The sequence below is a fragment of the Cynocephalus volans genome, chromosome 15 (assembly GCF_027409185.1).
Source record: "Cynocephalus volans isolate mCynVol1 chromosome 15, mCynVol1.pri, whole genome shotgun sequence".
Taxonomy (NCBI): domain Eukaryota; kingdom Metazoa; phylum Chordata; class Mammalia; order Dermoptera; family Cynocephalidae; genus Cynocephalus; species Cynocephalus volans.
The window spans coordinates 48126701-48270879 of NC_084474.1; the positions used below are offsets into that span (position 1 = coordinate 48126701).

The 144179-nt window shown below is 33.8% G+C and overlaps 1 protein-coding gene across 1 annotated transcript; it reads right to left on the reverse strand.

The window, feature by feature from the left end:
- Positions 1–38333: 38333 nt before the first annotated feature.
- Positions 38334–119154, reverse strand: TRIQK (triple QxxK/R motif containing). Its single transcript, XM_063080072.1, has 4 exons — positions 119081–119154; positions 69176–69257; positions 43944–44029; positions 38334–38760 (listed from the first exon to the last, which is right to left on the reverse strand). Exons 2-4 carry the CDS (start codon positions 69234–69236, stop codon positions 38647–38649), a joined length of 261 nt encoding a protein of 86 aa, XP_062936142.1. The 5' UTR covers positions 69237–69257; positions 119081–119154; the 3' UTR covers positions 38334–38646.
- Positions 119155–144179: the final 25025 nt, after the last annotated feature.

Below are 144179 nucleotides of genomic sequence, written 5' to 3' on the forward strand. Positions count from 1 at the left end.
TAAACCAGTCACAGAAGGACACATACTACATGATTCCACTTATATGAACTTATGTTGACTATTTTATATCTAAAATAGTCAAACTCACAGAATGGTGTTTACTAAGGACTGCAGGGAGGGGAATATGGGGAACTGTTTTTCAATGGGTGTGAAGTTTTTGTTCTGCTAGAGGAAGTTTTAAGTATGTCCTAGTGGCTAGTCTTGACGCTAAAATCAACCTCTCTTTCTAGCCCTGTCCCCCAGTTACCCAAACGATTTAAACTTGCTGACTTTGTCTCACCCAAGATCTCAAGAAACCAAATTATAAAACTAAATCACGTCCAAACTCAACACAGTAGCAATTCTTTTTACAATGTCCCTGAAGAATGGCCATTTAACCTCTGCCTGATAGTTATGTTAATACTTTTGTTGCCTAATTAATTAAGAGAAGGTATTCAGGCCAGCTGTGAAGAATAGTCAGGTACTTTTCCTTAAAAGCAATTAGCCACTCGATTTTAACATTTATGCTCCTTGAAAACATTATGTTTATTTATGTGGTGCTTCACCCCACCCCATTCAGGTGCAAACAAAGTGACAAAGTGCTAGCCTTTTCTGGTGCATCTGCTAACACAATATTAGCTTCTAACAGCTGAGGATGGCTGGACCTTCACCTCTACTTCATTTCCTCAAAATAACAGTTGTCAGATGCATAAAAACAGACATGTCTATATAAATAAAACCTCAGTAATAAACATATGCACAGAATCATATGCTCACACTAAAATATCTTAACACAATTCAGTCAATTGATGTTTTAGCCTTTTCAAGTTGGTGTGATAGTCAAAGATTTATTCTCTTGTAAGTTGATGTGGTCAGCCACACACAACTACAACATAGCTGGAAGCCCCTGAGTGTGCTAGAAAGCAATTAAATTTGGATATGCTAGAAAGCAATAAAATCATTTTTCTAGATTGGAAGTGTTAGGCAGTTAGCTAGATATGAACAGGTGGGGAAAGGGGAAACCACTAAGGGCCAAATTAGTACAACACATCCCAACTCCACCCAAACCTACCCTCTTGCAGAGAGCAAACTGAGAACATTCAACCACAATCAGACCACAGGGGCTTGCCAGGGACATTCCAGGTGGAGAGACATGAGCAGAAGAGACATTTTGAGACCTTAAGTGACCTCTGGACATGCTAATGCTCATTAGACACATGCATATGTGATCCATAAATACATCTCATTATAAAAAACTGAATTGCAGGTAGGGACATGCACATTAGGAAAAAAATTATAGAATCCCAAATGTCAATCAAGGGTGTCAATCAAGCTTACAAATTCATATGCAAAATTAGTGGAATAAAACAGATCAAACTTACATGTAAGGAACATTCACTGCTCAAGGGAATGGCCCACTTGTCTCTTAAAGTGTTTCTTTCTGTATTCCCTATGCTAATTAAAGCTTTGCTATTAGTTGATTTGGGTTTCTAATTCTTCATTGACTACCCCCGCAAAAACTAAGCCTAATAGGACTTTAGTCTTCAGTAACAGAAGCTTGGGTCACAATCTCAAAGCCTACCCAGGCCAGGCAGATGATATAAAAGAGGGAAGTGGTAAAGAAATGGGGTCTACTGGGGACACCATACCCCACCAAAAGACAGTCCCCATATACAGCACTAACAAAGATTTCTTGTCAAGAGATGTAGGCTCAATATTCTAGATTCTTCTAATTTTAAAAAGAAGCCAATCTTTTATTTTTAAGAAAATCTTTTTATTTTAAAATGTTGGTCAATAATAATTAAAAACAACAACAAAAAACAAATTACTGGCCAAATGAACTATACTTTCAGGCTCATGTACTTTCAGTTTGGAAAATTGTTTTAGGCAAATGAGCCACTTTCAGCTTTTTTCCTAAAAGTCTATATTTACATTCATTTATCTATATACTGTACTTAGATACGAGTAAGATATTTTTCTAATTTTCTAAAAAGTGCTTAAGCTAAATTACATGGGAAATGTATTTAAGAAGAATCATCTTAGAGCAGTGACTGCTCCTTAAGATGGAAGCAGTTCTGATAGGTTATGGGGGAAAGTGTCAGAAAGAAAAGAAATATTTCCTTGCAGAATTATTGTTAAAGACAGCCTTGAGGTCACTGTCACATAGAAGTTTCTGCAATGACGGAAATATTCTATATCTGATCTGTCCAATATGATAGCCAGTAGCCACATGTATTATTTCCTGAGTATTTGAAATGTGGGTAGTACAAGTAAGGAGAAGAATTTAAAATTTTACTTCATTTAAATTAATTTAAATTTAAATAGTCACATGTAGCTAGTGGCTGCTATAGAAGGGTTCTTCAAATAGTTCATGGAAAGATTCATATGATCTTTTAATTCCATTTTCCACAAACTTTTTGAAGTATCCTTATAGTGGACAGCACAACTCTAGGTGTATACCTCAGAACAGAACACATGGCGCAGGAAATATCACTCCTATGTGCATCCTTATAGATATTGTCAAATTGATTTCCAAACTGGTTTTACTGATTTATATGCCCAACAGTGATTAGATTTCAATAGTTTACTTTCTGCAACACTTTGATGGTCAAAATTTTAAGTATTGATAGATGAGCAATAACAGATTTGGATTAGATTAATTTTAACTTTCCTGATTAGTGAAGTTTATCATCTTATAATATTAACTATTTGGTTTTCCATTTTGAATTGTCTGCTCATTCACTTTGATCATTTTTCTACTGGGTTATTTGCTTTCCTTCTCTTTCTCTCACCACTCTCTCTCCCTTCCTCCTTGTCTCCCTCTCTTCCTTTCTTCCTTCCTACCTAACTTGTAGGAGCAATTTATAAATTCTTTTTTTTTGTTTTGTCTTTTTCGTGACCGGCACTCAGCCAGTGAGTGCACTGGCCACATCCTATAAAGGATCCGAACCTGTGGCGGGAGCGTCGCCGCGCTCTCAGCGCCGCACTCTCCCGAGTGCGCCACGGGCTCGGCCCTATAAATTCTTGATTTTAATCTTTTACCTTTTATATGCATCAGAAATATCTTCTCCCAGTCTGTGCACTGTATTTTCACTTTGTTTATAGTGTCTTATTTGACCAGAACTCTTAACATTTTAATGTAGTATGATGTATTTATCACTTACTTTATGACTTCTTTTGCAGTTTGTGCCTTGTTGAAGAAATCCTCACTGAACCAAAGTCTATTTTATCTGATATTAACATAGCTAGACCAACATTCTTTTGGTTGAGTGTTACTAGATTAAGTAAATAAAATCACAGGGCATCAGTTAAATTTGACTTTTAGATAAACGATGAACATTTTTTCTTTTCAGTATAAGTTTGTTGCATGCAATATTTGGAACATAATTATTATAATAAAAATATTTAATGTTTATCTGAAATTCAAATTTAACTGGTCATCCTGTACTTCATGTCAACCGCATTTTGTGTAGAAAATACCCAAGTATATATTTTTCTCTCATTTTTCTTCCAAATTTCCAAGATCCTTATGCATTAGGTCTCTCTCTCTCATAATTAGCATTTAAATCCTATTTAGTTCCTTACCCAACATAAGGATTTGCCTTTCAAAAGGCAAATTAAGTCTATTTACATTTCTTGTGGGTGTTTCTTTTTTAAATATTTACTATGCCTTTTAGTATGTTTATTTTTTCTCTTTCTCTGCCTTTTCCTATATTGATTGGGTTTATTTATTCTTGGCTTTATGATATACTAACTTGGATGATATGATTCTCTCTATTATTGTAGGTGTTGGTCTTAATTTTTTAAGCAAAATTTTTTATTATGTTTATAGTTGGCTATTTCAGGCATCTGTATTCTCTTTTATCATATTTGAATGAAATTGTTCTCATGATTTCAATTCCTTTTTTGTGTGTGTTTAATGTTTTAAAAGTCGTCTTTTTCATGGTCTTTTCCAGATTGTCCTATTGTGTCATGTTTGGAGGACATCTAATACTGATTTTTACTGACCATTGCTATGACAGTGCAATGGTGTGAAAGCTGACTTGATGCCTGGTGCTATAGAGGGAACACATGGAACCACTGATCCATATTTTTCATAACAAAAAGCTTTAAGCACTTACAAGTACTGAACAGTGCCCCACATCATGATAGCACTGTTTGCAAAGCACTTTCATGTACAATCTCTCATTTAATATTCTTAGTATTCTTGTAGGAGTAGCAAAGTTATTATAACCTTTATTTATAAATTAGTAATTGAGATCTTGAAGATTTTTTTTTTAAAATTTACTTCAGAAAGTGTTTTCTTTACTTAAAATGAGTTTCTAGGATTTTCTAAACCTTAATTCCAATTTCAGGCAGTATTTGGTACAGCGTTATGGCACTTTTGTTTTACTTTATTCATATTTTAAACATACCTTAATGAAATAATTGTATCTTTCTAGAGTTTGTGCCTTTTCCTTCACAAAACCTTGCCTGAAATATTGGATTCATAAAGAAGCAACATCAAAAATAGGCTACTTGCAGAATACACATCCAACATGACCATTACAGTACCTTTAAATTAAAAACAAAATTGGATATTTATGTTTTTTAAATTACAGTAAAATAAGTATTATTTTCTCAGATATATCTTATAGTAAACAGTATAATGATTTATGTCGTTATTTTAATTAAAATTGATTTTTATAGAAAAAATTAACAATCATGTGTTATACACAAGTTTTTTCTGCTCAGATTTCATAGCATAATTTTAACTTCATGGGCTATGCAACCAAAACTAAGAATACCATTTACCTTTAAGAGCTATCTGAATTGCAGACATGGTGTAGAAGAAATGAATAAACTTCTAGTGTTCCATTTGTAAATCAAGACCAATAATGAGAGAACTTTTTCTTAATCAGAAAAATGATGAGGAGGACCTTGAAAAAGATATGGATAAAAAAGAAGGAAATTTGTTGAAGAAAAGCATAACCTAGGAAGCTACTTTCGTTAATAAAATAATGTAATATATAAGCAACAAAAGCCATTCTCATTGATCTAATTAAAGAAGCAACTTATCAGAGAGTTGTTACAAAAGCTCGTTCTTTGCACATGTACCACAGACTAAACTTGAAGATGTTGAAGATGCTTCTATAAAGATTCAACACACTTGACACTATATTAAAAGTCAGTCTACTGTTGAAACGAGCACCTGTGTACAAAGGAGTGGTTCTTGCACTTCCCTATTAACTTGACATTGCATTGCAAGAACGAAGACTGGAGAAATGAAACATGGTAGGAACTGTCTTCTAAGCATCTTGTGGGCTTAAAAGCAACTGTTCCATTTACTACAGTGTACTCACTTCCCCCAAACACTGCTTGGAACATGCAAACCAATTAATAGATATTTACTGAAGAAATGAATGAATAAAGGCTGAGTTTCAGAAATTGTATTTTTCTACTTCATTCTTTCTCTGAATGTCAGAACAGTCCAAGTGGATATGAAATAGGTTTTTGTGAGATTGTTGTCAGTTGCTACCTGAAGGGGTTGACATTAAGTTGGCCTCTTAGATCTGAGTATGCATGCCACAGTATAGACATCACACTGCTGTTTCATCACTTCAGTTTTCTTTATTGCCATCCAGATGGGGATCCCAATGTCCAGGTGACTATGCCTAAGCTCTAAAGCTCTGGGGACGACAACTATTCTATCTGCCTCAGTTAAATGAATTTAGCATTAGCTGCATTTACTTCTTCCTTATCTTTCTCTTAATGGAACAACCTCTCTGTAGTTTAGAAACCTAGTTCTCCTTCTTACAGAACCTGTACTCCCTTCTTTTGGGGTGCTGCTTCTCCCCCAACTGTAACCACATGCCTTTATGGAAATTGCCAAGCATGTTATTCTTCCATCTGCTCCCCAGGCAATTAAATTTCTTATTGGTTTGTGAGATCAGAGCAATCAGAAACCTTCTCTGGGACTTTTTTGAAATGAAATGTAGAAAGAGATATAACCCTTTCTGCATAAATCAGTGAAGTATGGGGTATAGAATTTGTTGATCACATAGTTTTCTACATGTGAATGGAAGTGGTCTGAGAAAACTAAGGCAGTATGCTAAGAAAAGCAGAAGAGAGGAGAAAAGAGGAGAAGGAGAAAAAAATGAGAAAACGGAAAAGAGAAGATGGTGGAATTGGAATAGAAGGTTTCAATTTTTCACTGGAGATTTAACTATGCCCCTAACCATCCCTCAATTTTGTGATAAAGTAAATGTTTTGCAGGGCTTTTTTGTCAAGTTCTTATGAACTTTTCATCACTTTTAACCAACAGTCCTAACTAATACACGTAAACTGGTAGCCAAAGTCCTATTACAACTGGGCAGAGCTCCTAGATGATAATCATCTACCCAGCAAAATGGGTTCCACAGGAATCTCAGAGTCCCCTTGCTGATTGCTGTCTGCATCAAGCCTCCTTGCCATGCCTTTGGACACTGACTCTTGCCTTTAACTATTAACATCTGCTGTCCTACTTACCCCACATCAGCACCTTTACCAAACTCGGCATTACCATGTCCCAGGCTCCCATGATACCTAAACTATATTCAAGAAAGTTGCATAAGGTCTCTTACTTCTTCCTAATATGCTTCTATACTTTTCTTTTCAGTAAAGTTTTTGGAGCCAAGCAATATAATCATCACATCTATGATCTACAAAGATTACTCTGAAACTATGTAAAGAATAAATGATGCAGATGAGCTAGAGAAGGACAGTACTTGAAGGAAAGAAGACAAGAGGCTGGTGAGACATGCTGAGGGGCCAATTAGAGGAAGGAGCAGTGAAACGTACACTAGAGGCACTGAAGAGAGTGCATCATCCAATTTATGAGTAATCAGATGTGAAGCTCTGGATTTCCTTGATTGGAAATAAATTCAAATGGAAATTGTAAGGAAATAGCACCTTCATTTTTTAAAATAAAAAACCAGAAAGTCTAAGATTTAGAAAGACAGAATGTTGTTTGGAGCAGCTGCAAATTGTGTGGCTTTTTGCAAAGTTATCATTGACTGGGTTGGGGGAGGGGGTTGGGTGAAACAGGCAGAAGGTCTGGTGTAGGGTGAGAAGGCTCCCTGGGCAAAAAGTTGGAAGTAACTTTTCTCATACTGAGAAAAAAAAAATCATTTGTAGGGTTAAATATATTGTCAGAAGAGGGAGCTCCTCTCTGGTAAATCATGGGGTCCTCACCAACAGCAATAGTGACGGTGTGGAGCATTGCCCAGCATGAGGTAGCTGAGAAGGTTGAGTTCAAGGATGAATTTGAAGGCTTGATCTCTGTCTCCATCTCCACCTGCTTTTGGATTTCTCTTCCACACCTGTTTATTATAGTTTCAGTATTGGTATGTAATCTTCATATTTAGGACTTGTTATATCTATATTCTCTTGAGAATCTAGTATTTAGAGCCCCTGACTGTTCCACTTTGCAGATCATCCAAGAGATTTTGGAGAAGAACAAGTATTACAGGAAGAAAGTGTTTTAATTAATGATCTTGGGGATCTCAAAGGAAAGATGTGTCTGATATTAACAAAGAAAGTTGTCCCCATATAATAATGCCTTTGGCCAAAATATGGAATGAAGGAAGAGAAGGAAACACTTCCTGTTGTGCAGCTCAAGATAATAGAAGCTTTTTGAGGAAACCTACATCACATTCTTTTTTGATTTTCCATATCAAGCAAGTTTTCAAAAAGTGTTAGAGTTCAATATTTGGTTATATATGAATTTCTGGTAACAATGAAGAGAGAGAGTTACCTCTCTTTCTCATTATGCAGCCCTGAGTTTACTCTACTTTAATACGGATTTGTATGGGCAGTAAATACATCTAGGAACATGATGGTGATCCAGTATCTATTGGCCCTCTTTTCCATCCATTTTGTCTTTTCCTGGAGAGAAGGACAAGGACAGCTGCTTTTACCACAAATTTGGCAATTCCCTGAGGAGAGACTCAATTAACAAAGATGATTTCCTCACTTTCTGTTGGTGGCAGCCCCTCTGCTGGGCTACTGCTCCCCAAAGAGTGATGGCAGCTTTTCAGCTGATTTAGGTTATGATTGATGGGGCCTATCAGTTCTTACCTGTCACTTCATTTTATCAATAAGATTGAGCTTTCCTTTGGAGTGTCCAAGACAGTGGATGCGGCACTAATCTCCCACCTTTTTCTAGGAGGAAGAAACACCACATTCAACATCATCTCCCTTGTTTCATTATTGAAAAGTCCTCAGAGGCCTGGAAATTTAAATGTAGGAGACCTGGGAATGCAAATGCACACCGAAAGTGAAAAGCCACACAATGTATATAAGCTTACACTTTCCTAAAAAACAAATAAACCAGAACACACACACACACACACACACACACACACACACACACACACACACAGACATATCCCCTATACTTTTTCAACAAGACGGTGAAAAAAATTTTAATAACAGAAAAATAAACCTGTATGTAGGCTATAATCTAGATATAAACCAAAGATTAATAGTCTATTTTAAATAGGCAAAGTGACTCATCAGGAGGCAGTAATCAGGAGACATAGTAGTTAGTTATGCTACTAGAGCTCCACCTTCTTTGTTTCAATAATGTATTCACTTCTGTCTGCACTGCCCCCCAACTTCCTCAAGGCTTTTTACTGCAAACACCTGCATTTCTTGCCCAAGGGCTTTCTCTGACCACAAGAGCATTCTCATCTCATGGACAAGGAAGAATGGAAGTGCTGGAGAAGAAAACAGATGAGAATTGGAGGATTAATATTCCAACTTTCTCAACCATCAGGTAGGATCACCCTGAGTAGTGCTCTATGCAGTTTTCCAGAGGTCCCTAGCAGGATTGAGTCCCAGTTGCCCACAATGGTAAATTGCTTATGAATACCCATATCAAATCCATATTAGTCCCTTTCTTGTCTCATTTCTCCACTCCCTACCAGTGCATCCAGTGGTTACCTCCTGAATAAACTACTTGTGTTCTAATTCCTGTTTGAGTCTCCTGCTGGTAAAGCCAACCAATGAGAAATAATATTTTTACATTGCTACTGTTTTCTAATAGTTAAAACAACACTTGCTCATTGAACATACTTCGGAAAATATAGAGGTACAAAGAAGAAAACAAAAACTACCAAAACATAATTGTAGTAAATATAACTATTACTAAAATTTTTATGTGTTTACACACATATGAATAAATATCAAACATTTACAATGTATTTATCCAAGTTTATATCCTTCCACCACCACTGAGATGCATAATTTAGCAAAGGACCTTTTACTTCTCCCAGTATCAATTTACTTATTGGTCAAATGTGTACACACACACACCTAAAAGGATCTTAGAAAGATTAAATGCTATAAAATATGTGTAAGTGTCCAGTGCAAAGTAGGAGCCTAATTACGTCATGATTGTTCTTCATTTCAGGTGTTTTCAATGAAATAGATGACCTATCCATGATTTTCCTAGCCTACTTGGTAATCTCTACTCAGACCCAAATTTTCACACACAATAAATACTTAGAAGTACATAGATCAGTGTTTCTCAAAGTGTGGTTGAGAAACCACTAAAATCGGAATCACCCGGGGAGCTTACTGAAAGGAAAATTCCTAGGTTCTACCAAATCAGTCTTTGAGGAAGGGCCAAGAATATGCATGGCTGTTTTCACTAGATGTCATGAGAAGCAATTATTTAAGTAAAGCTAGTGGAAACAGACTGTGCGTTCTGAGACGGTACCATGGGCTTTCACCGTTTGTAAGAGACAAACATCTTGGAGACCAGCCAAGGATCTAGATTGAGGATCTAGACTGAGACTTTGCCCACTACAAAAAATCAAGAATCTACTCTGAAAAATAAGAGACTGGTCTTTCAAGCCAGGAAGACTTGAGTTCCGATACTGGCTTTGCCACTTACTTGCTGTTGGATCTTGAGGAGGTAACTTAATCATTGTGAGCCTTAGTTTCCTCGCGTGTAAGATATGGTTAATAATGGTAACCACCTCAGAGGATTTGGGGGTGATTAAAGGAGATAATAACACAGGTAAAGTATGAAGTATGGAACCTGGCACAGAGCGAACACCCAGTAAGTGTCACCTTTATCACCATTGTCATCTGCTCTGAGGAAAGCACTGGACAGCATATGACTAATGAAGTGTTTCTTGATGAAAAAGACCCCAAAACACAGGCGGCCAAAGAAAAATTAACAAATGGGACTATATCAAACTAAAAAGCTTCTGCACAGCAAAAGAAACAATTAACAGAGAGAAAAGACAACCTGCAAAATGGGAGGAAATATTTGAAAACTATGCATCTGACAAAGGATTAATATCCAGATTATACAAGGAACTCAACTCAATAGTAAGAAAACAAGTAACCCAATTAAAAATTGGGCAAAGGAGCTGAATAGACATTTCTCAAAGGAAGATAAACAAATGGCCAACAGACACATGAAAATATGCTCAACATCACTCAGCATCAGTGAAATGCAAATCAAAACCACACTGAGATATCATCTCACCCCAGTTAGACTGGCTATTATCAAAAAGACAGAGAATAACAAATGTTGACGAGGATGTGGAGAAAGGATAACCCTCCTACACTGTTGGTGGGAATGTAAAGTAGTGCAGCCATTATGGAAAATCATATAGAGTTTCCTCAAACAACTACAGATAGAACTGCTATATGATCCAGCAATCCCATTGCTGGGTATATACCCAAAGGAACTGAAATCATTGTGTTGAAGGGATACCTGCCCTCCCATCTTTATTGAAGCTCTACTAATAGTAGCCAAGAGTTGGAACCAACCTAAACATCCACTGACAAACAACTAAATAAAGAAAATGTGGTACATATACTCAATGGCATACTACTCTGCCATAAAAAAGAATGAAATTCTGCCATTCACAGCAACAAGGATGAACTTAGAGAAAATTATGTTATGTGAAATAAAAGAAGCATAGAAAGCAAAGTACCACATGTCCTCATTCATAAGTAAGAACTAAAAGGAAGGAAGGAAGGAAGGAAGGAATGAAGGAACGAAGGAACGAAGGAACGAAGGAACGAAGGAAGGAAGAAAGAATCACAGTAACACATTGAACTTTCAAAAACACAGAACAGAACTGTGGTTATTAGAGGTGGGAAAGGGAGAGGGGAAGGGTGGTTAGTGAGAAATTAGTTAAGGGTCACAAACATTGACTATACTTTGTAAACATGAGTATACTAATTAACCTGATTTGATCATTGCATATTGTACATATATATTGATATTCAAATTTATACCCCCCCAAAATATATAATCAATTATGCTTCAGTAAAAACTGTAAAAAAAAATAATAAAATAATAAAAAAGAAAAAGAAAACATCTAAAAGTCAAGCCGTGGAAGGGTTGGTTCCTCAGTGGGACAATATAGCTGGGGGTAAACCTTTGATTTAAAATTGGCAGGCCATAAAATGTATTATCCAACTAGGCCTTTTTTTATTCAGGACAAATGCTAAAACCAATGGAATGCTTGGACAACAGTCGAAATAAGGGATTTGCCCAGGCAAAACAGAATATGTTGTCACCCTATTTATAATCCAACCTCCACACTGCAAAGAACCTGTCTTTGAATGGAAAATACCAACATTGCACAGAGTCTGTCACTTTCTGCTGGTATCTAAGAAATGGCATTCTTGTATTCCTATAATGGTAGGAAAAATCAGGGCTAAAACTATGCTTTCCAATTTTGTATTAAATAAATTATTTAATTGTTTAGCAGGCTGCATTTGCCAGGAGGAGTTACTTTTTTATGTTTGTCTCCTATGCATAAAAACACAAAATGTTAAATCACAAAAACTATGTTAGCAGGTCATACTAAATTTACTAAATATACTAAATTAAGGTCTACTTAATTTCTGTCGTTGGAGGGTGAGGTATGATGCAGTGAAGATTAAAGATTTAGGATAGATTGTTTGGATTCTGTCCTGGTGCCCTCACCAGCTGCCTGTGTGAAGAAAGGGAAACTACTAAGCTCTTCTGTGTTGCAAATCTCCATTATATGCAAAATGAGAAAAATGCCAGCTGCCCTATATCCCTCAGAGACTGGTAATAAGACCAAATGACTCGTCAGAGTAAGTGTTTCGAAAAAGTTTAACAAGAAAACACTTATTTTCAGTAAAGGTCAGAGCCTCACTTCTTAAACAGAGAGCACCCCCATACCTTCTTTTAAGCCACCAAATAGAATTGGAAAAGGCAATATATAATTATAATAAAACTCAAAATATCTGGTCTCCTGGGCCTCATCTTTCTTGCTCTCCCATCATGGTGGAGGATGATTAATCATCAGGCTTCTTGACTTCCCTCTTCGCTGGCTGGCCACCCTAGGCTCATAGCCACTCTGCAAATTCTTCTTTGGGCTATCCAGGGCAAAAGCCGTTGCAGCTATCCAGGGCAAAAAACCTTCCCTGGTGTTAGGGCATGCCAAAGCTGAACCTGGAACCCCCATTAGCCTAATTGACAGCACGACTCTCCCCCTGGGAGCAGAGTGATAATCTAGCTATTTATCTTGTCTGTATGTTTATCACCACAGTGCTTAGGCAGAGGTGTTTAAATATAAAAATGAGGTAAGGCACATTCTTCCCAGACTATGTGCCATTAAAGCCAGGTTAGGGGTCAGAAGAATGAAAGGGAAGCATCTGGGATTGTGGTCTTCTCTGTTGCTGCTTAATGTCTCAGGTGGCCTTGGAGTAAGGGGCTGCTCATGAGGGCACTAAAGGACATCTCTTTGTAATTGGGAGCAGGCTGGAGCTGTGTGGCCACTACTACCCACAGAGCAGCTGCCTGCAAGCAGCTAGACTGCTGCTTTTCTGCAAGGCAGGAGAGGCCCATTAGAAACATGAAGGGGTGGTTTAATTCTGCAACAAGATGTGTACAAATGTATGCCTCCTATCAAAAACCATGCAACAGCTTCCAAAGTTAATTAAAAGCTAATTTTCTAATGAGGTGGCAACACTGGCAACAACATGCTATCAGTATGAGAGCTACAGCCAGCAGCCGGTGAGGGAACAGGCAACCTCGCTCTTCCAGGATGGAACATCCATTAATTAGCCTCCAGCTGTATTGCTTTAATACTAGACACTAGTATAGACTGTCATAATAATCATAAATTGCTTTGGCATTGCCAAGATATTATTGATACTTATTTTTACAGCAGGACTATTTCTAGCTGTAACATCACAGGCAATGAAATCCATTCCTGGAAATATTAAATCTAGGGTCGGTGCCATGGACATTCTGTTAGGTCAAGTGCCATGAGCATTTTAATCCTTTAGGCAATTGTTAATTGTAAGCCAGACTTGCAATTAGTTTTGATAAATAGAGGGAAAGTGCCTTAAGTAACTGCACTGATGTTGGTTTTGCCACTTGTTTTGATTTCAAACACAGAACCAAGCAGGATGACTCCTGGTCATTATCTTAATGATATGGGTCTCCTGGCCATAGTCAGAATGTACCAGACACCTGTGGCCATTTCTTGGCGCTCTTCAAAGGAAATGTGTAATGATGTCATGCAAATAGATGCCGAGCATCACACATACACAAATTTCTGCAAAAAACTCTAGGATTCTGGATTCTTTTTTTTTTTTTTTTTTTGTCTTTTTCGTGACCGGCACTCAGCCAGTGAGTGCACCGGCCAGTCCTATATAGGATCCGAACCCGCGGTGGAGCACCGCTGCGCTCCCAGCGCCGCACTCTCCTGAGTGCGCCACGGGCTCAGCCCTAGGATTCTGGATTCTTAAGACATCGATCTCTTATTAAATTCTATAAATAATTTAAAGATATATTTAGGGTCTGTAAGATAATCTAAAAAATTGAATAAAAGTTTATTATATAGTATTTAATGATAAGCAGAAGATAGAAAAATCCACTTTGAATGTAGAGCTTCTGCAGGAAGCTTCTTGCTGCCAGCTCAATAGGAGAGTAATTTCTTATTATTTGTTCATCCTCTTGGAAAATAGTAGTTTGGTCTTTTCAGTTAACTGATCTCTACATGCACTCTTATTCCTGAACTCTTATTTCCTCTTTCTCATAGTCTCTCTTTTAAATTCTCTCTCATTATTTCATTCATTGTTATTCTCTGTCTCTCATATTTGTCCATTGTTTCTCTTTCTCTCACTCTTACTCTCTTGTACTGTTACATTCTAGTACTCTCTAGACCTCCCTGAAGCTTATAATGTGGTGGTACGTCTATGTTGTTAATGACCAGTTTATGGAAACTTCAAGAAATGCCCCTAACACTTCACTGGCCAACACTGGGTCACATGACCATGCTCAAACCAATCACCAGAAAAGGCATGAAACTATATTGTTGGCTGCAAGTATTCAGGACCCATTCCCTTGGGCTGGAGATGGCTTGACCTCTCCTGAAGGAGGCAATGGCTAGGTGGAGAAGTGTGGACACCTGAACAAAACTTGGCTTCTGTCTGGAATGATAAAAGGGAAAATGGCTTCTGGGTCAGCAACCAATAGTGTCCGCTATAGGATCATAAGTTCGAGTATGGCAAACAGAGAGAGTGGGACAGAATCTGAAGAATAGCTGTCAGGATTGCCCCCAGAAAATAAAATGACTAAAGTGGGACCCTATAGAGAGGAAAGAAGTAGAGCTCCATATTCTACGAGAGTAAGACCTACACGTGATAGCAGGCCTGAAAAGAATTTTAGTCTAGGAGGTGGAAGCATCACATATCATTCGTTCTTTAACAATGTTTATTGAGTGCCTACTATGTGCCTGGCACTGCAGATGGAGCAGTGACCAAGACAGAGCCTTTACTCTCAGATACCTTACTCTATGGTGGGGGAAATAGCTGAAGAGCAACTTAAACAAATAAATAAAGTAATTTCCAATTATAAAGGTGTGTAATACAATAGAGAGTTCTTGGTATGGGCAGGAGTGGGTAATGCTATATAGGTTTGTCAGGGAAGGCACCTGTGAGGAAGTGATGACAAAAAATAAAGTAGCAATGGGAATTTACATTGAGCAACACTTGCTGAAATTGACATTCAGCTAATTCTTGACTTGTGTTATGATGATTTCATTTTTGAAACATTATTGTAATACTTGTGATTAAAAATCATTACTCAGGACATACCATATGCTAAGAATTTTGTGTACATTATTGATTTATTAAATAAATATTCATTAAGCACCATCTATGTGCCAGACACTATTCTAGCCAAATGCTAAAGAATAGCATTAGCAAAACCAAGGACATTCCTGCTACTAGAGGAGCAGAGATTCCCCTCTAATTCTCACCCATTAAAAGACAATCAGTCAGGTAGATTCTAATCACATTTAGCAGAGGAAAACACTGTAGCTTAGAGATATTAAGTACTTTGATTAACATTATTTCTCAAAGCCTTGAATTTTTTTAAATTATACACACTGCCTTAGATGAACCAACAATACAAAACAGCTAGTAGACAATGCATTGGTAACCAAATTTATGAAGGCAGTCTTCAAAATATTCAGAGTGAAGGCAGGTATGATCCAATGATGTGAGACCCTAAAACAAAAATTATTAAAGTTAAATTATTTATATTAACAATTAAATTGCCTTAAGAATAATTTTGATTATCCTAATGAAGATGAAAATAGAAAAATTTCTAATAATGGGAGATTTAATCAGGATTTGGTCCACGAAGGTCCATAGATGAATGTCATTGGTTTATAAACTCTCTGAACTCATACGAAATTTGAACATACAGATGCATTATTCTCAGGAGAAGTGTACGTTATTCTAAATCATCAATTTAGAAGTTACACGTATTCCCAAAGGGAGCTTCCAACAGATTTCAATGTTAAAGGACATATTAAAGAAGCACACTATCAAAAAAGTAGCAGGGGCTTCTAAGGGATACCATCAGCGAGTCTAAGACCCCAAATTAATGGAGGTGAGTGAAAATTGCTAAAAACAAATATTAAAAGCTTCACTTATTTATATTCCAAATAAGAAAAAGGGCAGGGAAGGTCCATGCTTTCCTGTTGCTCAAGTCCAATTTTTAATACTGACAGATGACAAGTAAAGAACAGATCTGAAGAGCAGATCTGATAAGGCCTGATGGTTTTGATGATTTTACCACCTTCGTTGCCCAGGAGAATGATCTTCAGATAGGACAGGGAGGACAAATGCTGGTAAGAGGAAGTTGAAGCCTGAATTCTGCAAGAAGACTGCAAAGAATTTCTATTTGTTTCAATTGTCTCTTATCTTTCAAATATTACTTATTAGAACTTTAAGGAAACTTATTATCAGTCCATCAGTTAACCTAGGATATCCTTAAGGAATCATGAAAAATTGAAGTTTCGGAAAACTAGAGGTGGCAAACTTAGTTCTGATGTCCAAAAGTGAAACAGAGAACTTGACTCTAGTCAAAAGTAGTAGAATGCATTGTTTAAAATATATTTTCTTACCTCTTAAAATGAAGCCAATGCTGTACAATAAAAACTTATTTCAGGCTCATTTTCTTTTAAGCTAATGTTTTTCAAATAAGACACTATAAAAATCCAGTAAACATATTCATAGCACAGTATGTTCAATAAGTTCTTTATTTGGGAATATTTAGGTTTTTTCTAGAGCATAGTACAGCGTGACCTTAGATGTTAAGTATGAAAAGTGGTAAACTAAATGGAAATGGCATGACCTACTCAAATATATCTCTTACTGAAAGCAGAGAGATTTAGAAGCTACATAAGCAAAAGATTGGCTCTGGAATCAGACATTTTTATTTTGAAAACCTAGATCTATTATTTCTAGATTATGACCTTGATAAAATTATTACACTTATCGAAGCCTCAGTTTCTTCAATGTGAAATAGGAATAACAATATTATCTACTTCCCAAAATTCTGTGAAGATCAAAGAAAACAATAAACACAGAGTGCTACCAGCAGGCCTAGGCTGGCACAGTGCTCAGTAAATGAGAGCTTTTGTTGCTATTATTACTCCGAGCTAATTAAATATAGTGGTTTTGGTAGCTGTAAACTCAAGCAATGTTCAAGGAAAAGGGGCTGATATAATGGCATAATAAATTTAAAAACCGTTAAAGAAATTATCATACAAGGAATATGAGTATTACTAATAAACTCTAATCTCACATGTTAATATAATGCTCTATTAAAATGTTATTAATAATCATTAATGTTAATTTTATTTCAGTGAGCCCTGCCAAAGTAGTCAGAAAACTGTGGAGTCATACATAATAAATGTCTAAAACATTATAAAAATTTGAAAAAAGCAGTACTGATGTACACATAAATGGTTCATTGGAAGGAACTGAAGAAAAGAGAACTGGTATAACTTGGATATTTGTTAATGTGTTTCTACATTTTAGAGTCTCCTTATTCAGAACTGCGAAAAAGACAACTATTTCTCAGTGAATTTTTACCATACCCACAATTCACTGTGACACCTTGTCAAGCACTGTCCATTCAACAGGACAGGAATTAGTTTCTCAGTACTTAATTTGGGAGTGTGCTAGGCAATTCTAGATGTTGCTAATTAAATGACCTTTTCCTGGTGACTGTTACCGTGCTATTGTAATATTAGACATTCCTATATGTTTATTATTATATATTCAGTTCATTTATTGAGATCCAGCTATATCCAATGCTAATGTAGAAAAGAATGAATTAGACATGGAATCAGCCAGAGGAGTGACAACAGGCTACTTAACTAATTCTAGTGCTCAATGGACTATGGAAAGTGCCTTCTGAAAGGTACAGTTGAAGTGTTCCAGGGAGGAAGAGAAAATGTCATTCCAGTTGAGTCTTGAAGCACCAGTAGTAGAGGTCTGTGCCTGGGTTGGTGGTGAAAGCAGGGAAAGAACTTAGAAAGCAGGGACAGAATGATCAAAGAGCAGAGAGGGAAAGCATAGGAGAACATTGGGAAATGAGGAGTTCCATTAGATTAGAACAAGGGAAAGACTTTGAGGGGTAAGAAGAGGATCTCAGACTGAATTTTAAGGATTACTGAAATTTAGGGACAAAGAGAGAAAAGGGAGGCCATGGAGGGGGCTGAAAAGAATGAGGAAGGTAAATGGGAAAAAAAAAACATCGTATGACAGAAGCCACGAGAAAAAAAGGTATTAAGCAGAAGATAGTTTCTAACAGTGTCAAATGTTACACAAAGGCAAAGTAAGAGCAAAAAATTGTCCATTGAACTGGAAAGTTAGAAGACTTTTAATAATCTTAGCTACAGCAGACGTGGTAGAGATGTGAGGACATAAATCAAAGTGCAATAGGTGAAGAATGAAGGAGGCAAAAAGGAAAGGTAGTGAATGTAGATGAACCCCCAGAGAGATGTGGCACTTGGTTATGCACAAGACAAATTCAGTAGACAAAGGCCTGAAATATGATGCTCACAGCAAGAAGGAAAAGGGCAGGATGCAAGAGAGAGCACAGATGTGAAATGGACAGGATGCGAAGCCGAGGCAGCTTGACGCTTGGCTGGAAGGAGGGAAGGGGAATCATGCAGGACAGTGAGGTTTTTCCAGAAAGAGACACCACTGAGAGAAGTAGAAAACATTAGAGGAAGAGTATTAAGAAAGAAGATGAGGGATTCTTCTTCAGACGATCTCAATCTGAGGTCCTTCTGAATCTTACTTTCTAAATCAACCGTTTCCAAAGTAGGGGTTGTGCATCTTAAGGCATTCTAGATGTTTTCTGTTGGCTTTACTGGACTGTGCTATAGTTTATGTGCTACAGTATTGTGTGTGGCTAATTTTAAAAAATTAGAATCTTTACTATACTTTGTAATGAGATTGAAGTTACAATAAAAATCTTTTTATCACTCTGACATAGAGGTTGTCTTGTACATAAAAGAGTGGTGAGACTTTAAAGATGTTGCATATTTTATCTTTTATGAAAAAGACAAATATTTCAAATTTGTTGATCTTTTGTTTACTGAAACTTTTTCTGTATTGAAACATAATTGACTGTACATATTGGTGGAGTTCAGTGTTGAATATCAATACCTGTGTTCAATGTGATGCTCAAATCAGGATAATTGGTATATTCAACCTTACACATTGCAATCATTTTTTGTGGTTCTTTACCAACTTCTTGCTAACTGCCCTCCCCCTTTCTTATCTTTATTGTCTTTAGTTCTGTTCTCTCCTTTTGAAAGCTCTATGAATTATTATAATTGTTGCACCTTTCTTTCTTTTTAAAATTTACTTGTTCACTTTTTTTTAGCTCTCACTTATGAATGAGGACATGTTGTATTTCTCTTTCTGTGTCTGGCTTATTTCACTTAACATAATTTTCTCTAAGTTCATCCATGTTGCTGTGAATGGCAGAACTTTATTCCTTTTTATGGTAGAGTAGTATTCTACTGAGTATACATACCACCTTTTCTTTACCCAATCATCTGTTAATGGACACTTGGGTTGGTTCCAACTCTTGCCTATTTTAAACAGAGCTGCAATAAACATGGGAGTGCAGGTATCCCTTCGACATGACCATTTCCATTCCTATATACCCATCGGTGGAATTGCTGGATCACGTAGCAGTTCTATCTGTAGTTGTTTGAGGGACCTCCATACTGTCTTTCATAGTGGCTGCTCTAATTTACACTCCTGCCAACAGTGTAGGAAGATTCACCTTTCTCTGCATCCTTGCCAGCATTTGTTATTCTCTCTTTTTGATAATGACCAGTGTAACTGGAGTGAGATGATACTTTAATGTGGTTTTGATTTGCATTTCCCTGATGTTTAGTGATGTTGAGCATGTTTTCATGTGTCTGTTGGCTATTCGCCTATCTTCCTTTGAGAAATGCCTATTCAGTTCCTTTGACCATTATTTATTTATTTATTTTACTCCTGGACCTGCTTTTCATTTTAAAAAACTACACCTTTAAATATGATAATAGTAATGATAAACACTTATTAAACACTTCAGGAAACATGTTTTGCCCATTTTTTAATTAGGTTACTTGTTTGTTTACTATTAAGTGTTTGAGTTCTTTTTATATTCTGGATATTAATCCCTTGTCAGATGCAGTGTTTGCAAATGCATTCTCCCATCTTGTAGGTTGTCTTTTCACTCTGTTATTTGCTGTGCAGAAGCAAATAAAATACTTAGGAATAAATTTAACCAAGGAAGTGAAAGATCTCTATAACAAGAACTACAAGTCACTGTCAAAAGAAATAAAAGAGGACACAGAAAGATGGAAAGACAGTCCATGTTCTTGGATTGGAAGAATTAACATTGTGAAAATGTCCACGCTACCCAAAGCTATCTACAGGTTCAATGCAACCCCCATCAAAACACCAATGACATTCTTCACAGAAATAGAAAAAACAACCCTAACATTGATATAGAAGAACAAAAGACCCCAAACAGCCAAAGCAATCTTGAGCAAAAATAAATAAATAAATAAAGCTGGAGGTGTAACACTACCTGACTTCAAATTATGCTACAAAACTATTGTAATCAAAACAGCATTGTACTGGCATAAAAGCAGACACTGGGACCAATGGAACAGAATAGAGAACCTGGAGATCAATGCATATACTTACAGCAAACTGATCTTTAACAAAAGCAACAAGAACATACATTGGTAAGACTGCCCCTTCTATAAATGGTGCTGAGAACACTGGACATCCATAGATAGAAGAATGAAACCAGACATAACATCTCACCACATACCAAAGTCAACTCAAAATGGATTAAAGACTTAAATATATGACCTGAAGCCATAAAACTCCTAAAATAAAATATAGAGGAAACACTTCGGGAAGTAGGAATGGGCAAAGACTTTATGAATAAGAACCCAAAAACATAGGCAATGAAATAAAAAATAAACAAATGGGATTATATTAAACTGAAACTCTTTTACTTGGATCATAGAATACTATGCTCAATTGGTTTTCCTCCTCCTCTACTGTCCATGTTTCTCAGCCTTCTTTCTTGGAGCTTCCTCATCTTACCTATTTTTTTTAACCTTGACATGCCTAAGGGCTTTTTCCTATGACCTCTCCTCTTCTCTATTTTTACTCATTCCCTAGGAGATCTCTTCCAATTTTTATGACTTAAAATGTCACTCTATATGACTCCCAAATGTGTATTTCCATCCCCAAAACTCAACTCTTAGATGTTCAACCACCTATTCAACATCTCCACTTTCATCATCCAACAAATACTTGAACACTTATTGTGTGCCAGGCACTAGTTTCAGCACTTTGAATACATTGGTGACCAGGCAAAAATCTCTGCCCTTATTATCTTACATTCCTCTGGAAGGAAACTGAAAATAGACAATATGCATAATACCTAAGTAAAATATGTAAAATGTTCAAAAATGATAAGCATTTAGCAGTAAAGAAATAAGTCTATGGCAAGTGGCTTAGGAGTGCCAGAGCAAAACAAGGGGCATCAGGTTAAATTTTAAATAGGACACTTAGGGTGGACTTCATTGAGAAGGTGACATTTGAGCAAAGATGAGAAAGAAGTGAAAGAGTGAAAAATGTAGAAGGAACAGTCAGTTCAAAGGCCCTGAGCTTGAGATATGTTTAGTGAAATCAAAAAAGTCTTTATTGTAGCTGTGGCTGAGTAAATGGGGTGAATAGAAATATTTATTCTCTCCTGCCCCTATCTTCTTTCACTCCATAGCACTTCCTACCACCTGAAATATTATGTTTATAAATTTGCATGTATTTTTTCATTTACTTTATATCTCTGTTCACCTACTTATCCAGAATGCGAGCTCTGTGTAGACAACAGTTTTATTAATATTAGTTCACTGCTGTATTTCCAGTTACTGAAAAAGTGTCTTACATTCAGTGGAAACTCAATAAATATTTGTGAGTGAATGAATAAATATGAGAGAATATGACAATACAATAGGCCTGTGTCTGCCTATATTTATGAATCTTTTGAATTAAGACAGCCAAAATTGGGGCATCCTGTAGTCATAGGCAAATGACTGGGAACAAATGTTACATATTTTTATATAAATATGAATGTTTCATAAGGTCTGGAAGGCTAAACAGCAAATATAAATACAGGGGTACTTTTAAAAGTTCGTGGAAAAATATAATTAAAACATAATAAAAATCTTTCCATGAACTTTTTGAAGACCACTTTTATTAGAGAATACATCTGGGCAGTATGATATAGGTTTTGGGTTTTTTTTTTTTTTTTCCATATTAGCTGTATTTCTTTTCAATAACGAACATATAATTGTATATTAAAGACAAAAAAAAACCCTTTATTTGTAAATATATATATGACCTAAATCTGCAATATTTGTTGAATTGATTGGAACTTCTGAAATAAAGACAGGAGGGTCAGTGTATATTAAAGCCTTGCTTTGATAGCTTATTATAATTTTTGGTTCAGTAGTCTATAATTGTGGTATACCTCCACAAGCCACAATTTAATGAACCTGGAGCCTCATTTCTAGGACCAAGAGGATTGGGAACCTGGAGCTCGATAATGCTGTTTTGTTTCATTAAGTGTTCTTACTGTCTGGTCGGGAATAAATGTGACTTGTCGCTGACAGATGATAAAAGGCAGCAGACATCATTAGTGTCCATCACATGACTCCTGACACCTACTGGAGTGAGGGCCTCTGTTTGTTCATGATCAGAAGTAAAATCTCTCTACAGATTGATTTGAAATTGCTTCTTAACTTCAATGTTCAGATCTAGCCATGAAGCCAAGAGTGGCTTCCTATTCCAACCTTAAAAACCTTCTGAGGTTTTAAATCATTTCAGCTCTGTATTTCAGGACATTTCAAGGGACAGCCATGTTCACAAAGGAAGAAGGCTCTGTGGAATGCTTTATTAGAATTTCAAAGAAGTGCCATATCTTGAACTGCTCATTACTAAGAACATCCTGATGCCAGGCAATTTATGATTATTAAAACATATAATTTGCATTTAAATTAAATGAATTAATAAATAGAGATTAAAATAATGTGTTATATTTTCTTATTGTCTGCTGCTTTAATTTTTACACATGCTAAAATAAAGAATAAAATGTATAGGTTTTCATTTTATTTTTTCAAAGAAGATATTGAGAAAAATATGAGTTAGAGAAATCAGTCTCCCTTATTTCCAGTTTCTTCATGACCATGTGTTCTTAGATACATGTCTTCCTTAAACTATAGATTCTTTTAAGAAACTGTACTATATTTTGTTTTAGAAGATATTTCTCAACATTTATCTATGTAAAACATTTTTTAAAGACATATAACCGAAATATATTTTGTTTACAGTTTCTTATGTAAAATAGTTTTCTAATATCAATAAATAATAGTCTTAATAACTAAATAATTAGTATTTATTGAGAAATTATTATATTATTACACACACACACACACACACATATATAAGTGTGTATATTATTATACCAGGTACTATGATGAAAATCAAAACTACAAAATCTCTTCCCTCAAAATTGAGTTCAATTACAGGATTACAACATAAAGCCACAAAAACATTTTAAAATGCAAACCATAATAAACCTATAGAAACAATTCCAAAGTGATTTTACTGTATACATTCAACCTAGAAAATGATCAATTCAAAACTCTATCTCCAAGAAAATTTTGGGACTAGGGATAATGGTGCCTTCCTGAATCTGAATCTCTCTTTAAATCCTCTCCCAAACAGATAATATCAAAAAAGAGTGCAAATAAAAATACAAATGACTCAAGACTTCAGCCTTCCTAGGAAATACAAAATACCATGAACATAAAGTTACCTATAAATAGAGATATAAACACCAAATTGCACAGACTTCCTGACACAACCATAAGCCTGCTGTTACAGAAAGTAGAAAAGGTGAAGCTTAAGAGGTACCATGAAAAAGTGGAGCACATAAACAAGGGACAGACCTGAGAAAAGAGACTACAGCACAAAGTGGCCAAGTCGGGGTCTGGTATTTTGTAGTTCACAACATTGGCTACAGGGAAGAGGTTTGAAAGTGAGTAGTACTGAAGAAGTCAGTAGCTTCAACAAGCATTGCTTCTTGGAAAGAATCATACAAGTAGAGAAAGGATTGTGCCCATGATGGTATAGAAGAAATGGGAAAGAAGAAATTAAGGAGAGAAAATGAAAGAGAAACCAGACATGCCAGTTCTTTGCCTCTCTCCCCTACTACCAATAGAATTCATTAATGAAAGTGGCCTCACAATATTGACAGAAGGGTGCACTTTGGGACTAGGGACTTTACCTCCCAAAATGTCTGAAAATAGAAAACAGTCAAGCCAACTCTACACGAAGCTAATGGAAGAAGAAAATAGAAAATTCAAATAAAAATACTTCAGTCGATAAATGCTCCCTACCAATAAAGAAAAAAAAAAAGTCCACAGAACAGAATACTCAGACACGATTTTGAGTTCAGTTTAAATTCAAGCTTAATTTAAAAATTCTCAAACAAGCATCTGCAGATTAGATATAGATATGTAGATATACACGTAGATGTAGATGTAGATATAGATATAAACTAAAATCAGAACATTTTAAACAAAGAACACAAGTGGAAAAAAGGAAATACTACAATAAGAATTTATTAATCACAGTAAAGAAATTGAAGAAAAAGACAAGTCCATCTTAGAAATAAAGAACAAATTAAAAGATACCCAAGGTATAATAGGTTCTAGATAAAGTTTAATAAGAGACTTTGAAGAAAAGCCAGAAAACAACCTAGAAATAAAAATAAGATAAAGTAACACGTAAAAGGGTCAAAGAGGAAATGCTTTAAAAGGACGACATGCAAAGGAAGTTCAACATACATATTAATAAAGTCTCTGAAGAAGAAAAATAAAGCAATTAATATACTGTGTAAAACCATAACCTAAGAAAACTTTTTAGAATTAAGAAAAAACTTAGTTTTTCATATTCAAAGGGCCCACTGTATCCCTTGAAAACTCAAACATAATAAGCTCTGAGAGGACCCCCCCAAAACAATTAGAATTTGAAGATAAAGAAAAATATTCAAGGTATACAGGCAATAAGATCAAAGCACTTAAAAGGGTGAAAAATTAAACTGTAGAGAAAGTAGAATAAGATCATTGACTGCTTTATAGGTAATAGATAAGAGCCAAAGGATATCATATAAGATTTACAGTCCACATAGTAAAGGTTATTTATAAAAACTATATTAAGGGCACTAATAAAGGTACCAATACAGGGTAGCCACCAGAATAAAAAGAATCACTTTCAAAAATACCAAAATATTTTTTAAATGTCAAAGAAGCACAAAATAGAGAAACACAGTATATACTACAAAATACACATGGTAACTATAGCATAAAGTTATATATAGATATGGTACCTATATAACAATCACATAAAAAGATGTGAATGGGTTTAATTCATCAATTACAAGAAAAAAATTTCAAATGGGCTCAGAGAGTAAATCCCAACTCTATGCTGTATGTGAGGAAAATACCTAATATACTGTGATTCAGAAAGGCTGATATTACAGGCATGGAAAAGTATATATCAGGAAAATGAAACATAAGTCAGAAAGAATTACAATATTTATATAAGAAAAAGCAAAATTTAGGCCAAAAGGCATTAAGGATACTCTGTAATGCTAAAAGCTCCAACTCAAAATAAAGATGAATATCAATACACTAAATAACAGAGCCACCGTCTTCAAAAAGCAAAAATTACAGAAGATGCAAGGAGAAATAAAAACATAATAATAGGAGATATTAACATACCACTTTCAGTACAAAAAGTTCAAGTGAGTGAAAAATAAGTAAAAATATAAAAGATCTATACAGAATAATTAATAAGGTAGATTTTGTGTTGCAATACTGGACATTCCCCATATAACAGGACATATCCCCTTCTTAAATGTACACGAATCATTCACAAAAACTGATTAAATATTATGTCAAATAAAAAAACAGCAGCAAGTTCCATAAAATAGAAATATTGCAAACAATTCTGATTACAATTCAGTATAATTTGAACTTAGAAATTAAAATTTAAATAAAAGGCTCTTCTACCTATAAATGTACATAAACTTTCCATTGACTCACACTTCATGATAGGGAAAATCCAAACAGAATTTCTGAACAATGAATCTGTAGAATAAACTTAAAGCAGAGATATAAGAGAATATTTATGACCATAAACATCTTTATCAGTAAAAATGAAATAATAAAATTAAGCAAATTAAATTTCCAACTCAAAAAAATGAAAAATTAGCAACACAGTAAAGCCAAAACAAAGCACAAGTATTAGGCAAAGAACATAAAAATAATAGATCAAATTAATACATAAAATCTTTATTCTTTGAGAAAAATAAACAAAACAATTAGGTAAATTAATCAAAAAAGGGGGTAAATCCAAATACATAAGAATGACAAGAGAAAACTATTGACAAAAAATTTTAAAATAATAATAATAAGAAAATACTTTTCTATGCTAAGAATTTTGAAGACCTAGGTGAAATAGATAATTTTTTAGGAAAGTATAATTTACCAAGATTAACCTCAGTAGAAATAGAAATTTAAATAGATCCGTTCCCATAGAAGAGGCTTAGATGGCTTCACAGAGGAGTTCTGTCAAACTCTAAGGGGTAGGTGGAAATAATGCATCATAAATTGATTCAAAGTACATATACTGAAGAAAAATTCCCCCAATAGTTTTTATAAAACAAATGTAACATAATGCCTAATCCTGAAAAATATAGTACAACAGAAGAAAATTAAAGACCGATGTAACTTATAAACTTGGTGCAAAAATCTGCATCTTATTAAAAAAATAACACAGTGTGACTAGCTGAGATTTATACCAGTAATGCAAGGGGAGTACAGTGGAATTTTTCCTTAACAGAAATATTATATAATTATTTCCATAAATGCTGAAATATATAATGAAAAAATTCTATAACCATTCTAAGAAATTTTGAGAAAATAGGAATGAATAAATACTTCCTTAAAATTAATATACACTGATTAATATTCACATATTAGTTTTTCTATATTCATAAATTTATATGTTTCGTTTTATACATTATATGTTTATATAAAATATAAATATAAATTTATATGTATAAAATGTTTATCTAATAAATAGTATATAATCAATAATTTATCAATCATTCATACACATTATATATTCATTATTTATATATTATACAATTAATTGTTCACAATTTTATAAGTTATATATGTAATTTAATACTTTGATAAATTATATGTAATTTACTATGTATTTTATATATGATTGATAAATAATTAGTTAGATATAATTGATTAGATATATTTATACAGTCAAGCACCTCATAATGATGATTTGGTCAACAATAGACTGCATACATGACGGTGGTCCCATAAGATTATAATGGAGCTGGCGTATGTAATAGGCTATACTAAGTCTGTTTACGTACAGTTTATGATGCTCAGACAACATGAAATCACATAGCGACGCATTTCTCAGTATCTCCACAGTTACACGACACGTCTACGTATGTACACACACACACACACGCACGCACGCACGCACGCACATGCATCATAAGTCCAGAGTGAAACCAGACTTTTATTTAATGATGTGACAGAGTCATTCCTACTCAGGTCAGGAACAAGAAAGACCACCATGTCTATTACTATTTAACATTACACTGGCGGTATAACCCAATATTCTTAGATAAACAGTAACAATTGCAAAAGAACAAATTAAATTATTTCTATTTACAGATGACTGGATAGTATACTTGGAAATCCTTAGAGAATCAATGGTAAAACTAAGTGAAACAATAAAGATTTTGGCAGCATAGGATATAAATCTCTAAACTTTTATTCATTCAATCACTTGCTCAAAGTAACTCAGAAATTCAGTCCATGCCTTATAGTGGCGGTAGATAGGTAATAGACCATTACATAAAATATGACAATGTCAGGTGGTAACGACTGCTACCAAAAATAATAAAACAGGAGTACGGGAAGGCCTAAGAATGGGCAGGGATTTGCAATTTTTGAATAGGGTAGGGTAGGTCTCACTAAGAAGATGGCTATCGAGTAAAGACTTGCAGGAAATGCTGTGAACAAGAATGTAATGCCCGCTACCAATATTTCCATACAACAAGGGACTGAGGGTACTAGCTCAAGCTGTGACGATGGGAAAAAATAAACAGTACTTGTGTCAGAAAGGAAGAAACAAAATTATCATCATTTGAATACAATGTTATGGGCTCACACAAAATTCAAAAGAATTTTCAGACTAATTATTAGAATTAATAACTTAGTTTAGCAATGTTATTTTATATAAGGTCAATACACAAAAGTCCTTTATATTTCTACATACCAGCAACAAAAAGATAATGTAGTTAAAATATATATATTATCATAACACAAATATTAAAATTTATCTATGAATAATTCTAACCAAAACAGTTGTAAGACTTTTGTGAAGAAACTTTTAAAACTTTGATAAAATAACAACAAAGACCTAAATAAATGGAGAAAGATACCATATTCACTGGGCTGCTTGAATATATTAAGTGTGACAATTTTCTCCAAGTTGATTTAGTGCAATTGGAGTAAAACTTTTAGCAGTGTTTGTCAGGGAACTAGAAAAGCTATTTCTAATATTGGATACAAGTTGAAAGGACCACAAATAACCAAGTCACTTCTGAAGAATAAGGTGGTGGACGAGGCCTATAATAACAAGTCAATTATTAAAATACACTTATTAAGACAGTGTGGTGATGGCACAGGGATAGACAATGAAATATACAGACCAGTGAAACAGAACAGTCCCATGAAATAGAATACGAAGTCCAGATCCAAGTATTTATACTTGATAGTTGACTGAAGTGGTAAAGGAGGTCAGTATGGGAAGGAGGGGACAATTCAACAAATGGTACTGAGAGAACAAATGTAGACCTAACATACAAATCCTACAGGTGGTAAGGAGTGCTTGGGAGAAAATTAAAGCAGGGTAAGGGGGGAAGTCCCAGGGTGTGTAAGGGAATTATAATTTTACTTTGGGTGATGGGGGTAGGCCTCACTGAAAAGATGGTATTTGAGCTAATGGGAAAAAAAAAATGAAACTTCACTCATGTACAAAAATCAATTCCAAAAGAGATTAAAGACTAAAGTATAGATTAAAAATAAAAACCCTATAAAACATTTAGAAAATATATAAAAATATCTTCATGTCTCTGGCACAAGAGGGCTTTCTTTAAATTTCAATAACTGCTATAAATTAAAAAAAAGTTGATGTGTTTGATCACATTAAAATCAAGACCTTTTGTTCATCAGCAGATGCCACAAAGAAAGTGAAAATATAAGACACAAACTCTAACGATATTATTTGCAATACATGAACACGCCCATGATGAATAAAGATTAGTTTCAAAATATATAAAGAAAAAAACTCTCATTTGCTTTTTAAGAAAAATACCAAAAATTAAAAATGGGCAAAAACATGATCATACCTTTCACAGAGAAATATAAATGGATAGTAAAGTATATGTAAAGATATTCAAATTCAATAGTAACCAGAAAAATAAAAACTTAAAAACTGAAATATCTTCATACACACTTTAAAATGGCAAAAATTAAGATAGCCAGGCAATACCAAATGTTGTTAAGCTGGGCATTGAGTACCTGGGTAATCATTTTATTACTATCCTTTCAAATATAAATATATACACACACACACATATATATATATACATATATGTCTTTTTTTATTTGAATCATTTCAAGTTAAAAAATAAAGAGAAAATGGGTATCAGACATAATCAGTGCATCCCTATAAAAAGAGTTTATATAGTAAAGTTTCAGAAAGGTCTCTAAGAATTAAATAGGCATTTCTAAGACTTTTTAGCTACCTATGTATAAAATTTCCTTGGCTGCAATAAAGAATGTTTTTTTAATAAAAAAAATTAAAATGCAGGAAGCCCATACTATTTAAAGAAAATTCTTTTCTGCTTTAGGCGTTTTATCTTAAAATGTGTCTAAAATTTCTTTAAAATATACTAGCTTATTTATTTGATAAAAGCACACCTTGAAGTCTTTCTCCCCTTCTTTAAAGAACAGAACAAAACAAAACAGGGCTGCAGTACCAAGGATTTAAGCAGCTAGGTGGGTCAAGTGCAGACATCTTTCTTCTTAACATCTGATGACCCCAAACCCCCACAAGCACCAGAGTTAGTATACGATTTGAATCAACAATTAGTATGGAACTAAAAGTGCTTGGACTTAAAAAAAATTACAATTCCTCTGCTAAAAGACTCAAAGTAACTGGAAAGAAAGTCTCACCCCACCTTTCCCAATTTTCACATCATACTCACTGGAATTGTGATTTTCACAGGCTAGGGCAGTGTTTCTCAACAGTACAGATGGGGGCAATTCTGACTGTAGAGGACATTTGGCAATGTCTGGAGACATTTTTGGTTGTCATAACTGGAGCAAGGAAGGTACTACTGGCATCTAGCTGCATATTAGCTGAATGCAGAGGACAGACACCCCAAACAAGAAATTATCTGACCCAAAATGCCAATAATGCCAACATTGTGAGCCCCTGTTCTAGGGAATGAGATGAGGTACACAGCCATTCAAAAATATTTACTGTGTACATACTTTGGGTCTGGAACAGTGCTTGGCATTGGAGATACAGCAATACAACCCAGAGCTCCTTCTTTAAGGACCTCAGAGTCCAGTGGGGGAATCAGACACATAAATTAATAATTATTGTGGAATAAATTTATGAAAGACAGAAGAATCACCTAATTTAGCTTTAGGTGGGAGGTGCTGGGGACTTGAGGAGTAAAGTCCCAGGAAAATCTGGGAACAGATCAGTATGAAAAGGTAAATATATAGAAATTTTCCAAATTAAACAAAGGAAAATAGTTTTAGGCAGAGAAAGGAAAGAAGAGCAAGCACAAAGGGACATTAACCACCTTCCCACACCACTATACCACACACTGTATTACAGATACCAGCTGGAATAAGCTGTGCACTAAGTCTCTACAGTCTTTCATTGGTTTTCTCTCATTTGGAATACCTTCTCATTCTACTTTTTCTGTGTAATGAAACCATCACCATCCCTGAAGATCACATGTCCTGAGAACAGAAGTGGTTTTTTTTTTAATGTTCATTGATTTGTTGCAAGCACGAAGAACAGTGACTAGCATGCAGTAAATGCTCAATAAATGTTGTTGAATGAACAAAAAATAACTGAAATACCAGTTCCTCTCTTAAGCATTCTTCAATTTTTCACTGTGAAAAAAGCAGAACCATCCTTTTCCATAAGGCTTATGTTGTGGAATTATGAAAGATGACATATTAGCACCCAATAGGTGCTTAATAGTTACTGAATGAATGAAAAATAAAAGAGCATAATCGAAAAAACAGAAACAGATCTACTAGATGTCTGTACTCATGATGTAGCTCAGCAAAACATTCCCTTTCTAGCTCTCCCTGAAGAGTGGAGACTAAAGGATTCATTCAATATAAACTTATAATTTGATACTCAGAAATAATCTTTACTTCTTGCTAAATATTCTTCCAATACACTGAAACAGACACTTATGTATAGCCACACAGAGACATGCATATTTAAACAAACTAGAACTGTATCATATGTAATCTTCTTTAATTGATTTTTCACCTCTCTTCATGTCATTTAGTATGAATATATATATCATTTTAATAAATCCATACTTTATGGATGTAAAATGATTCACTTAAACGGACTCCTATGTTGGACATTTATATTGCTTTCAGTTTTTTTGACATTATAAACCATACTGTGCATTTTTGCACACTTCCGTCATTGTCATCTTGAGATGAATTTCTAAAGTATATAAGAAATTTAAGGCTCTTGAAGTGTACTGCAAAAGTGCCTTCCAGAAAGTGTATGAGGTGAGATTACCATTCCCCCAAGCAGTGGATGAAAGAGACTGTTTCCTCACATCCTTAATTAACACTGAGTACCAGGCTGCATGTTAGATATTAATTTAATGTGTTATAATCCAACGGTATTTCCTTTATGATTTCTGACATAAATCAATGCCTAGAAATAATTTCGCTACTAAAACATTCAAAAATGTCTACCGATAATGTCGTCTAATACTTTCTATGGTTTTATTTTTTCATATAGAAATCATAAATTCCATCAGAAATTAATCTTGTTTTAAGTCATGATCTAGGCATCTTTTAATTTCTAAAAAGATACTTAATTTTTCTAATATATTTAATAAATAATCTGTCTTTCAATCTTCATGACATATATCATACATTAAATGAATATTTATATTTAGATCTATTTCTGGACACTGCATTTTTTTTGTTGCTCTGTCTACTTTTCCTTGACTATGACATTAATTATTATAACTTTATAATATACTTTAATATAATGCAGATTAAGATTCTCTTTTCTGTTTATAGATTAGAAGACAATTTATATCTGGACAATATTGAATCTTCCCATCCAGGGAGACAGTAAGTCTTTTTTTTATTAAAGCTTCATTACATTACCTCATAGAGTTTTTTTCTTTTTCCCCATAAAAACTCATCACACATCTTGCTATTTTTTCCTACACAGTCAATAATTTTAATTGCAATCATGAAAGATATTTTTCTATTATGATACTTAACTAATTACTGTAATTATCATCTATTATATATTAATAAGCTATTGATTTTCACATAGGAGCATGTTATGTAAATCTTACTCAATATTTCTTAGTTTCCTAGTCCATCATAAAATGTGCAAATATTTATGTTTTGCCATTTTTGCCATATTTACCACTTTTTCATGTTGGATACTAAAAGTTACAGATAAAATGTTGATGGTAAACCTTATTTTGGAGGGAATCATGTTACTAGCACATGAACTCACTGATAAATCTCAACACCACAAGTGGGATGAAATATGGGCCTCATTAAGTACTATGAACTACTCTTGACTTAAAACCAACCAAACAGCAACAACAAAAAACTGGATCTAATCTATCCTAAGATCTAACTACCAGTTTACAGAAAATAGAAAAAGTAGAGGAATAAAATGAATAACTCAATGAAAAAGACCAAATCTAGAATACCAAACATTCAAAAGAACAAACAACTTGGTTTCTTCAGCAAACCAATGGCAAGAAAGAAAAATAGTTTTTTAAAGAATAAAAGAAATTTAAGAGACATACAACCAAATCAGGAAGGACCTTGGTTCAAAAGCTATTATAAATACACATCTTCAAAATAATTATGGCATTTGAATATTGACTTGATATTAGATAATATTTAGAAGTATTTAAGCCTATTAGGTATAATAATGGATACTTGGTGATTTAAAAAAATGAAATTCTTGTCAATTAGAAAGGCATACTGAGCTACGTATAGGTAAAATGTCACCATATCTGAGGCTTGCTTTAAAATACCTCAGGTTACAAAGAATGGAAGAAATACATAAAAGAGTGGCAAAATATTGATAACTGCTAAAACTAGTTGATGGGTAGATTGAGGTTCATTATCTCATTCTCTACTTTTGTGTAATACATGTGGTTAGTAATAAAAAAAGAAAGCAGGTAGGAAGTAAGAGAGAGAGAGAAGCATAGGTGAGGATCAATGCTGATTCTAAGAGTAGAGCATAGTATAGCAACTACATAGTTAAGAAAGAGAGGGTGCTAACCTGCTAAATAGAAGTGAGGTGCAAAACAAAACAAAACAAAACAAAACAAAAAACCCAGAGAGAGAACATTACAGATTATCTCAAACTTAGAATTGAGGCAGATGGTGTGGCAGGTGAAGAGTTGGAGAAGGCAGCAAAAGCACTCAGATAAGATGCCTAGAAGGGCACTCGCTGTCTGGATCACAAATGTTTGGAAACTAGCATCATAAATAATTTTTCACTCATAGGTTGTATCTCTTTAGTCTACCTACTTCCCTCACACTGCTGTTTCCTGTAAGCGTCCTGATAGAGGTTAGGATATGACATCCTCATGGCCATTATAGCAAGAGTTATATCCACCATTGTTTGTTTATAAAACCTTCTTTTAAAAAGCTAATTGTGGCAATTAAAGACACTTTTTAAGTGTCTATCATCTCATTTTATAAAAATGAAAAAAGAAAAAAAACCCTGTGAATTTTGTGTTATCATAGGATGTACAGAGAAGGCAACCCAATGAAGACCTGCCTTGTCACATTCAATAGAGCAATCACAGAAGCAATTTGTTACAAGCAGATGGATAGCTGAACACTGAAAAGGATGATAAACTAGAAAGAAATTAGATATTGAAATCAATTTCTTTTAGGCTTACCATGAAACTTCAGTTTCACACAAACAATTGTATTTGAAGAAGTCAGAAAAAAAAAAAGCCATACTAAGATGGGTGCCCGTGAAAACAGAACTTTACACATGCTATAGCCTTTATAGTCACCATTTACTTGATTGGTCCAAATATTTATAGTTCATTGTTATGACTGCCAAAACTGGCAACCACAAGGATTGTTGTCTCAATTAGGACAGTAAACAGATTGTCTCTTTTTTTTAATGAAAAAATCTAAAATGTAATACTTCACAGTTTAACATGTTTATTCATCTAAACGAGCTAAAAAATAATGGTGCGACATCTGTTCGAGAGGCATTGGTACCTCGAATTTTGGCTGCCTCCCCACCAATTTGGTGGTTGTTTTAAAAAATGAAGAATAGGAGGGGGTACTGTCATCAAAAAATCTTCTGGCATGTAAAGCATTTTATTTTTCTTGAAATACGGATCTCATATCTGTTGCTAGGGACTTAAAAACTGTATAACAAGAAGGCACTTTGCTGAGTATGGCTGCAGTTCAATTGTTTTAAATGAATTACTGACCCACTATGGGTATTTCCACACTGGTATAGTTCTTTACATGACTCTCTCAGTTCCCGCTATACTTACCTAGATAGCTAAAACCGGAACAAATGGTAAGAATGTTTCTGTAGGTATTGAATTCATCTGCTACAATTTTTTTACTGTGAGTTGCATTGATTCTAGAAATGGTATCACTGAAACAAAATCTAGCAAACATCATTCTATCCAGGCTGCACTACAGCAATGCTAGTAAAAGAAGGCAGTGCTACTAAGGGAGAAGTGGTAGGAATCCCCCAGAGAAGCCTGAGGTAAGTGTAAGGAATTGTAATTGTTGGTCAGGAGAGAATATGAAATTATCTTAAGTAGTTTCTGGCTCAACAACCTTATGTTATGGATAAGATACATTAAAGTTGAATATGTTTAATTTCTAGAAGTTTATTTCTGAAGCTTATCTCAAGCACAGTTTGCTCTACTGAATTATCATTGACTATACAATTTTAGAACCTGGAATATGTAGTGCTTTAGTAGTCACATAAACACTACAATGAAAATTTAGGTCTATTTTCATTTGGAGGGAAAACGCATTCCAAGGTGAACTTGAACATTGAGTACAGTTTTTAACAAATACCAAAAAAATAGCACATTTAATTGCCTAGAAAAAAATATTGTTTCTTTATTACAGCAAACTTAATGCTAGTTGCCTTGATCTGAAAAAGAATCAGGATGAAATATTATATTTGTCCCAACACAACCAATGACCATAAATGCTAAATATTAGGAGTTGATCAATACTGTGATTTTTAAAGTTTCATTTATTAAATTCAAATGATTTTTATCATCTACCATACACAAAGAACTGTCTGTGCCAGACTTGAGAGGACTATAAGATATTAACTTAAATTTTAGCATGCATTTATTAAATTTATGTGCAGGTTACTACACTATTGGAATTACAGAAATGAATAAGAATATACTCTCAGGATCTTATACGAATTGGTTAGGGTGAGGGTATTTCTTCTGCCTTTATGAAAAATTGAAAAGATAGAAAATCCTTCAGTATTTTGCCACCTTAAAACAACCAACCCTATATTTGTACTAAAATAGGCTTTTTGTTTGTTTTAAGAGAAATTCTAGATGAGCTTATATTTTTACAGTATTTCCTCTCCAATAAATTTATATATTCTTTACCTTGGTCTAAACTTGCATGTAAAATAAGAATCAACAACCCTTTGGACTTCCTTCACAGTAATCGATATGCTATATTTTAAGTCTGCTGTATTAGTTAAAATTTATTCTGCAGAGTATGTTAACAAATAGATTCTAACATTTTGAAAAGTTGTTATAATTTTTTTCTGTTCTTGTCTTCTGAATTACTCTGAGTAGTTAATTATTGGAGAAATACCCATGCCTAAAATTTGTGCCTGGTGCCAGTCTCAGCTTTATGCCGAACACCACTCACTGTTCAAAAATATGGTCCTCTGAAACAGCAGGCTGGATATCACCTTTCTGTCTTCAAAGATTCAAACCAGACTTTCAATCTGGGATTTCTCTACAGAGGATTGGCTGCTTCCCAGTTAATGTGAAATTTGCATTTCATAAAAACAGTGTTGTATAAGCATATATTATATCACTTCACCTGTTATTTACTGAAACCAAAGAGTTTAGCCTTCGCGATTAATGGTTCTCCGGGGCCATCATAAGTCAATCAGTCATACAAATAGACTAGCTATAGACTAATGACATCAATAAAACTAGGCAATTAAATTTGCCTATAACTGCAGTATATTTACACTAACATTTATTACTAACAGAAACAAAAGAATACCTCAAGAGCAGAACAGAATGCTGAAGTTTTTTTCCAGGATGATAAATTTTCAAACATTTCCAAGGGCATAGTGATTTATTTTAAATATCGGTCTCACTTGGGTAGGTATCTAATAAGCAATTATTACATATCCTCTCATTTAAATTACCACTGAATGCTAGAAATAATCTTTATTTAATATGACTGTTTTTAACACCATATGGGAGGAGAAATAACTAAATGAAATTGTTCACGTAAATGTGATGGGAGTGGGGGAAAGCAGTATTTCTTGACATGTGGCATGTCACTCAGGAAAGTAAAAGGCCCATCATATCCAAAATGCCAGCTTGGATATTCCCTTGCCTCCCACTTCACGAACAGACATACCACATGGCATTAAATGCTGCAACCTTTCCTAAAAATGCCACTTGGACTGGGCTGCTGTGGAGAGTATATAAGAACGCTTGGTTTCTCTCTTGAATTTGTGAGTTCAGGGGGAAGAATCAGTAAATAACACTGGCTAAATTTTGCCCTCAGATGTTTGGCATAAATGATCTGTGAGGATATTGGAACCTTTGGCTGTTTTCACACTGATGAAATAAATTATGCTATTTGAAAAAATTCTACAGAATATAATACTACACAGTTATATTCAACTTTCTGCAAAAGTACCAAAGAATATCTGTTTTTTTAGAAACTGTGCTTATAAAGCCCTATGTACTTCTAGGGTATTTACCAAAGCTTTCTTCTCTTCGCCTGTATTGAAACAATCTTAATATTTTATTTATTTTTTCATAAATATGATGTATATACTATAAAACACTTTGTGCACATGTTTCAAACTATTTATTTTCTATGCATCTTTAAGTAAAGTAATAGCTAACCACTCTTCTGTAGACAGATGTTTTTCAATTTTCTAAGCTTTATGTTTTTATGTGTTTTAAAAATATATTTAAAAATACAATTACCTGTAAAAACATTGAATGTACTGGTCATTATGCTACAACAAATGCAAAATACATTGAAAAATTATATAAACAGAAAACTACATATGAAAGTACTACAAGACATATATTTTCTTCTACATTTTTCACTGAAGAGATCTAATTAACTCTCAAGAGTTAAAAAGTAATTTTGTAAAACAACTTTGTATTGTTCCAATTTAGAAGACAACCCAAGAAAATGATTCAGAGTAGGTAGAACTTCTGCTATTGCTATTGTATGACAAAGACTACACAATTAAATGACAGATTGTTACACATCTCCCTAACAAGAGGGGCAAACTGATACTACAAGCAGCCCAACAACATAATTGAAATAGAATTCCAAGTTTATATTAAAAGGGTAATAAGTTAATTAAAATCAAGATCAACTGAACTTTCTATTTACACTAGTTCAGGCAGCACAAGAGGAAAGGAACTCTACTTTAGAGACATATGTGACTCTTTGAGCTTCTGTCATCCAGGTGCCATTTCTGATGGAGCACATGTGCACTGACAGTTGGCAAAGAAGGAAAAAGATTACTGTAGATGTATGTGCAGATAGTCTCTCTAATGATATAAAATACGTCTGGAAAGAAAGCGGGGTGCCTTTGTAAAATAAAAAATTTCCCATGACTTTTTATTCCATCTTAGGCTCTGAGTGTGATTTGAGTGTTTTTGTAAATGAGAATACTGTATATACTTTTACTTGTGATGTATATAGAACAAAAATAGATTTATAGATTTAGTAATCTGTAAGAGATGGAGTTATACATATAAATTGGCTAAGACATCTGAAAAATTTAGGATGCATTTTCCATTTTATCTAAATGCACCATGTACAGGGTGCCTGTCAAAGCAGAAAGATTTATAAAAGTATCTGGTAGCATATATTTTATCACATTGCTAGGTAAGTTTCTTTTCTTGATATCCAATGCAACTATTTGAAAAGATATTTCTGCAAACTGAAAATACCAGAAGAAAGAATTCAAGATGTTGCAGTTTTAGTACTTCAGAAAGTATTGGTTCCAAAATGTGCTTTTGTAAAAGTATTTCCCATTCATGCATTGATTGTTGCTCAGCTAATCTTCATCTGGGTCCAGATCAGGGTCAACATCCATGGACAGTCTGAGATAAAAGAAAGCATAGAAAGCCAGGAGGAGGGCTAATATAGCTGCAAGTACAAGGCCAACTTCCTGGGGAAGAAAAAAAAATAGACTTGAAATTGATGAAAAAAGATTGATTTTTGTTATCAGTTTCATTAGATAAAATAACCATATTATTCCATAGTCTACAACAAATAATTTGAACCTAATAATCACATTCTTTTGGTTCACATTTTTTTCCATTAAGTTAAAAAACTTATTTGATACTAACACTGCCTATTGCAATGGAAAATACATCAGTGTGTAAGTCACTTCTGTTATTATTTCTAGTTAATTTTTTTTTCCTATTAGTAAAATTAAATGTTATCATTTTAATATGTCTTCATAGTTTGGATATCAAAATGTTGGATGCAAGCAATGCAGTTTGTGCCTTCACAGTTTATCTGTTCTCTATCTGAGTATGTTTAACTTCATGTGTTGCTTCCATACATTTATTATTAGTGACAGCATTTAGACACAGATTTTTTAAAAATTTATCATTTATTTTCTATTCAGAAGAAACAGTTATAAATGGTTTCTAGATTATGTCTCTGTACAAATCTTCACTACATAATACTTTGTTGGAACTCTAATGTTTAAATTCTAGAGTTCACATTGTGGAGGAACAAAACTGAGTGCTCTTAGCTCATGAAGCATGATACAGAACAACTTATAACTATGGTGAAAGAGGGTCCTGAATATTTCATTTGGTGATTTGATTTGGATTATATTAATCAACTATACTAAAATAATGGCCAGAAAACTTACTTTATATATATTATGGTAAAAGTCATATTATCTCCCAAAGAGTCTCTCTCTCTCTCCCCCTCTCTCTCTATCTATAGAAAAATACTATTAAGAAACTTTCTCAATATTAACATATCATTTGGCTAAGCAGAAAAAAGAGCCAGTCAGTATCCTAAAGGTCCAAATATTCCCTTCTAATTTTCACTTGTGTATCACAGTCTTTACTGGGCATTATTTTATGGAGAAGCAATTCATTTGCATTTATATGAATATATTTTACATTTCATAAGAATGTAAAATCAATCATTCAACATATATCCACCTATTAAACTTTAAAAACACGAAAATAAACTTGGTTTATAATCAACATGGAATTTTTACCTAAATGTTGAAATTACAAATAGGTATTTTATACAGATTTTTAGTTTCATAATCACATTTATTTGGATTCCCAAACTTGAAAATAAATATTAATAAAAACTATGGGGTTGAAAAACTGTGTCAATGACTTTGTAAGATCTGATTTTTAAAATTTAATACATCAATATAATGTCAAATGAAAGTGAATTTTTCTCTGTTGCAGTTGGAACACTTTGGCATCTGAAAAGGGCATGGCAGTCTCAGACAGGTTTCATTTATTTTCTTATATCCACAGCTGTGCTCCCAGACCCATCTGGTTACACAGCTACTAATTTTAAGAGGATGTAATAAACAAGTGACACACAACTGCAAATTCCATCTGTTCTGTATAGTGGACAACAAAACTGTTCAACAGCAGTCACCATTCACCCAAGCTTAATTCAGGAATAAAGTTTTTACTCTTGATTAGAGGCCATGATTCTCATCTTATTGATAATATTTTCTAATAGCTGCTTTTCAACTTCTTGTCCTTAAAACAACTCTGCATTATCTTCACTGTCACCTTTCAGAATACCCAGAGACATAAAAAAGAGTTTTAAGGGTAGGAAGCAGAGAATATTCATAGAATACAACTTCAGAGAATCCATTAATTCAATTATTTTGCTCAGTATCGGGTGTGGGGGTGGCTTACAAAGTATTGGGCAGGGATATACAGCAAATAATTTTCTTCAAAATGTGCCTATTTTGTTGAGGAGACATGTATTGAAGAGGCTGAATGTCTGGATGGCTAAAATACGGTAAAATTTGAAAATAATGCTTTCAGGATGCTGGTGACACTAACAAAAGAGATCTGTAAGCATTTATGACTTCCCCCACCCTTTGGCTATTTCATGTTTTAAATCAGAAATAACAAAAAAGAGCAAACATAATATTTCAAGCTGGCTCATCCTAAGAGGTTGTTGGCAGGATCTGGTTGACATTAGAATTTTTTATTATGCAACAAAACTAAAATTTTGAGCAATGTTCTTTTATCATGATTATGCCTTTCAAATAACCATTATAAATAAAAACATTAAATAACAAATGTAGATATTTTTCCTTCTAAATACTAGGAAACACAGGTACTTGCATTCTAAAAAATTTTGTATTGATGCTGTAATTCTTGAATCTTCTAATTGAACAGTAACAAAATAGCAAACTCAGTTGTGCAAATATTTTTTTAGGTGGCACTAATTGCACTGCTAGGTCATAAATTATGATATTTTATTTACATTTGTAAGACACAGGAAATAAAAATAGCTTCTCAATAGAAATTAATTCTAGATTTTAACACAGATTATTCAAATCTTATGCTTAAATCATTAACTGTTCTCCCAAAACATTTTATATTATCAAACATAAATTTATAAAAAAGTACTAGAAGACTTTGAGGGTAAGGCCTTATTGTATAAGTATTCATATCTCTAGACCATGATATCTCTATCACTACTGTTAATTTGATGTGATAATTAAATCTGGAAGTGATTTCTTGTATAAGATCTTCCATGACAATCATGTCTTATTCATCTTTCTTTCCACAGGTTCTACAATATCGTAATACTTATAGTAATTTCTAAATAAGTAATGAATAAATAACACTAATATCCATAATACTGTCTCCACAGCAAAACTGCAAATATTTTGTAATATATAATACATCCACACAATAATGACTTAAGTGAAGTAGGGGATCTTTAGGCCAGTAACAAACATTCAAGAGAAGTCTTATTTATAGAAACAGAATTGGCTAATTCAAACAAATATTTTCTCAATCAGAAATTCATTCATAAATGACTTCTATGTGCTAAGTTCAAAGTTCAATATTTTCACCGTGTTATTTAACTCTCCTGACAGCATTATGAGGTAAACGGCATAATCTTTATTTTACAAAAGTGCCAGCTTCGACTTAGCTGGATCATGGCAACAGTAGGGGCAATAGGGCTGTGATCCTAGGCCTCCTTATCTCTGTTCAGTGTTGTTGTCATTGCTGTTGTTTTTCTATTCCATGCACCTGTTCATATTGTCTGTAGATTTAAATTATTTGATGAGCATAACTATGATTCATTCAAAAGAATAAGTATTAAAGTGATAAAATATTACAATATTATGGTCATTCAGCATCAGCTAGATGAGAGTCAAACACGTTTGATGTTCATTAGTCCTTAGCTGCTTCTCTGACATTATCAATATGGATAAAACCACTCACGGGGGAAATTAAAAAGCATTAAATGGCAATTGCTGAAAGAAACTTTGTTATTTAAAATCCTATGCCAAAATGACAAGGCAATCAAAGTTTGACAGGGCAAACTAATTAGTATGCCGGATTTGAAATGTAAAATACCTCTAAGGTTTGATTCTAAAAAGTTTCATATCACCTTAATGGGCTCTTCACATAAATTTTCAAGAACAGTAAACAATAGTTAAGGTTAAGATTTTTGTTTTCGACAGGTTTACAAATCAAAATGATATGTTAGCTTATTGAAAAGGAGCTATGTTCTGATGTCAGTTAGAAACTTTTCTGTACATACTTTAAATTGTAAATGAAATCTGAGAAAAATTTTTTTCTCATAAAGATCAACAAATTCTATATTGTTTTAAAAAAGACATTAGATAATTGCACTATAAGATAGACTATCACATACTAAGAACACACTTATTTCTTCACATTAAAACAATAACAAAAATTATAAAAGCAAATATAAAAAATAATGTGTATTTAAAAAGTGGTATATAAATAAATGAATTGCTGCACAATTTTTCAAATCCTAATATATAACTGCTCATTATATGGCGCTGCAAGTGGATTTCGTTACCTCAATGCTTTTCTAAACACAAACAAAAAAACAAAAAAACCCCACTGCATTATCAAAGATAAAAGTAAGTGACATGTTGCCTTGGAGGACAATGACAAACAATGCTCTCACTTCAAGAGACAATCATCATATAACTAAATGTAAGATAAAAAACTAAGCATTGCTTTTAGAAAAATCATGTTATCAAAATATTTTTAATAAAGATGAACAAAATTTTATAAAAAATTCAAAAACTTCAAAATATTAATCTTCTCTCAAACAAAAAAGCAATTTACTTTTTTTCTCATTAAAAACTGACACAGCACTAACTGAGGAGGTTGTATTGTGAAAATACACTGCATCACAAGGCAATGCTTGATCAAAATCAGCAATCTGGAGCAAAAAGAAGGCAGTGTTTTGTGATCATAATAGCAAATTCTGGAAGACAACCAAATATATCATCTGGCAGTTCAACAGCTGTTACAGCATGGTAGTAATACCTTGGCATTTGCTATAAGCTATAACTTAGAAAAATTGATTTTTCATCTGCCAGATAAAAACCAAAATCTCCTTTTAACATTTCAGTATTTAAATAAAATATATGTATTGGTCATTTTTATTTTACACATTTAATATTGGAGTTGACAATATTAAATGTGAGAAAATAGATTTAACAACTTTAAATACTTAGCAAAAAATTGACATGGGTAACAATGTAAATGTAATTTTGTTGATCTTCATTGTGCTAGCACATTAAATCAATATCTGCTAACATCATTCTCAGTTGCATTTATCCCTCTTAAGCAGATAAAATACTGGTTTTCTAAAAGAACAAGTTTGGGAACATCAGTAGAATTTCATCATTAAGAGATATGACAACAATAAGGTACACAGAGTAAAATTACAGATATTAATGATATAAGTATATGTAATTACAACTATAATTTAAACTATCAAATAAAATTTATTGAAAAAAAAGAAATTTTTGACTAAGGCCATATATATCACCAAAATGTTTGAACAATATACACAGTAGCTAGAAAAAATAAATATATTGTACTTTATAACTGGTTCTCTTAAATGACACTGTGTTTCATTTTAAGACCCATCAAAATCTCAGGATAGGAAGGATGTTTTCCATTAAGTAAATTCTTTACAAAAACGTTTGAGTCTGGAGTTCTATTCAGATTTTGAAATGTCATAAAACATTTAGAATTCAACATTTATGCAATCCAGTTTTAGAAAATGAAATGGCAAGTACATATCAAAATTTAAAGTTATCAAACAGAGGTGTACCTTTATGCCTATTGCTGTTTTCTTTGCTTCTGCTTTCAATTTGGTTGCTCGTAAAATAGGTTTGGTTTTTTTATAATCCTGTTTACCTAGAAAGAAATCGTTTCAGACAATGAGTTATGCATACATATAATTCAAATTTAACAGTCATCTGAAATGTCAAAGAATGTTTAAATAGAGTAAAACAGGGACACAGAGTTGCAAAGTAGTTCCCAGTTGTGGTAACCATAAATTTGTCACCCAAAGGTCAACTTTTCTTCCTCTCTTACTTTTTCGGGAAGAAGATTTTGGCAGACATCTCTGATTTGATATGCAGTGAATGTCAAAAAAGATGAAAACTTATTTTAGAGAATAAGGATTTTAAAATAAAGAGAATAAAGCTTTTGGAAGCATTTGGAAACAAATGCGTAGATAAGTGAGTACACGTAAGATCCCATTAATAGATAAAGTTAACTTTTGTCTTCATGATTGAAGAGTAACAGTTCATTATAAATTGATTTTATTAAGGATACATTAAGTATTCAAATAGTGAACTTGAGAAATATCCTCTAGTTTTCTCCAAGAGAATAAAGAATCTATGAATAATTAATTTTAACCCCCTGAATTCATTAGAAAAATATGTATTTAACTTTTGTTTCCTTTTAATAGAGACAGAATAAATATGGCTAGATAAAAGACACAGGATAGCTACATTTAGATATTCAGATTTAGAGTTTCATCATCTCTATCACATTTCACAGCAAAAAATGAGCAAAACTGAGTTAGTGTCATAAAATTTCCTTTTTTGTGTACTATTTGATGACCCCACCAATGCATAACAAAAGAGATATCACATAGCCTGAGGAGAAAATAGATTTAACAGTGACATCCACAAAAGCATTGACTAGAACAATACACTTTTTTGTTAACCAAACTCTTAACTAATAACTGAGCCAAATAAGCCTCAAATATGGTAGTGTATGTTATTCTGAGTAGGAGTTAACATATGACAATATAATCTCTGTCTATTTTATATTGTCATTTTGCCTTATTTCCATCTTATTCCTTTTTCTTTCAGTGATCAGTTTCTTTCCAAAACTTACCCCTACATTTCCTTGATCTAAATAATACAACTTCTGACTTTTAATTTCTACATCTTCCTGACACTGAAATAAATCTCAAAGTAGTTGATCTAAACTAAAGTACATCATAAAAATTTAATGCGCAATATATTTCTTAATGTGTCTGCTAATGACTCAAAAGTACCTTTAAAATTTCATATAGATTTTTAGAATTAGAAATGGCAGAGAGAAGTGAGTCAAATGGATGGTTGTAATGAAGAAATGCTATATCTGCATTAATTAGACACATAATAGTATTGTTTGGCTATGTATTTTTTTAAAAGAAGTGTATGCTCTTTCCTTAACCACTGTTGTATAGCAGTCATTCTGGCTCTATGAGCATACAGAAACTTAATAAATATTATTTGATGATGGGGTTTAATGATCTAGAAATGAGTCAATTGTGACAATGTATATCAAATGATCTAAATTTAAATCATGGAATGAGCAAAATACAGAAAAATATTACTCTGACCTATTTTAAATTTACAATATTTAATTTTGTTAAAAAAAACCTTGACAAGTGTTCACCTTGATTTCACATCTCAATAGACAAATTGTTCACATTATTCCTGCTGAGACATAAACAGTTCAGAACAAGGAAAATGGTGACACAGCAAATGCCTCTACTTAGGGTTACAAAGCAAGTTTCTAACGAGAATCTAAAAAGAAATGTGAAGATTATACATCTGAAGCCAAGACGTAATTTCTTGTTTTATCTTGTATATGTCCTCTAATATATATAATCTCTGGGTGCAATGGGGAAAAAATATATGAAAAAGAATTGTCTTAACACATATGTTTTTCATACAAATAAGCAATATTTTTGATAATGTGTCTGTCATAAAACAGACTCAAATATACCTCAAAGAATCAACATTAGAGTGAGAATTTATCACTCTATTTCAAGTGCATATAACCATTGGTTAAATAAATATTCTATTTCAATCCAACTCCTATATTCTCTTAGAGAATACTACTTCTAGATTTATATTAAAGTTGATACAAACATTTAAAACTATATTCATAATAAATAGATAGTATTAAAAATTATTGTACACCTGGTACTTCTCCACACAGTGCATCTGTCATTAATTTAGCATTCTCCTTGCTGACTATGATATCCAAAAGTACATATTGCAAAATGTGGTTTCAGTACTAAGTGAAAACATTTACAGGGGCATCTGCTAAGTTCCTTATAACTGAAATCAGATCTTTCAATCGTACCCAAAGAAGTTTTTAACATTTGAATTTTTATGGTTTCAAGAAAGACACCTATGCCCACACAACTGTAAAAAATATAAAATATAGAAGTCCCTGCCTTCTGAGTACTTACACCTACAAAAAACACATGTAGATCATCTACATTTTATATGTAGACTGTTTCTTGAACATAACTGGGTTTGATTTTGGTTATATCAATAATGCAATGCAAAGTAGCTATTTGACAGTTGCTCATTAAATTTTATTTGGAGGGCAAAACTTGGTAAGTCTAGCCTTTGAAGCCAGTCTGGGGCCTCAATCATCTAGTTTCTCTATTCTCAATGATACCGCTCATCATGTAATTTCTGTATTGTCATTCCCTATGATACAGTTTAAGGAACAACAGCTTTTTCTCCTCATCTCCATGCTCCTGATTGACTAATTTATGCTTTCTCCCTCCAGTATAGTTCCATAATACTGTTTTATTTTTAAATCGTTATACAGTGAAATTGACTTTTTTCCTTCGGGTATACAGTTCTATGAATATTAAAGCATGTACAGACTCATGTAACTACCACCATAATCAGGTACAGAATAGTTCCATCACCTCCCAAAACCCCTATGTGCTATACCTTTATATTCACCCCTCCTCCCACCCATACTTCCTGGCAGCCACTGATCTATGGCCCATTTCTATAGCTTTGTCTTTTCAATAATTTGGCAATAAAGTAACAATGCCTTGCTTCATTCAGCATAGACCTTTAAGATTTATTAAAGTTGTATGAATCAAGAGTTCATTCTTCTTTATTGCTGAGTAGCGCATTCCATTGTATAAAAGTACCAGAGTTGTTTTATTAATTCACTCATTGAAGTATATTTGGGCTATTTCCAGTGTTTGCCAAGTATATACAGAGCTACTACAAGCACAGATGTACAGCTTTTTGTGTGAACCTAACTTTTTATTTACCTAGGGTGAGACTGCCGAGTCATAAGATAAACATATGTTTAAGTTTGGAAGAAACTGCCAAATTATTTTCCAGAGTAGCTATATCATTTTGCATTCCCACCAGAAATACATGAGAACTCTGGTAACTGTGTATCATCTCTAGCACTTGGTAATGTTTTATCTAGGTTATCCAATTTTTTAGCATATGTTTGTTCACTATATTTGCTTTCAATCTATTTTATTCCTGTATGGTTGATAGTGATATACCCTGTTTCATTCCTACGGTTAGTCATTTGAATGTTCTCTTTTTTGCAGTTAGTCTAAAGTTTTTTCAATGTTGTTGATCTTTCCAAATAACACTCTTTTAGTTTTTTTGATCTTTTAAGTGCTTTTCTATTCTCTGTTCTGTTTATTTCTACTCTATTCTTTACTATTTCCTTTATTGTGCTTGATTTGGGTTTAGTTTGCTTTTCATTTTCTAGTTGGTTTAGGTAGAAAGTTAGGCAATTGATTTGAAATCTTTATTCGTTATTAATATAGTTGTTAACAGGTATGAATTTCCATTTAAGTACTGCTTTAACTACATCTCATAAGTTTGGGTATGATATTTTTGTTTTCACTCATCATAAAGCATTTACCTTGTGATTTCATCTTTGATTTATTGGTTATTTAGAAGTGTGCTGTTTAATTGATATATCTGTAATGTGTTTAATTACACAAATGTCCTCCTGTTAGCAATTTCTAATTTAATTCCATTGTGTTAGAGAACAAACTCTGTATGATTTCAACTCTTAAAGTTTACTGAGACTTGTTTCATGGCCTATTATATTGTCTATCGTGGAGAATGTTCCACGTGCAAATAAGAAGAATATGTAGTCTGCTGCAGTTGGATAGAATGTTTTACAGGTCTAGTTTATAGTGTTGCTCATGACTTCTATTTCCTTTTTGACCATCTGCTTAACTGTTCTACCTATTATTGAAAATGGAATATTGAAGTCTTCAACTACTATTGTTTAATGATCTATTACTCACTTCATTCTGTCAGGATTTGCCTCATGTATTTTGGGGTTCTGTTGTTAAGTGCATATATATTTATAACTGTTATATAATACAGAAGAATTGACCATTTTATCATCATAAAATGTCCTTCATTTCTACTAACAATTTTTGTCTTAAACTTTATTTTATATAATGTTAGTACAGTCATCTCAGCTCTTTCGGGTACTGTTTTCTTAGTATATCTTTATTCATTCTTTTATTTTCAAACTATTTGGGTCCTGAAACTAAAGTATGTTTCTTATAGACATGATCATGTTTTCTATCCATTATGCCAATCTCTGCCTTTTGAGCACAGTGGTTAGTTCATTTACATTTAACATAATGAATGATAAAGAATTTATGGTTGACAGTTTTTTATTAATTTTCTGTATGACTTATGTCATTTTGTTCCTCTATTTCTCTCATACTATCTCATGTATGTTAAATAGATATTTTCTAGTATACAATTTTAATTCCTTTGTTTTTTCTTCTACTACATTTAAAAAAAATATTTTCTTAATGCTCTCCCTGGAGATTACAATTGATATCTCAATTTTTAAAAATCTAGTTCAGATTAATGCCAACTTAATTTTGATAGTATACAAAAACATTGGTCCAATATAGCTCCATTCTCTCCCCCTTCATAGTACTATTATTGTCATACAAATAAAATCTTCAGATATTATTATCCCATCAATATAGTTTTATAATTATTGATTTATGCAATTATCTTTTAGGTCAGATAGAAAAAAATTATACACAAAGATACAAGCATAGTTCCTTTATATTTACCTAGGCAATTACCTTTACTGGTGTTAAGTTATTTTGTGTGTGTGTGGATTTGAGTACTGTCTAGTGTACTTTCATTTCTGCATAAATGACTTCTTTTAGTATTTATTGTAGGGTAAGGTAAGTCTGCTATTGTCAAATTATATTGTCTCAGTTTTTGTTTACTCAAGAATGTTTTCATCTCCCCTTTTTTTGAAAAATTGTGTGCTGTATATAGAATTCTTGTTTGACAGTCTTTTGCTATCAGTACCTCATAAGTAATGAACCCTTTTTCTCTTGCTTCTTTCAAGATTCCCTCTTTATGTCTGACTTTTGACAGTTTGGCTATGATAGGGTGTGGATCCTCTTGGGTTTACTCTATTTGGAGTTTATGGAGTTTCTCAGATATATACATTACTGTTTTTCAACAATTTGGGGAAGTTTTTGACCATTTTTTGCAAATTTTTTTTTTCCTGTCCTGTTCCTTCCCTCCTCTCTTTCTGGAACTCATATCATGTATATGTTGATATAATTAAATTGTGCCCTACAGGTCTATGTGGCTCTGTTCATTTCTTGTCATTCTTTATTCATTCATTCTTCATTTTTTTCAGACTAGAGAATCTCAATTGGCCTCTCTTTATGTTCCCTAATTCTTTTTTTGTCAGTTGAAAATCAGCTATGGAACCCCTCTAAAATGTTTATATCAGTTATTATGGTTTTCAACTTTAGAATCTAGACTTTACATATATATAAAATACATAATTTTATATATATATATAATATTCTGTATTACATACACACATGTTATATATATATATTCTATATATATACTCTGTGTCATGAGATATTGTTCTTATATTTTAATTCTTTAGACATGGTTTTCTTCAATTTTTGAATATATTTTAAATGGCTGATTTAAAGTTTTTGTCAAGTAATCCCAATGTCTCAGGTTCCTTAGAAACAGTTTCTATTGCTTTTTTTTCTGAGTATGGGCCATACTTTACTGGTTCTTTATGTGTCTCAATTTTTTTAATTGAAAATTGAACATATTTATTAATGTAATGTGTCATCTCTGCAAATCAGATCTCCTCTAGGGTTTGCCGTTGCTGTTATTTGTGCTTTGGCTGTTGTTACTGTCTTCTTGTTTAGTGATGTTTCTGGAATAATTCTGTAAAGTCTGTGTTCTTTATCATGTGTGGCCACTAAAATCTTTGCTCAATTACTTTAGTGGTCATCTGCCATGGTTTGAATGTGTCCCCCAAAGTTCATGTGTTGGAAACTTAATCCGCAGTGAAAACAGTGTAGAGAGTTAAGAGGTGATTAGGTCAAACTAGGCAGAGTCCTCATGAATGGATTAATGCCATTATCATAACGGCAGGTTAGTTATTGCAGGACTGAGTTCCTGATAACAGGATGAGTGCAGCCCCCTACCTTGTACTCTCTCACACATGCTCTTTTGCCTTTTGCTTTCTGCCTTCCCCCATGGGATGATGGAGCAAGAAGGCCCTCACAAGATATGGACCCTTCAACCTTAGACTTTCAAGCCTTCATAACTGTAAAAAAAATCTTTGTTTTTTAATATATTACCTAGGCTCAGATATTCTGTTGTAACAGGACAAAACAAACAATGACATCATTTAATGATTGGATAGATATTTCCTTAAACACCCTGAACCATTAAACCTTCCATTTTGCTGAGGGGCATATGAATGCTTGTGTGTGTGTGTACACGTGTGTGTGTGTGTGTGTGTGTGTGTGTGTTGGGTACATCTCCATGCTCTAATAAGAGTTTATAGTTATGCTTATCCTTCATTTCTGCAGAGCCTCAAGGTCAGCAAGTGGTGAGAGATTACCTTCTTACATCTTTACCGAGCATGACATAGTCCCGCACATGCACATGACCTTCTAGATTCCCAGGAATCTGTGTCACAGCTTTATAAAGACTCAGTGGGCATCTTATTGCCCAGCGTTTGCTTTTACATTTCACAGTTAGCTTCATGTTTAGCCCCAACTAGTAATGCTGCCTTAGGCAGCTGTGGTGTTAAGCATTTGTCATTGATTGTTTTTGTCAAATTCCATGGGAAAAGGGCTCTTCACACAGAATGAGCTCTAAGTCAGGTCAAAAAAAGACAAATTCTGAGAAAGGGGATTTTTCAATGAGCTGCCAGAAAGGTCAAATTGTGACAATAGAATAAGGATTTGGAGTAGATCCAAATGCATTTTGCCTTCCCCTGTGGCTTCTAGGCTAATATTTTTCACAAATACTAGAGTTGCAAGGCTGAGGAAAGAAAGACAGGATTAAGGCAAGTTAAAACAGCAGAAAGCTTGCTGTTCTTACTGAAATTCAGCTGTTTTTCATGAATAACTACTCCTTGGACTGTGGTAAGACTTTAATTTCCAGCTTGTTTTCTAAAAAATTGCCTTTAACAATATTTGCTGGTGTTCTTATTGCCTGTAAATAGGAGAAGATTTTCAAAGTTCCTTACTTTGCATTCAAGAAATACTTCTCTATCCTTTCATGTTTAATGTCATTATATTTGAAGTGAATTTCTTATATACAGCCTTCATTTGGGTCATATTATAAAATTTCAGCCTGAATATCTGTCCTTTAATGTTTACACCATTTACATTTAATGAAACTACTGATATATTTTTATTGAGGTCTACCATCTTGTTTCTCATTGTTCCCTTTGATTTTGTTCCCATTTCACTTTTCCTGCATTTTTTGGATTACTTGAGTATTTTTGGTATTTCATTTAAATAAGTATTGCAATTTTGACTATACTTCTTAGAATAATGTTTAAAGTTTACCCTAGAGATTACAAAATATACTTGTTTCTTCAATTTTACATTTCTAAACATATTCTAAGTTATTTTTAAATTTTAAGGTATTTAAAAATTTTTAACAATCCAATACATTTCATATTTTAATATAATGAAAACATGCAGTGCATTACTTTGTAGAGCTAGTTTTTCTAAATGTCGTTTATGTCTTTTGAGTTTGCTGTGTTAATTTTTGAACTTCTTGGACATGTCATTGGTTAAGAAAGTTGCATCTAGACCGTGGACTTAATAATTCGAGCCTTTAAATGTCTGCACACAAAGAATCTTACAAGTGAATATACTATTGCAGCACAGGTGTATTTTGCTTAATTAAATAGCAGAAAGATACTGGTATCCCTGCTTGATGCCTATTCTCATTATAACTTTATAATTTTGCAATATATTGGGAAAGGTCATGAATAGTTAGGGGAATTATTATTCTTTGGTTGCTAAAATTTTTTATTTATAATTAAAAATGGCAGACTGTCCTTATATATGCCCATGATTCAGTTCTAGAATAAAATCTCCTCTCACATTGTGAACAGTTTAATTGAAGAGTATCCTGAAATTGCTAGATCTGCACTATTAAAAAGATAACTATTTTAAATATTTTAAATATTTATTTTTATCAATAAAATTTACTTGATACTGTGCAACCAAAACAAAGTACAGAAACAAACGTAATGTTCACATTGGTGAATAATGTGCAAAAAAAAACAAAAACCAAGTGCCTATTATCTTGGACTTTGTAAAAAAGACAGATAATAAATAAACAAATATTGTTCAGTTAAACAGGTGAAGAAAAGCATCCCTAAAATGAAAAATACAGTTTCCAAATGGCAGACAATATAGAGGAGAGATGGATTGTTTCAGATAGGGTGGTCAGAGAAATTCTCCTTTATGTCACTTGATCAGATACTTAAAAGAAGTTAGGGAGGAAGCCATATGGAGATCTGGTGGAAGCAACTTCAAATACTGGTGTCTTAGTCTGTTTACTGTTGCTATAACAGAATACCTGAGGTTGGATAATTTATAACAAAAAGAGGTTCTGTTGGCTGGAACACTCAAGATCAGGCAGCCCATCTGGTGAGAGTCTCATGCTGTTTCAACTCATGGCTGAAAGCAGAAAGGGAAGTGGGGACATGCAGAGACCAATGGAGAAACAACCCGCTTTCATGGTAACTAATCCAGCCCCAAGAGAGAAAGCACTCACCCACTCTGGTGGGAGGGCATTAATCTATTCATGAGGGATCCATCCCTATGACCCACACACCTCCCACTAAGCCCCACCTCTCAAGACCACTGCATTGGAATAAAATTTCGACATAAGTGTTGGTAGGAACAAAATGCATCCATACCACAGCAACCATAGCAACAACAAAGTGCAAAGATTCAAAAAACACTAACTTAGAGGGCAAGAAAGCTTAACAGGCCAGGTGATTAAAAAAAGAAGAAGTTAATTCCTAATGGTGAACTCAGTGGTCCAGAACAGACCCTATGTTCATTTCCCAATTTCTGAGAGTATGGCTCAAATGATAACCATTGAAACAGATAGGATCTCCATCTTGGTTCCCTGATATGTGATATAAGAGCTATTTTGATATTAAATGTGAAGTAAAAATATTACTCCCCCCCCTTACTAAAGTGGTAAATCAAAGGCAATGTACATTTTCAGAGAAATTTCAGAGATTGACTACATCATCAAAAATTTAAACATGCAGTCTCACTATTTTCAAAACCTGTTTATTTCCTCACTGTGGCTAGTTGGTCATGAAAACCAAGTGAGTACTACTAAAAAAATTGAAACTTGTGGTAGAATTTTCTTACTATAGTAGAATAATAAAGTTCTTAGCACATAGTCACAACTAGCTAATTAATCTAGCCAATGCATTTTTCTAAGTTCTGATCACAGATACTACAAGAGGCTGTCTGTCTTTACTGGAAGTGACAGCAGTACGAGGGTACTTCAAAAAATCTGTGGAAAAATAGAATTAAAAGATGATATGAATCTTTCCATGAAATTTTTGAAGACCCTTTCTATACCCACAGTCTTACTGCAGAAATCAGGCAACTCCACATCTCAGTGCTACCATCTGATTTCCAGAGATTTTAACCACATTTTAAGTCCACATTATATCACAATGACAATGATATGATATAAGCTTTGGAGAAGACTTGGAAAGTGCCTAAGATTCCTCATTCAGGTAGATTTATAAGAGGGAGAAGAGTGCAAATCTGTCAAAAGAGACTTGCTACCCCAATCTGATTCATAGAGGTCCACTGCTTTAAAGCATGTCAGGATTGTCTTCCAGAAGTAAAGATCAAACTATAAAACTCCTACAGGAAAACATAGGGGTACACTTCAGAATGTAGGACTGGGCGAGGACTTTATGAATATGAACTCCAAAGCAAAGCACAGGCAACAAAAGGAAAAATAAACAAATAGGATTGTATCAAACTAAAAAGCTTCTATACAGCAAAAACAAACAAAACAAAACAACAATTAACAGAGCAAAAAGACAATGTACAGAGTGGGAGAAAATATTCGTAAGCTATGCATCCAACAAAGGATTAATATCCAGAATATACAAAGAACTCAAAGAACTTAACAGTAAAAAAACAAGTAACCCACTTAAAAATGGGCAAAGGAGCTGATTAGGCATTTCTCAATGGACGATATATGAATGGCCAACAGGCACATGAAAACATGTTCAGCATCACTCAGCATCAGGCAAATGCAAATCAAAACCACACTGAGATATCATCTCACCTCAGTTAGACTGGCTAGTATCAAAAAGACGGAATAACAAATGCTAGTGAGGAAGCAGGAAAGGGGAGCTCTCCTACACTTGTTGGTGGGACTGTAAATTGGTGCAGCCATTATGGAAAACAGTGTGGAAGTTCTTCAGACACCTCAGATAGAACTGCCAGGCAACCCAGAAACTCCACTGCTGGGTATATATCCAAAGGAATGGAAATCATGTTGATGAGATACCTGCACTCCCATGTTTACTGCAGCACTATTTATAATAGTCAAAAGTTGGAACCAACTTAAATGTTCATCGTTGGATGACTAGATAAGGTAAATGTGATATATTTACACAAAGCAATACTATTCTGCTTTAGAAAAGAATGAAATACTGCCATTCACAGTAACATGAATGAACTTAGAGAAAATTATGTAAAGTGAAATAAGCCAGGCACAGAAAGAGAAATACCACATACTCATAAGTGGGAGCTATAAAAAAGTAAGCAAATAAATTTTAAAGAGAAAGATACAACAATCACAATGATATGTTGAATTTCCAAAAGTAGAGAACAGAACTGAGGTTACCTGAGGTGGGAAAGGGGGAAGAGGAGAGGGGGGAAGGGAGGAATTGGTAAAGGACCATGAAAAAAGATTACATTGTGTAATGTTGAATATACTAATTATTTTAATTTGAGCATCACATATTGCACATAGGTACAATTTTTATGTTTCAGTTTTTTAAAAAAGAAAAGATACTTCACATCGTATGTCATTAGGAAAATGCAAATTAAAACAACAATGAGATACTACTACATACCTATTAGAATGGTCAAAATTCAGAACATTGAGTATACCAAATGCTGGTGAAGAAATGGAGCAACAGAAACTTTCATTGCTGGTGGGAATGCAAAATGGTAGGGCCACTTTGGAAGACAGTTTGCCAATTTCTTTGAAAACTAAACATACTCTTATCATACGACCCAGCAACTGTGACCCTTGGTATTTACTAAGGACCAGATGTTTACACATAAATTTGTGCACATATGTTTATAGCATCTATATTCATACTTGCCAGAACTTGGAAGCAACTGAGATGTCTTTCAGTAGGTGAGTGGTTAGATAAACTATTGTCTATGCAGACAACGGAATGTTATTCAATGCTAAAAAAGAGTTACATCTAGCCATAAAAAAAACTTACGATTCCAATTATATGAAAAGGCAAAACTGTAGAGACAGTAAATAGGTCAGGGGTTCAGAAAGGGGAAAGGATGAAATGGGTGAACATAGCAGCTTTTTAGGGCAGTGAAATTATTCTGTATGAGGTGTAATAATGGATATACGTAGTTATAAATTTGTTAAAACCCACAGAATGTACAACACCAAGAATGATCCCTAATGTAAACTATGGGCTTTGGGTGATAACAATGTGGCAATGTAGGTTCATCTATTTTAGCAATTGTTCCACTGTGACAGTGGGAGAGAGTGTGTGTTGGGAGTTGTGGTAGGGAGTACATGAGAACTCTGTACTTTCTGCTCAGTTTTGCTGTGAACCTAAAACTGCTCCAAAAGAAAAAAAAAAAAAGTTTAAATGGGAAAAAAAAAAAACATGGCATTAAATTTTTTAAAAATATCAAGTTGCCACACTCTGCACTCTATTTACCATTAAGAAAGCAGCATAGGTACAACTTCTTAAAAAAAAAACCAAAAAACCAAATCCAAAAAAACACTCACATTACTTGGTAACGTCATGCATCCATAAATTCTTCTACTATGTATGTATTGTAGAGAAACTCTTGTACATGAAAACAGAACAGACATGTCTAAAAATAGCAGCATTGCTCCTAATAGCATTCATAGAAAAAAATAAATTGAGAATGACTTAATTATCCAAAACCAGGAGAATAGATAGAATAATGACAGTATGTACAAACAGTGAAATGCTATAAGCATAGAAAATTAATAAACTATATTAATATTCATCAATAACAATAAAACTCAAACATAATGTTCAGTAGAAGCAAATTACAGAACAATATGTACAACATAATATCATTAATATAACATTCATTTATTTAAACTCACAAAACTAAATAATGTATTGTTTGACACATGTCTAGGTGGCAAACATATAAAGAGAATTAATACAAAATAAAGACTGTGGTTATCAGAGGCATGGAGGAGTGTTGCAATTGGGAAAGGACACAAAAGAGGTTTCTAAGCTATTAGAACATATCCAATTTTTAACCTGGATGACAGATACATGGTTGTTCATGTTATTACTGTTTTTAAATCTATAGTACAAATTTTCTATAGGTAGGGGACTTAAGAATCTGCTAGTGTTGAGTAGGGCATCGGTGTATAAAAGGATCTCCAGTAGAGTGCTGTGCATCTACTCTACCACTTGGCTTATGACATGGCAGAGTCAATGGAGCCTGAAGTGTTTCTAGCTAACTGAGCCATACAAACAATCCTTTAGCAAGTCCCCATAAAAAAAAGTAAGTGTCAGTCTCTAGGGATTTTTAGTGCAATACCATACCTCCTTTAGCAAGTAACATCCACCAAGAGACAAATCCTCAATTTCTACCAAACTCTGATGGAGGCTAACTACATGGTCATGAGATGTAGGGTCCACCATGAAAAGCTACCAGACATGAATTGAGGTTATGTAGTTCAAGAAACCATAAAATCGGGTGCACCATTTTAACACTTAAAAAAAAATGTTTGTAGGTGGTTCTTTATAATATTCTGAAACTAGTTGGAAGTAGATTGCTATGTTATTATAATTATCCTTGGAGATGACCCTAAAAGACAATGAAAGAGGGAAATCCTCCCAATGGCCAAAGTGTGAGTGAAATGCAGTTATGCACTACAATAACAACCTTTTGGTCAATGATGGACTTCATATACAATGGTTATAATGGACATACCATATAGCCTAGGTGTGCTATACCATCTAAGTTTGTGTAAATACACTCTATGATGCTTGCACAACAGTGAAATTGCTTAATGACACATTTCTCAGAATATATTAACATTATTAACCGATGCATGGCTGTATTTTGGTGTGCAGTTTACCTGGAAATAAAGGAAAGCTAAGAAACAACACTAGCTTTACTGAATCGAAAGCTGAGCCAACTTTCAGTTGGGTTCTTCATGCCTATGGGCAAACAGACAAAATGGAAAATCACAGTGTTGGCTGGGGTAGTTTTGCTGGTTATCAAGGATAAAATGGTTTGTTAACACATAGTGAATGCCAAAAGGATTATGGGAAGATGTGAAGAAGTTAGGAAGAAGTTCCTACTCCTGAGGTTACCCAGGTACTACTATGACCAATTATAAAATTTAATGAAATTTCCATACACCTTTATAACTAGGAGAACCACTGAGGGCGTACAGTTTTCAGAAATGAAGATTTGTTTCATCCTTTAAAGGCAAAGACCCTCAGCAACCTAAGATGCTTGCTAGGGACAATAAGATCTAGAATGAAAATTAGACGAAGTTCATCATAAATTACAACTACTGTAATCAATTAGAGAACTGAGAATGATAGTCTGGTTCTATATTTTTTTGCTTGCTCCTAGAGCATAATACTCATTCTCTTTATACAACCAATTTCCCTGTAAAATCACTATATTATCAAAAATTTTTAAATATCTCTTCTTCCTTTAGGCTGGATCACAATAGAACAAAAGGAAGACTAAATCTCACTTAAGATCCTCGACTGAGAAAGCAGTATCTTAGGCTTGGTTGAGGACATATACCTGGGTAGTTGTTGAGGATGCTGGAGATATCCTTAGATCCTGTTCAGGATTATTTTCACTGTAAATAACAGAATCCAGCTTCAAATAATATGAAAATATGAGAGAGAGAGAGAGAGAGAGAGAGAGAGAGAGAGATTAAGATTGATTAATTGATTCCAGGAGCTAAGGGAAGAGCAAGGATTTTGACGGGATTGACGTGAACTAGAGTGTTGGCTCTGAAGAACTTTCTGTTTCCACCACCAGTTTCTATACGCTGTTTTCCTATGGAATCATGGATATTTCCATCTCCGGCTCAGATCTTATAAATCTAAGACCAAAGTAGAATGGATACTTTTCCCTGGGATCATATTAATCATACTTATCATGCTCTAAAAAATTACCAATCAGATTTTTTCTAACTATAGAAGACTAAGATTCACCTAATATTATGTATATATCTCCCAATTCAAGCAACTTTAACAAACCAAACTATTCTGTCTTTGCTTGTTCTTGTAGTTTAAAAATGTATACTTCAAAACTCATGGTACATAATCAACAGAATTTCCTGATTCCAGTCTTAAGCAGGAATTATGAGTATCAACTAAAAGCACAATAGTAATTAAAAAGTAAGCACTAATACAAATGAATTTTTGAATTATGTCAATTTTTCGATAGCAAAGATGTTAGCACACATATTTATAATCTGCCTTTTTTATGTATTCAGTATGATTAGAAGATATTTAACTTTAGCATGAGCACTGTCCCTATAAAGAACCATACTTAAGTAAATACAGAACATATGTACTAAAATTCATATTAATATTTATAGATACAAAAACATATACTTAAAAAAGATCATAAATATTTTAGTACCTTAATATCATTTACCATTCCTCATATAAGATTATTTTAGGAAAAGATATAATAATTTTTATGCTCTGTTTAATTCAATATAAAAATCTATTTTTATGTCAGGAATTATTTCTTATTTAAACCAATAGTTTTAACTATGACACGGTTTTACATGGGAGTTTCCCTAGTTTAATAAAAGCCTAGATTACTTGATTGCTTTTGACTCTTTGCTGTTCAACTCCTTATCCTTGCTCAGAAACAAGACTGAATCTTTGCTCTCTGTTGATATTGCTGCCCAAGCTCATTATCATGTGAATATCTGGTTATTGTTTTATAAATGTTCATTTTTCAGAAGCTCACAGTTTTTTTCTTTCTCAACAGTCGACTTTACACTAGCCACACTCATTATCATCATGTGGCAGTACTGCTCTTCTTCTGCCTTTGCTGCTTTAAAAATTAATGCACTGTTATTTTCTGAATACTGCATAAGCTGCTTATGAGTACATTATGCTATCAAGCAAGCACATGCAGAAAGCTTCCTAAACTGTTATTCTTTCAACGAAAATACAGCTGGTTCTGCTTCAAAGGCACATCTTTTCACCTGCAAATGGACTTGCTCCTACACTTATTCCTCAATTCATTGTCTTTTATTTGTGTCTGGAAATCTTTAATTGCCTTTAATTAGAAAAAAGTAAATTCAGTGCTTTAATCTTGCAAATACATTCAATCATAATTCTGTCTGGGATGAATACCAAGTTCTATTCACTGTCTGATCTCTATAACAAAGATATATAATTTATTGTCCATTTATCTAGACCATACCAATTAAGATACAATAGAAAAGCAGAGAGATAAAAGTCAAAATATTTGAAAAAAAATTTGCAATCTAAATTTAATTACTCGAATGAATTATTGGGAGATGAGTTATTTACAGCATGCCAAAACTACTGACAAATAATATTTGCTAATCAACAGCAAAGACTTTTATATTTCCTTCAATATTTTTAGAATAACTTTTCTGCTTTTCAATATTTTAGAATACTTTTTAACTGCTTCAAATCCTTCTTCCCTTCCTCAAAAAGCAAAACACTAGTTGGAATCTTACTTTTCTTGTATTACCAAAATTACATATAAAAGAGTAATAGAATTTATCATATACAGTAATTTTCCAACTGCCAATGAACACAATTATTAGTTACTATATTACAAACAAGAAATAACTGTAGAAGATTCATTATAAAATCAAGGGTTAACAGTCCTTAGAAAACCCCATAGCAAACTCCAGTAGCTATGTCAGTAAACAAATGGTCTGCATTTTACACCTTTGAGATGAACAAAATTACATATACTCACAGAAAAATAACTAGTTAAAACAGTCAATCAAATTGATAAAAATACAATTATTACAAAACCAGATACACAACAAAAAATGGATCCAGTGGATTACCACCAGCATAGTACACCTTTATATCTAATCATACAAAATAATACCATATATTTACTTAAAGAAAAAAAAGAAGGTATTATCTACAAAAGTAAAATTTGAAAAAAAGTATTTTTTTCAAAATTATTTATTTCTTTCAAAATTATTTGCTAGACCATGGACAGCAAACTAATAAATTAACCCTTAAAATTTAAATCTCATGCAAACTTTTTATTTTAATTATCTTATAGAGGCAACTCAAACCAATGATAGGTTTTCAAAACTTGGGCAAAACATTTTGATACTAATTATGTATTACAAAGAACACATCATCATTTAACATCACATTAAGTACTAAAAAACAAGCACTAAGCTTTGGGATGCTACCAAGATAAACCAACAAGTTGCTTATGTGATATAAATTAATTTCCAAGAAAATCACATTAAAAATGCTAACCAAGCAACAAGTTACACATAAAAGGGAAATGTAGTTAAATAGAAGCTTTTACAAAGTATCAATACTTTTTTTGCTTGGCCAAAAAAAGAAATCAACAAATATTTAAGAAGCTGCTATGTGTAAGTATACTTGGGGATGCAAAGAAGTAAAATCAAAGGAAAACAACAAAACGGATGACCGAGAAGATAAAACACAAACGTCGGAAAAAATAAATAACAACATACTTCAGTAGGCTTTTAAGTTTGTCGAAGACATCGCTTATTATTTCAAGAGAAATGAGAACACACTTAAGATTAACATAAATAAATTAGGTGGAAAAAAAGGGTATATTCTATACAGAATTTTAATTACCCGAGAATTAGGGAAGTTGCTTTATTGATTATTTCAATAAATATATATATATTAAGTACCATCTATGAACATCATCAGAGATGAAAAAAATTAGATTAAGATTCTGCCTTCAAGAATATTTAAATTCCAGTAGATATAAATAAAAATGAAATTATAGATGATGAGTAGCAGAGAGTAATTACATATAAGAATTTTTTAAAGCTTTATATTTTTTAGAATAAATAAAGATATTGATACACTTTACATTTCATTAAGTCAAATATGCCAGAAAAAAATGAAGGAATCAAAAAAAAGAAAGAAAAGAAAGAAGGAAAGAAAGAAATGAATGGAAAATGTTAAAACTTTGAAGACTGAAATAAAAGATAGTCCAAAATTTGAAGAATAAAAGGTTAGAGATTAGAAAAGAAAATATCACTACAAATAAAAAATACAAAATGAAATTGTGAAAATATATACAGATTTTTCATTCACAGTACATGATATACAGTTAAGTTTGCTTGCTTATAAACAATGACTCTTTGGCTATATCAAAAACATAAAAACTTAACATTAAAGTATAAAGGGATAGGAAAAATATCACAACACTAAATAAAAGGAAGGGATTTGCCAATATTAATATAAAACAAAAAGGACTCTAAGAAAAAAACTTCATAAGTACTTTATAAAAGGTCATTATATAATAGAAAGGGAAATCATAAAAACATACAGGCATACCTCATTTTATGGTGCTTCATTTTATTGCACCTCACATATACTGTGTATTTTACAAATTTAAGGTTGTGCTAACCCTGTTTTGAGCAAGTCTATCAGCACCATCTTTCTGACATTTTTTAGTGATAAAGTATATTCTAACTAAGTTACAGACTTTTTTTTTAGACCTAATGCTATCATACACTTAATAAACTACAGTATAGTGTAAAGATAACTTTTCTATGCACTGGGAAACCAAGAGCTTCATGTGATTAACTTTATTGCAATATTTGCTTTACTGCAATGGTCTAAAACTGAACCCACAATACCTCAAAATATTTTTGTACCAACTTACAAATGCTAAGCAGCAAAAGCACAGCCTCGAAATACATAAAGCGAAAACTGATAGAACTGAATTATAAAAACTGAATACTCCACAGTCTTAGGATAATTTAATTCTTCTTGCTCACAAAATAACAGTTATAACATATGTAAAGTACTAAAGAAATTTGAACACCATAATTAAAATAAGTGGTACTGCATCCAAATATTAGAGAATACCTACTCCTTTCAAAAACAAAGGGAAAGTTAACAAAACTGACCACACCCTAAACCACAGAGGAGAGTTTAATATGAAAATGTGCCATCATACTTAAAACATTCTCTGAACAAAAACAAGGTAAAAATCAATTTGAGGAGAAGAAAAAGTACAGAGTTTTTGTACATGATCGAAGTTAAGTTATCAGCTTAAATTAGACTGTCATGTGCTGTGCCAGCCTAGTGGTAACGACAAAGAAAAACCAATAGTAGATACAAAAAGTGATAAAAAATGAAAGTATATCATTACAAAAATATCATCAAATTGCAAAGAAAGACAGCAAGAGAGGAAGAGTGGTAGAAATAAAATACAAAATAGACAGAAAACAATTAAGAAAATGGCAATAGTAAGTCCTTACCTATCAACAATTACTTTGAATATAAATGTATTAAACTCACTGTGATGGTTAATTTTAGGTGTCAACTTCACTGTATTAAGGAATACCTAAAGTGAGGATGTTTCCAGAAGAGAACAGTCTGTGAGTCTCAGTGGACTAAAAAGGGAAGATTTGCCCTCAATGTGGGCAGGCACCTTCTAATCAACTAAGGGCACAGATAGGACAAAAACAGAGAAAAGGCAAATTAGTCTCTTTCAGGGAGCTGGGATACACTCCTCTTCTCCTGCCTTAGACATCAGAACTCCAGGTTCTCCAGGCTTTGGACACTAGTACTTATACCGTGGCCCCTCCACGTTCTTAGGCTTTCAACCTCAGACTGAGAGTTGCACCATCAGCTTCCCAAGTCCTAAGGCATTCAGACTTGGACTGAGCCATGCTACTGGCATCGCAAGGTATCCAGCCTTGCAGGTGGCCTGTCATGGGACTTCTCAGCCTCCATAAACTCATGAGCCAATTCCCCTCTAATGTATCCCCTCTCATATCTCTCTCTCTCTCTCTCTCTCTCTCTCTCTCTCTCTCTCTCTCTCTCTCTCTCTCTCTCTCTCTCTCTCTCTCTCTCGTTCTGTCTCTTTGAAGAACCCTGACAAATCAATCAAAAGATATGTAGTGGCTGAAAGAGTAAAAAAAACAAATTATGAGTTGTCTATAAGATATTCACTTTATATTTAATGACGTACAGGCTGAAAGTGGAGGAATGAACAAAAATATTTCGCAAAAATAGTAGCAAAAAGAGAGGAGGGATGGCTATAATTATATCACTACATATCTTAAGACCACGCTACAGTAATGAAAGTGTCAGTTTAATATGAAGATTCTATATCTACAAGGTGTTGCCAGTCCCAGTGCCAGACTATTTGATTCTCACCTGAGCAGAAAATATCTGTAAAGAGACTTTTGTTAAAGCAATTAATCACTGTCATTCAGTATATAGCTGAAAAGGCAAAACTTTTCATGGTAGTTAAATATTAAACAGTAATGTCAAAATCATCATTCAAAAAGTGGGATTGGTTTTGCCAAATATAGCTACTGATTGACAATACAAAAATTACATAAATGAGGTTTAGTAGTGAGTGGACATTCCACCCATAAAATGCTACCATTCTTGTGAAAGTAAGTTAGTTTATTAATAACTTTAATATTTAAAAAAACACTCTGATATTTACTTAATTGTACTTTTTTTTTTTTTGTCACCAATACTGCAGTATCTTCCCAAGATAATTCTAGCAGCTCTATTCCCTCCTCACATTTTGGATCATATCTGGGAAACATTTGAACAAGACTCCATTTAAGTGAGAGTATGAGTGATAGAAGATCTGTCATTATTAGTACAAGTTCAGGCTAGTGGTACTTTCTAACTTTGACAGAGAGAATCTTCCCTTAAAAAATTCCTTGAATTTGTTAATTAAATATCTTCTCTATTTAATTTATTTCTCTGCCTTTACAAAAACCTTGTATATAACATTCTATGGTATATGCATTAGAATCTTAAGAATGCAGTGCATTAACCTTAAAAGGAGTAAAAAATGTATACCCTTACAATGTTACTTTTAATACTTTTATTATGATTACTATTATTTGCAAAGTGCACATAGGATAACTCATATCTATGCAACAATCTAGTTTACAAACGGCTCTAACACTTTTCATGGATCTCACAAGAACCCTGTGAGACTGGTAGATCTTGTGCCTGCTTATATTTTCAATTGAAAGTCAAACAGGAAAGAGAAATTTGTATTGAAACATAATGCACATCACAGAAATCTCAGAACAGTTTAGGGTAAGAAGAGATCTGAGGCTTCACAACTATATTATTTTGTCTTACTCTTCTTTATCTCTAATAAATATAAAAAGAACTAAATAAAGGGAAAGATATACCATGTTTACAGAAAAGATGACTTTGGATTTTTAATGTCTATTGTCCAAAACTAACTATTAGATAAAATTAAATTCCAATAAAAATCTTAGCAGGCGTTTTTTTGTAGGAAAAAACTCAATGATGGTGATAAAAATCAGAACAGTAGTTGCACATGGGGGTGGGTAGGGACTGTCTGGAAGTAGATAGGAGAAACTATCTGGGAAAATAAAAATGTTTTATATATTAGTTGGAATAAATGGTTATATGGGTATATGCCCTTGTCAAAATTCTAAGAATTGTATATTTAAGAGTTGGAGATGGACTAGTCCACAATATGGTTATTCTGTTAAGTCAATCCTTCTGTTTAAAAACATAAATAACCTAACATAAATACCACAAAACCACACTATTTATTCATAAAGAATCCTATAATCAGAGAAAGAAGGATTTACAAAAGAGATAAATATCATAAACCCTCCCTCACAAAAATTAATCCAGTTAGAAATACTGTTTTTTAATGTGTATTTATCTGAATGTGAGTTAGGTGAGTTAAGTCTTTTCAGAAATTTTTTTTTCTAGTTTCATTTTTTATTGAAGTAATTGTTCTGTTTTGTTTTGTTTTTGTTTATTTGACTATTTAGTGTTTCTTCTTTTGTGAATTGCTTCTTCATATTATTTGTCCATCTGGCTGTCAAGTTTCTACACTATTTTATCTATTAATAGTAGAAGCTAATTTTTCTGCATAGAAACTCTTAATTGGTTTCAACGAGGGTACCAGTAAGACACAGTGGCAAAAGGGTAGTCTTTCAATAAATGGTATTGAAAAAATTGGATACCCATACACAAAAGAATGGGATTGGACTCATAATATACCATGCATGAAATCAACTCAAAATGGAGTGGGGTGTTGTGGGGTGGGGAGGAAAATAAGTATAGGCACAAAGTTACAAGTAGATAGGAAGAATAAGTTCTGGTGTTCTAGGCTGACGAGAGCTATTAACATTATGTTGCATATTTCTAAACAGCTAGAAAAAGAGGATTTTGACCATAATCATCACAAAGAAAAGATAAATGTCTAGGTGATGAATATGCTATCTACTCTAAGTTAATCATTGTACAATATATACATATATTGAAACAACACACTGTACTACACAAATATTTACAATGGAAAAAAAAAAAAAACTCAAAATGGATTAAGGATCTCAACATAAGACCTGAAACTGTAAAACTCCTAGAAGAAAACATAGACTAATTTGACATTAGTCATGGAAATGATTTTTTGAATAAGACACCGAAAGCTCAGGCAAAAAAAGAAAAAATAAACAAGTAGGACTACTTAAAACTAAAAGGCTTTTTTGCATAGCAAAGGAAATAATCAACAAAGTGAAAGGGCAGTATACAAACTGGGAGAAAATATTTGCCCATGTACAGTAGTCCCTCCATATCAGTGCAAGACTCCAAGTGGATGCCTGAAACTGCAGATAGCACCAAACCCTGTGTCTACTGCATTTTATCAATCTGATAACCAAAATAGCTATTAAGTGACTAACACTGTAGTGCATACAGTGTTCATACACTGGACAAAGAGATGATTCACTTTCCAGGTGGGGCATAGTGGGATGGCAGGAGAAGTACCCATGATGCTACTCAGAATGGTGCTTAATTTAAAACTAGTAAATTACTTGTTTCTGAAATTTTCCATTTAATATTTTTGAACTACAGTTGACCACTGATAAATTGAAACCGTATAAAGGAAAATCACAGATATGAAGGGACTACCGTGTATGATACAGGTTAATATCCAAAATTGGTCAGTGGACACAAAGATTGAGCACATTATGTAAAGATGAATATGCCAATTATCTTGATTTGATCATCACATACTGTACACAAATACTAGTAGGTAACTCTGTACCCCACAAAGATGTAAAATGAATTGTTTCAATTAAAAAAATGTGAAACCCACACAACTCAATAGCAAGAAAACAAACAAAATGATTTAAAAAATGGGCCAAGGACCTGAAAAGGCATTTCTTCAAAGAAGACATAAAAATGGCCAAGTATATGAAAAGGTACTGAACATCCCTATATACAAGGAAATGCAAATTAAACTACAATGAAATATCGCTTCACACCTGTTAGGATGGCTATTGTCAAAAAGACGAGAGATAACAAGTATCGGTGAGAGTGTGGAGAAAAGGAAGTCTCTGTACACAGTTGGTAAGAATGTAAATTGGTGCAGCCATTGTGGAAAACAGTATGGAGATTCCTCAAAAATTAAAATGGTATTACCATATAACCTAGCAATCCTTCTTCTGGGTATATACCCAAAGGAAATTAAATCAGCACTTCATAGAGATATCTGCACTCCCATGTTCAAGTCAGCATTATTCACAATAGCCAAGATATGGAAAAAATTTAAGTGTCCACTGACAGATGACAAGATAGTGTGGTATATACACAGGTATTTCAAAAAGTTCATGGAAATATCTGTATTATTTAATTCTATTTTTCCACAAACTTTTTGAAGTACCATCGTATATATACAAGGGAATATTATTCAGCCTTTGATGGCTGGCCAGTTGGCTTAGTTGGTTAGAGTACAGTGATAACAACACTAAGGTCAAAGGGTTCAGATCCCCAGACTGGCACCCAAAAAAAAAAAAAAGTGGAGATCCTGCCATTTGTGAGAACATGGCTGAATCTAGAGGACATTATGCTAAGTGAAATAAGACAGATGCAAAAAAAATACTGTATAATCTCTCTTATATTTAGAATCTTAAAAAAAAAAGTCAAATACATAGAAAAAGGGAGTAGAAAGATGGTTATCAGAAGCAGGGGTGGGGAAGAGGAATGGGGAAATGTAGGTCAAAGGATACTAAGCTCCAGTTATGTAGGATGAATAAATCTAGAGATCTAATGAACAGCAAGAGGACTGTAGTTAATATTATTGTATTATATACTAGAAATTTGCCAATAGGGTAGATTTCAGGTGCTATCTCTTTAGTTACACACAAAAAAGGTAACTACATGAATAATAGATATTATAATTGGCTTGACTGTAGTAATCATTTCACTATGTACATGTACATCAAAACATCATATTTTACACCTTAAATATATACAAAAAAAATTCTTAAGTGTCTATAAGAATTCCAAATTTTTTTCTTCACTCTGCATGTCTTTTGCAAAAATGTCTTTTCCTTTTTGGAGTACACTTTTTGTGTTGTATTTATGAAATACTGTCTTTTTTGTATCAATTATTTCTACTTATTTTCTGACTTCCATTGTTACTTCTTTGCTTAGCCTTCAGTTATCTAGAATTGTCAATTTTTCTTAATTTATCATTTTTTCATTTCCAAAGGAACGGGAGCTGGAAGGGATGGAAGGGAGCTCACAAAAGGAGAGAGTGGGTGTGGGAAAGAAGAAGTTACTTTTTAACTTCTGATTTCTAATTTACTATGCTTTGATCAAAGAGGGTGGTTGTAGGATATTAATTCTTTAAAATTCTGGGGGCTTCCTTTGTGACCTACTATGTGGTAATTTTTTATAAGTATTCCATGTATCCATCAAAAGAAAAACCTGTACCTAGAGCATAATGTAAACAGATAAGTTTCCTGTTATCTTTCTGTGCTGATGAGTGGGCTTTTCTCTAGGCCCTGTTTTACTAATATAGTATCGCTTCAAACATCCAAGTATACTTGGGAGTCTCAATTCCATCTTCAAAGTCTTTCATCCAGTCTTCCCTGGTCCTTTATTTATGACTCCTGGAGAATTCTCTAACTTTGTTCTGAGTTCAGCTCTCCATTTAAAAGGATATTTGTTCTATTTTATTTGGCATATTTTAAAGGAGAATTTGGGAGTTATCAAATTATCACCATTAAGAGTCAACAGAATTAAGAGTTTTTACACAAATAAAAAAATGTTTAAAATATAATAATACTAAAAATACTGAGTGTATAAAAGCATCTAGGCTTAGGAATAATAAAATTTATTTTTGGTTTTATTAATTAAAATTATAAGAGCATTGAAAAATCACAAGTATATGAAGTATGTATCTTCACTGGTGAGCAAGGCTGTATTTACTTTTTGCTCCTAAAAAACTTTATAAAGTCTTTCTTTATTCATATATTCCTATGCATGATATGTATTAGAGAAAAAATATTTTCATAATATCATGCATAATTGCTTTTCTCTTTATCTTAATTCACAGGAGTGTATCAAAGAGAATTCATTGCTTACCAATTTGCTTTCTGTACTGATCAACAGGAAGTTTTGTAGTGGAAGCATCTTTTCTACCCATCTTTGATCTCCAAAATGCCAGCTGAAAAGAAAGAAAACAATGATAATGAAACCCTTAAAAGAAAGAACTATCTACGACCTTCAGGATTAATTTATTCTATAAAATTCATTTTTAAAGCACTGGGAAAATGCTTTTGACTTATTCCTACTAGATATCCATAAAGAACATAAAATTCTTTCAAATAAATTATCAAGGATACAATTGCTGGTAATTTTATCTCCCAGTCATTTGCTCTTGGTAACACTGATTTTATCAAGCACTATCAATGCTCAATTAAACCACACTGTTACACAACATTATCCATAAATGTGAAAATCATGTACTATTTGTTCAAATGGACTGGGGCTGTAAGCATAATCCTGGCAGCATGTTTCTGTCCAATTATTTACTATGTTATGCAAAAAGTAACGCTAAAGTTTGAATCTCAGGTAGTTCATATTTTGTTTTAAAAATCATGACATGTAACCAAAGTGTATGGATTTCAGTTCTTGTTCTGCCCTACTTAATGTAAAAATTACTACCATTTTTTAATATTTTCATGCTTACTACATTATATGCAGTTTGATTTAATCCTTAACATATTTTTCCAGAAGTTATTATTTAGATTAAATTTAAATATTGCAGCAGAGACCACAACTTGCTCACCAAATCTATATCCTCCTCTTCTTCTTGGCACAGTTAAACTATACTTCTTAGCCTTGATTCAAGTATGTAACTGAGTTCTTGTCAACAGAATATGAATGGAAGCGATGCGTGTTACTTTCAGATCTGAGCATAAAAAACTCCCATGCATAATCCTGCATTCTCTTTTCCCCTTCCAACTGGCTAGAATGAAAATGATTCCCAATAGAACACTGAGAAACTGAAGGTAAATTTGTAGGAACATAGAACCTCGGTCAGCCTGGAGGTGGAGCAGGGTACTCTCACTAACCTGTCTACCTGAAAAAGAAATAAAACCCTATTGTGACTGAGTTGTTATACATTGGCAGGGTCTATTTATTACAGACTTGAGTGTTCACCAAAGCAATTCAGACACTGGTGCCTGGAAGGTGTTCCTCACTGCTTTTAATAAAGAAGAATTCAGGCAAGAACTGGTCAGTTCACAAGCAAAAATATAAGGGAACAGACAGTCCAGTAATTTGAGGACTAACAAGGTTGGAAAAGCAAATTTCTTCTAAAAACCAAATAGCAGAAAATAAAACAGAAAAAGGCTTTGAAGAACAAAGGCTCATTGAGACTTAGCCAGAAAACAAAAGAGAGACTGAGACAGAGACAGAACAGATTAAGGGTGTCACTATCTCACCTGAGCCTATTTTTTCAGATTACCTCAAAGTAGACACTATTGGAAAGAACGAGAGAAGCATGAGACTTCTGAAGCATAGAAAGAGAGCAGATGTGAGAATTGTGTAGGAAAGAAATTACAGTATGATTACTGGCACATAAAACTGACTAGAAATGGTAAAAATGTTACTAAAATTTGAGGGAACTGTATTTACAAAGAAACCAGACACTTCGTCCAAGAAAGTCTGTGAATGAAAACCAACCCTTGGGCCTCTATATTTAAATGAGTAAATAGCAGCCCCCCAAAAGGACAAACTCTGTAGTTTGTAACATCTTCTTCATAGGTGACCAGCAAGGAAGAACCATCCAGGGACAGAGAGATGGAGAACAATGGAAATGGGAGTTCCTCTCAAAAGACCAGTATTAGAATCTAAGCAACAAAATCCTACTGCAGTACAGTGGACCTTCTCAATGGTCTCTTGAGCAACAGGTTTCATCATCACGGTGAACCAATGACTTCTGTGTTTGTGTTTCCCATTCTTCCCTTTCTAAATAAGAGTGATTACTGTAGCTATGAAGCAAATTATTATTTCTCAGGGGTTCGGTGAGGCTGGGGAAGAGTAGGTATATTTTATAGTCTGTAAACCGTAAAGAACCACATCCCAACTTGAGAGAGAGGACTGTGCATTGACTTGAGATCCTTGGCTTTAAGCTGGAGGCAGTAAATGCAGAATGTTAGGTTCTCTCTATTGGAGAGGCAAGAAAAAAGATGAGTATGGCTATTTCAGGGCCAGAAATATAAACTATAGCAAAAACTGTTAGCTGCTCACTAAAATACACATTCTCCTTTTTCTCCTGAGCACACCGGACTACATTTACCAGACTCCTTTGACACTAGTTGTGGGCACATCACTAATTTTCAGCCAATAGAATGTAAGTAAATTAATGTTTACTACTTCTTGGACTGACCTATAAAAACTTCCCATGTGCACTCATTCATCTAGCTGAAATGGAGATGACTCCCAAGTGACTTTAGAAACAATGTGATGAAGATGGCAGACCCCATGATAGCCTTGGTCCTGAATGACTGCATGGAGGAGAGCTATCCAACCAACTAATTTTTCTCTTTCACACAGCTATGAGAACAAGAAATAAACATTTAACATTTGAGCCACTATACCTTTTTTTGCATCTATTTGTTACAGTAGCTGATATCATTCTAATGAAAGCTAATATGAATAAATATCTCCTATAAATTATCAAACTATTTTCCTAATGTGCATTATTAAGGTTCTCAAATGCATTTGTTCAGATCAAATTGTATTGTTTTTCTATATATATCATCACACAGATAGCTAATAACAATCCCACCCAATACAGTAAAAGACATCCCCTACTTAATTTTTATTTATTTATATATAACGAAATTATAAGTTCAGCTAAACACCAATTTTTCTCATCACAACAATCATCAGATTCATGGTATTATAGCAATATTCAGGAATGTACAAAGTAAGATAGAAAGTCAAATAAATTAAGTCTTCATCTTCAATAAACCATGTAATATAATACATCCTTAAAATTTTAGAAATTAAACCAAGGTATCACCTAATCCTATAATCTTACTTGTTATAATTCAAAACATTAAAAATAATTTTGTCAAGACAAGCAAGATAAAAAATGTCAATAGATATATTATAATTTATTCATATAGCAATCCATTTGCATAGTGTTTGCATTTATTAATTGTAAAGAGGAAACAAGTTATTTTAGTCTTAATTGCATGGGGCTAGAAGAGACACTACTCCATTTTAGACCAGAAGTTAGATTAAATTAATAAATACACAAGATATTATTCCCTCTTCAACTTAGTCATGTTGTTGGCCTTTATGAAATGTGCTTAAATTTGTAAAGATGCAAATTACTAAAGCTATTTGCCAAAATGGTTATGCACTATGCTTCCTTCAATTCCTTACTGGTTATTTTAACCAATATCCCAACAAAGATAACACTTTAGAGACCAGTATTTCATTCATTCATTACCTATAGTAAATAAAAAAGTAAGGGCTCTATCAAGAATATCTTTTCATCAAAGTAAAATGAATTTTACTTATTTGTAAATGTACCTTACATAACAAAATTATGCCAAGAAAAGTAAAGAATGTGAATATTCATAAGGGCTTATATTCTATGAACAGACACATTTTACATGAATAATAATCTCTGAATATAAAAACTTTAAAATAATTTCAACCAAGGAGATACATTAAAAAGGAACTGGTTTGCAATTTTTGTACCTCATTATTTTAGTGATTAGTAGTATTTAATCAAAATTTCAAAAGCTTAAACTTTAGTCTTGTCTTTGAAATTATTATATTCTGTTCTTTAAGCAAATTAACATTTTACTAAATGATGAAACAAAAAATGCCTGTAGAATACACACATACACAAATGACTGACATTTCATTAGGTGCAACAAACACAAGAAGGTAGAAAATATTTTACCTTACTTATAAACACACTGAGGCTATTTTAAATGATGTAAAGAGATCGCCATTCATCTGTATGGTGCAAACTGTCAATGCCTCAGACATCCAGAACCTCTAAAATGTTCTGACTTTTCTTTGTTCTTCAAAGCCTTGCAGTAATCATCATTCATTTCTATTGCTTTGATGGTTAGATAGCAAACTCCCAAGAAATCCAGGGAGACATTAGCACATACAGCCACAATTTCTAATAAGACAGCTATTTGCATACGAGATCAGCCACAATTTAAAATGTGTTGTGATAGATGTGGAAAGGGAATAACAGATTTATATTAGCATGCACAATACTAAGATTGTTTTCACAATTTAATTCCTTAGAGATTATGTCTCATCACCTTCTTTTATAAAGAAAACTGCATTCCCTGAGGAACTAACTTGCTCTGAGATCCAGCTAAACTAAAACATGGATTAATAAGATAATATTTATTATTTATGAATTTTGCTGTAGGAATGATTTCATATTAAACCATCAGAGAAGTTTTTAACATTCTTGAAAGTTGATAACACATATTTAAGGAAGAAAAAATGCTAATTTTATTTAATACCTAAATTGCATATTAAAATAATTCATAATTTTTTTATTTAATTAAAACTTTATACTCTTTAGGAAATTTTAAGATTAAAGATAGCATTTTTATTTTTAGTATGATTTCTCAACCTAAATTTTGCACAGCAATTTTGCCACATGTATTTTTAAGCATAAAATGTAACCTTTAAAAACAAAGGTAGTGTTATATTCAATCATATTCCAACCAGTTATTTTATTGCTCATTTATACCTTTTTTATAAAATCCAGAAAGAACAAGTAAAGAAATAAGAAACCCGAAGCCTTCACATATGTCTCTACTTCCAGAAAAAGCATTAAATCCAGACTGTGACATTTAAATACATATCAAAACACAGGTTATTAAAAATATTCAACCCATGACCACAGAAAAAATAATTATCTCAGTTTTGGGAACTAAAAGAAAGATCCTTACCTAAGAAAACTCTTAGCTAAGCATGAAGTTATAATTAGACAGAAAAGATACTTGGTTACATTTGTATCAAAATTAAGAAACAATCATGAAAATACAATCTCATGCTAGATTGCTAGAGATACAATAGTGAACAAAGAAGACATTTGTCCCTGAAATTATGGCATTTCACTGTTTCGAGAATATTAAAAATTCAAAGTTGTTTATGTAATTAACATTTAAGACATCCAAAGTGACTCATTTCCTAGATAAAGCAAAAATCCATAGCATAAAGAACCATTAACAATATGAGTTTATTTGTTACTTTCTCACGTTCCAGTGCACAATCAAATTCGGCTTTTAGTTCCATGATTTTGACAAGCTCATTCTCATTTTCATAAATTTACTCATGCTCTGCAATTTGCTTTAATGTATTTTCAATACATCTCCACTTGTAGAATCTATATTTTAATACTGCATGTAAGGGTCATCTCCACTGAGTAGTCATTCAGACTTTGCCTAACAGGCACCATATATAATTTAGATCTCCAGAGATAATTCTCCACACTTTCAGGAAATGAAAAAGTAGGTGATTTGAAAGACTATCCAGGTGTGAAGTAGACAATGTATACTATTATAATATAAAAATTAATATTATAATTAATATTAATTATTTCGACCAACTAATTATTTTATTAATATTAAATAATATTATTATACTAAGTAAAATAATATTGAGAAAATCATTACAATGAGAAACAAATTCTTATTGTATACAACTGAAGAGCTAAACAGTGGTAAGTTTACAGACATCAGAGTGAAACAGCTCACCTTAACTTTGCCAAATTAATTTCCTTTATAGCTGCAGAAAAAGTATCTAAAAACTTAAATTAGTGAAAATATGATTTCTAAAATCCTGATCACTCACCAACATTGATATAAAAATTCATAAGAGAAATAACTACAGGATCTGTGTAAAACCAAAACATCATGTCCCAGCAAAAGAATCTTAGGTGTTGGTACTTACCTTTTAGCTGAACTATGGGAACAAAAATGAATACAATATCAACAAATAGTGTTAGAACAACTGTATATCCTCATAAAAAGCAAAATAAAATAAAAATAAAAAAGAAACAAAAAATCTCAACCCCTATCTCACACCATACACAAAAATCAACTGAAGATAGATCATAGATGTAAACAAAAGAGCTAAAACAATAAAGCTATTAGGGAAAAAAGAGATTATATACATTACCCTGGAGAGGCAAATATTTCTTATAGAGAACACAAATAGCATGGACCATAAAAGATAAAAAAAAAGATGAACTGGATTACATCCAAATTAAATTTTATTCATCAAAAGACACGAGTAATGAAATAAATAGGTGAGTTATAGATAGAAAATACTCATAATACGTTCATCTGGCAAAAGAGTTTACTACAGAATGTATAAAGAATTACTCAATAATATAAGGCATGTAACCCAATTAAAAAAGAAAAAAAAAAAAACTTGAACAGAAACTTTGCCAAAGAAGATATCCAAATGACAAATAAGCACATGAAAAAGTTCTTAACACCATTAGTAATCAGCAAAATGCATATTAAAATTAGAACTGAGATACCACTACACACCCACTAAAACAGCTCAAATAAAAAAGATTTCATTCAAAAACATTGAAGAGGGTGTGGAGCAACTGAAACTGCTGATGGTAGGGTAAAACCATACAATCACTTCGGAAAATTGTTTGGCAGTTCCTTACAAGGTTAACTACCAGCAATTCCACTTTTAGATATTATTCTAGGAGAGATAAATACATATGGTCACAAAAATGTTTTGTACAAGAATGGTCATAGCAGCTTTATTCATAATAGCCAAAAATTGGAAACAGCTCCAATGTTGATCAATAGAAAATCTGACAAACTATGGTTTATTCATACAGTGTAATATCACCCAGCAAAAGAAAAAAAAAAGAAAAAAGAAAGAAACTACTTAGAATCTGCAACAGTGGAAATAAATCTCAAAAATACTTCTTTGAATCTAAATCAAATGGGCATTTATCAGTTTTGCTTGTCTTTGTGGCATCATTTCACAATGGTGTTGATCTTTGCTCCCTGCCAAACACACACCCTTTGAAATACTTATTTCCTATGAGCTAAGGAATAAGAGAGAGGTGAGAAAGCAGAGATGGAAAGTATGGACAAATCTATTACAAAAAAGTACAGGGTGGAGAGAGGAAGGATAGTAAGTAAGTAGAGAGGAACTGAGGTTGAGGGAGATTTTTTGTTACGCTTTATTTTTACTCTTGAGGGCTTATTTCTGAGTAAGGACTGAAATTTGATTGGGTCTAAATAATAACTGGAAGAAGCTACTAGAAAGGGTAGGTACAGGAAAAAAGTAAAAATGATTGAAGTTTCAAAGTAGGTATAAAGAGAGAGAATCCAGTGCACACTTGAAGGAATAATCACAGCAGACTACCCCTTTCACTTTAGTAGGAAAAACAAATGGGTAAAAAAATACACTAAAGGTTTGAGGTTTTGTAGTCAAAAGTAGAGAGAGTTATACCTGGTAGCTCTGCTTTCACTATGAAGAAAGAGGCATAATATCTCCTATGAGTGAAAGGGAAGGTAGGTAGAAAGTTTGGAGATTTGAGAGTGCAGAGACTGGAGTTAATGCTGCAGAGGAATTGAAAGCTTAGTCTAAAAAAAACAGGTTTGATTGGAAATACTAAGAAGTCAAATGAACTTGGTAACCATAAGTCTGCAGCAGTTGTGAACTACATGATTGCAAATAATATACAATGGTCCCCCCTTATCCACAGGGAATACCTGAAACTGTGAATAGTACTGAACCCTATATACGAGTGTACTTCAAAAAGTTCATGGAAAGATTCGCATTATCTTTTAATTCTATTTTTCCATGAACTTTTTGAAGTACCCATGTATAATATAATAAGTTTTTCCCATACATACATACCCATGATAAAGTTTAATGTACAAATTAGGCACAGTAAGAGATTAACAATAATAAAATAGAATAAATATAATAATGTGCTGTAATAAAAAGTTATGTGAATATGGTCTCTTGCTCTTTCCCTCTCTCTCTCAAAATATCTTAATGTACTGAAAAGTACTCATCCTATTTTTGGAACACGGTTGACTACAGGCAACTGCAAATGCCCTCAGCAAAACTGCAGAAAAGCGGGGGACTACTGTATTTCTTTCTGAGTGCACAGTTACTCAGTGCTAGCATAGCAAGGTGTAGTTAGTTAGATTAAACAGAGTTTAGGTTTTCCCAGACAGGCAAGACAGAAGGGCAGTAAGGCAAAAAAGTTGAAGATACTATAAAAAGTGGGTGATGTGATATACTGCAGTGTGTAAAGCTGGAAAAGGAAGTGAGGATAGCAAGGGTTCAGGGTTAAGCAGAAAGTAGATCAATATTTGAACTTAAAGGTTTGAATGAGGTCAGCCAACCAAATCTGAGACTAAAAAATAGCCAAATAACCAAGTATTGGGAGTAAAAGAATTAGATCTTCTTGAACTAGAGAAGAACTGAAGGCTACTAATAAGAGTGTGAGGTGATTGATGCTATTATTGAGATGGAGCAGGTTTTGGTCCAGAGTGACTAAAGTGGTAGTAAAACATAATGGAAGATAGATTAAGGAACTGACAGCCCAGGATAATGCATATGTCACACACATAAAGAGTAAAGGTACCCAGGATGGTGGCAGGACTTGGGCTAAAGCGCAAAGAAGGACTCAGAGTTAGGAAGCCTGAAGAGAGACCTGCATGTCCATATTCAAGAGCAAAAAAGAGAGGTAAAGGGCACTACAGTCAAACTGTATGAACCACAAAGGAGCTGGAATTCGTGTTTGAGCTGTCTGTTTTTATAATGCATGGAAATGTAAATGATCTGGAAATAGCAATAAAGAAATAAGAAGATAATAGCAAACCTTCGGATCCACAGGTATGTGGAGAGTTAAAGAAAGAATAGTCTCCATTTCAAAAGGAGGCTTCAGGGAAATGGTGTCCATAAGAAGAATCAGACTTCAATTAATGTAAAGAGGTAGAAGCAATAATCAATGAAGTGCTTGAGGATGGATGGGCTTCAAGTGAGATAGCAGATTGGTCCATGAAAAAATCAAATAAACCACAGAATAATATGGGCATAAGTATTCAGTGGAGGACTTATGAGCAAATAAGTCATCTTGGACAGTGAGTGAAGATACCAGGAATGTAATATCTTGAACTGGCTTTATCTGAAAACTACACTGAGTACTTAGACCTCTCAGGAGTCAGTGATGGCCTGTGGAAAATGTGGGAATTCCAGTCCCTGAGGGAAGGATCAGCCAGCTGGAATGCAGCACCTCAGAGGAAAGCCTCAGATCTCAAGAGCCTAGTTAGGCACACCTGTTTACTAGGAGCTACCAGAGGCTGTAGGTCAGCATTTGTAAATATGTGGTCCATCCATCACCGACATTAGTGTTGTCTGGGATGCTCATTCAAATGCAGACTCCTGGTCCACATCACAGTCCTACCAACCAATTCAGAATCTCAGAGTCCAAGTAAGGTCCAAGGATCTTTCGTTTTGTTTTGTTTTGTTTTGCTTCCCAGGTGATTGCTATAACATTAAAATTTGAGAAACATCGCTTTTCTTTTTAGTAAGCTCACAGGTAATTCTTCTTCATGCTAGCATTTGGGAACCACTGCTGGAAGTAGATTTTTCACCCTCCTTGGTGGATGACAAGGTCTAGTGGGGCAGCATGACTAAATTGTGGAAGTTTTTAATCAGCTGAAACTTTACACTTTCTCTGAATTCAACAGGAAGCCATCAAAGGGTTTCATGCAGTGAGGTAACCAAATCAGACACTTTATAATACTAGAAAAACTGGGAAGTTTGAAGACAATTAATAGGCTTAAAAAAAAAAATCTAGCTAAGTCCCAAAGACAATCCACTAAGGGAGCAACACAGCAAGTAGAAAAGATGTGATAGTTGGTGTTTGACTTTTCAGAATTTGGGAACAGCCTAAATAGGGGGCACGAGGCAGAGGGAAAACTGAAGATAACAGTGCTTTTCAACTTGAGTGATAGTTAATTAAAATACAATGTCCCAGGCCTCTCCCTTCAGAAATAATAAATTTGGGGAGGGGCTAAGGAAGCAGCATTTTTAACAAGCAGCAACTTCTCGCTAAAGTTTTCAAACTCAGATGGTTCATGGACCATACTTGACAAAATATGAGGTTAGACAGATGGTAATGTCGTTAACAGGAACAGGCAATATAGAAGTAGGTGTGGGGTAGGTGGCAAGGGTGAGGGAGTGTTAGAACCCTACATTATAAAATGTTTACAACTGCTATAAGAAAATAACGCACTTGTTTTTCCTATAACCTAATAGAATTAGTTGATCTAAACATAATTGTATCACAAATGCCCCAGCCCCCACTGAACAATACCCACAAATATTTTACTTACTTTTATTTTAATGCCTTTTTAATGCACAGATTGTTGTGGCATCTGGACACATGACATACTTGAAAACAACACATTAAATTTATACTGCCCAGAATAGACAAAAAGCTGCCTTGCATGTACCATCAACAATTAGCTGGGTCCCCTAGAATAGTTTTTTTAAATTCTGAAGAGATAAAAGAGATAGGCACTTCAAATCTGAAAGGCCACATAAGGGAGGGAATTTCTACTAACTGACCCTTTTCCCAAGCGGGAAAATGATCACTGTGATTCACAAGGGTTTAACTTCAGCAAAATTAGAATGCACTTCAGTTAACTTCTTGTATTATACATGCAAAAGGAGATAGGTTAGTTAAACTAGGATTGATCTATGATATAACTTTTAGTAGTCAAGTTGAAAAGTCATTAATCACACAAATTATACCATCCTTTAAATAAAGGTTATTTTCTAAGTAAACTGTACTTTTTATAAGTTTCTAAGGGTTACAATAATATGTACCAAATAAATAAAACCGCAGACCCTGTTTTTACTATTGCAAAATGCTGATACAAGAAGAGACATATATCTAAACACATGAAAAAAACAGACATCCCCAGTTCTGGTATAAAATCAGGAAAACAGACAACTTATACCATTGCACACTAAGAGCTTAAGGAATCAAGAGGAATAAGAAGCAGCAAAGGAAACGTTTGGCTTCAAGAATTCTGAGGCAGAGAAAGGGCAGTTTCATATCCACTTTGACTGTTAACCAACACACCTTCAGACTGTTTTTCCTGATGAGACAGAGTAATTGAAAAGAGGGTTATAGGTCTAAAGGTCACAAACCTTGAGTTTTCAATGCTTATAGTGTCTTTTAACTGGGTTATTTTAAGGAAATTTTATGAAATCAAAGATTGTTTCAATTATCACACTGATTAAAAAAAAACTTAATTTAATCCAGCTAGTGCCAAAAACTGGTAGCTAAAGGATTAAGGAAAACAATGAGCTCTAGATGTAAAAACATCTCAGATGGCATCTACTCTTATCTCTGTGATTCCTGAGTAAACAGACATATTCATTTCATCATAATTCCTCCATATGACTCCTTTTTCTTGATTCTAACAGGATATTAGTGAATTCCTATGATTCAGGGTTTTCAATAAATTTCTCTGAAACAGATTTGTTAACGAAAATACATGTTTTTTATGTTTAGCCCAAATGTTAAATGCATTTGACTGAGAATTTCTAAATAATACATATCTATGTTTAGTTTAGATGATGTTCTCATATAATCAAAATCTATCAAAATCACTATTTATAACCAAGTTTGGTATATTCAAACAAAGTTAAAATTTTTATTTTCCTTAATTTACATGCATTTTACATTGAAACAAACATGAACCAAGTTCTCAAAATGTGTTAGTTTTAAGACAATATATTAATAAGTTTGGAAATTCTACTAAAAAGCTTTTCTGAGTCTCTACATGTGCCATCTCAGTCTCTAAGAGAGGACTTGAATATGCCACATTTCCCATGGTTACTGGTCTAGCTTCTCAAGTTACACACATTACAATTCCATGAAGCCTCTATTTTATGTAAACTTCGGAAAATAGAGGCCTAGATTATTGCAAAGGTGATTTAGAAGGACTATAAGGGAAGGGAATAAGTATTGGTTAACAAATAAAAGATACCAAGAACTGGCTAAGAGGCATGCTTATCAATCAGTTCCCCAGCTTCAGGTAACGAAAGTATTCCCTGTCAATAGAGACCTACAATAGGTGACCATATAATTTACCATCCAAACCGGGACACTTTTGAGGTTGAAAGGAAGCCCCATAACACCAAGACAAGCATAAACCAGTACCATACCAGCCAACTGGGACATACCCTTGCCACAACTATAAAGCACACGAAGACAATTTATAACACACAGAACAGCTCAACTAGTTTTTTCATTCAGAAGGTGTGGCAGTACAGGGAAAGAATGGCAAGTCTTCTTTGAGAAAACCTAGATTTCAAAATATGGATTAATATTTTAGACAATGCCTGCTGCAGATATGAGAATACTGTAAGCATAGGTTGTGCTATGAGACAAACTGTCCTTATTCATAAAACCACTTTGTGGCATGTGGCACTACCAAGTGCTCTGTAATCAAACGTCAAGCCATTGGCTTCCATGGCAGCATTCTCCTCCTACATATCAATTTCTTCTTGAAGACCTTCATAAGCACTTTTCTTCTGCCTGCCTGTGAAACTGGTGTTCAGTGTTCCCCAGAGTTCATCCACTCTATATGTATGCTCTCTTGGGTGCCTCATTCCCCCAAAGTACCGAGGGCCTATATACTCGGCTCTGACTCCTTCAATCACACATTTAGCATCATTCTGAGCATGACCAACCTGAATTTCTCAATTCTCCTTTTGACTAGTTTATTTTCCTCTTTTCTACTTCATTTTTTGTTTAGACTAAACTCACAGGAGTATCACAGATATAGTGTTCTTCTCATTACATGTAGTCCTCAACTGGTGGTATTAACTTTGATTACTTGATTAAGGTGGTAACTGCCTAATTTCTCCACTGTGAATGTACTCTTTGGAATTTACCCTTTGTAATTAATAAGTATTTGGTATAAAAGTGCTTTGAAACTATGTAAATATCCTATTTCTCATCAAATTTGCAAGTACTAGTTTAGCATCTATCTATGTTTCTCAGTTGAATTAATTATACTCTGACAGTTGCCAAATCCTGATTTTCTAATTTCATCATTCCTTCTATATTTATTAGTGGGTACTATACTGTATGAAAAAGCATTTTCTTCTCCCTATTTATTTATTCATGTATGGGTTTATAGCAGTTTGTACTCATAGATTACTGTTTTATTCAATGAGCTAGAATTCATTTATGCCATTTGTTCATTGTGATGCTCAAATTTGGACAGTGGAAGGTCCTTCAAGGCGGTTTGTGTGTCCTTTTGACATATCACCATCATTTATTAAGCACCTGCTTATTTTCTGGCACATAAAATATTCACAGTTCATTTTGCCCTTTCCCTACTCCTGCCCTGGAATCTGCAATTTCTCTGAGGGGCCCAGTTTTCTTTAAGTGGAGGAATGGTATTTAGAAACCAGGATCTGGAGACAAGATATACTCATCACTAAGGGAATGATGATGTTCTCAGGCCTTCTGAGGAGAACAGAGCTAGGAAATATACATATTGCTGTGAATGAAACTAGCAACCAAAGAGTTAAAATTCCTCCATATTAAGCCTTATAATGAATAGCTTTTGTCCCCCTTCTCCTTTGCTTAGAAATACCTAGCTAATAGTTCATTTTAGTTTGTTTTGCAGGAGATGCTTAAATAAGGTGGAAAAAGACCTGATGGGAAATTACAGATTACTGGAAGTGTCTGGCCCAAACTAGAGAAAACCAGATCTCAAAGGTGGCACAGGCGAGGACGACCCCAAGTTGATCAACAGATGAAATTATGATGTGGCAGGGCTAAAATCCACCGCATGTTATACATCAGCTCCCCCCGTATTTCCACATGCGACCTATGGACAGGAATGCAGATATCCAGTGCAAGTGCAGAATCAAACTACAGTTCATTTTTCTTTTTAACCAATCAAACCCTGCCAACTCAAAATTCCTTGCCAAATGTGGGCTAATGTTAATCGGCCGATAAGACTGTCAACTTGGATTCTTTGTCCCCAACCCCTAAAAACCCAAACTGTAAGCAGGATGAAGAGGCAGATCTGAGATACACGCCTTCCTCTTTAATCAGCCATCTTTCAATAAACCTCTCTCTCTGAATAAGACTTGCGCATTGATAATTGGCTTGTCATTGCACCTCAGGTGGGTGAACCCAGTTCAGTTAGATAACACGAACTCAATACTTCCATTTTCCAGTCCAACATTACACAATCACTCTAGTTTTTCCCTTTCCTCATTTATATTTGTAACTTTCTTTTCTGACATTGAGAAACCTGTCAGACATTATCAATGTAAATCTGTCATATTTAATTTTTCGTATAATAGTTTAAAAAAATTGATTCCTAAGATTTTTCTAACTTATGAATAAATTATGAAACAATGGATAGAGGCCCATTCAAACTAAATCTACCAAATAACTAACCTGTGCTGAGGTAGACCAACATGGGGATAATGGTGATATCAAATACTAAATACCTTATAGAGACCTATCACATTATTTGACACCTTACAGGCACATGCACCACTCTATAGCAAGGAAAATGAGACTTCTCTTAAACCAACTATGCCTACCCCTGACCGTCCGTGGGGCCTCTTCCCTTATAGCATATGGCTATCTGCTAGAGGAGTAGATAAAATAAAATCAGCGTTCTTGAAAGATAAGGGGTAAGGATTCTAGTTAGAGAACTAAAAGTATCATTTAATGTTTAGCCACATACCACGTATGCATATGCACTTCTACATAAAAATAGATTGCAAATATCAAATTGCTAACATTCAAAATATATTGTGAAATTGCATGTATGTATATTGATTCATCACTTAATCTAAGGTTTAAAAACTATGATTCTTACACTTCCGACTGTAAAATATACAGATAACATTTCACTCACTGAACTTCCTTGATCTATTTTAATGGCAAGCATCACTTATGCTAATTGTTAGTCATTTCAAGGTGCATCTATTTCAAGTAATTAGGTTTCCAAATTCAATGAAAACATCTTAAGGAAAGTTGCTTAAGTCCATACAGAGAGAACAGAAAATAATATAGATTTGTCTTTCTTTCTTTCACGTTGTCTCTGGCTAACTACCTCAGGAATTATAAACTGAAAAAGAAAGTTCTAGTCTGGTACATGAATAGTTTCCAAAAGTCATTCAATGTTTGTCTCTTGACAAAATTAAGAACAGTAGGGAAACATACCATAACAGATGTTATAAAACCTTAGTTTAGCCATGTCTTTTCAATAAAAGACTGGATGACCTTGACAAGATCATGCAGTTTCCCTTCTTATACAATTCCTAAATTCCCTTCAGATTTAAAAACCTAGCATACATGAGCTCATGTATCAGGCTAAGGATAATTATTTTCATGCCTAGAAAAACACCCTTGCATATTAGGATAGGCCTAATAATACCAGTATATAAATTTTAGACATACATCTTTTAAAACCAATGAAAGATACATCACTGAAGTAAGCTTAATCTGAGTATGTAAGGGGAAACAAATGGCAAAAGGCAACCGTCAGAATGCCCTTTATGTTTTTTTGGTTTCTAGTAATTTCATAATTCTATATAACTTATTTAAAAATAGCTTTATTAGTAAATAGATGTCAAAACCATAAAAACAACTCATATATGCAATTTCATAGAAGTTGCATTAAATGTATTCATATATTGAAGTCCCATGTGATTATATCATTACCACTATACTAATATAAGAATTTCTCATACTGGAAGTTTCCAAACAGATTGTAGTATTAAAACTTATATTTACAAACAGTGATGCAAATTACACATTTATAAAACCACCAAATTACACTACCAGAGAAATACAATTAAGAGTATTGGGTTTAAAAAAAATTAAGAAAACAATGTGGAAAAATGTTAAAGGGGAGAAGCACAGGGTTACTAACTAATATAACTCTATGTACAAACAAATAAATAGACAAAAACAGGGGGAAAAGTATAAAACCAAAAAGCATAACAAAATACTTCTGTTACAATGAATTGATGAAGAAGAGGATTTTCCAGATATGAACCAAAATATAAAAACAGAAATTCTACTTTGAATCAGGTTTTCTATCTCCTATTCCCCAATTCCTAACCCATCAAATGTATAATGCCTTTCATAAGGCATTTCATTTAAAAAGATGTCAAAATGCTGCTTGATAGCCGATAGCTGGCTTTTTAAGAGCATTCAGTTTCACAAAAAAAGAAATTAACAAAGAAAAGCTAGCAAAGAAAAATAGGAAAAATATAAATTCGAAATAAGCTATACAGAAGTAATAAAGACTCCAATTTCCATCAATGCTGTGGACGACAGCAATTAAAACACTTCAACTGTAAAATGTCTAGAAATTATAGCTAAAATAAAAATCAGGGTATTGGTTGCATGAGTGCTCATTTTGTGAAAATTCACTGTCTACACCATTGTGCTATGTGCATGTTGCTATATGTATAATGCATCAATGAACAGTTTTAAAAAATAGAAATACAGCTAAAGTGATGCTTAGGGTAAACTTAAATTGGAAAAGACAAAAGTTTTTGAAAAACAATAAACTAAAAAGAAAAAGAGTAGTCCCTTACTTTACAAAAAGTGATACAACAAACTAAAAGAAGTAATTAATGAAATGAAGCAAAGATTCCAAACAGATGATCAACATAAACAAAAGCTGATCCTTTGGAAAAAAAAAACAAAACATAGAACACTCTCTTGTCATGATAAAACAAGAAAAAAAGATGCAATCAAACAGTATTAAGAATGAAAAAGGGAACCTGACTAAATATTCACCAGAGATTAGCATTACATGAGGGTCCTTCAAAAACTTCATGGAAAGATTCCCACTACCTTTTAATTCTATTTTTCCATGAACTTTTTGAAGGACCCTCGTGTAACGAGAGGATTCCATGAAAAACTCCTTGTCAATAAATTTGAAAATTAAGATAAAATACACATTTCTTAGAAAACAGACTCACCAATACCAGCTCAAGAAGGCAGAGGTGGAATAAAAAAATATATAACTATAACAATTTTAAAAAGTCAATGTTTAAAAATCTACTCTTTTTTTTTTTTTTACTTTTTTTTTTTTTTTAAGTTTTATTTTGTCGATATACATTGTGGCTGATTATTGCTCCCCATCACCAAAACCTCCCTCCCTTCTCCGTCCCCCCTCCCCCCCAACAATGTCCTTTCTGTTTGCTTGTGGTATCAACTTCAAGTAATTGTGGTTGTTATATCTTCTTCCCCCACCCCCGGTTTTGTGTGTGTGTGTGTGTGTGTGTGTGTGTGTGTGTGTGTGTGTGTGTGTGTGTGTGTGTGTGTGTGTGTGTGTGTGTGTGTGTGTGTGTGAATTTATATATTAATTTTTAGCTCCCACCAATAAGTGAGAACATGTGGTATTTCTCTTTCTGTGCCTGACTTGTTTCACTTAATATAATTCTCTCAAGGTCCATCCATGTTGTTGCAAATGGCAGTATTTCATTCGTTTTTATAGCTGAGTAGTATTCCATTGTGTAGATGTAACAAATTTTCCGTATCCACTCATCTGATGATGGGCATTTCGGCTGGTTCCAACTCTTGGCTATTATAAAGAGTGCTGCGATGAACATTGGGGAACAGGTATACCTTCGACTTGATGATTTCCATTCCTCTGGGTATATTCCCAACAGTGGGATAGCTGGGTCGTATGGTAGATCTATCTGCAATTGTTTGAGGAACCTCCATACCATTTTCTATACAGGCTGCACCATTTTGCAGTCCCACCAACAATGTATGAGAGTTCCTTTTTCTCCGCAACCTTGCCAGCATTTATCGTTCAGAGTCTTTTGGATTTTAGCCATCCTAACTGGGGTTAGATGGTATCTCAATGTGGTTTTGATTTGCATTTCCTGGATGCTGAGTGATGTTGAGCATTTTTTCATATGTCTGTTGGCCATTTGTATATCTTCCTTAGAGAAATGCCTACTTAGCTCTTTTGCCCAGTTTTTAATTGGGTTGCTTGTTTTCTTCTTGTAAAGTTGTTTGAGTTCCTTATATATTCTGGATATTAATCCTTTGTCAGATGTATATTTTGCAAATATTTTCTCCCACTCTGTTGGTTGTCTTTTAACTCTGTTAATTGTTTCTTTTGCTGTGCAGAAGCTTTTTAGTTTGATAGAATCCCATTTGTTTATTTTTCCTTTGGTTGCCCGTGCTTTTGGGGTCGTATTCATGAAGTCTATGCCCAGTCCTATTTCCTGAAGTGTTTCTCCTATGTTTTCTTTAAGAAGTTTTATTGTTTCAGGGTGTATATTTAAATCCTTAATCCATTTTGAGTTGATTTTAGTATACGGTGAGAGGTATGGATCTAGTTTCATTCTCCTGCATATGGATATCCAGTTCTCCCAGCACCATTTGCTGAAGAGGCAGTCCCTTCCCCAGTGAATAGGCTTTGTGCCTTTGTCAAAGATCAGATGGCTGTAAGTGTGTGGGTTGATTTCTGGATTCTCTATTCTATTCCATTGGTCAGTGTGTCTGTTTTTATGCCAGTACCATACTGTTTTGGTTATTATCGCTTTGTAGTATAGCTTCTATTCAACATAGTGTTGGAAGTACTAGCCAGAGCAATCAGAGAAGAGAAGGAAATAAAGGGCATCCAGATTGGAAAAGAGGAAGTCAAACTGTCCCTGTTTGCAGATGACATGATCCTATATATCGAACAGCCTAAAACCTCTACAAAAAAACTGTTGGAATTGATAAATGATTTCAGCACAGTAGCAGGATACAAAATCAACACACAAAAATCAGTAGCATTTCTTTTCTCCAATAGTGAACATGCAGAACGAGAAATCAAGAAAGCCTGCCCATTTACAATAGCCACCAAAAAAATAAAATACTTAGGAATTGAGTTAACCAAGGAGGTGAAAAATCTCTATAATGAGAACTACAACCACTGCTGAGAGAAATTAGAGAGGATACAAGAAGATGGAAAGATATCCCATGCTCTTGGATTGAAAGAATCAACATAGTGAAAATGTCCATACTACCCAAAGTGATATACAAATTCAATGCAATCCCCATCAAAATTCCAAAGACATTTTTCTCAGAAATGTAAAAAACTATCCAGTCATTTATATGGAATAATAAAAGACCACGCATAGCCAAAGCAATGCTGCGCAAAAAAAATAAAGCTGGAGGCATAACACTACCTGACTTTAAAAATCTACTCTTAAAAAATAAAAGATACCTCCCCACACACAAAACAAAACAGGCAAGACAGGATGGTTTTACAGCTAAGTGTGATTAACCATTGATGGAACAGATGATCCCTATAACAAGCCATGTTAGATATGTAAACTAATAAGCTATATTGAAGCCTATAAATCGGCATAACACTTCTCAACTCACTTCTTGAGGCTAACAGAATCTTGAAATGAAAACAAGGCAAGGACATTATGAGAATGAAAAATCATAAGCCAATCTTGCTTATGAACAAAAATATAAAAATCCTGAACATAATATTACAAAATCAAATCTGGTATGTATAATCATAATAACAAAATTTGCCATGATGAAGCTGGGCTAATCACAAAAACGCAAGGATAGTTTAATATTAGATAATATATTAATAATATGTTCCAAGTTAGCTGATTAGAGGAGGACCAAAACTGAAAGATATCAATAGATACAGGGGAAAAAATTATATTCAATACCCATTCAGTATTAAAGAGAGAGAGAAGAAATGAGGAAAGGGAGGAAAGGAGGCAGGGAGGGGAGAAGCAGCAAAGAAATTTAGTAAATAGAAATAGAACTTTTTTATTCTGTTAATATGTAGGCAAACAGATAAAGATTATCCTTAATAGAGAAAAATCAAAAGCCCTCCTTTAAAAACCATAAACAAGACAAAGAAACACAATGTACTAAGAAATTCAGGTAGCACAGTGAGATGAGGAGGGAAAGGACAAAGACATTGAAAAGGAAAAAACATTATTTTTCAAAAATAATATGACTCTGGGGTTGGGTGGGAGAATCTGTATAAAAATCTCAGTAAGGTTGCTATGTATAAAGTATATATACAAATATCATAATTTACTTTAGCAATAAAATCTATAAACTATAAATACTGTGCTATGAATACATCTAAAATATACACAAGATCACTTATGAAACTTTTTTAGAAGCCTAGATTATTATAATAAGGTAAGAACAGTAATTAATGAAGTATGTGGGGCAGAAATGTGGCAATATTTAGTAAAATTGAAGATTATGTATGTACTAGAACCACCAATTCTATTGCTAGTTACATGGATTGGGGAAACAATTCTGTATGTGCACAAAACAGTAGTAGGAAAGTTCATTGCAAATGTTTTCAACAAAAGCAAAAAAAATTTGAGAAAACAACCCTGTATGTACATACTATTTAATCAATGAAATATAAAGCAATAAAAATGTGTGGACAAAGATATATGTATCAATAAATGTACGTAACACTTTATAACATGCAAATCAATAGCCAATATTATTTTGAAAAAAATATAAACACACACACATGCATGCAATGATATACATCAAATTCTGTGGTTATACGGAAGCAGCAAGGAAAATACAATTGAGATAGCTTGCATAGGGTTATTTAATTGGATTTCTCAACATATATTTGGATCTTGCTTTTAAACAAAGTTTGAAAATATGTGTTTTAAATGTAGGGTTAAGATAATTTTATTTAATGCAGTTATTGATATGTTTGTTTTTATGTCCACATCATACAAGTTATTTTTCATTTGTCCCATCTGTTCTTTTTACCTGCCTCTTGGGATTAATTGATCATTTTTTAGTATTCTATTCTATCTTCACTTTTAATTTGTTAGTTCTCTTTATTTTTCATTTCTAGTGGTTACTCTAGAATTTACAATATACATATATAACCTATCACAATGTATCTTCAAATAATATACTACTTTACATATTATATAAGACCTTGCTATAAATTTCCTATCCCCACTCCCTATGTTTTGGACTACTGTTGTGATACGTTTTCCATCTACATATACTACAAACCATTGCTAACATTTTTGCTTTAAACAATCAAATATATTTTCAAAAAGTTTAAAAATTAGAAAGATGTCTTTTATATTTACCTACAAACTATATGTCTTTTATATTTACCTACAAACTCTTTCCAGTACTCTTCATTCCTTATGTAGATTAATTTCCTTTTTCCTGAAGAACTTCTTAAACATTCCTTGTAGTGCAAGTCTTTGGGCAACAAACATTTTTAGCTTTTGTTTAGATGCAAACATTTTTGTTTTGTCTTCCATTTTTGAAGGATGCTTTTGCTGGGTATAAAATTCTAGAGTCACAACTATTTTTTTACAGTATTTGAAAGATAACATTCCTTCTTCTGATTGGCATAGTTTTGTGGAGCAGTCTTCAAATTTATCTTTAAGTTTATCTTTTTTATTTTAAAATATTTAATTGATAAATAATGACTATATATATTCAAGGTGTACAACATAATTTAGCATATGTATACATTGTGTGATAATTATCACAATCAAGTTAATTAACACATCTATAACCACTCACTTTAAATTTACTTTTAGTTCATATTCCTCCTCCACTCTGGCTACTTTTAAAGATTTTTTTATCATTATTTTCAGCAATTTAATTTTGCTGTTCTTTGGTGTCTGTTTATTTTTATCCTGGTTGGGGTTCCCTGGGATTCTTAGATTAATGCTTTACAGTTTTAAACAAATTTGTAAAAATTTCTGCCATGATTTTTTCAAATACCCCTCTCTCATTCTAGGACTTCAGCTATATATATATGACACCTTGATATTGTCTCAAAAGTCACTGAGGTTCTGTCCATCCTTTTTGATGTGGGGAAGGGGGTCATTTTCTCTCCATCTTTCAATTTCGATTGATTTAGAGGCAATATCTTCAGGGACATTGATCTTATCTTCTGCAGTCTGTTATCTGCTCTTAATACCATCCAGTGATATTTTTAACTTAGATATTGTATTTTTTATCACTAAAGGTTCTTTTGATTCTAATACCTTCCATTTTTCTCCCATGTTCATATTCTCCTTTAACTATTCAAAAATAGTTATGATAACTGATTAAATTTCTTGCTGGCAGTTCCACCAAATCTGTCATTTATAGGTCTGTTTGTATTGACTGTTTTTCTCCTAGATATGGATCACATTTTCTGGCTCGGTAGCATGTCTAGTAATTTTTATTGGATCATGGACAATTGTGACATTGTTGAATGTCTAGATATTATTTTATTCTTTTGAAACATTTTGGGCTTTTTGTTGGAAGGAGGGGGAGACAGTTAAGATCTGTTTGATAAGATTTTATTTAAGTTTTTCTAGGTTGGGTTTGACACAGCCTTCACTCCAGGGATTGATCAGCTCCACTTCTAAAGAATTATCCCCATTGGGGTCTCAACTAAATGCTCTAAAGGGTTGATTATATGGACATGCCATTCTGACTGGTCAAAGCCCTAATATCTCCCCACCCTGTGTGAGCTCACAGAATTGTTCAATTTAAAACTCCCTTCTGGAAGGAAAGAAAGACACAGTAGTGTGTTGGACTTGCAAAAGGAGAGAACATTCCTTGGGCTACAAAGTGGAGTGGGGGGAAAGGGGGAGGGAGAGGGAGGTTGGGGATAATTGGGTGGGGGACATGGGGTACAAATGCAGTTTGTGGTAATGGGTATGCTGCCAGTATGAATATGGCCCTCACATCTTGGGCACGAGGGGTGACAATCAGCTTTGTATCTCATGAATATTCACAACCAATAAAAAATAAGTAAATAAAATAAATAAAATAAAACTCCCTTCCCATGCTATGCCCTGCCACATGGATCTTTACACTACAAATGCATGGCCTAGTACCCAACAAAGACTTGAGGAAACTCCTATGCAGATTTCTGATGATCTGTGGCTGCATAGCTCCCTCTAGAACTCTGCCCTGCAATATGCAGCTCCCTCAGTTTACCCAAACTCTAATCTCTATCATCAGTAAAGATGCTAGGCTCTGTTTCGGTCCCTACTCCCTATACCCACAGTAAGGAAATTAATTCCAGGAAGAAAGCCAAAGAGATATCAGGACTTACCTTGTTCGTTCCCTTTATCTCAGAAAGCACAATTCTATGCTTCCAATTGTCCAATCTTTGAAAACTTTCAAACATATATATTTATACATACACACACACACGTGTGTGTATTTATATATATATATAAATATATATACTATATATATATATTTCAATATAGTCTATATAATTGTTTGTTCATTATTGTTAGCTGTTTACAGTGGGCAAAGCCTAGCTCCTGTTACTCCACCTCAGCCAGAAGAAAAAGTCTTTAATAGTATTTGTAATTTTATTGCTTAAACTTTGAAGTAAGACACAGATGTTTGTTATATTATTTTATTACATTTCTTTTGATAATGAAATATTTCATTAAAAACATAATATGCTTATTCACATATAATTGACTTTGATGCAAATTTACTTGATCTTTGCAAATTTAGTTTAGTTTGTTTATTCATTCTATCAACCACAAAACTTAGACAGCTATTTTCTTCATAGTTAAGAATTTTCCAAAAGACAGTTAAAATTCCTATAGTCCCAGATATCAACATCTGAAGTTAGTTTGAAGGAAAAAAATCTGGGATCATTTAGGTGGTGATAAAATCCATGAAACTTAAATAAGAGACATATATATATATATATAAATCTGGGAGTAAAGGTGGTAGTTAAAGCAATGGAACTTTCCTTAGAGATATAAAAGGAAGGGTTTGAATATAACTGGTCAGCACGACAGATTAATTTAGACTGTAAGATCACAAAATTAGAAGGAATCTCAGATATTAATAAATCCATTTATTCATAACCTTTATATATTGGACAGTCCAACAAGCCTTATCAAAGAATTTTGTTTCAACCTTACCCCAACCTTACTAATAAAACAAATAACAAAATCTTTCTATAAGAAGCCCACGCAAATATCAACCTGAATTCTGCTATTACAGTAACAGTATGAAAATTCTGCATTCCACCCAGACAATTGTCTTTTATCTACACCAGTAAAGAATACTTACCTGGTTGAATATTCACCTCTGAAAAGCAACATATCTACAAGATCAACGCCTTTCAGTACAACTCTAAGACTCAACAAACAAAGACAACCAAAGGAATGATGTCTATTGCTTCTGACATGAAATATTCTTGATTCATTGTCCCACCCATAAAAATAAAACAACTTACCCAAATTTCAAAAAATCTTTCTCTAAGAGCCAAGGAGATTACATTATTTAAAAATTAAGTTTAACAGACAGATGATTGCTAACTCTGGTACAGGTACTATCAAGTGCATGTTTATGTATAGTACATAAGGAATCCTATGTTTAACCCAATTTATGCACCTTACCAGATTCACAACCTACTGGATCCTCAGTCACTTAACCAATGGACAGCACCAGCCATTACCTTGAACTCATCTTCCAATACCAGTGGCTGACTTGGCTTCCCCTGGGAGTGATGGTGAAGGCACAGTTCCATCATCATCTCCACAACCACAGCAATACCTACACACGGACACACAGAAGTTTGGGTCCTTCTACCACTTCTAAATTCTAATGAAGCCCCACAGCATACAGTGGGATCTGACTTCCCAAACAACAACCTACAGGGGTCAGGGGACACAAACTGAAAGTACAGGGATAGTAACATACCATGAGGTGAGGTCTGACCAATTAGAAACGAGAGATAAAAAGGAGTTGGCAGATGAATTGTCTTCCCCTTCCTCAATCTAACTGTGCAGCGTGTCTGGAGATGTCCCACATGACTAAGCAAGAGTCTGTTTTCTTGCATCTATGGCCATCTTAGTAACTGACTTACATTTTTCCTCCTTATCTACTGCTTTCCTTTCTTCCATTTATCTCTCACTCATGCTCCCCTGGTATTGCACCCAAGCTTAAACCCTGTCTAAGGCTCTGTTGTCTAGGGAACCTTTGATAAGACAATCCATTACTCTATTTCTGTCCTATAATTCCTAAATATATCAACAGCTTTTTTGTTTTATTTTGTTTTGTTCAGAATTAACAAGGATACTCTGCTTTCTCAAAACAGTTTGAATGTCAATGTAGACCCAGGATTACTCTCCCTAGGAATTCATAAACTGCTTATTAAGAATAAAATCCTCAACATGTGGGCTCTCAATGTCTATACTGTTCTAAATCCAGATTTTAAAAAAAAAAAAAACTGTAACAGCAGCGTAGATGAAAGGAGTCGAATGGCAAATGTAAATATGTAAATACAAAGACGTTGAGTGGGTAAAGCAAGAAAGACCTGCGATTAACTATGAAAAAAATAAAGTTATACTGGAGCACAAATTCAATTAAAAGTTATCCATACACTCATTTTGATAGGTATTGACTTTATCAAGTGTGGTAGGCAGAATTCTAAGATGTCCTCCAATGATTCTTACTATCTTGAGTGTGGGTGGAACTCTGAATATGATGAGATATCACTTCCGTGATTGTTACATTAAATGGCAAAAGAGGTTTATAGATATAATTTAGGTAACATATAGGTTGACCTTAAAATACTGGTATTATCAAAGTGGGGCTGATCCAATCACGTATATGTTTGTCTAGAGGTCAAAGTCAGGGAAGTCAGAAAGATTCTAAGTGAAATGGATTTGACCCATGAGAAATTCTCCAATGCTGAATGGGGACAGTGTTGATCAAATTCTTCTTCAGATAAACTAATATTTTTACCTCTAAACTGGGCCCTTATAGAAGGATACTTCCAAAAGAAAGTGAATATCAGCAGTTTGCTGATAGAATAATCAGTGATGTTCATGATTAAAATCTGCAAGTATAGGAAATACACAAATGCTTTCTGAATTTAAAAACCAAATTATTTTAATATAGTTTATAAATATATTTTATTTCAATTTCCTTTATACACAATTATAAGCCACATCATATAATAAAAGAATGTATTTTTGCCCTGGTTCTTTCTGTCTAAACTCAGATATCATCCAAATATACAAGACATTGATTGAAAGAACATTCTTTTATCTTTACAATTTTCAAAAAATTTGACAAATATATACTTTAGATCCCCTAGCTAAGAAGTAGAAAATGAATATAGACAACCACTGGTCACATGATCCTTAGAGATCACTCACTCACATAGGCATCCATTAGAAAAACAAACAAACTTACATGCAACAATAACAACAAAACCAAGGATAATGATGTGAACATTTCTATTTGCACCTTTTTATACCTTTTGCAGAATCACTTGCTTTGTTACATGGTGAGTGTACAGAGTGATAGAATGCTAGAGCCTTTCATTAATTGTTTCATGCTGATTTATTTCTTAATTTTGAGAATTCCATTTAAAATGGTCTAAACTCACATGAGGCAAGCACTTATGCAAGGAAAGGATGGCATTTGTTCAATGAAGTATTATACTAGAGTGAAAAGCATTCCTCATTTTTTAAAAAAGAGAGAGAGGTGATACATCAACAAAGAGTTCCCATACTCTTCACTTAATACCTCTGTGAATATTATAAATAATAAAGAACGAATAAAAGAAAATGTAGAATGACTGAACTGAAAAAATCTACTAAAAGTACTCATGTTCTGTGTGATTACACAGAGAGGAAATGATTATTTTGTGAAATGAAGATTGCAGTTAAAAGGTTTATTCAGAAAACAGCAAGAAATCTCTCTGGAGATAATTAAGTTGTTTGCTACTAGTAATGGTTGGTTTCATAAATTTAAGGAACATGTTGGTCTTCATGATGTCAAAGAAAATGGCGAATTTGTGAATGCCAATAGAGAAGGAACAGAAACTTTTAAATAAAAATTTTGGCTTCAATTATTAAAGAAGAAAATATATAAGTCTGACAATCATAACATGCATAATGTTTCACATTCAAGAAGGTAATTCCTATATAAATAATGGGGATTGCTTTAATTTGACAAGCATGCTATGTAAATTATCTCCAAATTAATCAATAATCAACACATTTACTAACAATAGATCAATGTATTTATTACAAAAGCACTCTTCTTTATGAAATATTTATGTATGGGTGCATATAAAGATACACATAGATGTGTAGGCATGGATGGTCATTCTAGTATTAACATGTGCATAGCTTCATGTATTAAGTTCAGGGCATAAAATACAGTTAATTCTCAATTAAATTATAAAAGAAAGTATGTAAAATATATCCAGAGAAGAACAGCAAAAATAGAAGCAAAGAATAGAAAATAAAAAGGAAAACTGTATTTTATAGTAAATGATACAAATATAAGAACAAACAAAAAACATTAATTCGCCAGTGCAAAAGATGCTCTTGGAAGGAAAAAAAAAGACTCAAACATCAAAATAAAAAAATCAGAAAGTATTTTGTTTAATAACATAGGCTATTAATGAGAATCTACTATACTTCCTAGAATACTTTGATGATATATAGAAACTCAGTAAATTTTTCTAGAGTGTGATGCATCTAGGAAATAGATCAGTGAAACAAAAAGAGTAATATCATCACAGCATACAAACAGAAAATTCACATATAGACAGAAAAAAAATCACAGTTTACATTGCATTCATGTTTAAAATCAAACATCACTTTTTCACATTTTGAAGATTCCCCCCCCCTCCAAATATGGAAAGAAAAACAAGCCAGGACTTTAATATAATATTTTTTTCCAACCTGGAACAGCTGCAAAAAAAACAAATCTTGCTGGAGATAAGCTTGGTTATAAATATCAACATTCCCTTTAAATAAGTGAGTCCGGTTTTCATACCATCTGCCTCTTTCTAAAAGGAAAAAAATACGAAAATCATAAACCAGGACATTCCCTTTCAAGTAAGGCATTTAAAAATGAATGTAGTACAAAGGCCCCTGTCTTTAAACTTGTCCTGTTTAGCCCAGATCAGAAAATGGATTTTGTGAAAGTAAACAACTCTTATTCCCCAAATAAACTGCCTAAAAGCAATTAATTAAGAAAAACATGTTGTTTTCCAACTTTTTCACATTACTGACCATAATCTCTGATTAGACCATATTTCTCCTAATGTGTCATGCTCCCCACTGTTTATTTCTTACCTGCATGTGTTATTTTTGTTACCTCTATTTTTTCCAAAACTTTTTTAGAGACTGTTCCAAAGACTTTTATGTTATCTCTTCTGGTACAAAAATCTAGCTGCCAACAGAACTGGACCTTTCTTTTAATACAGATTCCATCCTCCGCAAAAATCTTTCCTATGCCTCTCTCAATACGGTACTCTTTTTATATTTGAGTTTGGATTTTATCTTAAAACCTTCTTTCTTCTTTTGCCGTTAATTATTTTTCATTCTTTGTTAATAACCTTGTGATTGAACATTTTTTTCACTGTACCACATCATTGCTACTTCAATAATGAAGTCTATAAACCATATCTATTATTTAACTCTTTAAAGCACTCACAAAAATTAATGCAAGATGGTCTACCAAGAGCCATTCAGAGTGGTATGCTGGATATGCCTACATAAAGGAATATCTAGTATAGTAATACTGTGAGATCGCTTGAGAGAAAGTAGAAGAAACACAAGATGGAGAAAAATGGCATCCTCTGTCTTAACGATATATGTAAATGTTTGTCAATTCCCTGAATTAAGTGGTAGGATTCTGAAAAGCTACTGAAACAAAGGCACCTAGGGAGCCCCGACATAATTCATTCTTGTTTTCATATTCATTCTCTGCCTTCTTCTTTTTCTCATACACACATAAAGGCACACCCATATATTGCAAACAAAAAGAACAAAATCAAATCTTTAATAATGAGCATTTATGGTTATTTAAGGTGCTAAGACTGCACTTAAATGTGTCTTTCACAGGAAAATATATCCTAGGACTTTTTTTGTTCACTTTCATTCTATTTTAGCCGTGGACCCCGTAGGTCTGTAATTATAGAAAACAAAGTTCCTTTACAAATGGCAAATGACATTTAATTGCTTCCTGGGAATGCTGCATCTTCAATATGCAAGGAGGGAGAAGAGGGAGAGATTTCTACACACTAATGGTCAACAATATTTAATCTCAAATTAATTATTCAAAATAAACAACAATTTAACAGCAATCAATATTCCATCCTTTTCATAATTTAAGGTAGACACTACAAAATGATATGAACAATTAGATTACCAGTTTTGCAGTAGAAAAGTTACTTTACATTAGATCTTATCAACTATTAGTTTTAAAATATTAAAAAGCTTATTTCATATTAAATTTAGTCTATTGTTTATTTTTTGACTTTCCTCCACTAGAATGTAGCACCACAAGAACAGAGATCTTTGTTTTGTTCACTGAAGAATCTCAAACAATAAGGACAATGTCTGGCACACAGGAGATACTCGATACATATTTTTGAGCAAGTATTCTCCACAACACATTATGGTTAACTTAAAACATCCATATTTGATGTTCAATTATTGCAGACTTAATTAAAATGCTTTGAGTTTTAAAATATCACTATAAACTGTCTTTCATAAAAATACGAGCCTGATAAGGGATAGGTTAACTCTTCCCTACTTTAACATGTTTTCTTTCTGGTTCTGTAACTTTTTACCTGTTGACCAAAGTAAGCTCATTTTCCATTTTAAAAATGGGTATAGTAAGAACACCTATCTCACATGGCTGTGTGGAAATGGTGAGATTAAATAGATAATTCATATAAAGTACTTAACACAGTACTTCTCACATAGTAAGTGCTCAAAAACTGTTATTAATATAATTACATCATGCTGGTTTAATCAGTTACTGTTGAGGCACCACACAATCCAAACAGTATTTTAGACTAAAAATCAGCCTAAATTTGATGATCTCACATTCAGTAAAAGTCAGTGAGTTCCATTATGTTTAAGGTCTTTAGGATACAAAAATGGTCTCAGAATATACTAAATCTATAACAATTTAATTACATATAAATTGTACAATTTCAGCTATTATTTGATCTCCTAACCACCTCCTATCATAAGCTGTCTTCAATAAAAATAAATTTGGATAGATTTAAAGATGTCAAATTATATATGCTGTCTTATATGTCTAATAAGTATTAAAAACTCTGCCTTAAAAAAGTATCACTCACATGCTCACAGTATACGTACATAATGAGTACTCAAAAATATTTACTTTTTAAGATGGAAAGCTTCTGAACAACAACAACAAAAAAGCTTACACATTTGTCCCCATTTTTAAAGTTGGCAATGTAATCTCTAATTGTCTGAAGTCCCAAACTTCCCTCCGGTCTAAGAAAAGAACCTTCTCAGGTAAACACTTCCACAGATTCTTCCTTATTCTCTCTTCGGGAGTGATAAACACTTGATGTTAATTCTACTGTCTGTAAATCACAATATCTCTTATATATCCACCACATGCATTGTGCAGGTCAATACAATTCCTTCTATTAGAGCAGTAGCCTGACTTTAGATTAAACTGGTTCTGCCATAGAGACCACCAAAACCTTTAATTTGCAATGATAAATTCAGCATCCCAAATGTTTAAAATAACTCTGGGTCTAATACATAATGGCAGACAAGAAAAACAATTTTAGACTATTCTTTAAGTTATAGTACCTTTCAAACAATATCCAAAGACCATTTAAAAAATCATAAATATTCCAATCACTTTTCTACATTCTTTTTGAAAATTAAACTTCACTACAACATTATATTACTTTACAGAAAGTCTATCATAGATTTCCAGTTTCCATTTCTGTATACAAGGAGTGTGGAAGTCACCACTCTGTCCTTACAGCAAGTAAAAAGTTGAACAGACTGAAAAATCAACTACTCTTCTTGGATCTATAAGACACGTGAGAACACATGGCAAATTGCTGTCCCTAAGACTGGAAAGACAGACAGGTGAATACAGGGAGCCAAAGCTACCAGGACAGATAATCATGAGTGGAAACTGCCTCAGGAACCATTTCCAGGTAGGAAAACCTGAACTGTAACTGACAAATTGCTGGAGGCTCAGCATGGATCAACCTGAGAGTTAAAAATTCCAGGGGAACTCAGTAAGAGAGGTACCCCCACATCTTTGTTAAATTTTATCTCAAGGAGCTTAACCAGTTCTCACAGCAAATATTGAAGAAAAATCCCCTCATTCTTTTACCAGGGGAAGGGGACAAGGAGCCATTTTGAAATATACCAGAGCATTCTGTTCTACTTAACAGAGTCTGCCCTCAAAACTAGTTAATCAGAGCCTAACCTGCTGGGTACTATCAAAGCCTAACTGACTGAGGGAAAGGGGAAAAGTTGGGAAACACCCAACTTCAGTCAGCTCTAGCCTTCCAGTTGAGAGAAGGCAAATACCCATCTCCAGGCCGCTCTAACCATCCTGTCCCACCTAAGGTGGGGGAATGAGAAAAAAACATGAGAAGCACTTGTGAAGTCCACAATCTAGGGCAGAAGTTCACTAAAAGACTGAGACTTAGTCATAGGATTATAGAATACTCCTTCTCCTCCCTCATCTTACCACCATTTTCCTAAAGGCCTATTTACAGCAGTTTCTTTTACCAAGTACATCATGTCTAGTTATCAAGAAAAAATTACAAGGCATACTAAAAGGCAAAAAACACAAAATGAAGAGACAAGCAAGCATCCAAACCAGACATATCAGGGATGTTGGAATTATCAGACTAGGAATTTAAAATAACTATGATTAATATTCTAAGAGCTCTAATGGATAAAGTAGACAGCATGCAAGAATAGATGGACAACAGAAGTAGAGAAATGGAAATCCTAAGGAATTTTTAAAAAAAGAAATGTTAGAATGCTAGAAATCAAAAACACTGTAACAGAATGAAGAATGCCTTTGGTGGATGACTTAGTAGATGGGACACTGGCTGGGGAAAGAATCTCTGAGCTTGGGAGTACATAAGTAGAAACATTCAATACTGAAAAACAGAGAGAACAAAGACTGGGGAAAAAAAACAGAACAGAATATAAAAAGATAGTGGGACAACTATAAAAGATGTAACATATGTGTAATGGGGTACCAGAAAAATAAGAGAGAAGGGAACAGAATAAATATCTGAAGCCATTATGACTAAAATTTCCCCATATTAATGTCAGACAGCAAACCACAGACCCAGGAGGCTCAGAGAACACCAAGCAGGATAAATGCCAGAAATAATACACCTGGGCATACCATTTTCAAATTACAGAAAATCAAAGATAAAGAAAAAATCCTGAAAGAAGCCAGAGAGGGGCAAAAACACCTTACCAATAGAGGAACAGTATTAAGAATTATATCTGACTTCTCAGAAACTATGCAAACAAGAATCGAGTGAAATATTTGAGGTGTTGAGAGAAAAAACTTACCAACCTAGAATTTGTACCCTGCAAAATAATCCTTCAAAAGTGGAGAAATACTTTTTCAGAAAAACAAAAATTGAATTTATTACCAATAGTCCTGCCTTGCAAGAAATGTTAAAAGCAGTTCTTTGGAGAGAAGGAAAATAGCACAGGTCAGAAACTTGGCTCTACATAAAGAAAGGCAGAGCATTGAAGAAGAAATAAGCAAAGGGAAAATAAAAACTTTTATTTTTCTTATTCTTAATTGATCTAATAGATAACAGTTTGTTCACAATAATAATAGCAACAATGTATTCAATTATGTATGCTTATTTATATGTTATGTTATATATATATATGCTTATATATTATTATGTATAAGTGCAATGAATGACAGCAATGATATAAGGAACAGAAGGGAAGAATTAGTATTATTATATTTTACGGGACACACAGTACCTGTGAAGTGGTATAGTGTTATTTGAAAGTGGAGTTGGATTATTTGTAAATGTACAATGCAAATTGCAAATTCTAGGGCAACCACTAAAAAGTAAAAAAAAAAAAAAAGCATAACCAATATTATAACTGATATGCTAAGAAAGGAGGGAAAATAAAATCATATAAAATGCTCAATTAAAAAAAATTTTTTTTTGACCAGTAAGGGGATCGCAACCCTCGGCATGATATGGTCTGCACTAAGCTCAGCCAGTGAGCGCACTGGCCATCCCTATATAGGATCCAAACCCGCAGCCTCGGCACTACCAGTGCTGCACTCTCCCGAGTGAGCCATGGGGCCGGTCCTAAAAATTTTTTTAAAGGCAAAAAAAGAGTGGAAGTCAAGAGTCAGGAGCATGAACAAAGAACAGGAGCAACAAATAGAAAGCAGTAACAAATATGGTAGATATTAAGACATTCAGATGGCAGATAGCATATGAAAAGATGTTCCACACCATATGTCATCAGAGAAATGCAAATTAAAACGAGATACTGCTACACACCTAGTAGAATGGCCAAAATCCAGAACACTGACGATACCAAATGCTGATGAAGATGTGGAGCAACAGGAACTCTCATTCATTGCTAGTGGGAATACAAAATGGTACGGCCACTTTGGAAGACAGTTTGGCAGTCTCTTACAAAACAAGCCATACTCTTATCATATGATCCAGCATTTGCACTCTTTGGCATTTACCCAAAGTAGTTGAAAATTTATGTCTACACAAAAACGTGTACACAATATTTATAGCATCTTTATTCATAATTGCCAAAACCTGGAAGCAACCAAGATGTCCTTCAGTAAGTGAATGGATAAACAAACTATAGTGCAGCCAAACAATGGAATATAATTCAGCACTAAAAAGAAATAAGCTATCAAGCCATGAAAAGATAGGCAAGAACCTTAAATGCATATTACTAAGTGAAAGAAGCCAGTCTGAAAAGGCTACATGCTATATGATTTCAACTATATGACATTCTGGAAAAGGCAAAAATATGGAAACAGTAAAAAGATCAGTGGTTACCAGGTGTTGGGAGGCAAGAGGGGGATAAATAAGTAGAACACAGAAGATATTTAGAGAAATGAAACTACTTTGTGTGACACTATAATGGTGGATACATGTCATAACACATTTGTCCAAACCCATAGAATGTTTAGCACCAACAGTAAACCCTAATGTAAACTATGGACTTTGGATGATAATGGTGTGTCATTATAGGTGCATCAAATCTAACAAATGTACTATTCTGATGGGAGATGCTGATAATGGGGAAAGCTATGCCTGTGGGGAAAGATATGGGAAATATCTGAACCTTTCTCTCAATTTTGCTGTGAACCTAAAACTATTCTAAAAAATGTCTTTTAAAAGTCTATCATAAAAATTAATTTTATAAAAGTACTGGATAATTACTTTACCAGTCTTACAATATTTTCCTCTGTTATGAAATGATTGGTATTTTATTATTACATTAACCAAAATATTTGGCCAGGGTCTAGATTATATCTCGTGGGCCCCTCTAATGGAAACAGCATATACAAAATTTTTTCAAGGTATACATTTTCAAATTATTGCTGAATTCCACACAATTAAAAGAAAGAAGGAACTGAGCTTCCCCAAACGATTTTTTCTAGTAAAATGTGTAATCTGTTTTTTTACAAGTGCACAATAGTGCCCAATAACCCCTTCCGATGCAAATCTGCCATATCTCCCATTTGACTCAGTAGCCATTCCAAATTGCATGGCTCTCCTCAAGTGCCTCATCCATCTTCATTTTAGTATGGGCACATGGGCTTGTTTCACAAGTTACAAAGAAAATACAGGCTTACAGTTAGGAATCAGTCACTTTGCAAGCTTGCTCTAATTCACTCACACACACATACCAACATGCACATGGAGATACACAACACAAACACACAAATCCACACATACATCCTCAGACATGAACACTGTCTGCATAGTACCTCTACTTTGACCTCGGGGGAAGAAGAGTCTTGTCTTCTGTAAGCCTTCCTCTGTGCTCAGGAGACTACCCCCATATACAGTTTCCTTGACTCTACTTTTTGTTTCTCTTCTTTCCATCTCCTCTGTCATTTCTTCCACCTGGGGCCTCACCTGCACTACTACATTGATATAACAATTGATCTTACTATCTCGTCTTCCTCCCCTCAAATCCATTCCCACACTACTTCCAGAACTATCTCTCACAATTTAAATTAAATCAAGAAATTCCCCTGAAGTACATAATATCATTCAGTGTTTCCCTACGACATTTAGGATGCAGTTTTAACTCCATAGTTTGGTAAAATCTGGCCCTATTTTCTCTTCAATTTTTTTTTAACCTGTCTTTTTTCCACACATGCACTATGCTCCAACTATGTTGTTACACACAGTTCCCTGAAATTATCACACTATATAACATCTTACTGTCTTTACCCAAACTCTTCCTTTCTCTGAAAATGCTTTTAAACATTTCTTTACCTAGATATCTTATACTCCTCCTTTAAAACAGTAGAAAGGTATGGCAGCCATTGGTTTGACTCATAAATTTTTCAATTCTCCTTTGCTTCTGGGTAGGAGCAAATATTGCATAGTTCCCCATTTGAAATTAAGCAATTTGTTTTGGCCAATGAAACTTTAAATTCCAGTACATAATGAGACAGTCTCCCTTCCCAATGCTGCGGGGATCATCCAGATGAAGCCTTCGATGTCTTGGGTCCCTGAGCTTTCCTACATACCTGTGTGAGAAATAAACGTTTGCTTTGTTAAGACACCAAGATTTGAGCTTGTTTGTTCCTACGGCATATCCTTGGCTATTGTAAGAGATATAGAGAGATACTTTTTTAGGAAGCCTTTCACGAGCCCAGCATAGTCTGATTTGAATGCTGATTCTCCAAGTGATGATAGCATTCTGTTCTTACTATTATTATACTAAAACACTGCAGTTAAATAGCTGCTGAAATTACCTGTTTCCCTTATTAAACTATACTCCTGAAGGCAGGACCTGTGTACTTCCTCCCTGTATCCTCACCACTTAGCATAGTGCCTAGCTCCTTGTAAGTGCTCAGAATTGTTTGCTGAATTAACGGTTCATTCATACATTCACTTATCAAGATCCAGGGACTACTCTAGTTGCCAGAAATAGAGTAAAACAAAGCAAACAAAAGTCTTTGCCCTCATATGCTTTATATTCTTGTGGATAGTTACAATAAGGAAGACAAGCATAAAATAGTAGCTCATTTCAGAGTGTTAAATGTCAAAAAGCAGAGAAAGAATATAAAGTGTTGGATGGCAGTCAGGTAAGAATCATTTAGAAGGTGATCTTTTAATACAGATGCAAAAAAAAAAGTAAAGAAATTGGCTGTGAAAGTATCTGGGGAGAACAATTCAACAGAGAGAAGAGCAAGTGCAAAAATCCTGAGATGGGAAAATTTGTGGCATGTTCAAAGAATAATACAGAACCAGCCTGTCTAGAGCAACTGAATGAGAATGACAGTGGTTGGAGATGAAATTAGAGAGGTGACAAGGGTTAAGTCTTGTAAAGATATTTAGGCCAGTTAAAGAACTTTAACTTCTATCTTGAGGGAAATAGGAAGCCATTGTAAGGTGAGTGAAGTGAGGAGTGGGAAAGGACAGCAGAAAATAGGTCAGAGATATAAAGGGGGTCCATGTTCTTCCATTTTATGTCATTATTTCCTCTCTTCACAACACATATGAAACACGTCTATATCAATTAATCAAGAAATATTATTATTGAGTAACTTATATTTTATGATGATCTTAATCTGTTCATTACTTACTAAACTAATATCTAATTACTTAAAATCAATATATAATTGCCAAAATACTGTAATGTACCAAAGTATAATAATGTACCAAATATCAAGAGAGACTTAATATTTAATGTAGTAAAAAATCTTAGCAGACAATTACTAATACTAAATAATTTAACATACAAATCATATATAGATTTATATCTCTATGAATCTTGCTTCATTTACTTGGATTTGCCCAAACACCACGAAATAAATACAAGTAAAAATGTTTCTTCATTGTAATACTGCCTTCCATAAGACAGAACTATGTTTTGAAACCCAAGTTCATTGCCAGAAGCAAACAATCCAAAACAAGAAAAACAAAATTAAAGAAAATAAAACACAAATCAAAACACCTTTTGCCAAATGTTAAATCAACACACCTTGCGTTGTGTCCTTGATGCTGCCAAGTCTGAACTCTGGACAGCTGCCAAGCAGTAAGATGTTTCCAAAGGCAACATCTTTATAGAGGAAGCTGTGCTTACATTCCTGGTAAATTCAATTCCAAATACTAAAAATAATATTCTTGGTTGTTTTTTCTTACTGGAATTCAAAATAGAGTATAATTAAATATTAAATGGATAATCTCTAGTTTCCTAATTGTCCACACAATAAAATCACAGTGAAAGCATTTCCAAAAGGTGTTCTTGTTTAGACAATGCTGTTACCTGTTTAATCCAAATAAGTTTCTATGGCCAAATACAATTTAAAAATACTGCATATTATGCCCCATTTTCACAAGGCACATTTTCATAATAAAGGTTTTGAGAAGTATTGTAATAGATAAGCCTATTTAAATTTACTTGACCCAAATGTCACAAATGATTATCCAAAAAGTACAGGAGATGCTTCCATTGTATTCTATAGTCAAGAATAAATGTAGAGACTAACTTGAAACTATTTTCTGTTATTTTAACTTGTAGAGGGTTGACTTACAAAAACAGTTGTATTTATTCAATCATAAATTTTTAAGTATATGTTACTTTCTAAATGTCCATTAAAAAATCAACAAGGAACAATAATCAAGTAATCCATACGTGATTTATTCATTTTTCAATGAATATTTACTGAATACCTATTATGTGTTAGGCACTAAACTTATCTCTGGTTTTACACTGCAATTGCTCTCATATGGATAAAAGTAGCAATTTTAAATGGTTCCAAACTGCTGTCTAATAATAATGCCAATTCAAAATTTAACCCCAAGTATTTGAGAGCACAAATTTAACTTATGTTAATAAGATCACTAAAAATTGCTTGCTATTTTTATGTTATTTTTAAATAGTGAGAATAATCCAAGTCAAGAGTCATAATATTAAAGAATAGACTTTTTTAACAAATGGTGCAACAAAGGAATGAAGTTGGACCCTTATCTCACACCATAGACAAAAATTAACTCAAAATAAATCATAGACCTAAATGCAAAGCCTAAAACTATAAAACACTTAGAAGAAAACAAAGGAGTAAAACTTCATGACTTTGAGTTAGGCAATAGTTTCTTGGATATAACAACAAATGCACAAAAACAAAACAAAAATTACATAATTTGAACTTCATCAAATAAAAATTTTGTGCTTTTAAGAACATGATCAAGAAAGTGAAAAGACAATCACAGAATGGGAGAAAATATTTGCAAATAATATATGACAAAGGTCTTGTAACCAGAATATGTAAAGAACACTCACAACTCAACCATAAAAAGACAAATAATCTAATTTTAGAAGGGGCAAAGTATTTGAACAAATATTTTTTTCCAAAGAAGATATACAAATTACTAGCAAGAACAAGAAAAGAAGCTCGACATCATTATTAACTGATCTAATCAAATCAAAACCACAGTGAGATACCACTTTATTCCCACTAGGATGGGAGTAAAAACTTTTGTGCTTTAAAGAACATGATCAAGAAATATAGAAATATATCAAAAGACAGACAATAACAAGTAGAGATGAAAATGTAGAAAAATTGGAACCTTCATACATTGCTGGTGGAAAAGTAAAATGGTGCACACACATTTTGGAAAACAGTTTGGCAGCTCCTCAAAAAGCCAAATACAGAATTACTTGATGACCAGTAATTCCACTCCTAGGTTTATACAAGAGAAATGAAAACTTATCTCCACACAAACACTTGCACACAATTGTTCATAGCAGTATTATTCTAACAGCCAAAAAATGGAAACAACTTATGCTGAACAGATAAACAAAATGTAGTATATCCACTCAATTCAATGTTACTTGGACATAAAAATGAGTGAAATATTGATGCATGTTTCAAAATGGATAAACCTTGAAAACATCATGCTAAGTGAAAAAACCCAGGCACAAAAGTTCTTAATTCATCATTCCTATTCCCTTTATATGAAATGTCCAGAATGGAAAAATCAACAGAGACAGAAAATAGATTAGTGGCTGCTTAGAGGGTGAAGGCAGCGGGATGTAGAGTGACTTAAAATGGATAAAGTGTGCCTTTCTGAAATAATAAAAATATTCTCAAATTAGATAGTGGTGATAGTTGCATAGCTGTGAAAATGCTAAAAACTACTGAATTGTACACTTTAACAAATCTTAAGATTTATTAAATCTTATGATTATGAATTACATAAGGGTACTTCAAAATGTTCATTAAAAAATAGACTTAAAGATAATACAAATATTTCTATGAACATTTTGAAGTACCCTCATATTTCAAAAAAGCTGTTATTAAAATGAAAGTTTCAAAATTATACAGGTCTACAGTCCTTATGTAAAGTGTTTGGGCCAGATGTGTCTTGGAAGTTTTTAGATTATAAAAGGTAATATGTCCCATCTACCATAATTACATAATACTTCTGATGGGATTTGGGGGAAGCACATTAATACTTCATAGAAAAACCTTATACCTACTGATTATATAAATAGTCCCATGTCATTTCAAGTCTGGTTTTTGCCTTAATTGATTTTGTGCTAAATTTAAACTTGGGAAAATTTAATTTTTTAGAACTTTTGGATTTTGAAAATATAAATGGTGTTGAGCTCTTATTAATATGATTAATATTAACAACAACAATAATAATAATACCAGCAGTCACTGTACACTGAATGGCAACTAATATGGCAAACACTGTCCTAAGCATATCGCATATATTATAAAAAATGTTCAAAACATCCCTGTGGGATAAGTACAACTAACCCCAAATAGGAAAACAGAGTTTCCTAATGATTAAGTGACTTGCCCAAGCATGCAAAGTTGACAGCATAATGGGCAGAGATTTGTCATCAAATCTGTCTTATCATAGAACTCACTCTCTTTCCTTTATGTGGAAGAGAATGTTCATTTCATCCACCTGAGCTATAGACTTGACATTGTAAAATGGACAAAAGTGACTACACACACACACACACACACACACACACACACACGAAGGGTCTTCAAAAAGTTCATAGAAAGATTCATCTTATCTTTTTTTTTTTTTTTTTTTTTGTCTTTTTCGTGACCGGCACTCAGCCAGTGAGTGTACCGGCCATTCCTATATAGGATCCGAACCCGCGGCGGGAGCGTCGCTGCGCTCCCAGCGACACACTCTCCCGAGTGCGCCACAGGGTCAGCCCTTCATCTTATCTTTTAATTCTATTTTCCACAAACTTTTTAAAATACACTTGTATACACATATATGTATCGCAAATATTATTGTAAGAATCAAATGAGATCATTTTTATAAAAATAATGTGTTTTTATGAAATAATATGTCAGATATAAATGCCTATATAATATGGGACATTATTATCTGGAAAACTATTATCATCATATATCTAAATCAAGGCTCAAAACAGGATATGGTTTCATGTTGCTTTGCGTTGCTTCACCCCCCATGGATTTGTCACCCCCCTTCCCCTGGGTGACAGAGATGAAAGGATTACTCAAAGCCCATCTCTTCTGAGCAATGAGAGGCCCCAAAGTGGTTAATCTTCCTTTGGGAAGCTCAAGTGAGAGCCATCCCTTCCTTGGGAAATTAACACCGAATTGGGGTTCTCTTCCTGCGTTTATTTTCCAGACCAGGAAGTTATAGGAAGAGAACAAAGGTGGGGTTATAGTTTAACAATATAGGCTGGTAACTTTCAGTGAAACAAGCCACATGACATTCCAGTAGACAATTAAGTGGTCCTATCAACAACAGTTTGATCTTAGAAAGCATTCCTTCTTAATAGCAATTTCTCAGTATCTTTACATAACAATCAGGAACTAGTCTGTCTTTGAGCCAGCAACCTGCTGTGCCACAATCCTTATCTTGAAACAGGGACTTACAGCCTGAGGGAAATTTCCAGTCTTCCACAAGGTCAATATTTGAAACTGCAAGGCTTTGGAAAACCAGCGCTCTGAGGTACATATGCTTTTTAGTATATTCCACAGTTTCAGTCAAATTCTACATAGGCATTTAAAGCATATATGTTAATTTTATTAGAAGAAATGCTAAGCATTAACTTAAACATTTAAAAAAATAACATGGTGGTTAGTTCAACTGATTACAGTGTGGTGCTGATAGCTGATAACACCAACGACAAGGATTCTGACCCCCATACCGGCCAACAGCAAAAAAAAAAAAAACAAAAACTATCTATCTATAAATTGATATATTTTTCATACATATATCTATATAGATAGATAGATATGAAAAGAAAATCCAAATATGTTCCAGTGATCCATAATTAAACTTCTATCATCTCGACTTTGATAAAGTTTTTATAAGTCATATATAAAAGTGGTGCACTGTACAAACATATACATTATGTTTTGTCTTAAAGTTCTATCCACCCAGGAGAAGCTAGAACAGATTACTTTTTTAAATCTCATAGGTAACTTCTTAATGTTCTGAAAATTTTAAATGATTTCAGTTTATTTAACAGCCTGATGTAAGTTTACATACCACATAAGTTCCTAGGTTACCTAGGGCATTGTTTATATATCCTCCTTCAAAGAAGTTTGTTATAAATAGGACATAGGTAGGTATACCCCAAGGCAACTTTTATTGCATGAAGGTATAGTCACAGAATTGAAGAATTTTAGGGTGTGTTGTATTTGAAAAAGTTTAAGAACCACTATTCTAAAATACTAATCTGATTATGTTGCTCTACAATTTAAAAACTTAAAATGTATCCTTATTGCCTACAAAATGAAAATTGCTTTGCATAGCATATAAGAGCCTTTTCAACCCGGGCCAATAGGTCCACATTGCCTCAGCTCCAACTATTTTTCCCCTTGTTATGTATCACCCATTAAACTTCTTTCCATTTCCCAGCCACAGGATCCCACTGACGGCTTCATGGCTTTACAAATCTTGTACTCCTTACTTCAGTGTCGCCTTAATCCTATTCTTATCTACCTTGAATTCATGGGCATTCTTCAAGACCCCATTCCAATTATATACTTCCTTTGTACAATTCACCTATACCTGCCAGACAAATCTCTGGGTATCCGATTGACATATAACTCACTTATTAAATACTGCACATGTTTATCTCTATAAGCATGGAGCATTTTGGCATACAATAGCAAAGTGTTCATTATTTCTTATGACATTGAGTTATTAACTAACTGATTTTTATCTATGGAAATTAAATTCTAAAATCCTTACACGAATATTGCTTCATTTAAGCCACAAAGATGGAAAAGAGAAGATCTGGACTATTACATGAAAAGAATAATAGATTTTTGATGTTAACCTTAATCCACATAAGACCAGAGATGTTGGGGTAAGTAGAACACTGAAGGACAATATCTAAGTAAATTTGGGTCCCTTTAATTAAAAATGAAAGTTTAATCTTATACATTAAAGTTTATAGTTCAGGTCAGAAGTTGGAAAACTTTTCTGTAAAGGGCCAGATAAATATTTTAGGCTTTGCATGTCAAGAGGCAAAACCAAGTTATAACTGTGTCACTGCAATTTGTAATGTGCTGAGAAGCAGTGCAAACAAATAAAAAAGCCACATGTGCATCTCTGTGGCAATTTCTCAACTCTGCTGTTTGTAGTGCCAAAGCAGCCAGATAATACGTAGACAAATGTATGTGGCTGTGTTCCAATAAAAGTTTATTTATAAACAATAAAATTTGAATTTCATATAACTTCACATCACAAAATATTATAATGTTTTTGATCTTTTCCCAACCATTTAAAATGGTAAAAACTATTCTAAGCTCATAGGTCATGAGATATAGGCAGCAGGCCAGATATGGCCCCATTAGTCATCGTTTGCTGACCAATGGTTTCAGTATATTTTAAAATCTATTCATACTCTTGGATCACCATGTTTCATCTGTAGCATAAGTAAATCAGAAGATCACAAAATTTTATTTAATTCTAGTTTGTTGTTACAGAATTAATTTTTACAATATATATCTTTTCATGCACACATTTTTTCAATTGCTGTCAATTTTTAACTAGATTTAACATTAGAGCCACCTCTGTATTCTAGCAATCTAGGGTGTATCAGTTTTATACACACCCCTACCGCCCCCAAAGCTTTTGTGTTCATTCTGCATTATCTTATGGTAAGTTGATATTTTAGGTTTTTTTCCCCAGAAGCAAACATGAAGTAGTTTAGAGTTCTTTATATACATTAGAGTGGTTTTCTGCTGCCATCACACCAAAAGTACAAACTGCACTGGAATTTTTTTTTTTAATCCTAAAAATGTTACTCTGTTGTCTTCTGTCATTTAATACTACAGAAAAAGAAATCTGAGGCCAGCCTAATTTTTGTTTTCTGATAGTAACATTTTTTTTTTATTCTTTCTAGATATATAATGCATTTTTTTCTTTATCATAATTGGAAAATTTTGTGATATTGTTTCACTTTGAATTATCATGTCTTACATTTTTGACTCGGGAAAAGTTTTATTTCCTGTAATCTTTTAGTTTATTACATTTCTTTCCTTAGAAACAATTACCTATATTCCTGTCTCTTCTTGAGAAACTCCAAATATCCATATAGTGGACTTCAATCTTATTCTCCATATATCATCTTTTTTATGATTTTAAATTTTTTAGCTAGAACTTTTCAAATCTATTTTCCACACTGACTAAACATTCTATCAATTCCGCTCAAATGTAGGTTTTTAATACGTTATTGTAGTAGGCAGAATAATATTCCCCACCATCCCAAAGATGACCAAGTCCAAATTCCCAGAACTCGTAAATGAATTACTTGACATGGCACAAGGGACTTTGCAGACATAATTAAAGAACATTAAAATAGGGAAATTATCCTGAATTATCTGGATGGGTCTTTAAAACTGGATAACCTTTCCCAGGTGTGGTCAGAAGGAGATGTAACTACAGAAGAACAGTCAGAGAGATTCAGTGTTGTTGGCTTTGAAGACGGAAAAAGGGGGCCAGAAACCAAGGATGTGGGCAGCCTCCAGAAAATGGAAAAGGCAAGGAAACTGAGATTCTCTTCTAGAGCTTCCAGAAAGGAATGCAGCCCTGACAATACATTAATTTCAGCCCAATGTGTCCTGTGTCAGGCTTCCGTAGTACAACACTGTAAGATAAATTTGTGTGGTTTTAGGCCACTAAATTAGGGGTAATATATTACAGCAGGAATAGAAAACCAATGCAGCTCTCGTATTTTTAGTTTCTTTGTCATCTTTTTGTTTTTCCTTACTATCGTCCTACTGTCAGTTCATCACTGCTCTTTTAATATGCAGTTCTCCTATCCATAGAAGCCATATATCTTTTAATATGTTAGATATCAAAGAATTCCTGAAATGTTCTTCCTTAGCTTACAATTCTTATTAGATTTTCATAGGCATGCCTCTGAGTCTTTGCTGACTTTCTTTGCCTTGAATTTGTGGGATGTTTTGTTCCACTTGATTAATTTTCAAATGTTAAATTTATCCAGAATATTTTGGTACTGAAAGAAACTGTATTGATCATTTCTACATAATCTACTGTTTCCCAAATGCGTGTAGGGGGCCAGGTGTTGAGGAGACAGAGAATGGACTCCCTGGGAACACAGACAAAACAGACTCAGAAACTAGAAGGTTCTTTTTAAAATTATACCTTTCCATTCTTAAAAAAAATCTGATATGTCCCAGCCCAGAGAGATTCAGTGCTATACTGAGTCATTGTGAATAACTGCTCAAGTGTATTTGCTCAAACAAATGGTAGAGAACCACAAATCTTTAAACTTTTCTACATAGATAACTAACTTGATAACTGAAAATGTCACAAAAACCAACAAAGGATATGTCTACTGCCAGAGCCAAGTCAAAACTCAGTCCAGTTCACCTTCCACCTGCTATAGGTTATAAACTGTAATCCACACTTAGGACTTTACCACAAGTATCCATATAATTTATTATTCTACATCTTGTAATATTTGAACATCTTTAATATTCAATATGAAAAACAAATATTCTTTGAATTAAACCATCTTCCTTTTGTCTTAATTTTTGCCAAAATTTTAAGTTGTTCAATCTAATTGGTCCGTTATTTTGAGAACTATGTCAGTACGTTAATACTACTACAGAAGAACTCTTTTCCTTTATTCTTCCATCATTCTCAATATTCACTGGATTAAAAGCCATTCAACTAACAAGAGTCTCTCATTTATGGAACCGTCTTCACCTTCTGATTCAACAGCAGTTTCTTACACCTCTGAGTACAGAGTATTTACCTTTTTATTATTGTTCTTCAACATTTCAAAATTACGAGGTAAGTGAGAAATCACTTTTTTCATGAAAATATATACCTATCTTACTCTATTTTTGCAAAGATACTTAACATTTCTAACATATAAGAAAGGATTAAATGAAAAAGAGTTAGACATGCCATAGAATTAGCTCTAGGACTATACGATCCTTATCTATCTGTTTAGTAAGAAATTTCTGAGGATATCAAGTATGATAACATATGTATCACTGTCTTAGTCTGCTTTCTGTTGCTATAACAGAATACCACAGACTGGATAATTTATAAAGAAAATAAATCCATTTTCTACATAATTTCTGGAGACTGAGAAGTCTAAGAGCATAGCATTGGCATCATGGTGAAGGTCATCCCACGGTGAAAGGGTGGAAGGGTAGGCAAGCATGTGCAATGGAGAGAGGCACCAGGGGCCGAACTTACTTTATAACAACCAGGGCTCCACCCTCATGACACAATCACCTCTTATTAAGCCCCACCTCCCAACACTGTTGCAGTGGGGATTAAGTTTCCAACACATGAACTTTGGGGGACATATTCGAACCATAATAATCACTATTTTCCACTAGTATTATTTTAGTCATTCCAGAAGATTATCAAAAAAATTATATTCTAAGCAGTATTTTTTAAAGATTTTTACACTTACAGCCAAATCTATCAATATGGAAAACACTGATACATGTGAACATAGAGTATGTCCACATGGAGAAACTTCCCTTGGAGCAGTGGTTCTCAATCGAGATGCTTTGGGCATTGAAGTTAGAAAAGGAATTCTTCACGTTACACAGTACTTAGCATCCCTGAATTTCAGGGTTCCAAAAGCTAGTGGTACCTCCTTTAAAGACATTGTAATAAGTTTAAAACACCCCCACATATTTCAAAAGGACCAGAGGTATCACCCAGAATGTAAAATCAGAGCACTAGACTAACAGTCCTGGCCTCAGATCCTATTCCTTATTCACAGCTTCCCAACAGGACAGTTATCTATATGATCGGTGGCTGAAATCCACTGGTCCATAATACGCCAATGGTGAAACTAACCTATTATAAACTGGTAAGCACTGAAGATTTTCCCTCTGCATGACTTGGACCATGCAGAACAATAATTCTAGGTAAATGTATCTGTTCTGCAAAATGAAATTTTTCTCTCAAGCTGTACTAAAGTCTGGACTCTGGGAAAGAGACTTGGGGTAAAAGGGGGTAGGAAGTACAGTTCTAGTACTCATTTTTAGTCTCCCATCGGAAGCACTATACACAATCAGCTCGTTAGTAACAGAGCTGGTACTGCAAACTTCATGTGTCTGTTCACAAACACAAGAGAGAAAGGAAAAAGCTATTATTGAGCCACTAAAATCTCTAAGTCCATTATAGTGTTCTCTCTAAACCATTTGTCTTTATCCCCATTCCTCTACCAGAAATGAAGAGGGTTAAGAAAGGGATAGTCAAATATGTAACAGTCTGAACAAAATTATAAGTGTTAAAGAAAAAGCAGGTATTCCTTGATACTCTCATGTTTGTTACAAAAGCAATAGAGCTTTCCCTCCTCAATTTTTCCTTACCCAATGATGTTTTATACCTACTACTTATGCTCTCTTTTATTGGTAGAGCTGTTATCAAGGACGAAGGTCCCCATCTGGCTTAGTTCTTTTCCGGGTCATTGAAGAATCAGAAACCCAAATCAACAGCAATAGCAAAGCTTTGAGTATAGGAAACATAGGAAGGAAGAAATACTTCAAGAGAGAATTGGGCCATTCCCTCGAGTGGTGAATTGCCTTACATGCAAGTTCATAGCTGTTTTATCCCATTAATTTTGCATATGCATTTTTAAGCTTTATTGACACCTTTGATTGACATTGGGGTTATATAATCTTTTTTCTAATGCACATGTCCTTACCTATAATTCAGTCTGCTAGAATGATACGTATTTATAGATTGCATATGTATTTAAAGATAATAAGCATTAGCATGTCCCAAGGTTACATAAGGTCTCAAAAAGTCCCTTCTGTGCATGTCTCTCCATCTGGAAAATCCCAGACGAGCCCTGTGGTTAAGCTGTGTGGTCTTTCTTCCGTTATGTTGCCCCCAAAGGGGTGGGTCTAGGCGCAGTTGTGGAAGAAGTCAGTTTTCCATCCCCCCCACCTGCTCATGACTAACTTACTACCTATCAAAGCTAGATAAGGAACTTGAGCAAAGCAAATAATGAACTCTGTTTACCGCCTCCTATATGAATATAGAAATCAGGAAACGAGCCCCAGTGAAATCAAGCACAATATTTTTCAGCCATCGGAAATTAAAATGTTATAAAAGATATTCACTTAAGTTGAAAAAAAGAGTTCTAGGAATCACGTAATGATATTTCAGTGACATGTACTATATGTAATCAACTTTTCTTTGTCCAAAATGGACTTTGATAGAAGAGAAAATTTATGCATGTGATGTTTATATCAAAAATACAAGTTAATATTTTCCCAAAATATTTGACAATAAATTTTCTTTTCACTTGCTTTAATATCAGAATATGCTTTAAGAAACTGTGATCAAAGGACATTTGGGATAAAATATAGTTTACATGGTTTTGTAAGGCAGCAACAGTTTATTGAGTATTGGTAGTTCTTGTTTGTTAAATGCTAAAAAAATGGAGGCGGAGGGAAGGGCAGGGGCCAAAGACCATGAACAAGCTATGCTATGGTGAGAGGCACTGTGGAAGTTGGGAAAAGAACCCAGCTGTGCTCCCAGCCACGTGGCTTTGAGTATAAATAACTTAGTCTCACTTCAGGATGAGGCAAGGGGGGGAGGAGAGTGATTTCCTTATCCCTAAAGGAGTTGAATGAAAACACGGTCCAGTTATACTTCAAATTGTGCCTTTTTTCTGAGGGGACAGTAAAGAGCTTTCATTGGCTTCTCAAAGTGGGATATGACACCAAAAAGGTTAGTCATTATTGGAATAGAAAATAGTTTCCCAATCCTTTCAGGCCATATGTATACTTGAAAAAAACCTAGTGATATTAAGGGGAAAAAAACCGTCATGTAAGACATTTTAGGTGCTACCTAACCAGAACCAACACAGAATCATTAATGGATAGATGAGTGGGTTTCCTCCCCATTTCTAAATAGCCCAAAGATAAAAGAAACCACAAGGGAAATTTGAAAATACTCTAAGCTGAAAGATAACACTTTTATTTGTTTACGAATTCAGATCATATAGATGAAAAAATTAAAAGTGTAATCAATAACACTTTGCATGTGTTCATTATTTTAATAATTTAGACATCATTATTTTAACAATGCTTTCACAATTATTCCTCCTTTTTAGGAAGGAAGGGCATATAGTAGTATCTCCACTTTACAGATAAGAAAACAGTTATGAGGATTAGTGCCCAAGGACAAACATTGCCTAACTCTGCCAATTTCCTGACTTGTAGGCCAATGTTTTTCCAGTGTTAACAAGCAATACAAGCTTCCTTCGTAGGGATTTACACTATAAACCTGGCAGAGGGAAGTAAAAGCAGACTTTTAGGTTCTTTGTGTTTTTTCTCTGGAATGTTTGTTCCATTGAATCATTTAGGGCCAAATGATATGAGCAAAGAAGAGGAGATTTGAAATGGTTATCTGTGGTTACCATCTCATAGTTGATCATTAAATATGGGCCTAACGAAGCAAAAAAAAAAAAAAAAAAAAAAAAGTCTTTACAGATTTAGCACACCTTTCCACAGCAGAGACTGAAACGGAGACCCCTCCAGTAATAAACTGCCTCAATTTCCTGACGATTCCTGAGGATGCTTATTGAGTTCAAAGAGGGAGCAGCCAGAAAAAGAATTCCAGACAGAAGAAACAAGATCCCCAGTCCCCCTTTTCCTAGTCATCCACTTGGACACCAACATCTCCTGGGTTCAGGGATTCACCAAGCACAGGAAAAGTAACCCCGCCCCCACGCCCCCCACCACCAAAAAAGCCACCACGTTCTGTCTGAAGCTCTTCTCTGCAAATGTTTTGCTCTACAGACACTCCTACATTTTCATTAATATGGGGAGGCGGGAAAAAGGGCAGAGAGGAGTAACAGGGAAAACGTAGGCCAGAGGGGAACTGCAGAACCCAGGCAGCTGTACAAGGAAATAAACGACTGCGAGTTAACTGACAGCACTAGGGAGCCAATCCCTAGCGGAGTGGAAGGCCTCGGGAGGTAGGCGGGACTAACGGTTCCAGGCCCCAGCAGCCCGCACCAGCCACGCTGGCAGAGCGGGAACCGCGCGTTCCCTAGCAACCGCGGCGGCCACGCCCACCCTCTGGCCCCACCCTGCGCTTGCCATCCCCCACCCCGACTGGTAGAGCCCTGTTCCCCGGGAAGAGGTCCTTATGAGATTACCGTACAAACTGGGTATCCCGGCATCCGGATTCCTCTTGCAGAGCCTCCCTCCCCCAGCCCGCCCAAGTGCCGCTCCCAGGGACTGAACGATCGTCTGCTAAACGCTTTGGGAGCTGGCTAAGGAGGTGCGCCTCTTTTCAGTCCCGGGCCCCGAGCTTCCCGGGCAGGGTCTCCCCAGCCCCCTCGCCCTCGCCGGACACACACACCTCAGCTCAGCCAAGGCAAGGGCCGACAAACTTGGTGCCCGGCTGGAAATGTTGCTGTCCACGGTCCTGTCAGTCAGAGGCAGGGGCGGGACGAGCCAGCCGCATATCCCTATTCCCAAAGGGCGGTACGGTAAAGAGGCGGGGCTCGGCGGGCAGGGGCGGGCCCAGGGCTCAGCCTGCTCTCCGATTGGTCGGCCTCTCTCCCGCCTCTGCGCGGATCTGGGCGCAAATGCGCGGGCCAGGCGGCCTTCTCTTCCTTTCGACTGGAGTCCGAACCTCGAATACCTGTCTCACGTGGTGACTGCAGAAATTAAAAATAAGGCCGGTGACTTGCTTTATAAATATAAAACGCAAAGGATATGATATTTTGATTATATACCTTTCCCACCTAACACACACACCTCCCAACCCACCAAGCGGGCACAGTGCCAGAGGGACTTTTTATACTAATTTTAACTTTTAACAGGAGATTAATCAATTTAGGAAAGGTCATTGCTGAAGCATGACCAACAACTACGGTTTGGGAGTCTATGTTCAGGTACTCAGTTTTAACATCTAAAAATAATGAGAATGAAATATTAAGATGTTAATTATTTGGAAAGCTCTTGGCAATTGAATGCCTTATACATTATACTCATGTAATCCTCACAAAATGCTCAGAGATATCATCCAGAGCCTATGAACAATGAAGCACAGGCTAGGAGTAGTTACATTTATTCGATCACTTAACAAATCTAAAGGCCTGAAGTCATTATTTTTATATTGTGGTAAACTGAATTTAAACTCCCTACAAATAATTATGCAACTTCCTGTTTAATTTTTTCCCTTCTTAACTGTAAGTCACCTTCCTCTAGGCCAACCCATCATATCTTTTTTTAAAAGCCCCTGAGAAAGTAGCATACATAAAACTGAGACAACATAAATAGACTAACCAGAAGGTTCTCTGAAATCTCCCAGGATATTATGGCCAAGAATTGAATCCAAGATGTAATTTTATTTTCTGTCTTCCTAAATCATTTTCTGGTCTCCAGTTTCTCTCCAAGAAATAAAGGTAGAGTTAAATGAGATTGTATTAATAATCTTAACCATATTGTGTGTGTGTGTGTGTGTGTGTGTGTGTGTGTGTGTGTGTGTGTGTGTGTGTGTGTGTGTGTGTGGCTTTAAAATAGTGAAATCCTTTTTCCCTTCTATATTAAACCAAAATCCAGAAGTGCTTATCTTGTCAGATATGATAGTAGCAAGAAAATAATAATAATAATATTGCCTCTGGATAAGTGCTTTGAGAATCAATTAAAATGTCCACCGTACTGTGATAAAATCGTTGGGATAAAAGAAACACATTACAATTGCAAATGATTTTATATTCTTGTCTTGCTGAATTTCCAAATTTTTCTGAAAGCTTGTTAACTATGCATAACTTTCTGCAAAACTTGCTTGATTTGTATGACTTATGGTCCTCATTAAATTTTTTTAATCTTTTAAAAAATTTGGTTTTAGACTAAAAAGAAAGAGTTATGATTGTATATTAATAAGTATATTTATATAAATAAAAACTGAAAGATTTAAATAAAAGTGGTCAATATACTTATTTAAATCCTTTTTAATTGCATATTCAAATAAGTACAGCAAAGGCATTTGTTTGAATATTCTTACATATATAAGCTATTATACATTTAAATAAATGTATTGTATGCATGTAAATGTGTAATCATTGAAATAAACACAGCTGTATAGTCCCCATATGTATAGCTCCAGATGTTTAAAGTATACATTCAAATTTCTGGAACTCTACACCTTGGTATCTAGTTAAACATCCTTTAGAAAATGCTGTGCTACATATGAATAGAAATAAATTTTAAGACCATATCTGCTGTGAGGAAATAGGTTAGAACAATGAATAATGAGTCTCTACCACTGAATTTCTTATCATGAACATATCCTTATGAGATGAGCTTATCCTAGCTAGCTGTTCTACCAGCAGTTTACTGTTCTATAAAATGGGCCCTAGCCATCTTACTCCATATGAATATAACTATTGCAAAGTAGTCTTGCAGGTATTTTTCAAAATAATTAAACTCCAAAAAAATAATGTTTCCAATTAACTTTTAATACTTCTCACTTTTGGAGTAGGAGAGTCCCATGTTATCCATACCTCAATTTTTTATTTGTCACCTCATGCTTCTGCTCCTAAACTTGTAACATGCATAATTTGAAATTCCCCTGGTACAAACGTATATTAGAAGAAATTATGAAAAATAAATATAACTTACCAAATAAATAAATATGACTTAGGGACATTGAACAGGAAGTAAATGGCTTAATGTAAAATTAAGACATCCAGATATATGTTGTGAATATGCTTATTTCTTTACCATGTAATGAGACATATTTAGTTATATTTCTGGCAAGTTGGAATATAAACTAGAATGTAATAATCATATGTGCTAACGTCTTTGGCCTGTAACAAGCAGAGTGGTTATAAATATGTGAATATCCTAGAATAGATTTATGTGACTTTCTTTTTGGTTTGTAATTAGGAGTAGAATCACAATTTTTGAGAGCATGTACATATTCTAAATAAAAATAGAATACCAAATTGTTTTCCCAAGGTGTTGTACCATTTTGCCCTCCTAACAGAAGTGTTTATGGGATTCAAATGTATTAATCTTTTCAAAAACCAAATTTTGGCTTTTTTATTTCATTGATTGCTGCTCCTGTCTTTTTTATTCCTTTCTTTTTCTACTTGATTTTCTTATTTTGCTATATCCTTAAGGTGGAAAGTAAGACAGTTGATTTAAACTTTTATTATTCTTTTGTAGGATAGGCATTTACAGCTAGAAAATAACCTCTAGTACTGCTTTGGTAGTATCTCATGAATTTCCATACCTTTACTTTTAAGCCATCTGTGTCTTCATATTTCAGTCTATCTCTTATAGACAGAATTTTATTGAGGTTGCTTTTTTAATCCAGTCTGTTAGTCTTCAACTTATTATCCAAGTATTTATTCCATTTACATTTAATGTAATTACTCATATGGAGGCTTTAAGTCTACCATATTTCTATGTATTTTCTATTTTATATTTCTACATTTTCTCCTCTGTTTCTCCCTTCCTGCTTTCATTTGGTTTAGTCAAATATGTTTAGCCTTCCAGTTTTATTCTTCTATTGACTTCTTAGGTATATTCATTTCATTATTTTATTAGTGGTTATTCTAGGCTTAGCAATCCTAGATTATTAAATTGTAAATCCTTAAATCATTGCTAAGATTTATCAATGTTATTCCATTTAATATTACATTGATGAATGATCTATGTTCCCCTTTTATATGCCCCTCAGTTTTCTCCCCAACTTCAATATACAGAGCTAGAGTTCAGAGTTTCACATTTAACACACAACACTTCACACTTCCCATTCATACATCATACTTCACAAATATAAAATCTTTTAACATTAAAATAACATTTATTTTGGGCTGACCCTGTGGCTCACTCGGGAGAGTGCAGCGCTGGGAGCGCCGAGGCCACAGGTTGGATCCTATATAAGGATGGCCGGTGCGTTCACTGGCTGAGCGCAGTGCGGGAGACACCACGCTGAGGGTTGCGATCCCCTAACCAGTCACAAAAAAAATAATAATAACATTTATTTTCTTCCTTATCTTGTATTGTTGTCACATATGTTTCTTTTAAATTATGAAGCCTCATCTTAAAATGCAATTACTTTTGGCTAAAGTAGTAAGATTTTTAAAGGAAATTAAGAGAATTATCTTTATATTTATTCATACATTTACTGTTTCCAGTGCATTTTGTTCTTTCCTACATTTCCAATATTGAATCTTCCCTTAATATTGCAAAATTAGCGTTTTTTGGTAGTCCAGGTGTGGGGGTGATATTTTCTCTCAGTTTTTATTTGTCTGAAAATACTTTTATTCCCTCTCTTCTTTGAAGTTGACTTGAAATTCTGGGTAGAAAGTCATTTTTTCATTGAGCACTTTAAATATGTCATGCAATTTTCTTCTTGCATGTTTCTGATGTGACATTAGCCATTTTTTATCTTGCCATTTCTCTGTTTATAATCTATCTTTTCATTCCACATCTGAGTGTTTACAGAATTTTATCTTTAGTTGTTTTTTTTTTTTGACGTTTGTAATTTTTTTATTGGTTATGAATATTCATGAGATACAAAGCTGACCTTTAGTTTTAAGCAGTGTGACTACCATGTGTCTAGGTGTGTAAGTGTTCTTTTTGTATTTATTCTACATTGATTTTGCTGAATTTCTTGGATTTATAAGCCATGTTTTATATCATTTCGGAAGTCTTCATTCATCATTTTTTGAAATAATTTTTCTGACCCATCATAATTCTCCTCTCATTCTGGGATTCCAAGTACATGAAAGATAATTGTGTCACCCAATTCACTGAGGCTTTGTTTACTTTTCAAACATTTACTCTCTGTCCTTCAGATTGGATGCCCATCAGCTCTCTTAACTCTACTTTAAAGCTTATTTGGTGAATCTTTCAATTTAGTGACTGGTGAATTTCTAATATTTACATTTATATGTTTGTTATATTTCTAATTCTCTTCTGAAATTCTTTAATTCTTCACTTTTCAAGGCCATATTTTCCTTTAAGTTTTTAAACATATTTGTAATCAATGGTGTAAACACTTTACCTTATAATCAAATATGTAGGCCTTCGTGAGGTCAGTTTCTATTGACTGCTATTTTTCTTGACCATTGGACATATTTTTCTGTTTCTTTGTGTGTCTGATAATCTTTACTGTATACTGGACATTGTGAATAATATGCAATTTGGACTTGATTATGTTATATTCCTCTGAAAAATGTTTTTTTCCCTTATCAGGAAGTTCAATTATGTTCAATCACCTTGCATTTCTGTAGGCTTTATTTTATGCTCTGTGAAGATGGATTTGTGGAAATTCCAAGGTGTTTCCCAAGATACCCTCTACATGGGTTGTACTCAAGTTTCAAACTCTGTTTCCCCTTCTGTTCTTGTCAAGGGTTTTAAGCTTTGTTAGTGTGGGTCTAGAGTAGGCCTTACACTAGGGTATGGTCTTTTACACATAAACTGTGGCCTTTCTTGTGTCCCTCGTTTTATATATGAAGTGTTTCTGTAGATTCTTTGCCCTGGCTGGGCTGGAATTTCATCTCTCAGCCCTGATTCACCTCTAATATCTCTGTTCTTCTTTCAGTCCTATAGCAACGAATCTTCAGTCTTTCACTGTAAAGTGCACAGCCTAATCCTTAGCAAAGGACTTGTAGGAAACCCCCAAACAGACTTTTGGGACCCTCTTCTGTGCAATTTTTCTTCTCCCTAGTATCTTGCCTTGCAGATTATAGCTGTTTTGATACCCCCAACTCTGTAATCTGCCTCCACAGTTCAGTGAGACTGATATACTTTACTTGTTCTCCAGCTTTTTATTCTGTAATCAGAAAATTCGTCCCAGACGGAGTCCTGCAATGAACATGAGGCTCATGCCAAATGCTTCTCTTCTCTCAGGGATCACAGTCATGTGCTGACTCTTGTGCACTGCCAGAAAAATGTTGCCTCATGTTTCTTGTCCAGTAGATTATGTAGAAGAGATAGTTTAGTACCAACTCCTCTATCATGGCATGAAGCAGAAGTCCACATTGATATGTGAATTTTTATTTTGTATTTTGCAATTCTGCTAAAGTTCTTTAAATATTATTTCATTTTCCACACAACCATATCATCTGTAAATGATGTCAAATTTGTTTTTCCTTTTTAATACTTTTTAATTTCATTTTTATGCTACAATTTCCAGTACAATGTTGAATAGAAGTGATGATGGCAGGCATTCTTATCTTTTCTTTATTCTCAAATGGAAAGCTTTAAAAATTGATAACTAAGTATTCTTTTGCTGTAAATTTTTTGATGATTTTTGTACTAGATTAAGAAAGTTCTCTTTTGTATTTAGCTTTCAAAGTTTTTTAAAAATCATAAATAGATGTTAGCTTTATCAAATCTTTTTCTGCATATTTTGAAATGATTATGTTTTTCAACTTTATTCTATCAGTTTAATAAATTAGATTTTTTTTTTTTAATGTTTAAGTTTACCCAAAGTGCTCTTCCACTATCCCATCAGGTACAGTTGAAGCCCAGGTAAATAGCTGCCAGTAGGCAGGGCTTTAGTGGTTCATTGGGAACCCAGCTTTTCTACATCTTTGGGAGTTATGCCACATGGCACAACGCCTACTAGGAGGGTGACAACACCATCTTCTATATCTGGGCCAAAGAAACAGGGAAGTAAAGTGAAAGAGTGAGTAAGGCCAGTCACACCAGGTGGAAGGCCAAACATTGCTGAGCCCTTAACAAAAGCCAGAACTTTTACCTGATCTTTATCAGGCCCCAGGACCTGTCATTCAGGGCCAGCTAAGAGGTCTGCGAAATGTATGGGCACACATTATTCCGGGCTCAGAAGGTCCCCATGTTTGTTTTATGCTTTACTGTTGTCATCTTGAAATTTTTTATAATTTTATCTTTGCAGTTGTCTTTCATAGATGAAGTTTAATGGGATAATGGAGCATGTGCCTGAGCAGAAGAGATATGCAAAATATGCTTGTTCACTACAATTCCTTGTTATCCCACTTGCATGTACAGTTCCTGATGACTCACGAGCACAGAATTCTGGTGAACTCATAATGTTTCGTAGTTCAGCCAGACTCAAAGCAAGTGTGAGGTAAATGTATTATGGAAGTCACTCACTTCCACAGAGTATTGGTAGAATGTGTGCATATCAAGAATTGAAATAGCAATGGCTAAGATAGTTTTCTGTAGTGTTTCCACTGTTTCAGTAAGGACAAAATACGTATGTATATATGAGATATGAAATATGAATTGTATGATTTCAATGATTCTTCGTGACAGTAAATACTCTTTATGTTTTCATTTAAAACTGGTATTGCACAATATGAGAGAAGATGGTAACATTTATGCTGATGATGTAAAATTTTATTTATTTTTTTAGTAAGAATGGTATTAAAGCAAATATAAAAACATCATAAGAAGTTGAGAGAGACTGTGGAAGAAAGCAAGTTTTATATTTTATGACTTTTAATGGCACTTTTTTCCTACTTTTTTTTTTATACAATCAACCACACATTCTCATTCTGCCCTGGGCCCCACAAATTATGTAGCTTGCCCTGATACCATCTCACTACTATAAGATTTACAAAGTTAGCTTCAATAATCCCACTTCTGCAGAGTCACATCAATGAGACTAGCATTTTAGGTGCAAGAGGGGAGAAAGAGGAGGAGAAGGAATAGCTCAAGAGGATGCTACCAAGTCTGAGCCTCGCAATACATCCAGGTCCCCTATAGCACTGTGTTCTTTACTCAAGGATGAGTTCAAATGACAACCCTAGTCTGCGGGTCTAGGCCCCTTGGCCAAACCACACCAATCTAATGCGTTCACCCTGTGACATCACTTCCTTTGGGAAACAGCTTTCTTCATATCCTGCTGCTGGCTGCCAATCTGCCCCTCTGCAGACAACCAGCTCATGCCTGATCTGCTCATTAGCTCTACATCAAGTGCTTGAAGATCAAGTTCCAGGAGAGAACATTCCTAGGGCTACAAATTGGAGTTGAGGGGAGAGGGGGAAGGGGAGGGAATAACTGAGAGGGGACAAAAGGTCCAAAAGTAATTTCTGGTAATGGATATGCCCCCAGTATGAATCTGTACCCCACATCATGGGCAGGAGGGGAGACAATCAGCTTTGTATCTCATGAATATTCATAATAAATAAACAAATAATAAATAATTAATTAATTAATTAATTAATTAATTAAAGTCTGTCTGATGATCCAAAAAAAAAAAAAAAAGCTTTGTCATTATGTGCACATGGTATGTCTGCTAAGATAAACTGACCCTTTATCATTAGGAATTGACATTTCTTATCCTTGGAAATATTCTTTGCTCTGAAATCTACTTTGTCTGATATTAATATAATCATATCAGCATCCTTTAAATCAGTGTTAACATGGTTTTGTTTTCCAATCTTTTTTTTTACTTTTAACCAATTTGCGTCTTCATATTTTGAAGTGGTTTGTGTGTATGCATATGTGTTTGTGTGTAGACAACACATAGTTGAGTCTTTCTTTTTTTTGTTAATGAATCTATAGTTTGTTTTCAAGCTGAAGAATGACAAGTTGATTTATTTATGGCTCTTTTGTCAAGGCTGATCACTATCAAGTTACAACATTGGTGTGAGTGCTGTTCACAATTTTGCTATTAATAAAATTGGAATGTTGAAGATAAAGATTTGACTATGAGAACCATGGGTCATGTGCATATAAATCCCATTTTTTTCTTTTTTATTGAAAGATAATAGATTACACATATTTGTGGAGTACAGAGTTATGTATCAATACCTGTGTAGCAGGTGCAATGATCAAGTCAGGATAATTAGCATATTCATCATTACAAAACTTAGTCATTTTTTGTTTTGAGGATATTCGATCTCCTCTCTTCTAGTCAATTGATAACATGCGGTATATTATTGTTAATTATAGGTGCCTAGATTGACTGTACAATAGAACTTATTTTTCCTAATGAGCTGTGTTGTTTCCATTAACCCATTTTTTGGTATTTCCCACCCCTCTTTTCCAGGTCTAGAAACCCCAGTTTTGTTCTCTATTTCTGAAAGTTCAGTGTATTGTCATGATTGTTATTTTCTTTCTTTTTTTTTTCTTTCTTTCCTTTTTCTTTCCTTATTTTTTAGCTCCCACTTATGAGTGAGGACATGTGGTATTTCTCTTTCTGTGCCTTGCTTATTCCACTTAGGACAATTTTCTCCAATTCAGATCCATGATGCTGTGAATGACAATTTTATTCTTTTTTATGACTGAGTAATATTCCATTGTGTATACGTAGCACATTTTCCTTATCCAATCAGTCATTGACAGGCATTTAGGTTGGTTCTATATCTTAGCTATTGTAAATAGAGCTGCAATAAACTTGGGAGTGCAAGTATCCCTTCAATATGATGATTTCCATTCTTTTGGATATATACACAGCAGTGGAATTGCTGGATCATAAGGTACTTTAATCTGTGGTTGTTTGAGAAAACTCCATATTGTTTTCCCTAATAGCTGCACTAATTCGCATTCCCACCAATAGTGTATAAGGGCTCCACTTTCTCTGCATTCTCACCAGTATTTGTTATTTGTCTTTTTGATAATAGCCAAACAAACTTGGGTGAGATGATATTGCATTGTAGATTTGATTTGCATTTCCCTTATGACTAGTGAGGTTCAGCATTTTTTCATTTACCTGTTAGCTATTAATATGTCTTCTTCTGCGAAGTGTACCTTTAGCTCCTCTGCCCATTTTTTAAAACAGAATGAATATATTTTTTTAATTGTTAAGTTGTTTGAATTCCTGGATATTAAGTCATATATTCTCGATATTAATTCCTTGTCAGAAGCATACTTTGCAAATATTTTCTCCCATTCTGTATGTTGTCTTTTCACTTTGTTAATTGTTTCCTTTGCTATGCAGAAGCTTTTTAGCTTGATGTAATACCATCTCTTTATATTTTCTTTTGTTGTCTGTGCTTTTGAGGTCTTATTCATAAAGTCTTTGCCCAGTCCTACGTTCTGAAGTCTTTCCCCTGTTTTCTTCTAGTTTTGTAGTTTTAAGTCTTTTGAGTCTTTGAGTGTATTTTGAGTTGATTTTGGTAAATGGCAATAGGTAAGGGCCTAGTTTCATTCTTCTACACATAGATATTCAGTTCTCCAAGCACCATTTATTGAAGAGGGTGTCCTTTTCCCAATGTATGTTCTTGGCACTTTTGTTAACGATTAGTTGGCTGTGAGTATGTGGATTGATTTCTGGGTTATCTATTCTGTTCCATTGGTCCACTATCTATTTTCATGCCAGTACCATACTGTTTTGGTTACTATAACTTTGTAATATAATTTAAAGTCAGGTAGAGTAATGCCTTGGGATTTATTTATTTATTTTTTTGGCTCAGGATTGCTTTGGCTATCCAGGGTCTTCAGTTTGTTCCATATGAATGTTGATTTTTTTTTCTATTTCTGTGAAGAATGTTATTGGTATTTTGATGGGAATTACATTGAATCTGTAGATCACTTTGGGTAGTATGTACATTTTTACAAAGTTAATTCTTACAATCTATGAACATGGAATGAGTCTCCATCTTTTGGTGTCCTCCTTAATTTCTCTCATCAGTGTTTTGTAGTTTTTGTTGTAGAGGTCTTTCACTTCCTTGGTTAAATTAATTTCTAGTTATTTTACTATTTGGTAGCTGTTGTAAATCGGCTTGCTGTCTTGATTTCTTTTTCAGTTTGTTAGTTGTTGCTGTATAGGTGTTTTGATGATTAGTGAAAAAACCTCTAGGTGTTTTTTGATGAAGTCTTTTGATTTGTCTGTATATAGGATCATGTCATCTGCAAACAGAGAAAATTTGATTTCATCTTTTCCAATTTGCATGCCCTTTATTTTTCTCTCTTCCCTCATCATTCTGGTGAGTACTTCCAATACTATGTTAAATAGGTGTGGTGAGTGTGGGCATCCTTGTCTTGTTCCTATCCACATGGGAAAACTTTCCAGCTTTTCTCCATTCAGGATGATATTGGCAGTGGGTTTATCAACATGGCTTTCATTATGTTGAGATACTTTCCTTCTGTACCTAATTTGTTGAGGGTCTTTATCATGAAGGGATGATGAATTTTGTCAAATGGTTCTTCTGCATCTATTGAGATGATCATATGTTTTTTGTCCTTGATTTTATTGATGTGGTGTATAACATTTATTGGTTTGCATAAGTTGAACCATCCTTGCATCCCTGGGATGAATCCCACTTGATTATGGTGTATAATATTTTTGATGGGCTGTTGAATTCTGTGTGCTAATATTTTGTTGAGAATGTTTACATCCATGTTCATGAAGGATATTGGCTGGTAGTTTTCTTTGTTGTATCTTTGTCTGATTTTGGTATCAGAATGATGCTAGCCTCATAGAATGAGCTTGGGAGAATGGCCTCTATTTTGATTTTTCACAATAGTTTGGAAAGGATTAGTATTAATGTTTTTTTAAAGGTTTGGTAGAATTCAGCAGTGAAGCCATTGGTCCTGGGATTTTTTTTATTGGGCATTGCTTGTTGCTCATTGGTCTGCTCAGGTCTTCTTATTCTTCTTGGTTCAGTCTTGATAGTAAGTATGTGTCCAGAAATTCATCCATTTTCTCCAGGTTTTCAAGTTTGTTGGTGTATAGTGATTGATAATAGTCCCTAGTGATTATTTGTATTTCTGTGGTATCTATTGTAATGTCTCCTTTTTCTCATTTTTGATTTTTGTTATTTGGGTCTTCTCTCTCTCTCTCTTTTTTTTTTTTAAGTTAGTCTAGCTAATGAATTGTCTATTTTGTTTATCATTTCAAAAAAGCAGCTTTTGTCTTATTGCTCTTTTGTATCATTTCTTTGCTCTCTATTTCATTTAGTTCTTCTCTAATCTTTATTATTTTCTTACATCTATTAATTTGGGGACTGGATACTTCTTTTTTTTTAGCTCTTTGAGGTGTAGTGTCAGGTTGTTTATTGAAAGCTATTCTTGTGATGTAGGTATTTATTGAAATAAACTTCCCTCTTAGTACTGCTTTTGCACTATCCCATACGTATTGGTGTGATCTGCTTTTATTTTCATTTGTTTCAGGAAATTTTTGATTTTCTGCTTAATTTCTTCTTTGAACCATAGGTCATTTAGGAGCAGGTTGTTTACTTTCCATGTATTTGTGTAGTTTCCAAAGATTGGCTTGTTATTGCTTTCTAGTTTTATTCTGTTGTGATCTGAGAAGATACTTAAAATGATTTCAATTTTCTTATATTTGTTGAGATTTGATTAGTGACCTAACGTGGTCTATACTGCTAAATGTTCCCTGTGCTGATGAGAAGGATGTATGTTGTGTAGTTGTTGGATGAAATGTTCTGTAGATGTCCATCAAGTCCAGTTTGTCTAATGTTTAAATCCTGTGTTCTCTGCTGATTCCCATACATTGACATCTGGGTATCTGGTGGAGCAGTTGCTTCTTCTTCTACTACCTTGGAATGGCTTTTGAGGAGAGAGACTCCCTTCTGTAGATGTGTTTTATATTGACCATTGTGGAGGTTGTTTTATTTTTTGTTCCAGGTAGAAACAATAGTGTAGTCTCCCTGTACTTCAACTGCTATTAACATCAGAGTTGTCTGTGAGTGCCACTGTCGCCTAGGCACTGGGACAATCAGTGGTTCCTTGATGAAGTAAGTGACATTGTGTTGGGTTGTTGAGGTATGGGCAGGATACCAAGCTCTTGTGAGAAGCACTTGAGTGCCCTATCTCTCTTTGACTGAAGTCGATGACCCTGGGTGGACTTGCTGGCACCCTAAGTAGTGTCATGTAACCCCAATAGGTGCACTGGGGTGTACTGACACTCCTCAGCTTGAATGAATGATCCTTGGAAGGGTTTCTCTTTCCTTTTTCCTGCAGGCAGAGGCTTCTGTTGGGTCCTTTATTCTCCTGGTTGGGAGGTGGGGTGGTAGTGGATGGAAATTTTTTTCTGTACTTTATTTAGCTGTTCTGAGTTTCTGCAGTGATTGGCAGCTCCATATGTGTCCTTCTGTGGATCAATGCAGTCACATGGGCTCTTCAAGTAGTTCCTGCCACAGGGTGTGTGGCTTCAGTGCCCACACAATTTCCCTTGTGGATTAGGCTTCTGGCATGGGGATGCACTTGCTCACCTCCTTCCTCTTTCCTACTGCCTGGTAAAACACAGAAACACCTGGATCTAGGCAAGGTGGAGCTGATGATGCCCAGGGTGGATGTCAGCAGGGAGTGGGATGGCCTCAAGTGTTTCTTTTTTATATGATTTGACAATAACTGCCTCTTAATTGGGGTGTTAGACCATTTACATATGTGATTGCTGATGTGGTTGAGTTTAAATGCACCATTTTGCTTTTTGTTTCCTGTATGTCCCCCACCCCTTTGTCTTCATTTCTTCTTGTTTGGCCTGTTTTTTATGATTCCATTCTTTATCTTTGTGACTTAGTAGCTATAATTCTTTAGTAGTTACTTTATGGTTTATAGTATACATGCTTAACTTACCATGACCTATCTTTAAGCAATATTATGTCATTTCATATATAGTAAAAGAAACTTGACCCAGTATACTTCTATTCCAACAGCCTTTGTGCTATTGTCATGTATTTTATGCCCAAAGGTGTTCTAAACTGTACAATACATGTGATTATTTTTGCTTTAACAATTCAATTTTCCTTTAAAGAGATTTTTAAAATAAGAAAAATTTACTTTATATTCACCCATGTATTTACCGTTTTCAGTCCTCTTTATTCCTTTGTGTAGGTCTGTGTTGCCATTTGGTATTATTTTCCTTTTGTTTAAAAGATTTCCTTGAACATTTCTTATGGTGTATGCCTATTGGTGATGAATTCTTCTTACCTTTTTTGTGTATGAATAAATCATTATTTTCCTTTATTTTTGTAAGATATTGTTTCTGAGTATAGAATTCTGGGCCGACAGTTTTCATTTCAGTACTCTAAAGATGTTGCTTTGCCTCCTGCCTTGCATTATTTCCAACAAGATGTCTCCTATAATTTTATATTTGTTCCTCTGGAAGTAATTAGTCTTTTTTTCTCTCTAGCTGCCTTTAAGTTTTTCTATTTTTCAGTTACTTTGAGCAATTTGATTATTACATGGTATGGTATTGATTTATTCATGTTTCTTGTATTTGAGGTTTGTTGAGCTTCTTGGTTTATAATTTTTGTCAACTTTGTTCATCTTTTTTTTTTTTTTTTTTTTTTTTCGCAGCTGGCTAGTATGGGGATCCAAATCCATGACCATTGTGTTATAACACTGCTCTAATCACTGAGCTAATCAGCCAACCCTTCACCAAATTTGGAAATTTTTCAGTCATTATTGCTTCAAAATTTTTTTCTATTTTTCCCAGTCTCTCTTTTTCTTCACGGACTCCAAATACATATACAGTAGGCTACTTGGCCTATTCTTTTTTTCTTTTTTCTATTTTTCTCACTATACGTAATTTTGAATATTTTTATTGCTCTAATGTTTTTATTGCTCTACACATACAAGTTCATTATATTTCCTGTTGTTAATTCTATCCATTGTATTTTTCATATTAGACACTTTTTTTCCTGTACAGCATATAGACATTTAAATTGGCACTTTTTAAAAAAATTTACCATCCATGTATTTCTTTAACATGTTCATATTTTTCTCTACCTTCTTGAACATTTGGAAGATAGTTTTCACTGTTTATTTTCCTTGTCTAGTAATTCTATTAATTATGCTACTTCTTGGTTGGTTACTGTTGATTGAATTTTTTTTCATCATGTAGGGCATTTGGTTCTATTTCTTTTCTTGCCTGGCAATTTTTTTATTGAATGCCAAACATTTTGAGTTTTACCTTGTTGGGTGCTGGATAATTTTATGTTCCTATAAATATTCTTGAGCTTTATTCTGGACTGTAGTTGTATGTAGAAACAATTTAATCCTTTTGAGGTTTTTAAGCTTTGTTAGGCAGAATCAGAGCAGCGTTTACTCTATTTTTTCCTCACTACTGACCTAATACATTTATAGTTATTCTAACAAACGCTGTTTGAATTATAATGTATTTTCATTTTGTCTGGTGCAAACACAAACTATTCCTGACACTGTCTTTGTCCCATGGATTTTTCTTCCATGTGGTTCATTTCTCAAACTCAGATTGCTTCCTCACATTGATTTACTTATCTACTCACTTGAAATTTCAAGAGGGATGTTTTGTATCTGTCCAGAGCTCTTACTCTTCAGCTCTCTCCTGTCGGATACCATTTCCTGTGAACTGTAGCTGCATGTACTTGCCAGAAACCCAACCACATCTTAACTCAGACACACCACCACACCCCACCTGGGTCTCCTCTCCATGTACTGTGGCCTGAAAACTTTGTATAGTCTCTAAGCTGAGGCATACATAGCCTTCGCCTCATTTGTTTTCCCTCTCTAGGGATCCTCCTGTGCTGCCTGATGCCTAATGTCTGAAAACCATTATTTGACAGATGCCCAATATTTTAGTGATTTTAAGTGAAGTTTAGATCTGATTTCTGTTATTTCATCATGGCCTGCAGAAGTTTTGATCTGCTCAATATTATTTGAAAATTATTTATCAGAATTTTTGGGGTCCAGGAGGAAGGTTCATGTGTAACCAGAGGATTTGTATTGTCAACTATAGGCACTCAACAGCAGTAAGAATGTAGAATCACTTTAAACTTAATTGAAGTGTAAAGACCTCAAGTTTTGACTGCAAACATGCAAACTCTTGTGGGTACAACTTACACTTTCCCCCTTCTGTGCTCAAAGTCAGAGCAGCCATAGTCCTTTCAGGGTAGACACATGAATATACTAATTTTTGCATTTTTGCTTCCTTCCTACATTAAGGTTTCCAAGTCAATGCTTGAGTTTCTTACTATTTTTTGCCTTAGGTGGGCTGTGGCCTTTACAGTCTTTGAAAACCACTGAAGTTTCCACCCTTAACACATTTTCAGGGCAAAAGCAGTTTCAGTATTTCTGCTACTTGTTGAAATACAGCTGTTCTGATTAATAATTACTGCATGACATACCACCACAAATCTAGTGGTAAAAATATCAATAATTTAATTGTGATAAAAAATTCTGTGGTTCAGGAATTTGGACAGGACTCAACAGAAAATGTTTGTTTGTTCCACAATGTCTAAGGTCTCAGCTAGGAAGCCTGAACTGCTGGGGAATGACTCAGTGGCTGCCAGTCAGTATCATGTTCAAGCTCTTCTACACAAATGTCTGTCTGATACCTGTGTCACGTTGAGATGAAAGTTTAGCTGTGCTTAGCTGAAGTTGTTGACAGGAGGACCTACATAGACTCTCACTGTGGCTTGCAATTATCACAGTATTGTAAGATCACATTATAGAAGATCTGTGCAATGAAAGATATTGTTGTGGCTATCTTTAGAAAATACAATTTGCCTTACCTTCTCTTATATTTTTTTCATGTATATCCAGCATTTTTAGTTGTCTTCACTATGAATAATTCAGCATGCAGAATTCCAGAGGTCTTATGGATTTTTAGGCCTAATCACTAGCTATGGAATTTTCAACTTTCATATATATTTTATAATCAATTTTTCCAGTTCCGTGAAAATATTACTGGTATTTTTGTGGATGTTGCACTGGTATTCATTATATATTTTTAAATATTTTTATAATATTGATTGTTCTTATTCTTGAACATACATATTATTAGTCTTTTCATATCTCATAGTAAAGTTTCATAATTTTCTTCATTCAGGCCATACGTATGTTTTAAGCTTATTTCTTTGATTGTTACAGTTTTTGTAGTTTTATGAATGGCATCTACTACATTCTACTATATTTTCTAATTAGTTACTATTGGTTTATGGGAAAGCTATTGAGTTTTTCATATTCATCTTATATCCACCCATTCAACTTGCTTTAGTTTATTAGCTGTTGTGAAAGTTTGTTTGCTGATTATCTTGAAATTTGGAATCATGTGTAAATGATAGGCACTCTTGGAATTATGTATGAATGATAGTGTTACTTCTTCCTTTTAAATGTATATATCACGTTATTTTCATTATTCCATTAGCTAGGTCTTCTAATAGAATGTTGAAGAATAGCAGCAATACAGAGTATCTTCATTTTGATATCAATAGTAATTTGAAAAATTTCTAATATCTTATCATTAAATTTGATGTTCACTTTAATCTCTGGTACTTTATTAAGTTAAGGATGCTCTGTTCTTATACCTATTTTGCTAAATGTTTATATCACTACTCATTGAAATGAACAAATAGTGTTTTACTTATCAAAATGTATTCTAATATAGGGATTTACTTTATCCTGAAGAAACACTATTTGGTCATGCCTTTTTTAAACATGCTACTCGACTTGTTAATATTTTCTGTTTTTGCATCTGTTTTGTAAGTGTAATTAGCATGTTGTGTGTGTGTTTGTTGTGTATGTGTGTTGGCTATCATTGCACAGTTTTAGTACTTTTTGAATATATTAGCTTCATAAAATGAGCTAGGTAGTTTCTCCTCATTTTTTTTGTTCTGGAAATCTTTGTGCAAGGAAATTGTTTATTTTGTAAAGATGTGGCAGAACTCAAATATGGGTAAAAACTCTCTGGGGTTCATACTATTCTGATTTCTTCTACGGTTAAAGGTTAAATTATGTTGTTGTACTATCTCTTCTACAGACTTGGAAATTCACACTTTCCTAGAAGCATTTGCATTTTATGTAGGTTTCAAAATTGATGGCATAAAATTGCACATTCTCTTATAATGTTTTAAACTTTACTCAGTATCATGGTCAACTTTAAGGTTCTTAATGTGTTTCTCAATTTTTTTATTGATGACTGTACTTTCAGGGATTTTTTTTTTATTAATCTCACCTATAATGGGAGAATTTAACCTCAGTTCAAGTCAAAACAAAAGATTTTGCAACTGTCAATACACACAGAGTATATTAACTGCTATAGGAAACAATTGCCAAATTTCAGTAGTTTAACAGTAAAGCTTTCTTGCTGACTTCCCAGTTGAATACAGGAAGGTAGTGAGTCCTCTGCTCCATATGGTCATTAGGGAATCAGTCTTCTTTCATCTAGAGGTTCCACTGTTCCTAGAGCCTTGAAGATCTCAGGTGAATCTATTATATCTGGCAAACAAGAGAAGTAAAGGAGAGTAAGAATAGAGAATTCCATGATGTATTTTTAGGGACCATGCATAGAAGCAGTTTCTTATCATTTCCAAATTTCTTATACTGCGTTGGCCAGAGCTCAGTCACATGGTTCCACCTGCTAAGAGAGGTGAGTTTTGGAGGTGTAATCTAACAGTGTCCTCAAGGTGGAAAGAAAATAGAGTTTAGTAAACACATAGCATTGTTTCTGTCACAAATGTGGTTTGATCAGATGCCAGAATAAGGGCCGAGAGTACAGTGAACTTTTCAATTTTCTCACCAAGGTTTTTTCATGCTCCTTTCTTATGGTCTTCAAAAGAAACATTTAATTCTTGTTTAAACTGAAGAATAAACAAGTGAATAGCTTATGATCTGCTATCTGTTCAGCTAAGCAGATCTTAGTTCAATGCTGGATTCCTATGCCTAGCTCTTTGTAAAGTTGGTCAAGTCACTCAAACCTCTCCAAGTTTCAGTTACCTGAAAAACGTCTGTCTACCTAAATCACAGAAATGGATGGTTATACTGAGATAACACATGAAAATGTGTTTATAAATTCAAAAGCATGGTATATATTTTTACTAATAAAAAGATGGCTGAAAAATTAGTATACTAATGACTAGGCATCCCATTGCCACTCTTTCCTGCCTTCGTCAAGTCCATTAGCATTCCTGTGCAAATAATGCTGTTTAAATGACAAATGTATATTTGAATTTAACATGTGTTATACAGCTGGAATCTATGTTTAGTTAACACTTTCTTATACTGAGAGAGTCCAAATAGGTTATGATACAAAACATATACATATGAAGTTATTACAGTGAACAGGATCCTACAAATACTTATGATCCAAGGATTTAGAAGACAAATATTCAGGTGATATGAAGGGGAAAAGGAGTTTTCAGAGGTCAAGTTGGGCAGGGATCTGAAAAGTGGAGAGTTCAACAGCTCATAAATATTATTTAGATATGAAAATAAAAAAGAAACCTAAGAATAGGGTTTAATTCTTCATTAAAGAATTGAAAAGAGGAACTTAATCCCTTAGTTCATCTTTTATTCTGTTACAGATATTTATCTACCTTTTAAAACATATTTCCTTTGCAATAAAACATCAGTTATTTAACATTCATAATCCTGTTTTTAATAATCTCAGTGGAAACTTAAGATCAAATAGTTTTTCATGCAAAGTAAAAGATGTGCCAGTTCTGTGAAGGTCCGAGTTGTAATTTTTAGGTAAGCTGAAAAATGGTTATTTTGTTTCTCTCTCCTCTCCTATTTTCCATTTTGCCTTTTTCTCTTTTTCCTCAATTTTTCAAGTTATTTTTCTATAAGCTTTCTTGACTAAGTATACATTTTATGTATTTTTTTATTCTATAACATCTGAAAACCACAAAAGAATTTTCAACTATTACATATAGTGTAGCACTTTTTACCTCTAACTGAGCTAAATTCTAATCTAAGAATAAATTCATTCTTCTGGAAATTATTATGACAAATTTCTCTCAGCCTATTATGTGTCCAAAGGCTAATAAATTCATTGTTTTCATTTTTTTCTGGACTCAAGTCAGATATTACTATACACTTGTTTGCTTTTAGTTTTCTTTGTTTCAAAGTCAACTGACACTGTGATTTATTTTGAATGACCATTGTTGTTTTCCAAACTTATTTGAGATCATTTCTTGAACACACAGCTGTTTGGCTTAATTGCAAGATTTCTTCTGTGTGTGTGTGTGTGTGTGTGTGTGTGTGTGTGTGTGTGTGTGTGTGTGTGCGCGCGCTCAAGAGAAAGAAAACGTCTGTAAAATAAATGCTCATTACAAATTTAGCTAGTGACCATGAAGTCTCCATTCCTCATGACCTCCATTCCTCATAGCTTCTAGATTCCACCCACTTTTTCTTCTTACACTTTTCTTTTTGATTTCCTTGCAATTCTCAACATACACTAAGTGGTAGGTGAAATTAATGAACATATCTATTCCCGGTACAAAAACTGGGAGATAGCTTAATTTAGAGACATTTAGAGGGCATTTAGCTTCACTATATGTTAAATTGCCATCTTCTGTGGGAAGCCAAAGGCTAACGTTTAATCTCTTGTAATTAGTGTTTGTGCACATCTGACATGTCCTAAACTTCTTCAAGTTTTCATCAGGCCTAGAGTTGTCATAAAAACTCTGACAAACTTGACCAAAAACATTCTTTTCACTTAAAAAATGTTTGTGAAATGAGTTTTTTTATTGTTGTTGTTGTTATTATTGTTAAGGAACTATATTACATATTCTGTTCCCAAGCTCTGGCCAATAACAGGCCACATAAGATAGGCATTAGCATAATCCAGGTTCTAACCTTTCACATTTATAAGGTAAAAACCTTAAAGTATCAGTTTACCAAAATTCATAAGAATCCAATATTCTGTCCTGCACTGCTAAAGCTCATAAAATACTGATGTATAAAACCAAGGCACAAACTTAATAATTTACAAGTAATTTAAATTGTTATGAGTACTAGATACTCTTCTCTATTTTACTAGTACAAATTCTTCCTATATATGAGTTACATGGGAAGTCACATTACCAGAAAGATGTTTGTGGCCTTTAATCACAGAGAAGCACTAACGGAGTGATTTGAATGTATATTATCAGCATTTTTCTGGGATTCTTGCAGATCTCTTAAGGAGAAATAGGTAAAGTTAGCAACTATGTTTATAGAAATAAACAGGAGTATCTTTCTCAACAAACCTTTAACTGTTAATAATCACAACCTAATTTACCATGAGAATTTTACTCATTTAATTAGCATATAACCTTTATAACTCACTCTCAGTGAGTCCCACAACTCCTTCAGTAATGCTGTAATACAAAATATGTGAAGACCGAAAATCTTTCCAGTGACTCTTAGTTGAAATCAACTCTCAAGGCTTCATCTCCCATTTAGTTCTACTTTCCTGTTTTACACATGGTAGCAGGAAAGAGTAGAAATACAGTTTGGCTTTTCGTAGTTTTCCAAATTATTAATAAATTGTTTTTAGGAGAAAAGTGGAATAGTACCCTACCACCTCCTCTTCTCTTCTTTTCCATTTTCTCCTTGTGGTTGACTATTCTTTCTACACTGAATTGCAGTGGACATTTGGTCATGAATCAGGTGGTGATACTTGTACGAATATTTATGCTAAAAAGGTAAAAGTTTTGTTCTATAGTGGTTGTTCACCAAATTCAGAAATTGGAGCTGGCTGTGGACATGTAGAGACTTATACATCTCTGACGGGAAAAAACTGGATAGCTTATAGCTTCTAAGACGATAGTTAAGATATGTGTCCTCTAATAATCTGGAAATAAGGGAAATGAAATTACATCTTGAAAGTTGAAATGTGAATCAGAACATAACATATGACAAACTACCCAGGTAACAGACCTTTCTGCCTAGATATAATTTTGAAATGTGATTGTCTAGAACTTTTCATTTCTTGTAATTTAACATATTATGGGTCAACCTCCCTGAGTCTAATCAAGTCTGGAACACTAACTAGAGTTTGTGTGTTGTTGGTTTTTTGCACTGTAAGAGTATAAAATATCACAAATTCAATAAGATAACGTCATCACATAGACCTCTTGAAACATCAGCAACTGGCTTACCTCAATGACATCCTACCAGAAAGTCCACTCCTGTCTCTACTTTGTAGTACAACTAATGCTTTCAAGGAATAGCTCTATAAATATAAAATTATGAACAGTTGTCAGAAGCTTTCTACGTTCTTCAAAGAATAATTAAGTTCCTTAAAAACTAGCTAAAAAGAGGATTAGTTTTGCTCCAGAAAATATTAACTCTGAAGAGAGTTATTTAATGTATAGGCTTATATATGTGTGTATGTCATTTGGTTTTACATGATAAGTGTTTGGGTTTCTTCTGCATAATTAGCACAAACATAGAATGAATGGGTAATTTATTGTCTTTGAATACCACTGGTCTTAAGAAGCAGCTTAGTTTATTGGTGAGCTATTACCAGAGCAATTGCTCAGCATAGTTAATAATAATCAAAATTATAGCAGGTGAATATATGATTCATCAAAATACATCAAAATTATTATTTCCCAAAAACAATCATTAGAAAAAATATATATACTAAATTGAATGCAAAGACAATGATACATTCATATTTTAGGATCCTTTGTACCTATAAAAATCTTGTTTTTGAAGAATATTTAAAAACATGGGGAAAGCTTCTCAAGTGAAAAATCAAGCTAATAAATGATATATTTACTATGGTCTCAATATTTATACATATTTTTTATATATATATATATGCACAGAGAGAGAAGGAGAGAGATACAGATATAGATATCAAAGACACTGGCGGAGATATAAAAATAGATATGTATACAGTTTTATTATCTTTGGATGACATGATTGTGGTGATTTTTATTTTTACCTCATACTTGTTTGTATTTTCTAAATTTATTATATCCCAAAAGGTGAATTTATATTTTTTATACCCATGAAAATCAGGTGAAGGGAAGAAAAATATGTATATCTGTGTATATGTGTGTGTATTTAAATATCATGTCACTTTTTCTGCCATTTAAATGTAAAAGGGCACCACATTGATTTGGTACATTTATTTTTTACTTTCATGCTAGAAAACATGAAGTCAATTTTATTTTTAATTTGGTCAGTGATTTAATTCATCTCCTAAAATTATTCTTTTTCAGATTGTCTTTGTTCCACTTAATACCCAACATTTACTTGGGTAATATTTACACGTAAGAAATCAGTCAACTCAAACACCATCTGTTCCCAGAAGTTTTCCAAGATCCCCAGTTTGGCTCAAATATCAATTCTCTGTATTCTCATTACACAAACAGATACTTCTCTTTAACAATTAGCAAAATTTTATTGACAGTAAGTTTCTTAGTATAAGGGATTATATCTTATTGAATTTCTTATACCTTAGAATACTATATGATGAATACCTGTTGAAGTGAATACTCCATAAATGTCCACCTTCCCCCAATTTGTAGTTTTAGTTCCATTCTACCCCAAACACAGCAATGATTTATTTACTTTTGACAGCAGGCATGCAAAAAGTATTCTAAATTTTATTTGGAAAAGTAAATGAACAAGAAAAACTAAGAAAATTAATGAGTTACAGATGCAAGAATATGTGGACAAATCAATGAAAAAGAACAGACAACCATAATTAAACCTTTTAACCATGATAATTTAATCTGAGATAAAGGTAATACTATATGTCAGGAAAGGAAGGGTTAGTCTATGTGTTTCTATTTTAAAATTATCAGTGTAGAACCACAACTCATCTCAAAAATCAAAGTAAATTCCAGGTGTATCAGAAGTTAAAACTAAAACATGGAAGAAATTGTGACTAAAATAAAATATGGCAGAATATCTGAATAGTCAGAACTATATAATCATAAGATTTAAGAAACTGTCAAAGAATACATTGATACATTTGACTATGTAAAAGTATTTTTTTAAATCTCTCATTTAAAAAAATCATAGAATTAAAGTGTAAACAACAAATAGTGGGAAGATTGCCACAAGGATTATTGACCTTAATAAAGAGTTTGTAATAAGTGATTTACAAAATACTAATGTCTCAATAAGTAGGAACATAAAAAGTCAATTCATAAAACAGATTAAAAATAGAATATTATTATAACAACATTCAGTATATGGTCAGATACGTGGTAAGAGAGAAACATAAAGCTGTAATCACCAAAGAAATAGCACATTGTGCTCTTTACATTGCTTATTAAAACAACAACATGAAAAAATACATTTCATAAAGATCTTTTGAAGTGTTGGGTGAACATTATTATGTTTCATGTCTTGCAGTTCTAGTTCATAGGGGCCATCTGTTCTGAGGGTTCTGCTTGGTTCCTTTAAGACTACCTATATTTCCCTTCACTTATTCATGACTTCATTCAACTCTAGTGGCTAGGTCAGTGTTTCTGGATTATTCATATGTAGGGAAATATAAGAATAATAGAAGATACATAGATTGGCTTCCTATGACCAAGTGTTGTGTAACATACCAAATGTCAGTGCTCTGTTGAGGCACCTGGAGGAGGCCTTTCTGATCTCTCTTCTCTCCAGTTACAAGCCTTAATGTGTTCCCAGTCTTGGGCATAGGAATTATCTTAGTCCATCTTTGTGGCTTCCCTTTCAGTCTTTCCAGATCCGAGAAGATCTAGAATTCCAACACTCTTCCTCCCCCATAACATACTCTGTGTGTTTCAGCAAAGATATTTTGTCAAAGCTTTTGAACAGGTACACATAGTCTCAGTTTCATCAAGCTACCACCGTGGTTCCTGAATTTCTGAGAGGGTTTAGTTGATAGGAAATTGGAAAGGTGGGTATGCTGGACTTGAGTTTGGAATGCTATTTTCCCAGAAACTCCCTGAGTGAAATTTTAACAATGTAAATCATATTATGTCACTCCCCAGATTAAAATCCTTCAATGACTTTCCATTGCACTTCAAATTAAATCTAAAGTACTTTTTATGGTCTGCAAGGTTTCTGTGATCTAAGCACTATCTACCTCTCCAACCTCAGCATGTACCATGCTAGACCTTGTCCCTCTGTTCAGTTTTCTATTCTCCCAAAATGTTTTCAAATTTGTGGTCCATTGATTGTATTCTTTATTATTTTCCAATGTTCTCATGGCATTTTTATTTTATATATTTTTGTTTATAAATTTGGAAAGTTAAACTCAAATGTTCAGCCTATTGCCTTGGACCAAAAATCAAGACGTACTTGTATGCAAAATTGTGTGTAGTATCCAGTACATGATATAATAGTAAGTAATGTGTGAAGAATAGTATTGAGCATTAAGGAGCATGTTTGCATGTGAATTGAATTATTCAAAAGAAAATGGTTTATAAAGGAAGTGACACGAACTCATAGATTATCATTACCTTGTTATTAGGAACTATGATTAATTCTTCTTAACATTTCAGTACTGGTTATTAGTATAAGATGGTATTGTAAATATTAAATAGTGAAATAAATGAGGTCCTTTCCCTTTCTGAATTCTGGAAAGTTTCTGCTGATTTTCTATTGCTAAGGCTGTAAACCTTGGGTAAACTGCTTTTTTTTTTTCTTTTTTTTTTTTAAGTTCAATAAAAGCCTTTGTGAATTTGTACACATAGTTCTATGATTGAGACCAGACCAGGTATTGAGAGCTGGATTACTCTTCAAAATAAATTAACAGAAATCCTTAGCTAGCAAGAGAAAGAGGGTGCAAGAAGGAGAAAAATAGAGGAATCACCTAAGTGAGGGATATGGGGTGGGTATAGTCAATGTGGA

Excerpts from the sequence above, each read along its gene's own strand:
- TRIQK (XM_063080072.1), bottom strand. The coding sequence starts at position 69,236 with ATGGGTAGAAAAGATGCTTCCACTACAAAACTTCCTGTTGATCAGTAC. Across the intron at positions 44,030-69,175 it reads TCAGTACAGAAAGCAAATTG|GTAAACAGGATTATAAAAAA; the intron begins GTAAGCAATGAA and ends ATTTCTTTCTAG. Across the intron at positions 38,761-43,943 it reads AAACAGCAATAGGCATAAAG|GAAGTTGGCCTTGTACTTGC; the intron begins GTACACCTCTGT and ends TTTCTTCCCCAG.